Below are 118,483 nucleotides of genomic sequence, written 5' to 3'. Positions count from 1 at the left end.
ATATATATATAACATATAATTGCTCCATTTTATGTAGCATATTTATAATCACTATTTTACTTCTGGTAATAATATACAAGATGATGTGTGCTGTTAAAATCATTCTTTAAACATTGACAAACAGAGTTTTGTCTCAGCTCTTCATATTTATTTAGTGCATTTTATCTAGTGTTCTATACCATGAAGAACACTTATGGTGCTGTTGTAGCAAGAGCAGTCTTCAGTGCCGTGTAATAGCACTGATATCTAGAACCATGATGACCCAAATAACCATGGTTCCTTCCCATGATAGAAAACATGTTGCAAGTGGTTCCTTCAGAAAGTTTTAAAAGTGTAAGCACTTGGGTGCATTACAAATACTGTTGCTAAGTGTGCACTTGTAGCTGTGTTAGCATTAGTAGTACTATTTTTTTGTAAAGAATTATTAGCCTTAGTATTATTGTATTTGTAATAACGATATTAATAGTAGTGGCTGAATAAGTAATACCATTATAAGTGGGGGCTTGGAGTAGTAATTGTAATTAGCTGTAGCAGCCTAACAGTAGTCATTCACCTTGCTATAAAACAATGTAATGATGATTATTACATCAAATGCAGCTCTATTTCGACTATTACTATTGATACTTGGTTTTCAACAGGCCCCAGAACAGTCGTTATTGTACCCTTAAACCCACTGCAGTTAACCTAGACACCGTCCGTCAACAGAGAGCTTGTTTTACCTCAGTATTTCTAAAACCGTTTTATTCCTAACGGCTCTCTACCTTTTAAACCCATCTCTCCTTCCGCATTCCCTCCGTTTGTAACGACAGTGAGCAGATAGAACTGAATCACTGGAAAAATTGGAATTAATCTCCGTTCTGGATTTAATCTGCGGCGATTTACACGTACAGCTTGCTTTTTAGAAACGCGCATCTTAAATGAACACCTGAGGGGAAGGCGAGAGGGGTCCACACCAAGAAGTTAGCATGTAGCTACTGTGGGAACGAGTTTAATTTTTTTAATTATCTAATTTTAACGCAACCCAGTCTTAGGATACAGTTTAAAAAGAAGTTGCCCTTACTTCATTCAAGCATCTATTTTCTGAATTCCTCATTTAGCAAGTGAAAAAAAATCATATAAAACAAGTATTAAATTTACCTCATGCGTCTACGCTAACGCAACAACTCCTTAAAGCCAAACAGACATTTGAACGCTGGTGTTGGGTAGCAGGAACACAACTCTAGGAAAATATCAAGATATAGATTATCTGTAGATAGGAAAGACCTACATTTTTTAGCCCTGTCCCTTTTCAGAGTATATTTTGTAAGGTTACATCAAGTGAACTTGACCGGAGCACTTTACAATGCAGACTTCAAGGCCAATCTCTTTGTGCAGTATTTCAGTATATATTAATCTATCATTTACTGAAATGTCTTGTAGCTATTGCACTACTGGTTCTCTTTTATGGCTATTTCGTCCTGACTCTGATCTGGTACTGCACTATATGTTGTATCCCTCTATTGTAGGTACCTGGCTCTTGATTCTAACTGTATTGGTTTGAGTGTTTTGGACTCTATTCATGATCTAGGATGCATTGTCCATCCTTCAGTTAAACACATTTGTAATTTGCCTGTTTAGTGTCTGCTAAATGCTGTAAATGTACTAAAATATAGACTAAAGGTGAGTTCTTAATATTGCCTCTAAAAGGGGAAAATCAAGACAAGGCTAGTCTAAACTTATTTAATTGGATCTCCTCATAATTCATGATAAGCCAAAGCAATTGTCATGTTTCTTGAATTTATATTTTGCTCATTCATATCAGACATTCTTGTATTTTCACAGCCAGGAGCATGGATGCTATGATTTTTTTTTTCTTTACCAGAAAGGTGGTGTTTTTGAGTTGTGTGATGGTCTGTATAAGTCAATTTGAAACACTTTATAAAATTAAGATCCTCTGTACTATATTGTAAATATGACTCTTAGATTTAGAAGAAATTATATAATTCCATTTTGTTTCTACCACTATTTCCATCAATTTAAAGAGCCTCCATGGTAAATTATGGTATAACGTGTTCAGGTGTTAGCTGGATGTTAAAGTGGAACTGAGTAGGCTAATGGGATGGATGTCTTTTCGGTTAAAGAACAAAAAAAAGTTATTTACCTCGCAGACTATTTTTGTGCAACACTTTTTGTTTTTTAATCATGAGCACATTTCACACACTCTGACAATCATGCGCTCACACACGCACACACACACACACACAGAAATGTAGGCAGTCAAGCACAATTGTCCTCTTGTTCCGAATAGACGCTAAATGACACATAAAATACAAAATGTAATTTGCACTAAGCATTTCAAATTGGTGGAGTTTTCCTCCCAGTTCATGCGTTTGCCGTATTATAAGAGGGTGGCATAGGTCTATAAGGATTTACGCTTTCTTAGCCGTAAATCTCCTCCTGGTCCTCTCTCTCTCTCTTGCCTAGCCAAGCATGATAAGGACCTTTTTCCCCCCATACAGTGCTCTGAAATAAAGCCACAAAGCTTGCCCAATCAGTAGCCATCTGCTTGAGCTGTGAACTACAGGCTCATGGTGGCAGGCAGAGGCCACACAGCGGACAGAACGAGTCTTCCCCCCCTTTTCCTCCCTCATTGTTTTACAACAAATAGCCCCCATTAACACCAGTGTTTTTACAGGGACAGACCGCCTCCTCTGTGCGTCAAATATGGCACGGCACAGATTTCAGATCTATGACACCCGTATTAAGGCTAATTGTAGTGCTTTGAGGTCAAGCCACTACCAGTCTGCATCCATGTCTGCTTTTAGAAGCAACAATTGCATGGTCTAAAAATGTGCCAAATCTGAGGACACTTTCAGCTCAGATATATATTATACCAGGCACACGTATGTAATCTTTCACGTAAGAAGGACAAAGAAAATATAGTAAGCTGTCATCGGATTAGCAGCTCATCCATTGTGTGTCTTATGACAATGACAGGCTGTCTGGTAACCTACAATGATATTTTTATTAACAGAAGGAGGAGATTTGCATATTTACCATTAAAGGCTATAGATTTAATACTTGAAATAATTACAAAGCACTGAGGATTTGTTTTGTTTTTTGTTTAATGATTTCAACTGGTGCGTTGTCATCTTGTAGGAGGCATTTTCTTGTAAGAGATTATGGTTGATGATGTATACTTCATACCAAAATTACAATAGGGATTAGGATATGGGTGAAGTAGAATATACCTCAGACAGTGGGGTCCATAAATATTCAGAGCATGACATAGGTTTTGTTATTTTCGGCTTCATGCTCGGACTCATTGGATTTGAAGTGAACCTACGACAGTGCAAAAAAAGACTAAATATATAAATCATAATTCAGGAGGCTATAGGCAATTTAACAAAGTATATTTAAAAGTTTGGTGTGGTTTTACATGGCCAGTCCTATATATTCCATTTATTTCTCGTCTAATCTCTATATTTTCCTGTGAACAGTGAGCTACAGGGGCGTAAACCCCCCTCAGCACAGGGCAGTGGAGCAGGGCGACTGTATTCTCTGGAGTCAAGGAGCACCATCCAGTAGATTTGGGTTGAGTTTGGAGTGGCATCAAATCAAAACTATCCATCCATCATCAGCACCGGCACTTACTAAAGGTCTAATGGCTGATAGGCAATCAAATCGTCACAGCAATGTTTCAGCCTATAGTCTAAAGTTTAGCAAGAAGAGGACCTAGTGATACTTTTATTATTGTGAGAGGAAATGTTGGATAAGCAGCTGTCCATACACTTTTGGCCATGTTGTTTATATAAGCCTTGCCACCATTTAGTTGCAAATTTCAGAACATATAGGACTTTAATAGATTAATGTGTAAATGTGAGGAAATAGGAGAGAGGATGATTATATTAATGCAAATCAATGGTGTATGTAACTAAGATGTTTTTAAGCTTAATGTGGTTATGATTTTTGGCTCAGTGCAATAAAATAACCCCAAGTGATTACAGACAATTAACATATGAATGAATGTAGTAAAATATATAAGAGACTTGAAACATTATCTTGAAATGTCTGTCATTTTATTGAGCAATAAACACAAATTGATATTCAGGAAGTGTGTCATAAACAAATACCCTTTTGTCTTTTTTATATACGCCACATTTAAAATGACTCCTCTGTTGATTTACAGTGGATTGACACTCATCTATGTGTGGAGGAGCCCCCGTGTGATTGCCTTAAAGACACAGCATGGAGAGAGGGGACCCTCAGGTCAGAGAGTGGCCATGTACAACAGAGGAAGGTTTCTGTGATGCTTGTATTAAAAGTGATCTCATAAATCAGCAGCAAAGCAGATTAGAGCAGCGCTCTGTCAGCAGCGCTGAAGGATTTCCATTCTTTTTCCAATGGAGGGCAGAAGAGGAAAAGGAAGAGGAGTCAGAGACCTGACGGCAGCGAAGAAGGCAAGTTCCAAGTGTCTATTGAGAGCAGAAGGAGAGAGGTCTGTCTCTCTCTCTCTCTCTCTCTCTCTCTGCACATTGCTTCCTACACCAATCCCACACATGAAAGCCACAGTTAGCACAACCATGTAGTCCACTTTTATATTCCTCTGCAGGTCACTGAGTGCTGTTTCTCCCATCAGTCTACCTTAAATTAACACTCTGAGATGCATTCACATCAAATGGTTCATCTGGAGGGGAACAAAATGGGGAGAGAAAAAGAATAAATTAATAATGAGCCACTTTTAAACCGGATCCAGCGATTATACAAATGGTGGAAACAGCCAAAAATATTCTGTTATGGCATATGGCACTTCAGCTGCCATATGTGCCAGTTTTCACAAAAATTGGCACCGCGGCACATTATGGTCAGTTGTAACTGCCAAAAACACAGCGAGGGCTGTGCAGAGAGAGAGGGAAAAAATGCTTCAGTGCCTCAGACGAGTGCACTGATGTCCTTATGCAGTTCCCACTGCATAATCAAGAGCGAGTTATCAAATGCTGGAGTGAAGATTTAGGCGAGATGAAAAAGCTTTTTTTTTTTTTTTATTTGGGCACTCATCCTTCCCTCATCCTCCCATTTCTCTCGGCTGGTGGCCGTCGCGTCCGTCTGGGGCCAGGCGACAGGCCTCACTTTCATTCTACCTCTCTGTAAATCTGCTTCAAGTTTCTCCTCCACTTCACAGAGGCAAAAATTGGTTTGGCATCATGAGCATCAATATCATCATCTTCAGCAAAATTTCAGTCAATTCATCTGGCCGCCCTTTGGTCCTGTGTGTAATCAAGACGACACCTTGGTGGGATTCTGCAGACCACGATTTTGCTGGTTCCATCTTAAGAAGCAGTGGTTTGGTTTGGTTTGGTTTGCAGAGAGTGAGTCTTCTGCCCTCAGAACTTGGCTTGGCTTTGGAGGCTGCTTCTTGTCTTCGAACTTTCTCCTACAACAACAAAAAATAAAATAAAAATCAGCCCATGAACTCCCTCTCCACTCAAAGGCCATAACACCAGGCTCGGTGGTCCAGGCTTTAGATCCTCACTCCCAGCCAAGCTGCCAGACTAGCTCAGGGTTCACAGCTGAGCTGAGCCACCATGGCAAGACTTAATGTTCCAGGTTTCGGGCAGCCCCAGGGCATATGTTCGCCCCCCGTCTCTTAGAGGAGTGCTCACGTCTGGCGCTGGTGAGTCAGGCCAGGCCCCAGCGGCCCCTCAGAGCCCCACTGAAGCCGGCCCCTCCACATACCCCTCACACAGCACTCCACCAGCAACAGGGTCGGGCAGTGTGTGACAGGTTGTGGGCAATTTATAAGGGATTATGGGACCACCAGATCTGTCACCCTTGTGGTGCTTTGTCAGTGTGTGGCTTTAGGCCGCTACCGATGCTGCTCTGTAGCAACATAACGCTCATATTCACTGATGTTTAAAACAAATAACTTATAAAAACTCACCTCTCTTCATCAAATCATTTCCAATAAACCAACCTCCAAATGTCTTACCAGTCTGTGCATGTCTGCACTTCTGTCTCCATTCTCTCCTCTGTTGCTCACCTGAAGCTTGAAAGCTGTGCCATACAAGGTGTTGGGATTGGTTCATTAGGTTTATGATGTAAGAAATCCTGGCTGTCTGATTTTGCCCATGTTATTGTCTTTGGACAAATACAGTTTAATATTAGAAATGTTCAGCCTTGGCATCAGTCGCTTATTTCACTCACAATGTGTCTTCTAGCACATAAACAGTCATACACACACATGCCACCACTTCATCACACACTCCTCACAGACAGTCACCCGGAGGAAACCCATGCAGACACAGAGAGAACACACCACACTCCTCACAGACAGTCACCCGGAGGAAACCCACGCAGACACAGAGAGAACACACCACACTCCTCACAGACAGTCACCCGGAGGAAACCCACGCAGACACAGGGAGAACACACCACACTCCTCACAGACAGTCACCCGGAGGAAACCCACGCAGACACAGGGAGAACACACCACACTCCTCACAGACAGTCACCCGGAGGAAACCCACGCAGACTCAGGGAGAACACACCACACTCCTCACAGACAGTCACCCGGAGGAAACCCACGCAGACACAGGGAGAACACACCACACTCCTCACAGACAGTCACCCGGAGGAAACCCACGCAGACACAGGGAGAACACACCACACTCCTCACAGACAGTCACCCGGAGGAAACCCACGCAGACACAGGGAGAACACATCACACTCCTCACAGACAGTCACCCGGAGGAAACCTACGCAGACACATGGAGAACACACCACACTCCTCACAGACAGTCACCCGGAGGAAACCCACGCAGACACAAAGAGAACACACCACACTCCTCACAGACAGTCACCCGGAGGAAACCCATGCAGACACAGGGAGAACACACCACACTCCTCACAGACAGTCACCCGGAGGAAACCCACGCAGACACAGAGAGAACACACCACACCCCTCACAGACAGTCACCCGGAGGAAACCCACGCAGACACAGGGAGAACACACCACACTCCTCACAGACAGTCACCCGGAGGAAACCCACGCAGACACAGAGAGAACACACCACACTCCTCACAGACAGTCACCCGGAGGAAACCCACGCAGACACAGAGAGAACACACCACACTCCTCACAGACAGTCACCCGGAGGAAACCCACGCAGACACAGGGAGAACACACCACACTCCTCACAGACAGTCACCCGGAGGAAACCCACGCAGACACAGGGAGAACACACCACACTCCTCACAGACAGTCACCCGGAGGAAACCCATATATAAAAGTAATAAACAATTATGAGATTTAAATCTAATGAATAGCAACAAATGAATAAATATGTTATAATGAATATGTAAATATGTGGGAACGCTGATGTAATGCTTATGGTTAAATGAATTGATTTTCCTTCAACATATTTTTTATTAAATGTTTTAATATTGGACAGAATATTTACATAGTAGAGCTACAAAAAAAGAATCTCATTAAATGTTAAAAAAGCACACCTTTTGACTACGCCAAAGGCCAATTGTTGTTTTTGGCCGTAAACAAAATCCAGCTGGTGCACTAGGTCTATGCTCTCATGGGTGCATGGTGTTTTTGAAGCTGTTTTTTCAGTTCCTCTCTCGTTATTTTTCTGTAAGCAGTGGTGTTTTTGATGTTGCAGCAAGAGAGGGGCGAGATGACAAGTTGATGGCGAATGCCTTGAGGAGGGGCTGTCAGCACAGCCGGTTACCTCTGAAAGCCCTCGTGGCTCGAGCTGACTGGAGTGGCGTGAATCAAAGCTTGCCAGCGAACACGAGGCTCCAAGGGCCAGGCCTCAAATCGGCAGGGTTTTTGAGGAAACTTAGGTACACAGCTGCAGTTTCCCCTCTCTCTTTCTGCCTCTGTATCTCTCTCTCTAGCACGTATGGCCCTGCTCTTTGCCTCGCTGCGCCGGGAGCCAGGCTGCAGCACTCAGCAGAAAGTTCATCAAAGTTTAAACTGGCAAAATATCAGGGGAAGCATGGAAGTGCAAGAGCGAGATACAGGAAGGCCCAACACATTAGGATTTGATTGTTTTGATGCAAATCAGAACTGGTTTCATCACAGTTCCAAGTTCCATTAGAGTTGCAATCAGAAGTGACATATTTACCAAGACTTTCTAGCAAAGAGCAAACAACAGGTCAAACCCAAGATACTGCATCGTAAACAGAAGGACGAGGAGTCTGAAAGCCGGATGCTGAAAATGGAAATTTATTGGGCCATTGGAAAAGTTTTCCTTTGTGTTGTACGCCTGCTGTGTCATGCCATCAAAAGGCCATCCAAGTGAAATTCAGTTCATGAAGCATTCCATCCCAAACATCCTTCCCCAGCTCAGAAACAACAGGCCCGTTCCTAATCCCTCCGCGGATTATCTTTGTTTCATTCACAAATGCTTCAGCATTTACTTCCCTGCTGCAGCCTTTGTGCCTGTCTATTGTGGTTGGGGAAATTGTGACAGCGTCGACCTCTCTGAGCCCAGAATGGGAGACGTGTTACTAGGAAGCTGTCCAGAAATGAAGGCAGCCCCTGCCTTCGCTTCTTCTCTAATCACTCCCATACATTTGGCCTCAAGGAAAAGACCCAATGTAGCACAGAGAATGCTGCTCTCAAGGAGACACAGGCTCGCCGCGTTCCTTCGCCTGGGACTGGCTGTTGGGTTTGTCAATGATCGCTCATCAGCCGAGTGAAAGTTCTAATGAAGCGTGGTGTCCGTTCCCCCGTCCCTAAGAGAGAGCGTGGCGCTTCGCATTAGGTTAATATGGGTTGAGGTCACAGCTCTGCAGCTCAACGTCCAATGAAATATTGTGAAGATTGGCCGAAGTTTACTGGTATCATAAGTGCTCTCGTTTAGTCTCGTTTAGGCGCTCTGGACACATACATCCCCATTGCTCATTACTGTCAGAGTCACTTAATGGATGATTAGTGACCCTGTGGAAGGGAGACACTTGCTGTGAGAGTGCAGGAGCTATTTGGAAGGACACTGCCCATCATTACACAGGACTCATTTGCTGGCCTTGGAACGTGGTCTTGACGCTCATGTCACACCGTGTAGAGTGCAACCTGGTTAAAAGTTCATACGAATATGTTTCCGAGGATAGTTCCAGGGAAACCAATTTTAAATTCCCATCTACATGGTCCTACTTATCCCTTAAACTGCAGACAGTATGCAGCTAATAAATGTAAAAGCAATACCTTTGCCATTTTAAGAGATCCCAAAAGTTTATGATTTTTTGTAAAATTCAGAGAATGTTTCCTCACCATTTGTGTTCTTTTGGGTTTGTTTGCGAGCTGAAAAATGGTCTGGTGGCTTGTACGCAGCTCTGGTTCATGTCTCTGTCCAAACTGGTTCAGATGATTCTCTCTCTCTCTCTCTCTCTCTCTCTCTCTCTCTCTCTCTATCTCTCTCTCTCTCTCTCTCTCTCTCTCTCTCTCTCTCTCAGGCACGGCTGATAAAAGACATCTGGAGGCATTTGGACAATGGACAGACCCCTGAGAACATTGAAAAGCATGAAAAGAGATGATGATGTTCCTCTATTCCTGTCGCATACGTGGTTAATTTGCTGTTTCAAATGCATTTCTTAAGGTGGAACTGATTCAGAAGAGTGCTGACTGCACGAAAGTAAACTCATAAGGAAAGTGCTACACAACTAAACAGCTCGAGTAACAAATGAGTTGCTGTGGTAAGTTACACTTCAGCAACGAACAAGCTACAGTCAGCTTCCTACTCAAACAAACCGTTCCAAAGTTCATTCATTCATTCATTCATTCATTCATTGTCTGTAACCCTTATCCAGTTCAGGGTCGCGGTGGGTCCAGAGCCTACCTGGAATCATTGGGCGCAAGGCGGGAACACACCCTGGAGGGGGCGCCAGTCCTTCACAGGGCAACACACACACTCACACATTCACTCACACACTCACACCTACGGACACTTTCGAGTCGCCAATCCACCTGCAACGTGTGTTTTTGGACTGTGGGAGGAAACCGGAGCACCCGGAGGAAACCCACGCAGACACGGGGAGAACACACCACACTCCTCACAGACAGTCACCCGGAGCGGGAATCAAACCCACAACCTCCAGGCCCCTGGAGCTGTGTGACTGCGACACCAACCTGCTGCACCACCGTGCCACCCAGTTCCAAAGTTATGGAGCTTCAAATAAGTGTGTGGGGGGGTGAGAACAGTACTTCTCCAGAATCGTCTATGTTGCCTTCACATTTTCTTGTCCAGGACCTATGGTAGCTACGATAATATCTCCTGTATCTGGGTCTAGAAAAGACAGTGCAAAAGAGGACTGCTGACTTTGAGCCCAGTTGGACCTTAAGCCCAAACTTCATTCTTATTTTTCTTTGACGATAAACGAATAGCCACATGTAAGTGCGGTTAAAATGTTGTACCACCCGAAATGTTGACCTCAGAATGTGTTCTCAAGGCAGTCAACACAGTATTACTATTATGACAGTGTGACTCAGACCAGTGTATACATCTCCCAAACAACAGCGTTATTTGTTCAACTGAAATACTTTCAAAGAGAAAACAATGGTGAAACCGTCATGTGTTTTTGATATGTCTGGCTTATTTGTTTACAAGACATTTCTCCTTGGATGGCATGGAATTCATCAATATTTGTAGGAAAAGTGTAAGCAGAGACGGGTCAAGAGCAGTTGTGGTAATTTGGGCTTTGTAACTTGTCATCTGTTCCTGTAAATGCATGTCCAGTGAAGGCTTTGAGTTCAGTGCACAGACACTGCCCACTGATTGTTTGTGTATGCTAATGTGACCAGCCTCTCTTCTAAATGATTGGCACCTCGAAAAGGCAAAGCAAAAGGTGTGCGTGTCCATCTGTCTGGAAAATGTGGCGTGCTGGTGTTGGTCCAGGCTCTAGATGCGGAACTATGGTGGAACAGTGGACACTGCAGATGTGACTGCATCTCACTTGCTTTGGCCATTTGTGTTATGCTTGGCTGAAATGACTGATATAATCATCTGTGATATGCACTGGCATCGCAGCCAGCTCTCTCCACCGAGTGACAGGAAGAACCACACATAGAGGACTAGCAGCAGATCATGTGTTGCTCTCTCACGCTGATTTTGTGTGGAGCTTTTTTACATTTGGGTTTGGTTGGTTTTGTTTTTGTTGACTTTTGGTGCTCTGCCTAACTAGCAGAGAACACTCAATTGTTTCCTCCTGTTTCATTTTTTCAGTCTAAAAAGGGCCGAATATTCATTCAGGAGAAAAAAAAGACCAGGAAAAGGACGAGCATGCTTTAGTTAGCGTGTGCAACCAGTCCAAAGGTGTCAGTGAAATCCATCACCCAAACTGCACCATCTTCAGTCCAAAAACCAGAACAAAAACATCAAAAAGAGAGGATAAAAACACTATGCATACGCGAAATAAAGAAACCAGTCTAAAGATGCACCAAAAATCCCCAAAGTCTGCCTCAAACCTTGCTTTAAAGTTCTTGCCTGGCTTTTGAGAACTCCCTCCCCACTTTTTCTTTAGTGTTAATCAGTGGTGACATGGTGCTTTTCCTGGCTGTTGAGATCTCCATCCTGAGAAAGGCGAGGTGGAGGAATAACAAATGCAGGAAAGGCGGCGGGGGCGCTGAAAATGGCAGCTGTCAAGCGAGCTGACAGCGAAGAGAGCGAGCGGAAGACCCGCTGTCTGAAGACTTTGTCACATGCTGTAGATTCTTCAAGAGCTGCGGAGGAGATCTGGGGCGGCAAGCTTGTCAAATTGACTGAAGAGCCACCTCCCTCCTGCAGATGTGAAGCCAGGCGTGAATGTCTAGGTAAATGTATTACACAAAGAGTTCTTTAGTTGTTTTTTAGTGTAGGCCCTAATTCAGCATAAGGTACACTCTCAGAAAAAAAAGTACGGTTAGGGTGTATCATTGTCCCTAAAGCTACGAAACAGTGTAAATGTACCTTTAAAAGTTACAACAGTGGTTAAAGTATAGTTGTGTTCCTAAAGTACATTATATTCTCTTGAATATTTGTTAACTTTAATTACAGGCGGCACGGTGCTGCAGCAGGTTAGTGTCGCAATCACACAGTTCCAGGGACCTGAAGGTTGTGGGTTCAAGTCCAGCTCTGGGGGCCTGGCTGTGAGGAGTGTGGTGTGTTCTCCCTGTGTCAGCGTAGGTTTCCTCCGGGTGACTGTCTGTGAGGAGTGTGGTGTGTTCTCTCTGTGTCTGCGTGGGTTTCCTCCGGGTGACTGTCTGTGAGGAGTGTGGTGTGTTCTCCCTGTGTCTGCGTGGGTTTACTCCGAGTGACTGTCTGTGAGGAGTGTGGTGTGTTCTCCCTGTGTCTGCGTGGGTTTCCTGCGGGTGACTGTCTGTGAGGAGTGTGGTGTGTTCTCCCTGTGTCTGCGTGGGTTTCCTCCGGGTGACTGTCTGTGAGGAGTGTGGTGTGTTCTCCCTGTGTCTGCGTGGGTTTCCTCCGGGTGACTGTCTGTGAGGAGTGTGGTGTGTTCTCCCTGTGTCTGCGTGGGTTTCCTCCGGGTGACTGTCTGTGAGGAGTGTGGTGTGTTCTCCCTGTGTCTGCGTGGGTTTACTCCGAGTGACTGTCTGTGAGGAGTGTGGTGTGTTCTCCCTGTGTCTGCGTGGGTTTCCTGCGGGTGACTGTCTGTGAGGAGTGTGGTGTGTTCTCCCTGTGTCTGCGTGGGTTTCCTCCGGGTGACTGTCTGTGAGGAGTGTGGTGTGTTCTCCCTGTGTCTGCGTGGGTTTCCTCCGGGTGACTGTCTGTGAGGAGTGTGGTGTGTTCTCCCTGTGTCTGCGTGGGTTTCCTCCGGGTGACTGTCTGTGAGGAGTGTGGTGTGTTCTCCCTGTGTCTGCGTGGGTTTCCTCCGGGTGACTGTCTGTGAGGAGTGTGGTGTGTTGTCCCTGTGTCTGCGTGGGTTTCCTCCGGGTGACTGTCTGTGAGGAGTGTGGTGTGTTCTCCCTGTGTCTGCGTGGGTTTCCTCCGGGTGACTGTCTGTGAGGAGTGTGGTGTGTTCTTCCCGTGTCCATGTCCTTTAGATGAAATGTAGCGTATAAAACCAACACAAATATCTACAATGAATATAGAATAAGATACAGCTATGTTCCCTAACTAAAAGTGCATAAGTAGCTTTGAAGGTGACAGTTTCGTGAACCTGTCATGCGGTCTTTGACTGTTACTTATTTATGATGTATTTTTTACAAGAACACTCTATGACAACACGATGAGCCAAGTCCAAATTGGCTTTTAACGATGCAAGTACAGAGTTCTCTAACAACTGTCGAAATGCTCTGCACTAAAGAGGAACATTTTTCTCCCATTATTTTTGCCCGAATGTAAATTTGTACAAGAAAGAGGGCCAAAAAAATTTTTCAAAAGAAATCTGAACAACAACAAAAACAAATGGGTTATTTTAATAACTGCATATTTGCTTTCTCTCTCTCTCTCTCTCTCTCTCTCTCTCTCTCTCTCTCTCTCTCTGGGGCAAAATAACGCTGTTCTATTGTCTTACTAGTCAAATCCACAAACCCACATATGTACATACTTTAGAAATTTTGCATGAAACCATTCTGGAACATTTACATAAGGCTTTTACGAGACTCTTTTACACAGTTTTAAAAAGAGTACACCCACAAATCACAGTTGCTCAATCCAATTCAACTTGATTAAATAGCTGCTGAATCACAAGTGACTGACCCTGGCCTTGGATGATGTCTCAGTGTTGGAAAGTTTTAGAATTATCTTGCTAGACAGGCTAACATGCAAAGCAAAGCTAAATCAGACAGATATCTTCGGACTGACAGCATGCCGTTCAGATTCAACTATGTGCTGCCTCACAAAGACCTTGTGTCTCCTTGTTTGTCATTTCCCAATACCTCTTTGCATTTAGGTAAAATTCCCAGAAGAACAGCTCATTAGTTGTGGTCTGAAATTACTTTAAAATTACAGTCTATAAAAATGTTGAAAGTTCGCTAATAGAACCTAGTTTTGTAAGTGGGAAAGAGCTGTGAGCATCAACTTCAGCATCTTTGGAAACTTCCAGAGAGCCGACAAGTGAGACTTGATCTGAAATAAGGAAATCTCTGGATTAATGTTCATCAAATAACAATACTATACGACTCTTGCTTTGGAAAAGTACCTCGGGCAAATGTAAATAGAGCGTGTGCACAGGGCGAACCACAGCTCTTTGCTGAGTGTTAAGTCACAGCTAGGACCATAGATGTGCTTCTTTGAAAGAGCGCTCTCCCTCGAGGGATTCAGTGATGCATAAGGATCATTCACTAAAACTGTGAAGCATAACTCACTTTGCCAACAACTGTATCAAAGCTTCTTTGTGTTTGTCAGGTCTGAGTTCCAGAAAAGAGTTTGAGGTCAATTTTGTCAGGAGGCTTGATGGCCACTGGTACAACTTTTCTTCCGTAGGAGGAACCGCATTAGATGAAAAGAGGTCATGAGACACAGGTGAGATAAAGGCTAGATTAGGGTTTAGTCCAAGTTCAAATTACCTCTGGAGAAATACTCATCCCACTTTAAAATGTGGCTACACTCATAAAGCATTATAAAACCTTTCAAAGCAGGTTTATGACATGGTTGTTACTTAGTTTGTAAATACCTTAAAGCTCATTATTAATCATTTGTAACACAGAGATAGGAAGTGCAACACTGACCTCTTTTTAATACTGAAAGTGTCAGAGAACTGAAATTGGCAAGTTTCAGAATAAGCTCAGACCTGATAATGTGAATTTAGACTTTGTATTTGTTAAGACACACCATATTATCACTGATGTATTAAAAGACCTGTTTTAACCTTGTTAAATCTGTCAACAGATATGTGCTGAAGCCAACAAGCTTAATGCTGACTGAGGGAGAAGACAGAGTGAGGTCAGTATCCGGCAAGGTCTGGGGTTTAACGGTAGATGGATGTGGGGTCACTATTTGGCAAACAACAAGTCACTGATGCCCTTTCTCTGTGTGTTAGAACTGATTATTAATGTATTAACAACATAATCAAGAATGAGATTTTAAACCATTCATAAGTGTAGTCTGGGCGGCACGGTGGCGCAGCAGGTTAATGTTGCAGTCACATAGCTCCAGGGGCCTGGAGGTTGTGGGTTCGATTCCCGCTCTGGGCGACTGTCGGTGAGGAGTGTGGTGTGTTCTCCCTGTGTCCACGTGGGTTTCCTCTGGGTGCTCCAGTTTCCTCCCACAGTCCAAAAACACACGTTGGTAGGTGGATTGGCGACTCAAAAGTGTCCGTAGGTGTGAGTGATTGTGTGTGTCTGTGTTGCCCTGTGAAGGACTGGCGCCCCCTCCAGGGTGTAGTCCCCGCCTTGCGCCCAATGATTCCAGGTAGGCTCTGGACCCACGCGACCCTGAACTGGATAAGGGTTACAGATAATGAATGAATGAATGAATAAGTGTAGTCTTGTTCTAAAGTGGTAGCTAAATATCTGAGACTTCAGCTAGTATCTTTCCCTCTGATTTCATTGTTTTCTCTGGGAAACTACAGTGATGTGTTGCTACACAGATATATTTTGATCTTTGGTTGTTATGGATTCAGTCTTATAGCCATTTTTGGCGTCAGTGATTTGTTTCACTATAAATCTATTAACTCCACATTAGCGCTAGTCTGTTTGTATGTCTCTAAGTGTACACATTTGGCACGTGTCCACATGGGACAGCGTCAGCACCAGTGTGTAGGCCTCTACTGCATTTCAGCTGTTTACCCACAGTCAAAGCTCCTGGGAAATAAGAGACATTGCCTTAGAAGGAGAAACAAAATGTTGCTGACATTCATCCATACAGCTCTGGACAGGAAGTTGAGCAAACAATCAGGGGGAGCAGGTGTCATTTGATGGACAAAGCTGCCAGCACAAGGCTGCTTGTCAAGGGTGTAAATAGAGAGATGAGAGCGAGCAGGAGAGAGACAGACAGAGAGAGAGAGAGCGATGTCATATTCAAATCGTGGTGAAGGAGGAATTTTATTTGCTCGCCTCCCAAATGGCTTTGGCTGATGTTATCGCAAAACAAAATAATGGAGTCAATGGAAACGTTAAAAATGAAATGACCATTTAGGGAAGGGTTCCGGTAGAGTGGAAGAGCCGGGGATGTGAAAGTCATCCCGATCTCATGGAAGATTCGCAGGAATAACAAAAAGCAATTTCAGGCGAATGAAACCAGGAGAAAAGCTACGACTGCTGAGTCCAACTCCAACGTCAAATGTTTGCAATTTCATTTGAGCTGGATTTCCACAGTTGTGCTAATTTGCAGTTAGGAAATGCTGCTAAATCTAGATTGTTTATTAAAAAGGTGCACAAACAGCCTCTGATCTTCAGCGCTGGAAAACCCCGTTTCAGTGTTTCAGTGGTTTTGTTGTATTTCAAAGTGAAAATAAAGTGTCTGTCATTTACAGAGAACACACTTATGCACACTCATGAATAATTACAGTTTATTTACTGAATATAACATGTTAATATCATTTAAAATGGTCTGTTTTATATGATAAAATAATCCTTTATTAATCTTACAATGGGTAAATTTGCAATGTTACTTTGTGAGAAGAAAATTAATAAAATGATCAAATATACACAGTTTTACACTTCGGTAAATACTCTAACAAGTGCAAAAAAATGATATTGATTTAGTTACTGGCTTATCACTCTTGGTGATGGTTTATAATTAATTATTGCTTTAATTTTAATAACGATGTTAAAGCAAATGAACAGAAGATGTGATCTAAAATGGCAGACTTACGCAATATTTAAATGTGTTCAAACAATCTGCAAAACTTGTCACTAGACCTATCCAAACATTTGTGAATTTGTAGGAATGGGAATAATGTACATGTGACTTCAGCTTCATCCAGGACAGAGCCTATCTATTCAGTCACATTCTGCTCTGGCTTCAGACTCCCACTACATCCACCACCAACACCCAATCCCAACCCCCCCCCCCACCCCACCCCACCACCACCACCACCACCCTGCCCCTTTTTTCTGCCATGCACCCTTCACAACGAACGCCCATTAACTGTGTTGATTGCGTCTTCTTTACAGGTCAATCTTCACCGCCGCAGCCTTGTCTGCTTTGATTTCTCCTGTCCTTGCTCCCACTCTGGCGCCTTTCCCTGTGGAGAGCGAGAGGGAAAGTGCAGGCACTCCGCTGAATCCACTCATTAAGCTGACAGGCCCGGTCCCAGCAACAATTAACTCCATTCGGGCAAAAATCGTCCCTGCTTCCAGAGAGAGCTAGGCAGAGAGGGACCGAGAGACGAATGAGAGGAGACACAGGAGGGGTGGGGGTCGGATTTGGCTGCGACTCATCCAAGGCCCGGTGGAAGCCGGCCTGTCCATATTCAGCACGTCAGTGATGGACGTCTGTCCACGGCCTGTCCAACAGCGCGCCTCGTGCTGCGGATATGTGCTGCATCAGCAGGTTTGGCACCCTGAATGGACGCTCCATTGCAGCCAATGCTCTTCTGATTTAACACTGATGGCAGACCGCTTCTTAGCACCTAATGCAATTGCTTTGTAAACTGTTACCTGCGAAAGAGACTTAACCAGCAGCAAAATATCAGATTCTCCTTTTTTTCCCCATGTTTTCCTACTAATATATCTTACCAATTCTGCTACTGAAGCCTCTTTGCCTTGATTCCAGCCCTTGAAACCATCCTCCACTACCGCTAGAGCTTACAGTTCCTTCAACATGACTCCATCACCTGCTTTGGACCCAAGCTGGAGATGTTTTAATCCAATTAAGCATCAGTGCCGAGGCCCTGTCACTGTGAAACATGTTTCTATGGAGTGAACTGAAAGAAAAGCTCAAGACAGATTAATCTGCTGATTTGTAATTCCTTAATCGCTTTACTGTGCAGTCTGCAGTAAGAGAAATGCACATGCCTGCAATGCTATTAATGTGGAACTCATCTGCACAATGAAACAGAGGACATCTATGCAAATTAATGACTCCCAGACTTGACCGGAGGGACCCAGCACAGTCCTTCCCTCTTGTTGTTCGAGTTTGAATTCACTCATCCCAAAACAGGCTCTGATCATAGCCATTCAGCTGTTGTACAATGCTTTCAAAAAGTGTATGAGAAGGACAAAAACAGCAAAAGAGCCACCACAAGGCACGTTGTTGTTGGTTTACTGGAAGAGGGCACTGTACATTTACATGTCTTACAAGTACATGGTTGCACTCTTGTGGCATTGTTGTTCTCTAAAGGCCTCTCATATCCTGGTGTCAAAAGCCAACCTGCCAGACACAACATGTCCGACTTGGGGCCTGAAGTAAACTTGTCTTACACTTAAACCATCTTTGTTTGCTATTTTCAAGGCTTGGGAATTTTGGCATGAAATTACGAGTACACCTTGGTGTTTTGTCATGGAGTCTTACTCTTAATGAGTTTCAACACCTCAGTGAATTCCACAATTAGTCGAATTGTTTTCCCTGTCACTTCTGATTATTCATACCACTGTAATGTCCATGACCAAATAACCGCAATAGAACTTCTAAATTCCAGTACAGCTCAAAGACATCACCATAATCAAGCATTTGAAACACACACCCTGTTTACAACACCATACCACTTAGGCTGCGTCAAGTGAATAGACCAAATATGATAATTGTGTATGTAACAATGTATGGTAATTAGTGAGATTTGATTGAGTTTGATTCACATTCTCATTAAAAATGCATTGTGCTTTAGAGTGCTTTCTGCTGCTCAAAGCATGACATTTGTAGGCCTTCGTTGCTTTAATCAGAATGTAGATGCAGGCTTTTGCTCGTGATACGTGAGTTAAACAAATGCAATGACAAACAGTAGGACTTCCATCAACAGAGCTAATCAGGATAAATAATCATTTGTGATACGACACATCAGTAACGCACTAGAAGAAGAGACACTTGCCGAGTGGATATTCAACTCTAAGGAGGAAGTTTATCTCTAAGTAATGCTACTAGAGCACTATTTGAACAGCAATACATTTCCATGGGGTCCTGGCTTTCTTTATCTCTTTTACAGGTGCTCCTCTTTGATGTTACTGTCATCTGGATCGACCGTGTGGATGCGTTTTTAAGAACCTTGCAAACGTTTCCTTGGTCTGGGTGCTGAAACCTATACTCCATGCATTGAGAGAACATTTCCAGGAGGAGAAAGAGTTTCATTGAGAAGAGCGATTATAGGAGAGATTATAATGGCAGCTATAGGTATAAAACTACTTTATATTTTATGATCCCATGACAATGTGATGTGAATATTAGAGCTTTTGGAAAACCCAACCTACATGGAATTCTCCTGTGAGATTCATCCCCAGAATAAAATAATCCAATCTGATTAGAGCTTAAAATAATGTCGTCTTAGTTCAGGCATCATGTGATAGAGTTGTAAAGTATGATAACATATTGATGTATGCTATCAAAGCATTAATCTTTCCCTAGAAACAAAAGCGGCACAAAAATACAGAATTTAATGAACACAGACTGTAGCATGTAAAAATAACTAGCGTAATTACCCCAATTTCTGGCCACTTTAATTACAATATTGGAAATCTTAGCTAACTGTAAATAAATAGAAGTACTTTACTCACTCAAATCAACATTTGAACATTTGACAATTTTTCAGGAGTCAAATATGTGTAGATTAATGTCCAAGACTTGCTTGACTTTGAAAGAAAATATGTTTTTAGATAAAAGCGCTTTTGTTTAAGTAGGTGCCAATACTGCTAAGATTATTAGTGCCCCCTAACTTCGGCCACTTCCCCTGCTTGTGACAGTCAAAAGAGACAGTTGCTACCACATCCAAGGTTTTTGAGAGGTTCACAATGAGATTACGTTTGTCCCGTGTTGGTATCCGTACTCTACATGTAAGGATTTCAATGGCGGTAGATTTTCCACTCAGAGAAAAGGAAGCTAACCTGTAAGCTAACTTTTACACCGAGGGAAATATCTGTCGCGAAATGGAAATGTGTTGTGTTCCACATGCAGTTTTGCACACAAAGAATTACAACACTGTTAGAGATACTTAAATATTGTTTAGTGTGATTTCTTGCAAGACTGATGTTTAAATGCCCTACTAAGGCTTGATCTTATGTTTTATTGTTTTACCCAATGCGATTGGCGAAGAGAGAGCGGAATTGCACCATATACGGCAGTGGCCAGAATTAGGGGATGGCCCAAAATAGGAGGAATACTGCTACCAGAATTACACGTAAGGCTTACTTTTTTTCATATTGTTATATAAATGTATACAACCTTTAAGGTGTGCTTCCTGGCAAACACGCAACAAAAGGAAGTCTGATGTAAGAGGTGATTACCAAACACAGAACATCCCCTGAATGTTTCATTAATGATTAAGCTGCATGCTCACAGTCTCTTGAGAAAATATTCACAAGAGTTTTCAATCTGGATCCTTTTGTTGGAGAAATCCCTGCAAGGCACTTGATTTTGTTCTATTGAGAACACGTTTTTAAAAGAGGTTTTTACAAACAGGCCTTGGTTAGACTTAGAGCCTTAAACTCAAGATTGTCAAACAATGACTTAGTTTTTACTGATGTTTCTTTTTGTGAGGAATAGTGTTGGGTTTTATATTTAAAGTTAAGTTTTGTTTTATATAACCTAGTTCTAATGTTATAGGTTAATATGTTTCAGTGTTCACGGGTCCAGAGTGGCATACACTGCCATCAGAACAAGTATTCAGGTCAGCCAAAGAGTACTGCACTTTGATCAACATATAAAACACGTCCAGGGTGTGTTCCTGCCAAGTGCCCAGTAATTTTGGGTGGCCTCCACCACTAAGCACTCCACCCACAGTGACCCTCATCAGGATGAAGTGGTTGCAGAACTTGAATGAAAGAATGATCAGGGACATGATCTAACAAGGTAAACAAGGACAACTTGTCTTTAACCATGCATGAGTGTATATAGTTTGTGAGTGAGTGAATGAGTTATAAGCCAATTCCATTGTGTCTAAAAAGGCCATTTGGATTTCTAGTTGACTAGAATACATTTTTAATATTACAGGTTCTTGCTCACACAGGCTTTAAGAGAGAAAGCCTTTCCACCATTTAGTTATATTAGCCATAACTGATTTACAGAAGTATTCTTCTTAATTAAACACATACGCTTTGCTTTAAAGGCACAGACATTGCGTTTCATTTATGAATCTTAAGGTTAGCTATTTTATTATTTTCTTCCCTATTTTCAATGAATTATTTGATAATTATTGATTATCCCCCTAAAACTCACAAATGCGACTAGCTCTACACCTTCACATTCATTCACCTGTGGATTTGTGAAAATATTAGGTGTACGAGTAAGATTTAAAACATTCTTTTGTGTGTGTGTGTGACACATATAATTTTAATTAAAATTACAAACATCCTCCTATTAAAAATGAGTATTAAAATGGTTATTAAAAATGACAGTTGTCATTTCATTCAACAAAAAAATTTGTCTGAAAATGGCAAGAAAGAAGAATTTATTTTTCACTGAAATCGTTAAAAAAACCATCTGGAAAACGTACTGCATAAAAAAAAATGTGCATCAAATCGTTCTGTTCTTGAGGATATTGTATCCAAAAGTATGTGTGAAGTTTGGTTCAGATGATTTAAAGACGGTGATTTCAGTGTTAGCATTAATGCTAACGTATTAATGCTTTTTTTTTTTTTTAATAAAATAACATAGTAAAATAGTATTAAAATTGCCATTTTTAATACTAAGCAAGATACTATAAAGTGACAAAACATCAGAAGAATGTTTGAATGTTTTGTTATAATTATGTTACATAAAAACACTTTAAAACATATCTGGACGCCTAATATAATTACCACCCAGCCATCTGAGGCTCACCAGTAGCTTGAAAGCCCCACCCATGATGGTTGATGGGATTGGTTTCTTAGGTTTGTGATGTAAAAAACCCTGGTTGTCTGAATCTACCCGGCTTTGGAACACTGCAATTTCAAAGCCGAAATGCTCAGCCAAAATGGTGTTGGCTTGTTTGATTCCTGATAAATGCTATAAACACCACCACTTGTGGAGGCTAATAAGATTAAACACTTGAGTATCACTGGAGGGGTCCTTTAATGTCGAACCAACTTTATTGTCACATATTTGTATAAATGATTGAGGCTGTGTGCCAGCTCTTACAACATCCCGGGATTTTGATGGGAAATCCGTTCCCCCCAGGCTTGTTTTATCACGCAGAGTTAGGGACTGGGGCCTGCTTTTACCTCAGCCGCAGCCCGGTTTCTGTGGCCTATCTGAGGGACGGCCGTTACGGTATGAATCTACGAAAGGGAAGGGTTGTGTAAACTGTCATTACTCATATTGACTGTATCGCCTGGTGCTGAACACATCCTGTGTTTAACCGAGCTCTCTTTCTCTCAGACAGATGTTGGGTGTGGGCTACAAACGAGCGCGACCTCAGCAAACCTCCCAAACATCTGGCCGCGCATGCTCATTAAGCACGGGGTTAACTTCCACTGGACGCGAAACCGTCGTGCGAAAATCGTCCCTTCTCGGACTTCTCCTCTTTCTCTGGCCTCCTTCGCCAAAATGAGAGGAGGACGACGCTATTAAGGAGGAAGGGAAGATGAAGAAATAGCCGCTGACGTCGCTGTGCGAATATAGGAAGGAGTTTGTTGAAGTTTGCTTAAAACTTCTTCGACTCGGTCATGCTGCTTCAGAGCGCCGTTGTTGTTGCTGTAGCCGTTGTCTTTCGCCTTCCCTCGTCCTCATTCGGTTCGCTTCATTGACGCCACACTTCCAGTAGACGTCCCGAGTCTGTTTTTATAGCGCATTTATTATTTATACGTGCACGTCCTACTGATACCGGTACACGACGACGTTTGTAATTATGTCAAAGGAAAGTTTTAACGCGAGAAACAACTGCGCCGTGGCAGTGACTGCGGTTCTCCTCCTGAGTTTCATCTCCCCGTTTCTAGCGGAAGATGCGTCCTGCCATGGAGCCTTCGACCTCTACTTTGTGTTGGACAGGTCAGTGGTGGTGGTGGTGGGGGGATGCCTTGTGGGTCTTTGTTTTGTCTTATATCAGACTGAATGTATGTAAATAGTAGGCACTTACAAAATAGGTCAAATAAGCACTGCCCTCCTCTTGAATAAGATTATTTTTTCAACAGAAGGAACAAACAAGCTTTATTATTATTAATTATTATTTATTATTATTATTTTTTTTTGGAGTTCATGGTCTGTGCTAGTCTGGGTCAGGTTTAGCTGGTCACCCAGAATGGTCAGTCATCCAGCATGCAGCAAACAGCATACAAATCTCAGCATATGGTCACTCACTGTTCTAATAAAACCTTACTCACTTTATAAATAATAAAAATAAACCTCATTATTTTGTCATGTTTCCATTTAAACAAAACCAAAGTTGTGATTAAATTGTACTAACCTTTTCACAGTGAATTAACTGATAGAAATGGTATAATTCTGTTACTGCTGTTCAAGTATTCAAATTATTTTCGTCCTTTTCCTAAACAGATACCATTTTGTAGATCTGTGGTTCTGATCCAACAGTGTCACAGAAGTAGGGTTTGATATTTACTCGCCTTCTATGTAGCATCCTGTCTCTTCATATGGCCTAGTGTAGCAAAATCAAAAGCTACATGGCAAATATGTGCTGTAATACACAACATGCATCAAATTTTGACGCTGACACAGTGGACGTGCATTGATCTGAGAGCAGTTTTGTTTGTGTTTTCATGTTGTCTTTAAAACACACTCCTGTTGGAATAAAGGGAGCTACAGTCATTTTCTGTAGCTGTGGGCCTTGTGAAAGTTTGGGCTGTATTCTGCCTGAGCCTGCAGCACTGACGGTTGCAGATGTTTGAGCTTTATGATAGTGTTTGTTTGGGTTAGATACATTTATCTCCTCCTCTCTAAGAAGTGGCATCTCTAGAGGATTGCAGGCCAAACATGTGACCACCCAGACAACAAGAAAATCACATGCGGAAGAGATTTTATCTTCTAAGAGCACCGTCTTGACTCTGCATTTGCTTGAGCTTGGACATATGCACGTGTGAATGTGTGTATATAAATATATATATATATAAACACTTTGTACGCTCACTGTCAATTCTCTCAACTCCACTGACCATACAAAAACGCTTTGTATTTCTGCAGTTAGAGACTGTAGTCCATCTGTTGCTTGCACACATGGCTTTGTATACTTAGCATACATGGTCAGGACCACCCACCCACCCACAGAACCACCACATCATCTACCATGTTGATCCACCTTGTAAATACCAAATTAGAGACTGCAGCTTATCTGTTACACTGCCCACAGGACACGGTTGGTTTGATATTTTTGGTCAGTGGACTATTCTCCGTGAAGCAGTGACACGAGGGGCCTAAAAATTCCAGGATCATTGCTGTGTCTGATCCAATCATCGCAGTACAACACACACTACCACACTACCACCATGTCAGTGTCACTGCAGGGCTAAGAATGATCCACTGCCCAAGACACACCTGTTCTGTGGTGGTGGGTTCCTGACCATTGAAGGCAAATAAAGTATGCAGAGCCACATATGAATTACAGTCTAATTGTAGAATTACAAAGTGCTTCTTAGCTGAGAGATTGGACAGGGAGTGTAGAAAGTAATCAAACACACACACACACACAAACACACACACACATATATATATATATAAGGCACATAAGTGCTAATGCCCTGGGCTTCTGACTACACTCATTGACCTTGGCTAAGACAAGGGAGAAGGAAATGCATAAAAGATGATTTTCTAATGATCTCACTCTTGTGTTTTATGTTCTCAGCACATACAGTAGACTGTAATTATTAGTTCAATTACCTTGTCGCCATTAGACCAAGGGCACATTTTACACACTTTACTCACTTAAGATACATTTGCATCGAGGTTAATGCCACAGGCCTAAGATGGCCATCGCCAATGTAATTCGATTTGAAATCCCTCCCATAAAATATACTTCAGCGTTCTCAATCATATTCCTGACAATGACTTGATCCTGGTTTTGTGAAATCATCAAAAACGGTGATTGAATCCAGGGGCCAGGGGTACAGCAGGGTTCCAGTATCAGGGTTCAGCGTGATCGTTGGCATAACGTCTTATTTAGGGTCACACTTCCCATTTTTTATGTTATTGTCTTTCTCTTCAACTCTGCGACTCAAGCTCAGCTGAGTAAGCAAACATAGCATGTGAGAACCACATCAGATACTACACTCCAACGCTATATCTGGCTGCAGGATATATCTAATTACAACAAGCTGTTTGGTGGCCTTGCTTTGCTGACTTTGTTTCATTCTTTGACTTTTATTTTGTGTTTTTTTTCCTAATACAGATCTGGAAGTGTTTCCACTGATTGGCCTCAGATCTATGACTTTGTGAAAAACCTTGTAGACCGATTTGTGAGGTAAGAGAGACTTCTTTTCCTTAAGAAGATTGTTTTCAGTTATTTAGGCTTATGTCCTGAGAGATACCACACCGACTGCATAAATCAGCTCAGCACAGTTTCCGGATTGGACAGGATTCGAGAAAGGAAAGTGGGGGGAAAGAGAGAGCGAGAGAGAGAGAGAGAGAGAGAGAGACGTGGAATAAACAAAAAAAAAAAAGGCCCGATGAATGTTGAACTTATGTAACGTTGACTCAATGTATGTGCCAGTACAGACGGTAGCGACCTAGCCAGAAGAAAGCAGTCTGCTTGAGAAAATAGCAAAGGGAGCAGGTGGGAGTGGGTGGCAGGGAGGCTCAGTCTTCTGGGCTGTGAGAATGGCCATTTGCACTGAAACCTTCCAACACCACACTTATCCCTCACACATAATGGGAGAAGAAGCAGCGAATGTACTTTAAGGCACGGCACGCGGGAAGACCAGTACAGTCTGCTGTTGACTTTGACGCTCTTCTGTTGCGCCATGTGGAAGCTGCTGGCCCTTTTCCTGCTCTTGCTCTCTCTTGCCGTTTTGCGGGCCTTTGTTCAGTGTTGGACGGACCAGCTGTATCAAACCTTAATTAAAATCATTAGCTCAAAGAGATTTGAGAGGAGATCCCTAGTTGCTTCAGTATTGTGCAGCAGAAGGCCCGGCAGTTCTGCCCTGAGAGCAGATGTGACCGCCTAAGCCTGAACCCGATGACGTTGGAAATGAATTTGACGGCTGCTGAAGAGTTTACGGTCCCTCTCCCCAATCTGCTCGAGTTAGACTTTTCTTTTTATCGCACACCCTGATAACTCGGCGGCATGTTCGGTTTGAAAGATCGCTGTATTGATTTCGTCTTTGATTTTTATTTTTTTTCATCAGCGGCGTTTGGCTGGCGGAGCACGTTTGGCTGCGTGTTCATGAGTATCTCATGTGGGAGATGATTGCGGGTTGGACGTGTCATCGAAGTGTGAAAAAGCAGCACCTCTCCTTATGCTCAGAGTCCTGAGACCTGACTCGCTGCGAGGCCAGAAAACCCAACATGTTTGAGTGCCGTGTCAGCTTTTGTAGCAGAAGGTCGTGAGAAAGACCAACTGCTTGATTGAAATATACTTTAGATTAATTGATTATCTGTAAGGGAGAGGCAGAGTGAGGGAAGGGAAGACGCCAAGCCAAACCACGGAGGTTTATTACGTCTTGCTTTATTGGGAACTATCACAAACATAAGTTACATCAGTAATCTGTGGGTGAACGAAGTTGCTGACTACTTACCCTTTGTTCATTTGTTCATCGTCTTTGTGATGTCACAGGTATAAAAACGTACCAGGATGTGTTCCTGGCGTGTTTGGGTTGAGTCACTCTTAGGACAACCTGTTTCCTGTCTCAATGCTAATTAATCACTTCCTTCCCTCCTCAATGTAGGGAATTTTTTTACAAAAAAAAGTGACACGCTTTTATTAGCTGTCCATACTGGGTGTCTTACTCATAGCTGAACTCTGTTGTTTACAGGAGACATACATAAAAGCTCAAGCTGTGCTTGTGTGTCGCTTCAGGAGACGTGTCTGACAGTGCACAAACATAATAATTCAAATAAACTTCAGACCAAATAAAGACCTTTTATTTAACGTTGTTAGGTACTGTACCTGATATCAAGCAATTTGGCTAATATAAGGTCATTTAGAAAATAGCTCTTGTTTTTTTATTTACCTCAAAATATATCTCCTGATGTTTGATAGGGTTGGGAAAATATGAATGGGTTACATCACCACATACACCTATCAAAAATACTCTAGAAACGGAAGAAATATACATAAGGATTTTTAAAATTCAAACTGATTTAAATACTGAATCATTTCCCATTTACAGTGCATTAATTGTGTTTGCTGTTACATAAAAAGCTAATGATGTGTCTAGGTCATTAATAATAGTGTGTTTGTTTATTTTTTTTCCCACTTTAGCCCAAAAATGAAGGTGTCCTTCATTGTGTTCTCCTCAAGAGCCGAGCTAATTTTACCACTGACTGGAGACAGGTACAGTCCTTTTGCATTGGTTGTTTTGTGAAGTAATCCTTGGAGAACATGTGTACAGACAGTCTGAGTGTCTATGTGTCTGTATGATTCAAATAAAATAGTCCTGCGTTACGTCCAAAAAAGGAATAGCGCAATTAAAAGGCCAATATTACACAATTCAGTCCTTCATAAAACATAAACCGTTTAATGGAATGAATCAATATAGCATGCTAACATGGCTGATGATGAAACATTGCATGTGGTTATCCACATTACCAGCGCTGACTGGAATGCTTCCTTAAATTTATTTACTTTAATTGCAGTGTGTTTGTGTCCTAACTACAAAAGTCTTCATAGATTGTGCTGTATTTTGAAAATAATAACAGGTCTGTGCCGTATCGTATCGTTCGCGATAATATTGTCATACATTTTAAAACAATTAAAAAAACAGTATTGTGATAATCGTGACAATCCGACTTGTTTATATAATGACGTCATGCAGTTGCCTGTAATGTGGCATACATTCTTTACATGAGTCATTTAGGCACAGTGAAGTATGGTGGGAAATAAACGGGTAGTGACTTAAGTCATGTGGAGGTGGTTCAGTTACAAAATATCAGTACAATAAACCATGGTGTTATGTAACAACAGAAGGGGGAAACACAACTTATCTGTTTCACCACCTCGAGCAGAAGCACCTGGTTGAGGACGAGGAAAATCAAAAATGTTGTTAAAATAGTTCAACAGCCAATGAGCTCTAACCCCAGCAGATTAAACTCCACTGACTCAGCACAGCCACTATTCTGTGTTTGTTTTGTTACTGTTACTGCGAAGCTTTGAGGTCACTTTTTATATAATTGTTTACGTTTTTTTGGTAGATTTATGCTACGTTGTTTTTGTTATTCAAAATCAGACTCTTGGTAAGTTACTCTCGTTTACAAAATAAGCAAATGTTTACAGATTTTTTTGTCAATTCTTCTGAATGCTTGGAACAGTTACATTTGTAGTAAAAAAATGTTTAATAAACAAAACCATTTAATATTATTAATATTTTTTAAATTTTATATAATTAATATTCATATTACATTTATTTTGCTGCAATAATGTATTTTTGAAATTAATAAAAGTATATTTCAGTGTTTGTCATATGGCCTAGAATATCGTTATTGCCAAAACACCCTGAAATATTGTGATATAATTCTAGGGCCATATCGCCCACCCCTAAGTAATAATATATTTTAAAATATGTAGCAAAGTATTTATAAAAGTATTTTTTTATTGCTTTTACCTGTTTTATAAACTGCACCTCACAAGAGAAGAATCATATTGTTCTTTAGTCCATAAATAAACCCATTTATGCTCCGTAGAGCGAGGTTTACCCCACAGCGTACAAATCCATTGAATCAAATGGGACTTAAATGGGAGACCCAGAAAAGACTGGGTGGCAGTGTTAATGGGAGCTGTCCTTGTGGTCTGTGTGAATCCTAATGAATGAATAAACGATGCCTTCTTTCAGATAAGATCGTTAAAAACATGTGCATTTCCTTGGAAAGTGTTGGGATGTTACCTGATGTCTACTGAACTGTACTACTGTGTAATTTTTAAAATGTATCATCATCTTCAGTAATTCCCTCCTGTCTCCTCTCCACCTAATTGCTGATGTGTGGTTAGTGGGCTGGTGTGAGACATTGGGGGTAAAGAAAAATTCATGATAAAAATCACTGAAAGCAATGACTTATTCTTTCTTTACTTTTGATCCCGGCAATCGTATCGTTTCAGATCGAAGATAGAGGCCGGCTTGAAGAAGCTGAGTGAGGTCACACCTGCAGGTGACACGTTCATGCATAAAGGGATTGAAATGGTACATGAGAATACTTTGATGTTTATGAATGATGAATATGTGCTTGTTTGATATTTTTTACTAAAATGTTCTATAAATTTGTGGTGTGGTGTTTACATGAGAAAAAGATGTGTAATCATTTTGCAGAATAGGGAACAACGCCTACTGGGTTTTTTGAGCAGGACTAGGACCCTATTAGTTTCTGAGTGTACGGGATGTGTCATGTTTTTTCACACGCTATATTTACCCCCCCCCCAAACAGTAATGTAGTCATGTAATGTTGAAAGTGCTTGACACCATTATGATCAGCATGACTGTAAATTCAGTCTTTTATAGTGTTGTCTTAGTTTAAAGGCTGTAAATTTCACCAAACGGTACCAGATTCATATGTTGTGACATTATTACAGTAACCTGCTGAAGACAGGTCTGTATCATAGTTCTTAGGAAAATTGATCACATTTTAAGTCTCTGTCAAGGTAATGGTCAGAAAAATCACAATTCCACATTTTTTTCCGAATTTTTCAGTGCTAGCTTTAAAGGCTAAGCACCACTTAATGGACCTCCATGAATATTTCACATTATTTTAGTTACTGACATATATAAGTATGAATTAAAATGAAAATAGCAGCTTAATTTGCTGTAAAACTGACAATTTTATTAAATTGACGGAAAAACCCGAGCTCCCTTCGGAAATTCTTGAACGCAGCCGTGACGTCACTGGTGGACAACAGCTGAACAACGCCGCGGTAAAACACCGTTATGACTGACTGTTATGACAGTATCTAGCTAGCTAAATAACCAACATTATTCATGACAATAGCCTAGCAATAAGCTAAACTCAAATTTAGAGGTACCGTTATTCTTGTAAATGTGATCGAAGTCGAACTCGAATTCATCCGTCACTATAAACCTCCGTAATGCAGCTACGTAGCAGAGTATGATCTGAGCCACCGAGTTTAGCAAGTCAAGCTAACGTTAACTAACACCAACTAAAACAGGCGAAGTGAGTGTCCTTACCCTGTTTACCTCCATTGTCCACCATCTATGTCACATGTAAGACGCCTATTAGAGTGTCCCAACTGGCGGGGGGGGGGGGAGGGAGGTGGGGGACCAACGGTCTTTTAAACCTTATTCCTTGAATTAGTAAGAAATAACATGTTTTCTGACTATCAATAAACACAAGTTAGGAACTCAAATTCCACTGTATTTATTTGTTTGACACTTTCATATCGCTGCTGCTGGTGCTTAGCCTTTAAGTCTGAGTTTGAATCTGTTCAGCTTTCAAAGCTCAGCACATTCACTTGGGTACACTCAGGATCTAGATAAGGAATAATCAGCTGTTTATCTTTTTTCCGGAAAAGGTCACAAAGTGTAGTGATTGACCCATATTCTGCTTTCCTTCTCTAAGGCCAGTGAGGTCGGGGTATTTTAGCTTACTGCTGCTTGGGTGTTCATTGCTTGAGTATGTTGCTTGATAATTTTTTACTTTTATTACTCTCCAGGCAACTGAGCAAATGAAAGCACAACCCCAGAAGTCTTCCAGCATCATTGTTGCATTGACTGACGGGAAACTGGATGTTTATGTCCATGAACTTACGACAGCTGAGGTGAGGGCTCAGTACTGCAAGCAGTATAACTGTAGAGTAGTAAATTAACTGGCTATAGTGAGTGTGTAAAATTGACTGGGTGAGGGTGTGATTGACTGAGTGAGAGTGTGATGCCCTCTGACGGACTAACACCCTGTTTGGAGTGTGTTCCTGGCTGGAGCAGTTAGAAGAAGATAGAAGATGAATGAATGTAAGAATGAATGAGAGCGGACTTGCACATCTCGTTTTAATTATACAGTATTATGTTCTAAAGAAAACACAGGGGTCAGACTGTATCACTTTTATCCAGTCTGTTATAACTCTGCTCATTTGGGGATCTGTAAAGAAGTGATATGTAGTAATGAGCACTTTTATGTTTTATATGTAGGCAAAAACAGCAAGGAGTTATGGGGCACGGGTTTACTGTGTTGGTGTCAAGGACTTTGACAAAGATCAGGTAAATAAAATTTCAAAGCTTTTACTATGGTGTAATAACTACTTTTCATATTAGTTACAAAATAATCAGAGAAGTCTAAATCTTGGAAAGCCTGAATTCAAATAACTGAAGTGGCTCATAGTCTACAAAGTGTTATTGTTTTGTAATAAAATAACGAAATATTAAAGACATCATATCTGGGCCATTCCTCACCACTAGACTTGAAACAAATTCTTATCGTCAGCACCTTTAATTCACTTTGTGCATTCTGCTGAGTATTAACATTAACATTATTAACATAGCGTATTCTCCAAATGATCTCTTTCCTCTCGCCCTTGATCAAAGACGTAGATACTAAAAAGGAAATGGCCAGCAGTGGCCAGTGGTTTGGAATGCCGTGGTTTATTTCTGTCCATTCTTAAATCTTTTTATGTGTCTGCCCACAGCTGGCGGAGGTGGCGGACACAGTAGACCAAGTGTTTCCAGTTGAAGATGGCTTTCAGGCCCTCAAAGGAATCGTTAACTCGGTGAGCCTCTTTTTCTTTTAGTTATGTGTATGGTACAGTTGCAACTGGCAAAGGTTGGACACTGTTTTCTTTGTTAAAATAACATCCTATACAGGAAGTAATCTTAAATATAGAATTTAGCTGCCAAATATATATTTTGTCCTGGACTTAATTCAATATTATTGTGTTATTAATACATAGTTATTGTGCAGTAAAATTTGCGGATGTGGGTTGTTTGTAGAGTGTGCTCTTATTTTAGCCTAGACCTTCTGTTTTATTTGAGGATGCACCAATACCAAATTTATAGTGTGTTAGATATAGCCTTATTAAGTATGAATATAACAGTTTTCATAACCGATAATTTTCCATTTTTGGATTCATCTGTAGGAAGTGTAGAGGGTATCAGTACAGAGTAAAACACATGAATAAGTGTAACCAGAATTTGTATACAATATAATACATGCTTTAGTTTATAGGAGCAGTTTGTCGTTTTCTTCAACAATTCATCTTCATGTTATGGGAAAGTCATTATACTGACACCTAGTGGTCTGGATGCATCAGAAATCCTTTGCACGTGTGTCATTCAGAAACCAAAGCAATTTGATCCTTCATCCCCTGTCTCAGCTACAGTTTAGAGACAAACATAAAGGCTATAATCATTTTCAGAACAATTGTTTGATAGTTTTTGGTGCCTCGTCACAGCAGAGTTATCTCAAAGACCCAAAACAGTGCTTTTCAATGGTATAGTGTTGATTTTGGTAAACAAAGCTGCCAAAGCTTCTTCTTCAACCTCCAGTTTTCCACTTGTTTGTCATTCTTTGTGTTGAGCTGCATTTGAACAGAGCTGTGTTCAGGCATTGGTTTAAGACAAGGGTTTTCCCCAGTATCTGTTGGTTTGGTAAAAGTAAAATGATCGTACGCTCTTGTACTCCAGGCGGAGAATATCCAGAACCCCTGAAGTCAACATTGTTTCAGTTGGGTGTGCCTCATGTCCACAGAGATCAATTTCTGAAAATGTATTTGCAGTCACAGCAGGCATTCGATGATCCAGAGTGCATTTTCTCATCGATTGAAATATGTTTTTGCATAAATGTTTTTGTCCAGAGAAGAGTGAAAACAAAAACCTCTCCTATCGTCTCATCACTGAATAAGCCTATTTGGCCAAATGGAGATTCAGGCCTAGCAAAACATAGGCATTCTCCAGTGATTAGTAATCCTGGAGGCTGGGCTAGTTGGCCTCATGTCGTTCTCTGCTCAGATTTCCAGGATTTGAGATCATCTGTGCAGCTTTGCAGCTAAGGTCTAAAGTAGATTTGGGGGAGATTTCTGCAACAGCACCAAAATATAGAAAACAACTTATTTTCTACTGATAAAGTCAAGTGACAGATCTACCGCGTAGAGTGCACGACTGACTGAGCTTATTTTCTCTAGCTCCTCTTATGGGTCTCTTCTATTGGTGCTCTCTAATGTGCCACCTTATTTCCTGCTGTGCTGCTTTTACTTTAACTAATGTAAATGTTCCGCTGCACGGTGGCGCAGCAGGTAGTGTCTCAGTTACAGCTCCAGGGACCTGGAAGTTCTGGGTACGAGTCCCCTTCGGGTGACTGTCTGTGAGGAGTGTGGTGTGTTCTCCCTGTGTCTGCGTGGGTTTCCTCCGGGTGACTGTCTGTGAGGAGTGTGGTGTGTTCTCCCTGTGTCTGCGTGGGTTTCCTCCGGGTGACTGCCTGTGAGGAGTGTGGTGTGTTCTCCCTGTGTCCGCGTGGGTTTCCTCCGGGTGACTGTCTGTGAGGAGTGTGGTGTGTTCTCCCTGTGTCCGCGTGGGTTTCCTTCGGGTGACTGTCTGTGAGGAGTGTGGTGTGTTCTCCCTGTGTCTGCGTGGGTTTCCTCCGGGTGACTGTCTGTGAGGAGTGTGGTGTGTTCTCCCTGTGTCTCCGTGGGTTTCCTCCGTGTGACTGTCTGTGAGGAGTTGGTGTTTTCCCCGTGTCCGCGTGGGTTTCCTTCGGGTGACTGTCTGTGAGGAGTGTGGTGTGTTCTCCCTGTGTCTGTGTGGGTTTCCTCCGGGTGACTGTCTGTGAGGAGTGTGGTGTGTTCTCCCTGTGTCTGCGTGGGTTTCCTCCGGGTGACTGCCTGTGAGGAGTGTGGTGTGTTCTCCCTGTGTCCGCGTGGGTTTCCTCCGGGTGACTGTCTGTGAGGAGTGTGGTGTGTTCTCCCTGTGTCTCCGTGGGTTTCCTCCGTGTGACTGTCTGTGAGGAGTGTGGTGTGTTCTCCCTGTGTCCGCGTGGGTTTCCTCCGGGTGACTGTCTGTGAGGAGTGTGGTGTGTTCTCCCTGTGTCCGCGTGGGTTTCCTCCGGGTGACTGTCTGTGAGGAGTGTGGTGTGTTCTCCCTGTGTCTGCGTGGGTTTCCTCCGTGTGACTGTCTGTGAGGAGTGTGGTGTATTCTCCCTGTGTCTGCGTGGGTTTCCTCCGAGTGACTGTCTGTGAAGTGTGTGTGTTGTTGGCTTCCCCTCCAGGTTGTATTCCCACCTTGCGCCCAATGATTCCAGGTAGGCTCTGGACACACCGCGACTGAACTGGATAAGCGCTTACAAATAATGAATGACTAATGTAAATGTTCCTCACTAATGAATGGTACTTAAGTTATTGATTGTCTATTTATTATTACTTTATTTTATAATTCACCAGTCAAAAAGACATGGTTAAATACTTTTCTATGGAAAATGTATAAAATGATATTTAACTGGAAATTCACAAAGGTGCAGTAATAATAATAATCAGATAACTGAACAAAATCAGATTTTGTGAGTAATTTGATTAATGTGTTTACATGCACTTGGGAAATCGGATAATGGGAATACTCAGACTCAGTCTGGCAATGAACTTGGTTCTTCTTTTTAACAGCCAATAATATCACAGAAAGAGCTGCTACTTGGTTTTGTTAACATTGACCCACTTACCTTAAGATATGGATCTTATTTTCTTATGATGTCTAATATTTCGCAGTGCTGCCTTTCTCACAGCTTTATCCCCACTGCTGCTGAGACAGAGCCTTTTATTAAAGGAGTGTCGGTGCTTTTAAACGCAATGCGTGTCTCTCTGTTACAGACAGAGACCGAGCTGCTGGACCCGTTTAACAGTAACGACTGGTCGGCACTGTACTGCAATGCATTTGTACATTTACCAGCGAATATTATGAACCTTTGGTCTGTTGAGTGCCCCTGTGGTTTATTGGATCATCTGTCAGTGCAAGTTTTTTAAATAGTTTTATACTTAGAAAAGTCCCTTAGCAGTTGGCACCCACCACTCACAGCAGGCCATAAACGGAACCACATTCTGTAATAGCATCGCTATCAATACATATTTAGAGACACTTCCGTTTGGAGCATCATCTCACCTCATGAAGCTTAATTCTTTTCCTCCACGTCTACACCTGTATACATGTCAAGTGTGTGAAATGGCCCCAGCTTTTCCATCTGATGCAGAGCTGAGAGAGCTATAGATAACGGGGTAAACGAGAGATATTCGGCTCGCTCGGCCTATATTAAGCCGATGTTTACTTCCCTACTCTAATGATGGGTTTGTTTATCATACGTCATATTTAATCAGTTCTTTTTATACTCTTCCCAGCACTTGAAACTGAAGCCTCATCTCCAGCGCTGCCGATTCCAAGCACCATATATTTTGGTTAATATTGTCTTTTTTCTGCTGTGTGTGTATGGAGATTTGCATAGTTTGTCCTCCTCTGATTTATACGGATGATAGCTGAGGCGACCGGCGGCTCACACAGGCCTTTTTATATGATAATGTCAGCCTGGAGCTTCTAATAGAGCTGAAGAGGAGGGAACGATCACGCATAATTTTCCCATAACGGCCGACATAGTTCTTTCCCCTCGCCACACTCTTATGTGACAGTCCTCCCATTGATCCAGATATGGCTTAGCATGAGCAATGCAAAATCTCTATTAGGTGCGCTATGGTTGGGAAAGAAGCAGGAGGGAACAAATAGAGGCGATGTATTTATTTACACTGATGGTAAACAGTGTGCTTAGAATTTTTTATTTTTTTTACTTTGCAGATACTCAAGCGGTCGTGCACAGAGATCTTAACGGTGGAGCCGTCCAGTGCCTGTGTGAATCGTGAGCACTTTTGCTGGTCTTATGTTTTCAAATATGTTTGTGTGTGTGTGTGTGTGTGTACCTGCCTCAGTGTGAGTGTGTGTGTGTATGTGTGACCGGTTTGTTGGGTCTGCGCCCAAGCATGCTTCTCATTATGTCCTCATCTGGTTTACATACTGCAGAGTCCTTTGACATGGTCCTGAGAGGCAACGGGTTCACACTTGGGAGAACTAAGGAGGGAGTCCTCTGCAGCTTCATGGTGGACGGCATTACCTACTGTCAGTACAGTCTGACCCACTCACACATGCCTTAACACTCACTTATTATACAAACAATAAAAACAGAGTAAGGGCTGAACAGAAGAAATCATTTTCCAAGTGCAGTTTTCGAGTCACAAATTTAGTATGTTTTATCATTGCAGTGTTGTTTTTTCTTAATGGGTTTAAGTAATTTTTCACCAATGATTCTTCATGTAATGAATACTGATACGTACCAATAAGGGACTCCAAAGCAATTTGAAATTTCTTATGTTATTATATTTAATTTTATTTCTTTGATCCTTTTATTGGTTCAATATCAATGGTGCTGTTGCCAGCTCTACGTTATACCACACATATCATACCACCAACTACAAGTTTTTAAGGCTAAGCACCACTTAATGGACCTCCATAAATATTTCACATTATTTTAGTTACTGACATATATAAGTATGAATTAAAATGAAAATAGCAGCTTAATTTGCTTTAAAACGGACAATTTTATTAAATTGACGGAAAAACCCGAGCTCGCTACGGAAATTCTTGAACGCAGCCGTGACGTCACTGGTGGACAACAGCTGAACAACGCCGCGGTAAAACACAGTTATGACTGACTGTTATGACAGTATCTAGCTAGCTAAATAACCAACATTATTCATGACAATAGCCTAGCAATAAGCTAAACTCAAATTTAGAGGTACCGTTATTCTTGTAAATGTGATCGAGGTCGAACTCGAATTCATCCGACACTATAAACCTCCGTAATGCAGCTACATAGCCGAGTATAATCTGAGCCACCGAGTTTAGCAAGTCAAGCTAACGTTAACTAACACCAACTAAAACAGGCGAAGTGAGTGTCCTTACCCTGTTTACCTCCATGTTACAGAGGCTCTTGAACACCTTTCGTTGGTGTCCTTACATGCCCATATTGTTGGAAAAGCGCCAGTGAAATGAGCTACAGATAACGGAGTGAGCGGAGGGTCCTTTCCAAAGTGCCCGTTTAAAGTGGACAAATTTAGTCCATTTTCTGGATATTTTGGGATCATGGGCCATTTGTGCACAGATGTCCCACTGTACATTGAATGATTGCAGCCAAAAACAACTCACCTTTTCGTCATTTTGCATTAAATTAAGTGCAGCTTCTAGAGTTGTTGTCCACCATCTACGTCACAGGCAAGACGCCTATTAGAGTTTCCCAAAACCGTTGGGGGGGGGACCAACGGTCTTTTAAACCTTATTCCTTCAATTAGTAAGAAATAACATGTTTTCTGACTATCAATAAACACAAGTTAGGAACTCAAATTCCACTGTATTTGTTTGACACTTTCATAGAGCTGCTGCTTAGCCTTCAAACTCTAACCAAATAATGGTTAGGTAACGTGAATTGTTATGAGTTTGAGTCTGAAATGTGCTGAACAGGAAGGATAAAGAGTGTGCCAGATGTTCTGATTTGCCTTAATATTACTTCTCCAAATGGGCTTGCTTTCAAATAGTTGCTCTGCAAACACATATTGCGCATTGGACCTAAACCCACTGAACTTATTCAGCAAAGCTGTAACTTTAAACTTTGTTATTTAGAAACTCTGCCTCAACCGTGGAAAAGTTTTTGATTAAGAATTACAACCAAAAGTATGAGAGACTAAAACAGAGACCGTGAGTTCAAGCTGTGAAAAGCACCTTGGAGTTAACCACATCCTGCAAATTATTGCCAAATTTAGCCTGAACGTGAAGACGTGTGCTTTCTCACACGATATCTACTCTGCTGCGTTGTCTGTCCCTAGATCAGACAAAAAGAGACTCATGTGGAAGACATGTGTCTCTTCTTTGTTTTGGAAGTGGAATAGAGGAAGTACGCCGTTAAATTTAGAAACTTCTTTCAGTGACTGTATTCCAGTTCTGTCCTTATCTACGCAGAAATAACTTTAAAGGAGCGATAGGTCTTTTTTAAACCAAAACTTAACAAACAGTATTGATGAAAGTGTTAAAAAAACGTCAAATAGCAAAATGTATGAGATAAAGTATTAAATTGCTTTGTAGAATATTAATGACCCATAATAATTGGAGCAGCCATGTTAAGAGAAGTTTACTCCACTATGTGTGATTATAATGTTATGTGTGTTATGAGTTATTGCTCCTGTAACTGAGTGAGCAATCATTTTGGCCTTGGATTGTGTGCTGCACATGTGCAGAGTCCCACTGAGTCCTGCACAATGACAAATGGTGGAATGTTGTGCATCTGGAGTGGAGGTTATTCTCCAATGAGCTTAAAGCTTCATGAATGCTCTCTTTTATTTTCCAGACGAGAAGCCAACCACAGTGAGACATGACTATGTGCTGTGTCCTGCTCCCGTGCTACAGTATGCTGGACAGTGAGTATCCAAAAGTGGCTTGTTGAAACAAATGACGTGGGTGTGTGTGTGTTTGTGTAAAGGAGTGGGAGGGCCAAGCCTTAGTTGTTAAGCTGCACTGTGTTTGGTTTGCCATGTGGACATCATTTCTATTGGCTGAGGTCAGCAGAGGTCTGAAAGTCAAATGAAATATTTGTCAGGCATCCTGCTCTTCTCACTCCATCTCAGCATTATTTAAGTGTCCTGACAGGTTGCTTAACATGTCGCTTTTATTAGTTCAGTTATTGACAAAGCTCTGTCTAGTTGTATAACATGCACTCTGAGTGGGGAGCAGCCTGAGAGAAACAGGGCTGTAGCACAAGCTCAGAAAGGTGGCTGCTGCACTATAAAACTGCAATAAATAAATAAATAAATAAATAAAATCCGAAAAATGTATTGCTTAGATGTTGAACAAACACAGAGAACAGAATTTGAAACACTGAAGTTTAACATCATTTAATATAATCTGGATTCAATCCTCACCTCATGTCACTGTCTGTGAGGTGTGTTCTCCCTGTGTCTGCAAGGGTTTCCTCCACAATCCAAAAACAGTCGACATGTTGGTAGGTGGAGTTAAAGTATTCGTAGGTGTGAGTGTGTGATGCCCTGGTGTGTTCCTGCCTTTTGTCAGGGTAAGGTAGACTCGGGACCCAGCGCAGATCAGTTTACAGGAGACTACTAATATTACGTTATTATTGACTATTACCCCATGTTTTCTTTCTCTGTTTAATCAAGTAAAGGAACACTAAGTTGTATAAATACTTTAATATTACAGCTTCGAAATCATTGCCATGCTTCACTGTCCTGTAATGCAGATAACAGGGCCTCTGTCATTGCTATTCCCTGCTCAGCACTGCAGAACCTGCGCTATGTAACTTTTGGAGGAGGGTAGGAAACCACCTACCCCACTTGCTTCCCCTCCCACCACTTTTTTTTGTAGGACAGTGTTGTAAAAGTGAATTACACTTTGCAGCTCTAGGGTTAGTGTTCTCCCTGTGTCTGCGTGGGTTTCCTCCGGGTGACTGTCTGTGAGGAGTGTGGTGTGTTCTCCCTGTGTCTGTGTGGGTTTCCTCCGGGTGACTGTCTGTGAGGGGTGTGGTGTGTTCACCCTGTGTCTGCGTGAGTTTCCTCCGAGTGACTGTCTGTGAGGAGTGTGGTGTGTTCACCCTGTGTCTGCGTGAGTTTCCTCCGGGTGACTGTCTGTGAGGAGTGTGGTGTGTTCTCCCTGTCTTCCTCCCTGTGTGACCGGGTGCTCCGGTTTCCTCCCACAGTCCAAAAAAACACACGTTGGTAGGTGGATTGGCGACTCAAAAAAAGTGTCCGTAGGTGTGAGTGTGTGAGTGAATGTGTGTGTGAGTGTGTGTGTGTTGCCCTGTGAAGGACTGGCGCCCCCTCCAGGGTTTGTTCCCGCCTTGCGCTCAATGATTCCAGGTAGGCTCTGGAATCCCACAATTAAGAGGTTCAACTTATAGATAGTGGAAAACCCTGTGGCTTTTTATGGCAGGTTCCCCAGCTCCAGCAGGAACACTATACTACACCAGTAAGATTCCTCAGGCAAGACTCCTAATGCAACTTAGCTTCTTCTGTAATATGAATAACATCTAAAAAATGCAGAGTATAGCGAAAATAATCCCTTGGAATTGACCTCATGCTTATAGCCACTTCTCTGCTCCTGATGACCTCTACAGTACTTCCTCTCTGCTGTTCTATTTAGTGCTTTAGCAACATCTCACTGAGTCAGAGGGCCTTATGATAAACATTGAACTGAGTCTCTCTGAGATTATGCTGAGACTTGTGCACATAATGCAGCGTGTTATAACAGCAGAACCCCTGTAGGTGATCGCTATTTAAAGGATGTGCTTAATTAACTTTTGGCTGGCGACTATGACCCATTAAGTGGTTAGCTGCTATGAGCGGCGAGTAAACACATCTGGTGGAGGGCTTTAAAAGGATGTGCGACAGATGCAGCGATTCCCTTTTCCACGCTTCCATTTAAATAATTCACCATGCCCTGACAATCGGCATCACGTACCACCTGCATCTTGTCTGAGTGCAGGAAGGATATCTCTCTCTCTCTCTCTCTCTCTCTCTCTCTCTCTCTCTCTCTCTCTCTCTTCCTTCCTGTTTCTCTCTTCTCTCTCTGTCTCATTCTCTCACTGTCTCTCCATCTGTCTACATCACTATAACTGTGTACCCGAGGCCAGTCTGTAAACTGGATGTGTGCTAGCTTCTCTGTATTTTTTTTTTTACAGCTTCATGTCCTTTCAGACTCGCAGTGCTGAGTTGTTTTCTCATAGTGAAAGGAGGAACAGAAATGAGAGTAGAACTGAAAAGATTCTTCATGTATAGGGCTTTTTTTAACACTTTGTAGGCAGACTGTTTATTTAATGGTTAATTAGCTGTACTTTACACTGTGTGTTTCATGAGGCACGGCCCAATAGAGATCCAGGGGTTGCTTGGATTAAAATTCAGCAGTGACTAAATGAACTTCACCTTTTCTCAGTCAGTAATTGAAGTGGTGTCCTTGTAGTTTGAGATTAAGCGAAGACACATGTTGGACTGAACAACTACGGACCCCTGAGATTTTCTCATCTGGGATTTGCGAGGGTCCTGGTGGTCCACGTCTGTAAATGCTTGGTTATGGAGGCCTCATCTGCGGCGACAGCTGTTGTGTCGTCAGGCTGAGGATCCACGGCATCTGTCAGCCTCCCCATATTAGTGTGGACCGGTGCCGCCCCTCTGGGCCCCGGCCAAGCCGAGAGCCAGGAGCTGGGCTCTGGCAGGGGCATGTCCTCACCTGCGTTTTTCACAGCCACGACAGAGGAAGAAAATAACTGAGGGGCCAGGGCTGACACCTGCTCACAGGGCAAGCCACCATATACAGCAGCGCTCATCAATAATCGATCTGATCACTTCTACTAACATCTGGAGCTGAGCCCAGACAGCACGCCTGCCTTCCTCTGCCCACGCTCGATAGAGGGAGGCTAACTCCAGCCAAAGTTAAATACGTGCCAGTGGGAAAGGCCTATGCAAATAGTCTGAATGAATAGTTTAATAATAAATAGTTAAATATATAGTGGTTCAAATCACAGAAGTTGATACAGATTACGTGTTTGGAATGACATTTTTGTTAATTATTAATTCACAATTAATTAATTGCTCTAAAACAGCTTAAAATAACTTAAGATCAAAGGTACCACACAGTCACTGGCACGGTAGCATTATTGCATCGCTATGGTCACACCCTTATATTTAAATAAGCTCACCAGTGCACTAATACTCCACTGTGTGTGTGTGTGTGTGTGTGTGTGTGTGTGTGTGTGTGTGTGTGTGTGTGTGTGTGTGTGTGTGTGTGTGAGTGAGGCCAGAGATTCTTTGAAGAGTATAGTGGATATCACTGCTCATGAGAGCTGAGCTCTCCTATAATTTTGAGAATCTGGAATGACACCATTGCACCAAGTGTTTTTGGCCATGACAGTCCTGTATTCACTTATTGTGAACTGTTTTGTGTGAAAGCAGGTATAATTCCCCAGTGCTGGGCGATATTACCACAAATCAATATCACAATTAAATTAACATTTTACCTAAATTCCAACTAATGATTATTTAGATTTTTTCCCCTCATAGTTCACAGATAAGGCTTGTGCTGTATATTCTCAAGTATTAAATCTGAGATATGTTTTCTAATGTTACTGGGAGCTTATCATATATCTTTTTTAATGCCAAGTGCTGTTAATATGGTGGTTAATATGGGTGGTGTGATTGTGTTTCATATTTGGACACTGATATTGTTGTATGTCAGTGTTTACATTTGAGTTCTTTATGTTCAGTGTCATATTCGCTAAAGTTAAAACATGGACACAGCATTTTTCTTTGGTTCAAATTGCTCGAGTTGCTCGGCTGGCCTCTGTTTTTAGGTTTTCCTCCATGTTGTTTCCATGTGGCAGATTGGATGGGGCAGATTTATGTGACTACACTTCGGTAGTGTGGTTTTAAGGGGACAGTACATGAGCACACAATGGGGGTCGTATTAACAACAGAATTAACTCCAAATGATGAACAGAAGAAAATCTATATATTCAGTACAGGCAAGAATACTTCAAAAAAAGTTCTGAATGTCTATTTCAATTAATTATTCGATTAGTTGCTCGGCTCCCTAGTGATTTTTAATACTTTGGGGTTTACTACTTTAATGAATAGTGATAAACTTTTAAACTGCAGTGTAGTTTCACAATCATTTTCATGACCCCAATGTTCCTTTGGCATTATAACCAAACTTTGCCTTTGTTTCTTAAAGATTATCATTTTTTTTTTCGTCTCTGAGCTCTCTAAACTTACAGACACAGACTTTTACAGCATCTTCCAGGGTTGGAACCGATGGGCTTCCCAAGTTCCCCGAGCTCGGTCAGTTCCCTTTTGTTTGGCAGATTGTCAGAGCTGGTTGCTGCCGAAGAAGAAGAATCATTAATAATTCAGATCATACATTTTCACATGTTTAAGGAAACTTTGAAAGCCATTAGTGACACCAATGTCAGCCAGTCCAGCTGCATCACTTCAGTATCGCTCTCCATCACCGTGTGGATTCTGACGCCAAACCAAACCCAAAGACATCTCTCCAAGTCTCTGGTGATGCTTTGAGTGGCTATTTCATCATCAAGGCTTATTTTATGTCCAAGCCCAGGGAGCTTAGGGGACCTTATGCCTTTTCAACATCTGCCACTGTCACTGTGTCTTTCAATCTCCTGAATCCTGCAAAAGAGAGGGAGGGACTGAATGATTTGGAGACATTTTCAAAAAGGCTTTTTTGTTCACTTATCTTGTGAATATAAATTATTGTTATATTCTATGAGTTAAGGTCCAGGGCTATTTTTTTATCTACCTTTTCTGACTCAAATATTGAATGTAGTGTGCCAAACAGCTAGTTAGTTGTGTTTGTGGCGTTGTATGGAGGTTAGCTTGACTCTGATTGAACAAATTCTTCTGCAGGTAGTTTATAAGCTCAGTGTTATTCATTCATGTTTGTTGGACGTCTATAACATACAGTGAATTATTGCAACTGTCTCAATCTTTGGTCCATATACAGAGCTAATTGTGTTTGAGAACCTGGATCATTTAGGGCTACGATTTCCTCAAGGATCCCTTTATCAAGCTTTAGGTTGGAATTTAGATGCTGTATAAACAGAAAGAAAGACACGTGATAGATTTATAAAAGTGAATCTTTGAAAAATTCTGGAAGATATGGTCAGAATATCCCATCTCTGTGGGTTTGATTGGACACATTTGAAGCAACCCGCCCCCATCCGGTGTCCACATATCCAGCTTGATTAACAACCTGCCCAACATTTGCATGTATCGAATATGTCAGCTAAATTAGCCTCTCCTCTCATCCATTTAGTAGACGCCCCTAGTTAACATGCAAGAACCTTTTAAAGGGTTCTCACAAAGCGATGAAGCGGATTACAGCCAGAGCAAAGGCAGACAGTTCAGAAACATTTCAGCATCATCATTAGAAAACTAACTTTATCACTAAGGGATTGCTAGGACTTCATTGATTCTTTGAAAGCATTTACAAAGTTACAGAGTGTCATTGTTATTGGGAAATGTTTCTTTTTTACTGCTCTGAATTTACAGAGCACTGACCTATCACGTATTCCATTACAAACAGGGCAGGTTTAAACCTTTTACATTGATTTTGTGCAATAAAGTATATATTTACACTGCAAAAAACGAAATCTAAACAAGTAAAATTGAGTTAAATCCAGTCTAAATATCTAGTGTTACTCATTTGGAAATTGTCGTAAGAATATAATATGATTATTCAACTTATTTCTAACTTATTTTTACCTACAGAAAGTGGCTTATTCCATTGGCAGATATTTTTGTTTCTTTTAAGCATAATTTTATGTTATTTTCTTGAATTTTCTTGAATATCTGCCAATGGAATAAGACACTTTCTGTAGGTAAAATTATTTAAAACAGGTAAAAATAAGCTAGAAATAAGTTGAATAATCGTATTATATTCTTACGACAATTTCCACGAGTAACACTAGATATTTAGACTAGATTTAAGTAAATTTTACTTGTTTAGATTTAATTTTTTGTGGTGTAATATTGAATAAATATATTACACCAGTTTAAAAGTAATCATAATAATTTCTAGGTCGTGTAACAATCCTGGAACTATATATTTCTATATGGAACAATTGCTAACAAGTTATTTTAAGAACGATATACACTATATACATTGGATACTACTTAATTAATTAACATTTTATATATAACCAACTACATATTTAATTAAAACGTTTGGTAAAAAATGTAATTTAAATAAAAGTTTGAAATAGCTGGTTTAATGCAGTGCATGCTGTATACAGTTAAATAAAATCCATTGAACCCAAGCTCATTTTTAAATTCAGCTTTATTATTATGGGTTTTTTATTAACATTATGATATAGATGGTGTAAAAATACATATTTTAAATACTCTTTATATTTTTTTCCAGTATCACCCACCCCTAAGACAAAACACAACCAAATATGACACAGAGCAGAATCCCCTTTACATAATCATATTGTAGATATTCTCAGGAAGGACTTTATATCAAGGCTCCTCATGTGACTAAACACACTTTTCCCAGATGACTCTTTTTTCCAGGAACTCACAACTCACCCACAAGCCTGCTGTATTGTTGCCTATTGTTGCGCATGGACAGTATGGGCTCCTCTTTTTTTTTTTTTTTTTTTTTCCACATTCTCTCATTTTTGGAGGGATCTCAGGCGTTCACTCAGTCGATTTCGTGGTCATGGATTCTCATTAGCTCCATGGTAATTGTCTCTCGCATAATAGACATATGGAAATTACAATGCCGTTCATCATTAGTGCCTTAATTGCAAGCACCTTCCGGCTTCTTCTGCAGTAAATAAGTGATCGAATTCCCTTTTCTCTGTCTGCGTTTTTAAACACTTCTTAAAGATTAGTCTTGACATGTCTACAGTAAACATAACTTCTGCTACATATCTACAGCGCAGTTGGTTTATTTTGTAAACAATGTGAACATTCTGCGCTTTTCTTTGGAAACATACTGTTGTTTAAAATATTTCTGTTGTACTTTCAATATAGAGTCAGATGCAGTGACCTCAGGCTCATACGCAGCTCATTCAGAACGCTTCATTGGATGAATCAGTGCAGTTCTGTAGAGATTATGCACACAGCCTCTACAGTTAAAATGTTTCAGTGATGGAGCACATTAAAGTATCTGATTTCACTTATTGGAAAAGATGTCTCAAAACTATTTTGGAGTAAGATAGAGGGATGTGGGCGGCACGGTGGTGCAGCAGGTAGTGTCGCAGTCACACAGCTCCAGGGACCTGGAGGTTGTGGGTTCAATTCCCGCTCCGGGTGACTGTCTGTGAGGAGTGTGGTGTGTTCTCTCTGTGTCTGCGTGGGTGTCCTCCAGGTGCTCTGGTTTCCTCCCACAGTCCAAAAACACATGTTGGTAGGTGGATTGGCGACTCAAAAAGTGTCCGTAGGTGTGTGTGTGTGAGTGAATGTGTGTGTGTGTGTGTTGCCCTGTGAAGGACTGGCGCCCCCTCCAGGGTGTATTCCCGCCTTGCACCCAATGATTCCAGGTAGGCTCTGGACCCACTGCGACCCTGAATTGGACAAGGGTTACAGATAATGAATGAATAGAGGGATGTAGAGTAGCTTTTAAAGTGTCCACAATGACCTTAATATATCATTTCAATTTCCACAGACAAATGGAGGTTCTCATCAGCTTGAATGGTGGGGCTTCCTACCTCACAAGTCCCTTCACGATCACAGCCATAAGTTGTGTAAGTAACATGTAAATGACAGATGTTTTTTGTTTTTTTATGTAATATCAGAACGAACATTGTAAAAAATAGAGATACAGAGTCGTATGTAGGTTATTGTTCATAAGGCTATATAACACCCACATAAGCATTTCATGACAACTGCCATAAACCCTTTTAAACATCTATAAAGGCTTATTACAGCAAGCATCAGCGGTGCAGTGGTTGTATAGCCTTCTGAAAGATGACGTACAGGGAAGCTTTACCAGGTGTTATATAGGAGTATAGTGATGCGGTAGAACATCCAAATAAATGTAGCTGAAATCTGTTATGTCCTTTTTCAGTCAGATGGTTCTGTGGTGTGGATTGTGTTGCTGGTGCTGCTGCTGGTCCTGGCTCTGGCTCTGATGTGGTGGTTCTGGCCTCTCTGCTGCACCGTGGTGAGTGATAGACCCTTTAATCGATGTGATTCTTCTGAGCGTCACTTTCTAATCACAGTCATATCGTTCTCCACCTGCTAAAGGGTTCTAACATACTTATAATAGTGGATTTAACAATAAATCATTTAAAACATAATGTTTAATATGTTTATACACTTAGGGGTAGTTTGTTCCTGCGTTTGCTGCAGGAACAGCCTGTTTTTAGCCTGGACACTAAATGTTGGAACATTTTCTGTTTTGACTTGATTGCATTTAACCAGGAGAACCTAAGTGAAGCCTGTTACAGTTTTGGATGTATGTATGTGTGGAGGTATTGTCTGGAGATTGGTCAATCCAGAGAGCACAATCCATGTGCAGCTGCTCCCGAGCATCCCATCTTTTTCACCTTTTTTCTTATGGTGGAACAAGCTGTGTATGTACAGCTAATATGGATGCCCTGATTATAACCATTTCATATTCAGATCAGATCAGCGCTGAGAGGTTTGAGTGAGGATAGTGTCGGCTGAATTGAGGCCATTGTGTACAATCTGTGCACTTATTTGAGGTTTGTTTTGCACAAATATTATGACCATTAAACTGTCCTCTGTGAGTTCTACAGAGAGATGAAACAAAGCTAAGATAGCATTTTTGCCACATCCTGCGTTTTTTTTTTCTCAACAAGTCAAACAAAGTTCAAGGGGAGGAATACAAGACTGTTTCAGCAATAAAACCCACTGTGAACCCAGCACTGCAACGGTTCTGAGCAACACTGCCTTTGTACACAATAATGTCCTTGTTTTAAGCCAATAATATATTTTATTTTGCATTGTTTGCGGTACTGTTTAAATATAATAATATAAACTATTATGAAGCTGGAGTGTTATTATGGAGTTGGTGTGTTCTCCATGTGTCGGCGTGGGTTTCCTCCGGGTGCTCTGGTTTCCTCCCACAGTCCAAAAACACACGTTGGTAGGTGGATTGGCGACTCAAAATTGTCCGTTGGTGTGAGTGAATGTGTGTGTGTGTGTTGCCCTGTGAAGGACTGGCGCCCCCTCCAGGGTGTATTCCCACCTTGCGCCCAATGATTCCAGGTAGGCTCCGGACCCACCGCAACCCTGAAGTGGATAAGGGTTACAGATAATGAATAAATTATGAAGCTAGACTTTAATTTATGGCAATTTCAGGTCATTGTGATCATGGAAATAAGGTGTAAAACGTGACCCCTGAACAAAAACAAGACTTTCGTCTGTAAACAAAGATGTGGCACTGAGACAGGCACAAACATGCAATCAGCCAATTTTATAGAGTGATTTTGGCCCAGTTGGTTTTAATTTCATAACGAAGGTGAAATACACAAGATGATTTTTCCATTAGAATTGTGTTTGATACATGTTCCTTTATAAAAAATAACTTACTGTTTGTCAAATATAAAATTCCCTTATACCTCATATCAACCCACGCTTTTCCTAAGCAGGAATTAATACGATAATCTGTAAACAAACATTTTCAAAGTCAACAACTCATAGGAAAAAGTTTGGTCTCAGATTTAAAGGAAAGGAAAGCAGCTACACTTCAGAGGCTTAACCAGGGGAGTGGGATACAGATGGCGTGCTTAGAAAAAGTCCACGCTTCTGGAAGCTGGCAAGAGGAACAAGAGAGAGGCGTGTTAATGTGGCCCCCAAAATGATATGGGCCACCTCTCTCTCTTTCTCTCTCTCTCTCTCTCTCTCTCTCTCTCTCTCTCACTTACTCTCTCGCTCTGAGAACCTGGCGGGAGCTCATCCAGGATGAGATGGAAGCATATTTTGGAAAACCAACAAAGGCATTAAAATGTAAACCCCCTGCAGCATGTCTGGACTGGGCCCTGCTTGTCTTGGTGGAGGAGCTGCTGCCTCCCTCCATCAGGGACCTCTAGCAGAAGAGAAAGGCCATGTGTGCTTTGTTAATATTTAAACTCATCCATGCCAATTTTTCAGCAGTTAGAAATATTCAGAAGCAGGGAGCCTTCCTCCCCGTTTTTTTTCTCTCTCTCTCTCTCTCTCTCTCTCTCTCTCTCTCTCTCTCTCTCTCTCCTTTAGCCTGGATCCACAGTCGCTGAAGGCTGGAGGTCACTGTGAGTGTGGAGTTGAGAGTTACACTTGAGGCACAGAGCATGTTAATGTTAACTAAATTACACAATTGATTCTTTACAGACAGTGCAGATTTTTCAGTTAATTTAATAAAGGACTGATAATCATTGGCACATTTGAAGAGAAAACTAGGTTAATATTAAAATATAAAAGCATGAGCAATGCTTTCAGGCCTAACATTTTATAAAATAGAGCTGCGCCCTTGGCCTGTTGATCTGAGATGATGAAATCTAATCATTAAGAACGGACAATGCACACTATTAGAATGATATCGTGTTTGGCTACATCACATAGCCAAATAGCCACAAACCCCGTAATGTATCTTTATTGTGCTACACCTCTGTAATGTGCCCTCCTGGATTATTACACTGATGTTTTCCCACAAATAGGTTAATTTCTTGTTAATGAAAGTGCATTTTAATTTGCAAATATGCTACCTGCCACTTATCCCAGATCTCTTTAAGCCGGGAAACAGCTTGACACAACATGGTGCACGGAGAGGAAAAACGGGACAGATTATAAACTCCAATTGGACAATTATCTCAAAGCCATATGGGGATGTTGTCTCCTCAGCTTCTGATTGGTCGGTTTTCCAGCGGTGGCTTTTAGCCGCTCAGGCGAGTGTCAGATGGCTAAGTATTGGATGGTTTTGGATTTAATTACAGTACTACTTTATCGTCCCGAACCACGTTTCCGAGGGTTTGCGTCTGCGCCGCATCTGTCCGTCAGGTAGTTTGAAGACCTAACAGCTCGGCATGTCATTTGTGTAATGCCTTATTTATCCCACAATATGTCAGGGAAATATAAATCCGCCGCTTAATTACTCAATAAAAGAGCTAATCCTTTAGCCGAAGGTTCTCCCTAAAAATATGTTAATCATTGCTCTGTGTGTCCCCCACCCACGGGCCTTCACGGATTTGCCAACAGTCATTTATGAGTCAAAGAGCAATTAATTAACTCTAATTGATCATTTTCCATTATTCTAATGACAACAGTGGTGTAATGGTATCAATGTGCTTTAATGTGAATGAAACAGCTGTTCGACCGATGATATGTGATAATTACGAAGCATTTTTCTGAAAACTAATTTCCTAAATGCATCACCTACAAGCCGTGGTCTATCCATCTTCCCTGAGTAATGGGGCAAGGCTTGCTTCCTGCTTTGGAGCGGCTCTGCAGGGAAAGCTTATAGTGAGCTTATAGTGCAGAGCTTCTTTTTCTTCTTTTTTATGCTAACTTTGCTAGTCTAATTACCATATTCATACATATTTATGTAGTGACCTTCCTTTGTATTTTTACAGATCTGAGACTGTTATTGATTTATCTGTTTTTGGAAGGTTCCTTTTCACAGTAACTGTCCCTTGGCTACTTCAAATCCTTCCAGACCCATAGTTGAGTTGTTGCAGTGGGAGTAAATGTCCTGCTCAGTTGTTAGGGAACTCCTCTAATTCTGAGAATGAATAACATTCAACATTCAAGATTGGTGCCACCATCACAGGCCAAATTAATTGAGCTTTTGCAATTATTGAATTAAGCTATGAGTCAGAACGGTTACACCATGATTTTCTTAGTGCTGCTCTGTAATCGTGACTACCCTGAGACGTTTTGCAGCAGAGCAGTCCTCCTGGTTGTGGTTAGCCGTGTCATATCTTCCGAGAACATTGTGCTTACTCTTCAGCAATGAAGCTTTTGTTCTTATGACACAGTTCACAGAAGTGAGGACATCTCGCCTGAGAGGGAAGTGAGCTGATGGAAACCTTGTTTTTATAAACTGTGTTTTTGTCACAACACAAATATAGCGTGCTATTGTTATGCTCATATGGTTGGCCACAATAACTTATAAATAACTAATAAAGTCAAATTGAAATAGGTTAATAATTTTATGAAGCTTTAGTCATTTTCAAAATATTATCTATATTAAATATGATTTTTCAGTTCGGTAACAAAAAGTCAATTTCCCCTTGTTAATTCTGACTCTGTGCGTGAGCGTCTGTGTGTGTGTGTGTGTGTGTGTGTGTGTGTGTACCGGGGGACGAGGCCCTCCTCTTCCAGACGGGGTCTGGAGCGCCGCCTAAGCCTCCCTTCCGCATATCATTGGAGCTAATTAACTCCTTAGGACTTATGATTGGGGGATTGCTGCGGAGCGCTGAACCTCATCCAATTAATTAAGAGATAAACGGGCTGCCATGCTCACCCCAAAGACTCCCCTGTCAACAAGTTGATTTTGAGCTTTTCTTTATTTTGCACCAGGGGCCCACTGTGTTGGTTTACAAGCAGAGCCCTGTAATCAACTGTGCGGGGAGGTGCCAGGCTCCAGTTGTTCAATTGTAAATCTGCTCCTTCGAGTCTGTGCGTGTCTGTGTGTGAGGAAACCGAGAAACAGCCTTTCTGCAGCATACCTAAGGCATTCATTAGCCTTGATTTGTTGATTTCTTCGTTTCTGGGAGGGTCCACCATATGGAAGAGGAATTATACAAACGTATCAGCCAAGTTACCGTTCATCTATAGTGTTTCCAGTCAAAGTCAAGGAAAAGTCTGCTTCCATTTATGTTCACAGCTTCTTTACAGCTCTGTAAAAGCTGGACGTATTTGTATTGTGTGAAAACTTGACTCAGAATGTAATTCATTTATATTTCCTCATACTGTGAGCAATATACGTGATGTCTAAACCCCCAAACACACTCAAATAAAATTATTTGTTTTATCCTCACCAGGTTATCAAAGATCCACCTCCTCAAAGACCTCCTCCACCACCCCCAGTGAGTTCAATGCACTGTACAATGCGATTAATATAATAGATGTTATATTATTGATTGAGTAATAAATGGTTAGTAATATTCATAGTGTTGGCTCTCATTTTGCAGATACCAGAGGAGGACCCCCTGCCCAAGAAGAAATGGCCAACTGTGGATGCCTCTTATTACGGAGGAAGAGGAGCCGGTGGGATTAAACGCATGGAGGTGAGCTCTCCTTTTGGGCTGTCCAATATCTCATTGAGATCACTTATGATGAGAGGTCATTTCTAATGTTTTGAACCCCATGTCTTAAAGCTACTTCAGTGCCACATGGTGGGAAATCACCTACAAATAATGGAAGCTTATAATACACTTATTTTACTTCAACTTCTGCTCATTTACCTCACCATTTCATCCGAAGGAATCCCCGATGCTGCCATAAAACAAGCTCCATTGCTATATCAGCTGAAGTGAAGTATTCATTCATTCATTATCTGTAACCGCTTATCCAATTCAGGGTCGCGGTGGGTCCAGAGCCTACCTGGAATCATTGGGCGCAAGGCGGGAATACACCCTGGAGGGGGCGTCAGTCCTTCACAGAGCAACACACACACACTCACACACTCACACCTACGGACACTTTTTTGAGTCGCCAATCCACCTACCAACGTGTGTTTATGGACTGTGGGAGGAAACCCACGCAGACACAGGGAGAACACACCACACTCCTCACAGACAGTCACCCGGAGGAAACCCACGAAGACACAGGGAGAACACACCACACTCCTCACAGACAGTCACCCGGAGCGGGAATCAAGCCCACAACCTCCAGGCCCCTGGAGCTGTGTGACTGCGACACTGTGCTGCCCTGAAGTGTGTTAGAGGAAATTGAGTAAACACAAGCAAAAGAACTTGGTCAACTTGATTCAGTTTAGTTGTCAGAACAAAGTTTAGGACAAAGGAGTTTATAAGCCATACAAATGAACTACTTTTTAATGGTTAATATGTATTAACTATTTCCAGACCTGTTTTTCTTTTGAGCCCAGTGTCAGTTTTATTAGCCTTGTTGCACCAGTGAAAATTAAAGACGCATACATCAGACCCAACACGTCTTGGGAAGCCCGAGTCTGTGTAAAGCTGATTTTTGAGGCGACCCACAGCACATAAACGGCTCATAAAGATTTTCAAAAGAAACCCCAAAAGCGAGCATATTGCTCTCTTTTGATCCGTACATGTGAGCGTACTCTCTGTGTCAGGACTGGAAAGCCTTGCACCCCCCCTCTGAAAGTTTTCAACAGAAGTCTCCTCAGATCTAGAACACCTTGAGTGACGCCTGAGACGTGACGGGCTCCTGCCAGTTTGGCTTCCTCCACGTCCTCTCCTCTTAAGTCCTGCTGACGGTGAAGGCTCCGGATCCGCTGCGCTAGCCTTAATGAATTCATCTCCTGGACTCTCATCCTGTCAGTCCCTTTTGTTCAGCCATAATGCACCGCTCATTGCTGTCTCCTGCTCAAAGGGGAGTGGCGTTGCTCCACGCTCGGCTGCCCCTCCTCCTCCTCTTCGCCCTGTGAAGAGGCACAGTCGATGTGCTTTCCGCAAAACCTCAGGGAAAGCTTTCCTCCAAGTTTTCCCAGGAGTCTCGCCAGCAAACAGGGCTTTCCTCCCCCCTTTCTTTAACACCCGGAGCTTTTATTCACTCCGACAGGCCCCATCTCCATTTCTGAGGCTTCCTCTGTGGACCTAGGGAGAGGTGCGCCTAACATCAACCTGTCCTCTTTTCCTTCTTGCCTTCTTTCCGCTTAAAGCCCACGCTGACATTTGCCTAGGGAGATTTGCGGCGTGGGGAATGTTTTATTCATCGGGAGTCTTTCTTTACTTTCTCTTTTCCTTTTTTTTTTTTAGAGGCCCAGATATCCATAGGTGATGCAGAAAAGCTGTTCTATATTGTAGTGGCTTAACCTACAGCTTGAAGCAAACTGCCTTAATTAAACTTATACCCCGCAACAGTTGTGAGGCACAGGGTGATGGAGACAAAGCTGTCTGTACGGTGCAGCACAAAGTCAGAAGTCTAAAGAGTCACTGTTGTTGATTTGTTTAGAATCCATTGCACATCACTGACGCTGAATGAAATCAAGGAATTGAATTGTCAGCAGACAAACCATTTGTCTTTGATATCCAGGTGCGCTGGGGTGAGAAAGGCTCCACAGAAGAAGGAGCGAGGCTGGAGATGGCCAAGAACGCAGTGGTGTCGGTTCCAGAGGAGGTAGAAGAGCCTATGATCAAAAAGCCCAGAGCACCTGCACCTGACTATCATCGGGAGACTAAATGGTACACACCGATTAAGGTGAGTTCATTTACGCCACAGCTGCGTTTCAGTGACCTCAATACCTACTGAAACGAAGGGTACCAATCGGTAATTTTCTCCTTTTGTCACAGTGACAGCTTTTTATTTACTAGAAAATTTAAAAATTAAATATGGCAACATTTTCTGTGAGGATTTGTAACATTCAGCCACAAGAACTGTAGCTCCCACTTATTCCCAAATCTGTGCTCCAGAGAGATCAGCTCCACTGCGTCACAGCTCAGCCTAGAGGGCTAAATACCCTTCTAGCCAAAACTTTACATTGAGCATAGGGGCCTTAGGTTCATGTGCAGCTGCTCCCGAACACAACTGGATGTCTGTGTCCTCAAGAAAAGCCCTTTAAAGAACCAGATTTCACAGATTATGAAGGGTGTGTGCACATTTATGATCGTAATGGTGTGGGGGCACTGATTAACCACATAGATGTTTCTGTTCTCTCTATTCAGGGACGTCTTGATGCGCTGTGGGCTTTACTGCGGAGGCAGTATGACCGAGTTTCCCTCATGCGGCCAACCAATGCAGAAAAGGTAGGCCACTTACTCCCAAGTGGGGTTTTACCTGCACCAACAATAACGAGGCCAAAGCACTGGCACACAACTAGCACACAACCACGTTATAACTACAGCCAGTGTACCACAGGAAACTGAGTGTGTGTGTGTGTGGTTTGTGTAAATGCACTTTACCACACTGAAAACCAGCTGCACACACTCAGAGAAGGATATGACACTCACAGCCATATACGGCAAACCGCTGCAGGGCTTAGAACTGTAGCCTGCTCAGCTGCATATACAAACAACACTGGCTTGTGGAAAACAGCAATACAAATGAGCTTAGAGCAGAGAGCAGTGTGTTCTGTAGTTGACACCGGTGCCTAGTTAATACCATTATCACTGAAGTTCATAGGGTCCTCTGAGCATTACTGAGTGTGATTTTACTAGGCAACTGTTTAGCCAACAGTTGCAGTGCTTGCTACAGAAGGTCAGCTTGCTACAAGGTTTATCCCACTGCAAATATGTTACAGGACTGTGATCGCTGTGATTCAGCAGTATTTCCACTGGCAGTGTTTTTTTTTTTAGTATATTATAGTATATATTTTTCAAGTAACAGCGTTGATAAAAGTCCTATCAAAGATTTTCTTAAATTAGACAGTTCTTCCAATTAATTGGAATTGTTTTGTTTGTTTTTTCTTTTGTGTTTTTGTTTACATAGTAAATTGAAGGTTAAAGGCAACATCTATGATTGTGGGGAAACACCGTTCTCTTGTTTATTTACGTTCAAAAGGTAGAATGGTATATTTGAGGGGGGAAATGACTGTTGTCTGTACTTGGCTGAGGTTTAACTTGTCTGTTTTTATTTACTGATTGAATTAACGTAGAAACGTATTTGTAAATCAAGTTACTACAAAACAAAACAACTTGAGTTACAAACATTCCTTCTCCACAGGCGGGTAATATTGACTTATTTCTGTTGTAGATAGGACTGACTCTAAATTGGGCAGAGCAGTAACTGCATGAAAGTAAACACAAATAGAAAGTCAATATTACCCACCTATGAAGTAGAAATAGAGCAATACCCTCATCTCGTTTCATGCTTTTCAAAGTTTGGAGGTCTATTCATTGTCTAAAATCCTCCAGATGCCATTTCTCTGCCGTGATCAGCGAGAGAAAACCTAGCATACCGGACCTAGCATCCCGGATTTACTTCTTTTGATTTTGTGCTGCTTCTTACATAGAGTGCAAGGACTTGTCCATTCACAGCCCTGGACCCGTGTTCATGTGCGAGCACAAAGACCAGTTTTAATGGAGCAATGCACACAATTTTAATCTGTGTTATCTTCAAATCCCTGGTGAACTTATGCCAGGTCTCATGCTCATGACAGCTGGGACTTGTGGATACCTGTCACGGTCAGGCTTGTTTATTGATAATGTTTTATATAACAAGTGGTTCTGAGCAGTGAGCCTTGTAGAAGTATAGCATTGTCTGTCGACACAGTGCTTTACTATACAATCTTTTTTTATCCTTGCGCCTACTTCAGCCCACCACATTTCAAATTCAATCCTTTTCTGCATGCTCCTGTTGGTTTATACTCCTCCACCCTCTGGTCCCATGGGAGGGGATAGGATTTCCCTGTTGTTCCTACAAACAGGAATCCTCTGGGTCCTGTGAGCCCCGCAGGATTCCCATCCAAATATCACCCTCTATCTTCGGTGTTAATTGTTCTTTTTGTTCTGTGGAAATATTCCAGTCATGCTCGCTTCCGACTTTTTTTTTTTTCCTCTCTAAACAAAGTGCTGAAAACTCAGTAACTTAGATCAAACCTGAGAGTGAGGCAGGGAGGAAGGGGGAATGGACCGGATACATGGAAGACTTGAAGCAAGTCCCTGGCACGCTTCAGTCAGGCCACAGCTCGAGCGTGCCTGACTTTCAAGCCCTTGATCAGGTGCGCAGGGCCCAGGCAGGAGCTATCAAAGCCTGAGGAGTCCCCCGCCAGTGCCAGGAGCAGAGGCAGGGTGGGCCGGCGCCGAGCGAGAGAAAGAGAGAGCGGGGGGCTTTGATGGCCGACAGCAACCCTCCAGGGTCATGAATTTTTCAGTGGCGGATTGCCGGGTTACAAGGACTCATACAGGTGTAAGGAAGCAGGTTGTCGTAGACATCTGTTCAGCTCCGGGACCCTGGGGTCTGCACCCCCCCAACCCACCACCACCTCCCCTGCCACACTCAACCCCCCCACCAACACACACACACCCCCCACCCTGCCTGCAGCCAGACTGCTGGATTGTCAGCAGATGTAGGGTTTCTTTTTTTCTGAGGCAGCCCAAACACTTTCTGGTCTCACATTTACCGCCTGAGGGGCTCCAACACCAAAGGTAGAGGCAGGGGTGGACACAGCTGCACAAGCCGAACTTGCCTGGGGCACAAATAAAGAGATCTAATGCGGTTTGACTGTGTTGTCGGGGGAGACCGGGGAGCCGGAGAGGCACTTCAGAGCCCAACTTAGCGCCGCAACATCTGCCGTCGAGTTTCCGGAAAAAGGTGGCTGGGGACAGCAGGTATGAGGAGGTGGCAGTCTCGATGAGGGCTGGCCCTGTTACGGGCGGGGGGCTCTTTTGAACGAACGCCTGCCTTTAACGCCCACCTCCAACCAACCGCCTGCCTCAACGGGGTTCGCTATTGTTTTACAAAGCAGCGGCATGCAAAACACACTAACAAGCTCCTTTATAAATGATATATTAACATACATTAACCCTGCAGAGCTGCGGCACAAAGGCAAAGTCAAGGCACATGGACCTGGAGAAGAGAGTTGCTAATTTGTGTGTGTATGTGTGCGTGTGTGTGTGTGAATGTGTTCGAGAGAGTGAGGTGTTGCTTTTTAGCTCCTCCTGGGAGTAATTGTGGCTTTGCTTGTATGGGGGTAATGAGTAGAACTGATGGAGTAAAGTTGATGTCTTGAGAGTGTTTATTTCCTAAACGCAGCTCAGCATCTCATCACAACTCAGGAAATAGCTCTTACCTCTGCCTCCCTGTGCAAGTGCAAGCAGTTACGTCTTTTCTACTGTCTGTTGTCTTCCGGGACACAACACGTTTAAACACATTTACCCCTAACAGTAGCTTGAGGTTCAGAATATTCTTCTTTTAATTTTGCAGTGGCGCTGTGAGGCTAATGTCGCTAACAAGTGATGGAAACCTATTGCTACCAGCTCTCCCAGCAATTTTCTAATAAAGTCTCTAAAAAGAATGGTTAGTTTCTAGTTCTAGAAACTACAAAGGCATATTTATAGAGTATTTATAATATTTAAATCTTGATGAATTTGGTCTATGCTGCAGTCAGGTGGGTAAAGTATGTAATGTAGTGTGAGAAACAGGTGTCTATTAGAAGATAGTCACGTGTCATCTGAAAGTTTTAGGTGTAAAAATAAGTTTGAAATGTTTTTAATGTGTAACTATAATTAAAAATGTAAACAGTCTTACAATCTTGTGATTTTCATCGTAACTTGTGTATTATTTAAAAATTATAGTTGTCATTTAATTTAAAAAACAACAACAACAACAAAAGGACGTATCAATAAGCTATATTCATGATCATTAACATTGAGATCACAGTCTCTAAATCCTCTTTAAACCAAAACCAAAACTACACAATATAAGCCCCCAGTTACTCACCATTTACCACAAACGCTGCCTGGGCACTTCTCACCCAAACCATGGACTTTTCACCCTCTTTTCGTCTGGCAGGCGTTACAGGAGCCTCCGCTCCCACTCTCGCAAGCTCAGGAAGAGGCCGTGACCCTGCTGAACTCTGCACCGTCACTTTAACTATACAATGGCACTGCCACTTAACTGCATCCTTGAACCTTCGGCACTGTTTGTGTACTTCATATCTGCTAAGTTTATTACAGTATTTCTCAGTAGCGACAGCTATATTTAATTCTTTACAATCTACTGTACCATTTTTGAGATTTTTTGAGGTGAGATTCTAACAGCATTCCATTGGCTCTGTAGCTGTACTCTGTTCAATGACAACGTGGCTGAATCTAATATTATTCCCAAGAGCAGAAATCAATGCACATCAAAGCTTTTACATCACTTTCCTTAATGGAACTCTTCTGTAAGTTTTTCTCACTTGCCATTTTTTTAAACGACTTCATTTTAGAGGCATGTTTTATTGAATTAAATGACAATTCCCATTGTTATACTACACAACAATTACAATGAAATAACAAACGAGCGAATGGATATTTGAATTTTAATTACAATTATATGTTACACAAAAAATTATTTAGACCTTATATGGACGCCTAATATGATTGTGTGTGTCTGCAGTTTGTGCAGTGGAGTTGGTGCTAATCTAATGCAAACTTCACACACTCAAAACTAAAGCTGAATAATGTTTACTGCACTCAGCAGATGCTCTATCCAGAGCAGCTTACTATTCCCATCATGTTACACAGGTATCAACTGTAGAGCGTTAGGAGTCTTACTCGAATTGCATTATTAATAACACTGGTGTAACTACACCAACAACACCACATTTTTAATTATATCCTATTAGCCTAGGATAGGTTTGGCATGGTATAAAGTCTCATACTGCAGTCAGAACATTAACACATCACTTTCCCACCTCACAATTGTATTCTGCCACTTTGTTAAAGACATAGAAATGTCGCTTTAGCTGCTGCATATATTAAGCCCTATTAAAAGCAACCTCTGTGTAACACGTATCTTATTAGCCCATGCCAGACTGACTGTGACCCTCTTAAGGGCAGCGCTGTAACGAGGTAGAGGCTTTATTTCACAACAACAGAAACTCTGGTCGACAAAAGGAGTCTTTTCGAATTGTGGTTAGCGAGGCCTCGTCTTTACATCAGGACTTACGAGGCTGGGGGGGGGGCTGCCCAGTGTGACAGCGTCTTAATTTAACAGCCGTCGGTCACGTAAACAGTGTGGCGGGAACGTTTTAATTAAGCGACTGCAAGCGGGCAGTAAGACAGGGCCCCGGCTCTTGAAGAATGCCATTAGAAGAGGGGGTGGACGGAGGGGGTGGAGGGTGGAAGAGAAAGCAAGGACGGCTGCGCTGGCAGAGGCAGAGAGCATTTGGGCGGAGGAGGAGAAAGAGAGTGAGGGAGAGATTAAGTCGCTGGGCTGGCAGCCCCAGTCCCTCAGGTCGCAGACACACATGGCCAGATTTAGTCGTGGCAGCATTTAAGAGCCTGGATCAGGGGCGAAAGTGGCAGCATCATCGCTCACTGACAACACTGGACTGTTTGCACTGGCCTCCATTACCTCCCCCTCCCTCTCTCCCCCCCAAGAGCCAAATGAGTGAGAGGACTCAGGTCCTAATGAACTAGCCGGAGCAGTATGAACTGAGGCTGGCAGCTTTGTGGAGGAAGCGTCCTAATGAGTATAGAGCCGAGCTGCTTCGGCTTAGTCTCGCAAACACAGTTTACACACCAGAACCCTCTCGGTTTTCAGGTCTTAACCCTTGCGACGAGTTCGGTTTGAATTAGTATTCAACTACATTACGAGAATTTATTTGTGTTAATATCAACAAATGGCAGAAACCTTTTGAAGATGTAGAGTTTTAATTAATTCAAAAATTAATTCAGTTCTTTCAAATAACAGCAGCCATTTGCAATTTTGAGGAGCACTGCTTCCTTGTCCAGTTTTGAACAGATTCTCAGTGTGAGCTTACGTTTAAATAAAAAGAAAAACAGTCTAAATAACAGAAAAAAAAATATTTTAGTGGCTGCTTTGTTTTAAGCTTAGCTTAGATTTTTACAGAATATTTAATGTATATGGTTCTCAGTTGCAATGCTCAGCTGTCATCTGTTCAACAGCTATTCCGAGTTTTTCCACCTATATATCTTTTTGTAATATGTAGTTAGTGAATTTTAGTGAATGTACTATTCTGTGCATGTGCTTCCTTCATTAGGCTACACTCCCATATAGTTCTGAACTCCTGGGGCGTATCTACAAGGAATAAATTATTGAAATTGCTCAATTAGTTTCTGTTTGTGTTTTTTTTGTTTTTTAAATATCGCATTACTGCCTTTGTCATGCAAATAAATTAGCATCACTGTACTGATTATCTCGGACAATGCACTGTGTATTTACAATGAAAATAAATAAAAAGCACAGTGTAACAGAGACTAATGACTGATGATTAATGTATCAGTGAGTGTTTGTTATTTGAGGATGACCATGGCGCTGAATGTCTTGCTGTATTTGTATTGAACGCAGGGTTTTGTTATGAACTGAAAAAAGCCTGATCCTTGTGAAAAAAAGGAAAAGAAATCTGGCGCAAAACAGTTTTAGTTGAAACGCACCCTAGATCAGAGAGCATGGGATTTCTAATTAACAGGGTAATTGGAATTAAATCCGGAGCGTCACAAATAATGAAGCGTTCCCAGTAGAAGAAAGCGCCCGTTTGTGCGGGAGGAGCGGTGGAGTGGCCAACAAAGCGCAAACACAATTACGGAAGTTTGGCTTTGGTACCTTTAGCGTGTCCCTGTGTCTGCCTCTTCGCACGTCCTTGGACTTGCATTGTCCTTAAGTGGCTGGTGTGATAATGTTATTGCTGGTGGATTGTGTTGGAGGACAGGAAGGAACTTGCCGTGGACAAGGAGTCGCTGACTACTGCTGACCGGTACATGGCTTCTGCATCTCTCTCTCTTTCTCTCTCCTTCCCTGTCTCCTCATTAGCAGCTATCAGTGGACTCTCATGTCCTGTCTCTCCCCCAAACAAGAGGCTGACAGCTCCATTCAGCCACCCTCGCCCCAGAGGAGAAGTGACAGCTTTAACGGTGGCAGGGTGCTGCTGATTTCCCGAAATGGCCTCTTGCTCTTTGAACCAGATTAGTGATCCACGCCGCCGCCCCCTCCTCACCCCCCTCGACAACTCCCTTTCCCCTTATTATTTTTTTTTCCTCTCAATATTTGGTGAAGTGCAGAAAAGTAGGGCAGATGTCCGTGCGGCTGGTCGTGAATTTGGCTAATGTCTGCTGCGTTAAGCTAGACTCCACAAGCAGCCAGGCCTGCTGGTAAAAGGATTAGGTGGGGGGGACCCCAGTGAGGGTTCTGGAGGGGTGACGCCTACAGGAAGGGATTGTTGCGAGATCCAAATAGAGGGGAGGGGGGAGAAAAGAGTCTGATGGTGGTCTCAGGCTGGTGAGATCCAAGCAGCGGGGGCGGGCTCACGGAGGAACTGCTGATATTGGCCTTTTAGGCCAGTAACACTTAAACACACAGCGTTTTACACAAACCCACCCTCATAGTCTCAGACCTCAGGCTTGCAGGCTTTTCATTTCTTTGCACTCTTATTAATCTGGCATATTGAAGGCATGTCATTCGTACCACAACATTTAACGTCCGAGAACTAGCGTTGTATCTGGATGTCATCACTTTATGGTTTACTTTATGCTGGTAATCTTGTTAATCTCCTTTCCAAGTTTCCTCTTTGGCTGCTATGGATTTACGCACTTGATCTGAATTTCTGCAAAGTGCAATCGTGTTTTATTGCCACTAATGGTGCAGGCTGCTTTATCTCGTGCTGTGAGGTTAAGCATTTCGGCGATGGCGGTGTTATTATGTTTGAAGACGCTCCTGACAAGGCCATGTGCCTCTTGTTTGTGATTAGTTGCGTAGGCTGGTACCTGCGCTCTGGAGCACTCTTGGGAGCTTCCCCTGGCTGCCCTGATTGAATCAGAATCGATGTGGGTTTTTTCTGCTGGCCACCACCACAGCCGTCATCGTCCACACCGTTTCTTCATCACCCATTACAATCAAACAGCCCCGCGCGACTCGAGCCAGGACCTCGGCTGTAATTAACTAGCATTATTGTTAATGTCAGCTTTTTCAGAGGGCCGCTTTGTCGCATGCGTTCCCGTCTCTGTGTGACAGACCTACACGGAAATCACACAGGGAATTAGTAATGTATTATAATTCCTTCCTTCCCTCGTCTGATCAATTTGAATTTTAAAGTGACGACACAGAGCCTAAGCTGCATATGGGTTTTTTTTCCCCCTGCTACATAGAGGTATTGACTTATATTTGGAATATTATTAATAATAAACTATGTTTTTGAGTTCTCATGTGTTTATCATACACTGGAGTTTGTAATATTTACTCATTAAAATGTCAGATGTCAGTTATAATCCAGCATTACATTCAGGGTCATTTTAAAGAAGTGAACAAGAAAATAAACTGAATTCTTACAGTCCTGGAAATAGAAATAAATATACTTGTTTTTAATGCTGCAGTGAGCTGAAGGAGTATTTAATGTGTTGTAATTATTAAGAATGTACTGAAATAAAATTAGTTTTCACAGTAAAACTTGATCCGGACCAAAAAAAACCCATACATTTGTGTTTATAATGTTTAATAAAATGTATGTACATATTTTTAGGTAGCCTAGGTTCCACACAGTAAATGTAAAATACACACGATGTCATTAGATCATTGTGTAACTTCTAAAAGCACAGCGTAGTTTAATATAATGTTTAATTACAGCAACGTATAGTTTTCTAAATTCATTTCATGTAACAGCAGCATGTTTTCAACACTTGCAGCACCACACACCCCGACTTAATCAGCCTGATTATGCTAATTAGCTTTGTGATGCAAATCGCCACAACATTTTTTTTATTAGAAATTTGGCAGCTGAACTGAAATTAAATGCATTTTATTAATCTGTATTTGACAGTAATTAATTGTGCTCATAAAAGCTTTACTGTTGCTGCTTTGAGTGCGGTGTGAGGAGGATTTTTGCCACCTTCAACACTTTGTATCTGTGCTGTGCATCGTAAAGAAACACTCATTTCATCCCTTCTCCGTTTTTAAGAACAGAACTGTATCATGGCTTTGATTTTTAAATTCACACACACACACACACACACACACACACACTCAAATATAGATTTATCGATATATATAACTTGCTCTGTTATATTCTGAATAATCTGAAATTATTTTGGAGCATTTCTATTGGCCCCTCTGTCACAAAGCTGAAGGACACATTTACAAATGATGTCAAAATATAAAATGAACAAACAATTGCTGTCCTCCCCACTGTCCTTCCCTATCTCCCGCACACTGACCTGGAATAGTACGATATGCAAGAAGGGAGACATGAATTTCAATCAATATGCCATTCATCATCATAACGGATGGCTGTGATGGTAATGGTAACAGTTTATAATCTAACATAATAACCTTAATGATGATGTCAGCCTTAATGAGTTATAGGTCACGCCGTCCCATATATCATTAACCAGCCAAATTCTTCAGTTTGATGGACAAAGAACTGTGGTGAGAATCAGATGTTGTTTCAGCCTTAGAGGAAGCAGGGGGAGAAGATGGCAATCTGCGTAAAATGGCGTTGTTTACCTTATTTTGTTTTTATTGCAGTCGTCTGGCTTTGTATCTGCGGGTCTCAAAACAAATGCTCGTAAGTAGTTCTGAATCCCACTCTTGTGTGCACAGATGCAGACCCGTTCTTCTGGTCTTATTAGTTTTAACCCATCAGATGGCCCAAACCTTTTTATTTTTTTCTGTTTATCTTTTTTTACGCTCACTGGTATCAAGAGCTGTTTGGTCTTTTACACTTCCCAGCAACTAATACACAGATTTAGACACTCATTTACACACACACACACACACACACACACACATTGTATCACATACAGTGTCACAACATATGTGCAGTACTCTGCAAGAGTCAGAAATTACTATTAGAATTTAGATAGAATTTACATATCTGTTTATTAACATTAGGGAAAAAAGCTAAAAATGTTTAACAGAACATTAAACAGAAGCTTTAACACTTATATATATATTTAGTCAGTTATTCCCACCCTTTATCACGGTTTCCCTTCCTGAGAAAAGCATCACTTGTCAAAGAGAAATAAGTGCTTGTGCTCTCAGAGCAATGGACTGACCTCATCATCACTGAATGTGTTTGGATGTGTTCTAGATCATGAGAACCTGAAAATGACACCGAATTCTGAGACCCAGGTCTCTTAAAACCATGTGGGTCCTCTTGGCCACATCCTTTCAGACCCGTTCCATTGTTCTCACATTTTCCAGAAGTGAAGCAAGAGTAGAGCTTGATTTTTTTTTCTGTCTCTTAAAGAGGAACGCTATGGAATCACTAAGGAATTACTTATAAAGGATCGGTTTTGTCCTTCTTTTACAGAGTCATTACTGAAACACACACATTTTATATATCAAATATCAAAATGATGGGAAAATGAGTCACATTTAGGGCCCGTGTTTAATTTTGTTTTAGCAAATAGTTCATTAGTCTGCTGCTGATCCACCGTAGTCGTCGTGAAATGCATTCTGAGGCGTACTGGCCACCGTTCATGAACTTGAACCTCATTCTCCACCTCACTGTCTTCTTAAATTAAGATGAGAGAAAGTCTCTGCAACTGACATTAGCACTAATTAAGACATAAAACTGTGGCCAGCAGGTTTCTGAAGGTTACTGTGTCTATACTGAAGGAAGCGATAAAAGATGAAGCTGCTGATGACATGTGACGCTTTGACCAGGCCCTGATGCAAACGCCCATTAATGAAGGCGTGGCGTCAGGGGACACAGAGACCTTAAACTGGGTAGTGTGTGTGTGTGTATGTTGGGTTCCACCAGCCCTAATGACTAGCAGTAGACAGCAGTCTTTAATGTTAAAATGGAGCGTGTGTGACATGGCAGTGATAGACATTACAGCAGGACTCTTGATGATGGTCTCTTAAACTCGTTTAAATCTACTACCAGAGGAGTTTATGGCACACTATGTCCACATTCTCCACAGTGAAACACATCAGTGTGTAGAGTCAGTGATGTGTCTTTGATAACAAGATGCACAAGACTAGCTTGTGAGAGTATCATTCCCGCTCCGGGTGACTGTCTGTGAGGAGTGTAGTGTGTTCTCCCTGTGTCTGCGTGGGTTTCCTCCGGGTCACTGTCTGTGAGGAGATGGTGTGTTCTCCCTGTGTCCGCGTGGGTTTCCTCCGGGTGACTGTCTGTGAGGAGTGTGGTGTGTTCTCCCTGTGTCTGCGTGGGTTTCCTCCGGATGCTCTGGTTTCCTCCCACAGTCCAAAAACACACGTTGGTAGGTGGATTGGCGACTCAAAAGTGTCCGTAGGTGTGAGTGAGTGTGTGTGTGTGTTGCCTTGTGTAGGACTGGCGCCCCCTCCAGGGTGTATTCCCGCCTTGCGCCCAATGATTCCAAGTAGGCTCTGGACCCACCGCGACCCTGAATTGGATAAGGGTTACAGATAATGGATGGATAGATGGATAAATACAACAGCATTTTGTATACAACAGGATTTAATGAAAAGAAAAAAAACCTTATTTGCAACAAAATTGTTAATGAAGATATTAAATGAAGGTTATGAAGATGTGCGGTACTGTATTGTGTTGTTTGAAATGACTTTTGTAAAGGTATTTACGAGTCTGGAAGCACAATTACAGAGGCTAGAATTGAAGATTCATTAATGTCATTAAAATGAAAATTAGGGGTCATTTTAAGGAGTGCTCAAACCACCAAACCTTAAATCTAATAATAAAGTAAAAAATGCTTTTATGAGACCAGCCACCTTAATGTGGCCATCCAAAAAGGACTGTGGGATTTTCCTCGAGTGTAATGAAACACTGTCGTGGCCATTAAGTTAAAATATAACAGACCTGGCATGCGAGCAACAAAAACAATTTTCATTACCATCACTTAGCTGTTGGATAAAGATGAAGACAAAATTAAGCCCTTCTACAACACAAAACTAGCCAAATGTTATGACTGTGTCAGGTTTTATATAGCGTTCAGAGAAGCTGGTACGTTGGCAGTGGATCAAAGTGAAAGCATCTGCAGCGAGCGCCCAAAACCTGCGCTCTGTAAAATATAATAAAACATAAAACTGAAATCTGAAATGATAGGAAATGGTATGCAGAATCATGCATAAAACATATCACCCAGCAGTTGATTTTAGATAAAGCATTTTTGACATAATACGCTAAGAAATATATACTTTTAAAAATATATAAAGTAATTAATATAAATCCCTCGCTAACTGTGTAACTATTCTTTTTATAACAGTGTGTTGATGGCGGAGAAGACCACGACTGGCCTCCGTGCCCCGTGTTAACTGTGATTCTCTGTCCATATGCAGATGCTCATGACTTTTCATAAAGCTCACCACTGGGTTCAGACTCATGCGATCCTATTAAATGTGAAATAATAGAAGGTTTATTCTTGTTTATTGCTGCATACATTAGCATTAATGCTGTCTGCAGCCTGCTCCAGGCACGTGTCTACAATTTGAACATATGCAAATGAATTAGCTATGGTAAAAGTTAACCTTTTTTCAGACATGTATGTGTGTTTATAGATTGGTGTGCTGAAGTTATCTTCCGAGGCTTGATGCTCTGTACCATTCTGCTCTCTGTTTAGTTACAAAAGCCCCCTTTAGAATTCATCACTGCTCACTTCATGGTTAACTATGCAGCACACAGTTCATCCTCATTGGTCAGTCACCAAACGAGCTACAAAACTCAACACAACCAGAGTCTGCTGCATATAACACCAGTTCCTCCAAGTACTTCCACCTGAAAGTCCCTAAGACAGATTCTGCTTTTGGTTTGGTTTGGTTTGTCTGTGAGGAGTTGGTGTGTTCTCTCTGTGTCTGTGTGGGTTTCCTCCGGGTGACTGTCTGTGAGGAGTGTGGTGTGTTCTCTCTGTGTCTGTGTGGGTTTCCTCCGGGTGACTGTCTGTGAGGAGTGTGGTGTGTTCTCTCTGTGTCTGTGTGGGTTTCCTCCGGGTGACTGTCTGTGAGGAGTGTGGTGTGTTCTCCCTGTGTCTGCTAATCTGTGTCCGTCAATCTAAGTTTTAGGAATTACATCATAAATAAATGTACCTGCTTTTTTGCTATTTGCTTATAATATTTACTGCCTGTACTGCCAGGTTAAAATAAAAAAAAGTCTTTGCAGACATTTATTAATCATATTAATTATATTTTATGTTTCACAATCTCTTTCCCCAAGTATTGCATGTTTATCGGAGAAGGTCATTTTTCAAGAGGAGATTATAACTCGGCTTATAGTAGTCAGTATTTTAACAGTGGACTGAATCATAGCCTTCACATACAACAGAGAGTCAGACCTTTAGAGTCAATTAAACATCTTTTAACATTTTTATTGTACTTTCTTAGCAATGTGTCTGCATCTTTGAGTCAAACTCAATCAAATCAGAATACTTTTGTGGCTGTTACTGAGCAACAAACTGGTTACTCTCTGCTCAGTAGCGTCCTCTTTAATTCCCAGCGTGAAATAAAAGTGCATCCGACTTGATGTTTCTGTGTAATTAGTCCGTTAAAATTGATTCGATGTGAAAAGACTCTTTTATTATCTTCAAAAGTTGTTTTATTGATTTGGAACAAAGTTTTATTCTGTCTTAGTTTTTTTCCCCTATTTCATTATGAATGCAGCCCCAGATGTTGGTATAGCGCCTCCTAACTGCCACGTTTTGGAACACAGCCACACACAAATTTGAATGAACTTGCTTTTCTCAACACCTTGCTGTTCTTATACTTGTGTGAAATATGTTTGCGTTCTTAGACTGGTGTTAGACCGCTCTCGCGGTTGCTCTGCCGGTGGTCCGGTCACCGTGGCGACAGCGGTGCGGGTCAACCCACCTGGGAGGGAGACAGCTGCCTCACCAGGATTCAGCGCGTGTCAGCCCTAATGACTTGCAGCTGACACCTCACCCAGCCACTGTGCTTTAGTCCGCGATGTAGCGCATTAGAATAATTACTCCCTGTCATCCTCCATTTAATAGGCGCCCCTCCCCCGGTTCCCTCTCTCTCTCTCTCTCATGCACACACACACACACACACACACACACACTCACACTAGCAGAATCACGTTCCCCTCGTTTGCAAACACACAGAGACTCAAACACGCGCACACACACACACACACACACACACACACTGTCACTGAATGGGGGCATCAAAGCTGCAAGCGAAGGCCTTCACCATCCACCCCCAACCCCTTTATCATTTGCTCTTAGTGGAATAAATAGTATTTGCAAACTGCATTTAAAGAGAGTGACTGGGAAACAGGAAGTCAGAACCTGCTGCATGTGTTTGGTTTAAAAGAGAGGAACACACACACACACACACACACAGATAGAGACATTTGCAGTCACAGTAAGGCCAGTCTGAGAAAGCACCTCATTATCATGACATCTGCATCGCTGAATACAGACTCTCTGCCTTCTGAGGCTCTGGGGCTCCTGCCATGTTCACTGTGAAGGCTAAGGATGCTGTAGGCCTGGGCCAGCCACAGAACCCTCTGAGTGAAACAAACATTTAAACCAGTTATAATCAGTTACTTCAGGCTGAACAAAGGGGAATATTTTTCCTCTTGCTCTATTTACTTCTAAAATTATTATTATTTGAAGTAGGCAATAGCATTTGATTATTAATTATTTTTATAAAATTGCATTATGATGTCAGTAGATTATTGGTAGGTGTTTTGTAGCTATTTATTTTCGTACCTCCTTCTCCTCCTCCTCCTCCTCCTACTACTACTACTACTAATAATAATAAAAATAATAATAATAGCCAAATATCTTTGTGGTTTACTAGTTCAAATAATGATAAACACATGGTATAATTATTCTTTAAAATGTTTTTGCTGCGATGGAACACCTCAGAACCTAGAAAATGAAATATTGCTGTTATTATCTTTGGTAGAAATAGTGGTAGAATTAGTAGTAGTTGTTATAGTAGTAATGCCTTAGTGGTAGTTGGAGTATTAATGGACGTAGCAGTAATGATAGTACAGTTTGTAGTAGTAGTTTTAATAGCACTAGTTTTAGTCGTAGTAGTAGTAGGACTATTTGTAGTAGCAGTAGTGGTAGACATTTTATTAGTAGTACCAGTAAAAGTAGGCACTTGAACAAAAATTTAATTTGTATCTTGGCAGTAAATATATTTCTGCCAGAAATTCATCTGTGTGTAACACACACTAACTACCATAATTATTGAGAAATATAAATATAGAACAGCGGTGATTTCCATGAGTGTTTTTAGTGACAGAGAAACAGAACTTGGGAGTTTTGGAAGAAGCTTGTTCGGCACACCAGTCAGGAACTAGCATAGCTGTATTTCCCTATTATGTTAACTGTAATGGTCAGTGGTGGCCCAGGATTAAATGAGCTGATCTTACTCCTCCTGCTTCATCCTGAGAGCCTGGGTAAAAAATAACAGACAGTGGCACAGCCTACGTCAGACTGTGTATTAAAGTGAAGTTAAATGTGCAAAGTACTTCAAGCTGGGTGTGAGTGTGCAGCTTGACACTATTCTTGTATTTCCCCAGAAACCTACTGGTGTTTACTGGTCAACAAATATATCACTTACAAGGAATTCTTATCTGGCTACCTGGTTTTGTCACTGAAACATGGTTTCAATCATCTATATAAGATGGGTCTTGTTGATTGCTCCACATCTAATAGCTGCTTAGTGAGGAACTGGGCCAGTTTAATTCATGTGCCCTGCATATAAACATAGTCACAGTTTCTAAGGGAAGGATAAGGGGACTGTAAACCAATAGGTGTCGTGATGGTGGAAAGCCTCCACTGGTGTCTGCTTTGTTGTACAGAATGCTCTCCAGGACGTCAGCCCTGTGTTTAGAGTAAAGGTCACCAGGCGTCCCTGTGTCAGGTGGAGACAGGAGAGGCAGCTTTGTGAACATCACTGTAAACACTGGATGGTGTAAATGAGACAGTCCCAGTTCTCACAGGCTCTTTGTCAGAACCAGTTTACTTTAGCATGAGAGTGAAACTGATGCTGTACTGCAGGACTAGAGTATTGTGTGTGGTACATTGTAAAACCCCCCGGTACAGTGTTATATTTACAGTATATTCCCAGTAAACAAGGAACGTCCCTGGACGTTCAAAATAGGTCTAAAAATAGTCTGTCCGTCAATGACATATTTTAAACGTCAATGGACGTCCAAAATCTAATAAGTTAGTTAAGTGGTGACCAATCGATAACGTCAGTGGACGTCCAAAATGCGTTTTATACAAGTAATTTATTTCGGGACCAATTAATAACGTCAGTGGACGTCCAAAATACGTTTTATAAAAGTAATTTATTTAAGTCTTTTCAATGTCTGTGTTTGGACGTCCTTTCAACTTTCATTTTCAACCTTAAGAGAACGTTGATTAGACGGCAGTCATTGCGTTATTTCAATGTTGAATCAACGGCTAAATGTTTACTGGGTTAAACATCTTAATAAAAAGATAAAGCAAAGCAAAAATATAAAATATTCATTAAAATCAAGTCAGGCCTGGAGTTTGCAAATTAGGTATTTGAATTCCATTATTGGGTATATTACCATGTTTATACCCATATTCATATGTGCAAACATCTGTAAATGCTGTTATATATTTCACATGTGCTTTTACACATAGAGGTTCACACAGTGATGGTTACACATAAAGGTTTTAGCTTTTTGTTACACACTGTCTGAAAAAGGATCACTCTGGTGGTCTTTAAAACCACCGTTGTACCTTTTAAATGTTCGTTTACACTGTTTCTTAAGTACACCTTCAGTGCGAGTGACTTCTGAGAGTGCAGGATTCTTCATAGATTAACTAGTGTTCACCATGTTATTCCACAGTGAGCATTGTGGCTTGTTTCAGTGGTGATACTCAAATCACAGCTCTACTGTACTTGTTTGTGTTTGAGCTATTGGTGGGTGTGCATTTTCTTTTCTCTTTTTTTTGGTTCTGTGTACCCCTGTCCAGTATGTTGTCTGACTAGCTCAGGTCACATTAACCCAATTCTCACAGTTGTGGTCTACATAAAGCCCCACAGCTCCTTTATAAAGCTGCGTAGCCCGAAGCGTCTTCACACTGCTGGATTTCCAGCGTGCTCACACAAGCCATCGCCTTATTTACTGCTTACATTACCATGGGGCTTGATAAGCATATTTTCCTCAGTAGACATAACAAGATGTTTTATCGCCGAGGCTTTCCACCCAGCACAGCAGCTCACACAGGCCGAGCTGTATTTACATCCCCCTGCTTTATGGCATTACATAAATTAAAACTTTTTCTGTCTTGTAATTTAGGGCTAAAAATATTTTGGCAGTGAATAACGGCTTGAACCTGCTTCTAAAGACGTCCCAACATCGTAAATCCAGTTTAGCTGTGCATGCTTTACTTTCAGAGGAAATATAAAGAGGGGTACAGGATGTGGTTATTTAGACCTCTTCAACCAGTAAAGAATAAAGTATTCCCTTGATATTACATAAAGTTGCTATGTTTTTGATTAAACTGTAAAATGATTATGGTTTGACAAAAATATATAGATACATATATACGTGTGTGTGTGTGTGTGCATCAGACAGATTAAAAAAGAAAGGAAAAACATTCAGAACAATCATAAAAGAATGAGAAGTAATGAGCCTTGTAAGAAGATCCAGATGCTTATTGTATTCACTGTATTTCAGAAGAGCATAATATTTAGGAGATATTTAGGAGCACTTCCCCTTTTTATATTGAGTAAATGTTTATCTTCCTTCGATATCTGGATTGGCCCAAAGTTTCAGGTTCTTGGCTCAGTTCTTGTTATATTTCCATACTCTTAATATAATCAGATTTGATTTATTTTTGTTCAACATGTAAGGAATAATTGAAATTTCGAAATCATGACAGTCATTTCATAGATCCACAAATGATAGTCTAGACTAATCCCTAAAATCCCCTTGTGAGTTAGGACTGAGATCTATATCAAGTGTTAAATGCCAGTACATTTGCCTTTACATCGGGGCTCCTCTGGCAGGTCAGTGAATGGAACCTGTGGGCCAAGTGCCAGGGCCATTTCCGCCCGAATTAGCCTCATCATAGGCTTTAATGTGTGCCACCCCACGGGAGGGCGGGCGTCCTGGCACGTGTGCAGCGCCGCATCCAAACGACAGGATGCTTTGCTCTCGCTCACCGCTGCTCTGTCCTGACAGCTCCCTCCAATTATCGCTCCCCCTGTCGCATGCCTCTCTCGTCCCTCTTGTGCAGATCACATGTGACCCCTGCGCTGGTGGAAGGCAAAAGGGGGATGGAGAGCCTGGCCCATGCTCTCAGGAGAGGTGGAAATCTCAGGTCCAAGTAAGAATCTTTCCCAGAATTTTGTTTTCGACTGCCCTGACATTTCCAAGGCTGGTCTGAGATGGAATGAGAAACCTGGAGAGGAGAAGCTACAACTGTAATACTAGTCTCACGTCGGCTACATCATCAACAGTGTTGTCCTAAAATTTAATTTGTTGAATTTAACCCGATAACCCACAGCTGGTGAATATCCTGTAGAAGCAAGAACTCAGTGGAACATAACTAGAACAGGAACATAACTGTGAACTGGTGGTAATGTGTAAGGAAACAGACAAAGAAACACATCTACACACAAGAACCGACAAGGGAACACTGGAAAAAAAGGGACTATGTATACACAGAGCACTGATAAGAAACACCTGGGGACAGTAACAAGAGGGCAGGACTACAAAGGAGACTCTGACGAGAGGGCGGAGCTAAGGCGGGACAAGGGCGGAGACAGGAATAATAAACAGAGCCATGTGCTAAATGAGCACATGGCTAGGAAAACAAACACAGGATGTGACATCCACTGAGAGAAACCAACTCAAAACTATGAGTCTGAAACTGTGTGAAGCTGTCAAAAAGCTGCTACTGAGAAAAAAAGGAAAAGGAACAAGTCAATCACAGAAGCTGGTGTTTTCAATGGATTGGCTGCCCCATACCATAGACCTAAAGTCGCTGAACGTATTTGGGGTTGATTGGATTGTGAGAAGCAGAAAATAACATGTTTATAAGATTGAACTTGGGAGTGCAAATATATCCTTGTAGGCTTTACCAGGAAATAATGTCCCAAAACTTAGTGAGCTGCCTAGGTAGGCACTGACTGAATAGACAGCTGTTTAAGTAGACAACGTTCTAACGGTCATCTGTCCTCATGAGGCAAATTATTGAGACGCTCAATTGCTCACTGTTAGAGAGCAATTGAGTCATGGCTCATTCCCACTCACCGCACACAACCAGTGTTAACTCAGCGGCTAGCGTCGCCTCAGCGTTTCAACGCGATGGCTTCTAGTCTTCCTGTTTTTAGTGCGAATTTAATTATGTTAGTTCTCGGAGAAGAACAAAATAGAGTCGTTCAGGCTTTGCATCATGGGATTGCTTTCGTGGCTGAGGAAGGGTTCGATGCTGCTTTAAAATTCGGCCAGATTAAGATACCTTGGTAGGCAGCATAATGAGGTATCCAAGAATTGGGACGGCCTACGTGTCGGGAGCGTGCACACTATGACGTAAAATACTTTCAATAGGTTTTGGGACAGACCCTTTATTTTTAGAATTGGTTTTATAATTCAGTTATGCCTCTGTGATACAGATGCTACTGCCTTATATGTTTAAGTAATAAGCACTATGCAAGTGAGAGAAATCCTTTTTTAAAACATCTGAAATAACTAGTTCAAACGAATTCACAGTCCTCGATAAACTAGCAGTGACTGTAGACCTGCCCAACATAGCTTTGAAGTCCAATTTTGCACACTACCTAAACTGTATGCCCATTTTTCTGTTGTTTCCACGCCCCTTTCCTATTTGTGCTTGTGTAATTAGGTCTTGCCTGGAAGACAGTATGGAAACTTACGGTTTTTGTGCAGTTGAGTGTGTGAAGCGTCTGGAGGCATGACTGTAGGCCACACAGTGGAAGAGGGGGAAGTGTAGAGACAGGCCAGAAATTAAAAAGTACAGATGAGCCTAGCGGCTTTGTTTGGACGCTCATCCAAAGTGTCATAAGCTTTCTCTGAGGAAATGAGGAGGAGAAGTAGGCAGCCATACTGAGACACACTCCAGCAGATGTGTTTACTTACACTGATACAGATATGTGAAGTGACTTGGCAGAAGCACTTACATGTGGGCATACCTCTGCCCACTTAATTTCCTGCTACAGCTTAGCAAACAGCAAGAAGGAAGTGTTGCAAGTTGTCTTTTACATGGTGAAATGTAGACTTGAGAAGCTGATATTGAACAGCGCTCAGTCCACATTGGGAAAATAATGATTAGTAAATTTGGACTGTATTAAGTTGCATGGTTGCCACTGTAAAATGTAAAAGTCAGGTTCTGTTGATACAGGGCTTTATTAGTGAGTAGCTTTGGGTAGTGTTCATAGGGAGGGATTATAGACAAAGGAGAGGACAATGCCCATTTCTTCTTAGAAACAACAACTTTCAACTGTAAAAAGTGAATTTTTAACCTGCAGTCATTTTCATACTGAGCATCCTCCCTGTGTCCCACACTTTCAACAATTACCCAAACAATGATGGCCTCAGTCTAAGCCAAGCCTCTAAAACATGAAGGGCGCTAAATAATTTCCAGCCAATTCATGTTTCCAGAGCAGATGTAGGATATTTTCTTTATATTCTTCAAAGGCCATATCACAGATAAGCTTCAGGGACCGGTGAATTTTCACGTGAACTTAGCAAAGATGCTTGAGACAATGCAACTTTAACATCCTTCAGACCCCATAGAGTGTTCCAGTCGTCTCTGGCGTGGCCGCATCTGAGAACGCGTTTAACCAAGAACAATCTCACAAACCTCCATCTGATCCTACTGGCATCTGCCCAAACAACATCCCTGCCTTCTTTATGATTATTTTATCACTTTAAATTCTTTATGCTTGGGACGATGCAGCCGGAGCCCCCACTGGAAGCCGGCTGTGGGGGGCTGGCTTCCACCGCAGCTATTTGGAAAGGCGCTCCTCTGCGACTCGGTCCCGCTCCCTCTGTTGGATTCCACTTGTCCATTAGTGCCATCTGTGCCCGCCTTTGCCGTCTGTGAGCGCCTGTGCTCCGCCAAAACGACTGGCATTTTCTCTCAAACAACCAGGGGACAGTGCCCAGAGCTGTTAGCTGGCAATCATGTGTGCTTACTCTGACCAAAAACAAAAAAAGGAAAAGGAAAATCATGGGAAAGAGGAAAGGTAGTGAGCAGGAAACATCTGCATGCTTATTGTGGCTAATGTCTTTTTCGTAGGAAGGATCTTATTCACTGTGTTAGTGGGTTGAGGTAAATGAGGCTTAAATAGGAAATTACATTGATGAAGCTGCAAATATTACACACATTGCTGTGAGTTATTAATTCTTTTCCATATTTGCCAAAGTTAATTGTTGTGCCTCTTCTCCAATTAAATAGGAACTGTAATTATTTATACACCGTATTGATTTCAAGTTTGAGATACTCTGCTTGTATTACTTTGTGGTTATATGCCTCCTGCTTTGCTGCTGTTTTATTACTAATAAAAACCCCTAATAATTCACTGATAGCACTGATAGTGATCAATAATGTCCTAACAGCAGAACCAAGTCCTCTGCTCTGACTATCAGTACTGCACCCTTAGGTCAACTACAAAATTTCCACGCCTTAGGTCTAATCCTTATAAAGAGCTCAGCTTTCAAATCAGAAGAGCTGTGCATTATATCATGGGCTATGTTGTAAATAATGTCTTAAACATTAAAAAACATTCAAATTTGGAGGAATTTTACAAAGTATCACAGCTTCTGAGGCTTTAAGGTTTACGTTCGACCAACCAGAAGCAACCAAACGACTACAGGCTATGAACATGACCACATAACCTACAAATACCTGTCAGTCTTTCATTTTACAGACTTAGCTTTTAAGCCTCAAACCAGAAACTGTGGATGAGCTGAACTCCTTGGATTAAAATAGTCCTGGACTATGGATCTCTTGTGTAGGACACTGGTGTTTATACTATGCACAGAATACATCACAAGTGGTTACAACACATTACACCTGTGCGTCCATCTATTAATCTATTTTTGGTGAAGCCCATGGGTGGACAGATGAGCAAAGGTAAGATACTAAGAAAGAATTAAGATTTTTTTTGTGTGTTTACCTTAAACACTGCCTCTGTTATCATTTAAAAATGTATATATATTTGCACGACCGTTGATGAATTGTATGCAGACAGCCTGACACTGGATGCCAGTGTAGCGTTTTTTTTTTTTTTTTTTCTTTATTGCCAGCTCAAGATTAAAAAGCATCACTCTCAACCCTAGTGTCTGGGGTCAGTCCTGAACTCATCAGGGTTTGATTGCTGATCATATGCCACTTTATTTACCCAGAAGATTCCATTTGAGCCGGCACTCTTTGTTGAAAGGGTTCTGCTGTAAATATTGTGTCAGCAGGAGGGACAGTTTTATGTCCTTGTAAATTACGCTGCAGAACCTCTTTTGAAAGACTCTCTCATTGTGGCTCAAGACTTGAATTACATGGATTACCAGCATGTATAAATCAACACAGCCTTTTAAGGGAAACTGGAAGTGATAGTGTAAAGTCTTGTAGGGCCTGTTTTAGAAACAGTGACTATCCTTGTAATATGTGAATTCAGCTTCTTGAAGGTGCACCTGTCGGGACGCGCTGGAGCTGCTGCTTATGAGCTTAAAGTCACCAGGCTCAATACCAGGAGATTTCACTGAGCTTTTTGTGATCCACAACTAATAACCTCATTAAAGTCCTTCCAGCAGAATTCCATTAAATTACACTGAGATGTTTCAATATCGCGGCACGGTGGCGCAGCAGGTTAGTGTCGCAGTCACACAGCTCCAGGGACCTGTGGGTTCGATTCCCGCTCCGGGTGACTGTCTGAGAGGAGTTGATGTGTTCTCCCTGTGTCTGCGTGGGTTTCCTCTGGGTGACTGTCTGTGAGGAGTTGGTGTGTTCTCCCTGTGTCTGTGTGGGTTTCCTCCGGGTGACTGTCTGTGAGGAGTTGGTGTGTTCTCTCTGTGTCCGTGTGGGTTTCCTCCGGGTGCTCCGGTTTCCTCCCACAGTCCAAAAACACACGTTGGTAGATGGATTGGCGACTCAAAAGTGTCCGTAGGTGTGAGTGAATGTGTGTTAGTGTGTGTGTGTGTGTGTGTTGCCCTGTGAAGGACTGGCGCCCCCTCCAGGGTGTATTCCTGCCTTGCGCCCAATGATTCCAGGTAGGCTCTGGACCCACCGCGACCCTGACTTGGATAAGCGGTTACAGATAATGAATGAATGAATGTTTCAATATCTAAAGTGTCCCAAATAAGTAGAACCTGGTACTACAGAAAAGTGATGTTGAATTAGTGAATGTCTTTAACCGTTTTTTGTCATAGAACGTGTTTTATGTTTCAGTGTCTTTGTCACTTTTTTAACGAATGGAGCAATAATCCAAGTTGTCAGCAGGTGCGATGTTTTTGGCTGGCTTGTCTTGGTCCGGACTCTTCAGCACTCCAGATGGCAGTGCTATGTGGGCCGTATGTGGACCATGGGCGGAATGACAGCGAGAGCCCAGCTCTAGAGCGAAGGATTGCTCACATTCTGGCGCTTACTATCAGCCCATTTGCAGCTGTACTTCTGTCTCATTTTGAACTTCTAATATGTACAATATGTGGTTGGTGGAATTGATAACTTTTGCTGAGTTGTCAGCTTTTGCAGAGAGAAGCAGAGAAGAGTCTTACTTGTCTCTTTACTTGTCTCGATCTGTTGCATTAAACATTGTTGCTAAACCATAATAACACATTGAGCACTTTATGTTAAGTTTACTAAGATGCGCATCATGGGATGTATGTCAGGTTAATGTACATATAACTTTAATTTAGTTTGCCCCAAGCTCCCTATCCACTTACATTTCACCCATTTTGATCAAACAATTTTACAATGAGGGGATCCACCAAAGGACATGGGCCAGGGTCCAAACACACTCTTTCACCTTCAGGTTCCTGGATCTCACTCCCAGTGAGCAGGGGAAGTGCAAGACGGCTCCTTGGGGAGCTCTAGCATTGGGGAAATCAAGCTGTTCCAGAGTGCAGGCTATTGGGAGATGAGATGCAGAATCACAAACAGACTTCTCTGTTGGACGCTTGCCCACGCTCACTGCAGAATACGAGCCATTGACACGTCTCTCTGAAGCCCAGTGGCTTCACTAGTCGGCCTCGTGTGGTGTGGAGAACCCTCCAAAGATAAGAGACAGGACCATCGCGTCTTTGTCGGACTGATGTAAATAGGTGTAGCATATGTTGGGGGTCAGAAAGCGGCAGGCGCTTGATGAACTACGCCTTGTGTCTTCTCTTTACGATTCAGCTACAGAGAGAAAGACTCTCTGATCAGGGAAATCAAGCCCAAGTGCTTTATCAAGTTTTTAATTAGCTCCTTGTTCTTGTGAGCTCTTTGAGCTGTTTTGTATTGAGACGTTTGATGCCGGTCCACTTCACAAGGAAAGAACATTCTTTTCTCGTGGTGTAATTGGAGCCTAGCTGCAGTGCACATCAGTGTTTTTGGCCTTGAAATGATGGTTACTGTAAACACTCATCAAAGAGTAAGCTGCCTGTGATTTCTTTGCGTATCATCTTGCTCAATGATGTTGGAGAGTATTCTGTACAAAATATGAGGGATAAAATAAACAATTTGTAACCAGCGTGCACCACGGATTTGCAGCAAATTGAAGATGCATTATACAGACAAAATTGCATTGTGCAATATTGTGATATTATTTATTTTAATATCCCTGACATATGGAAAAAAAGGGTCATTTTTCATGTTTCAGACTTGTTACAACAGGCCGTTTTAGAGGTTGATATATTGTCTCAGAAATGACAAGCAAAAACTTCATTTTAACTCAATTTATATATCAACTGTTTTCAAGCAAACGGACATAACAGTACAGAACTTAGCAAATAGCTAAAATACTACTGCCTTTCATTCTCATATACACAAACATGAAAGTAAACACATTGGGCAGTACTGAGGTCAGCAAAAAATGATTGAGGAAATGTCATATATTGTTCAATCAGTGGATAATGTGATTAGTGACAGGCCTAGTTTACAGATTACATCAGAAGTGGCAAAAATACCACAACTGCTACACACTGAGCTTTTCATTTTAGTTTGGTAAGCAACTTTCATTCATTCATTCATTCATTCATTGTCTGTAAGCACTTATCCAGTTCAGGGTCGCAGATTTTTACAAATGAAATCACCGTACAGTCCACTACCTGTGATATATTTTAATGAACTGAACTATTCTAAAACGGTTACTTTAAACATTCATTCATTCATTCCTACATTCATTCATTATCTGTAACCCTTATCCAGTTCAGGGTCGCGGTGGGTCCAGAGCCTACCTGGAATCATTGGGCGCAAGGTGGGAATACACCCTGGAGGGGGTGCCAGTCTTCACAAGGCAACACACACACTCACACATTCACTCACACACTCACACCTACGGACACTTTTGAGTCGCCAATCCACCTACCAACGCGTGTTTTTGGACTGTGGGAGGAAACCGGAGCATCCAGAGAAAATACACACGCAGACACAGGGAGAACACACCACACTCCTCACAGACAGTCACCCAGAGGAAACCCACACAGACACAGGGAGAACACACCACACTCCTCACAGACAGACACCCGGAGGAAACCCACGCAGACACAGGGAGAACACACCGCACTCCTCACAGACAGTCACCCGGAGGAAACCCACGCAGACACAGGGAGAACACACCGCACTCCTCACAGACAGTCACCCGGAGGAAACCCACACAGACACAGGGAGAACACACCACACTCCTCACAGACAGACACCCGGAGGAAACCCACGCAGACACAGGGAGAACACACCACACTCCTCACAGACAGTCACCTGGAGGAAACCCACGCAGACACAGGGAGAACACACCACACTCCTCACAGACAGTCACCCGGAGGAAACCCACACAGACACAGGGAGAACACACCACACTCCTCACAGACAGACACCCGGAGGAAACCCACGCAGACACAGGGAGAACACACCACACTCCTCACAGACAGTCACCCGGAGGAAACCCGGAAATTTATTTAAAATATATCATGGATGTCAAAAAAAAAATGTATCTCCAGAATAGTAATGTTATAGAGGAGGAAAAACCTCAACTTTCAATGGAAGCCAATGTGAAAAGATTTTATTTCCAAGTAATTTTGGAGCATTTCTATTGGTCCATTCCTCAGGAAATTGGTGCACATTGTGAAGGACAGTGACTGTGTTGAACAGGTGAACTAAAACAGGGACAGGGACAAAATGTAAAATGTAAAATTTAACAAAGCTTTTACACAAGTCGTGTTTCATATAAACCTAAAACTCTAAACACCCACAAGTCTGCAACACGACCCCTCACTCGTGTTAGGGTCCAGTCACGGAAGCACCAGCATTACCCTATATTTCAATGTCCTTCCATCCACTTCACTTAGGACAGGCCTGTGAAGCAGTCCTCCATCTGACAACTTCCCCACGTCATAACAGCATGCAGAAACTGACGTCCTGCCCACTGTCCTCTCGTCTGGAAGCACAGGTGGGCCTTCTCATTCAGGGCCATCTCAGCTGTGCCAAGTCCAGAGCCTGCTGCCTCCAATCGAATGGCAGGGGGAGGTTCTGACCGTATTGTAGCCCACCTGGTCAGCGCTCTGAGCCGAGTCTATTCGCAGCCAGTCTGAGCAGCGGGGGGAAGACAGCTTTTCCGAGTGCCTTCCCCAAAGTCCTGGAAATCCAGTGAACTTAGGCGCGCCGTCGGCCTCGGCCAAAACAGCATCTGAGGCGCCTTATTTGTTGACAGAACGGGATCTAGCACAGAGGGTCCGCCTCGCTCGGCTTACAGCAGAGAGATGACACAAAGCTCACCACTCACACAGAATCCGCGATCGTGACATTGCCTCTGTTTTGTCCGGTCTTTATTAGCCGCCTGGAAACTAGGGCAATTGACTGCAATAAACAGAGATCGTCCACTTAAAAAGGAATAGCATATAATACAAAAGCCTTTATTAGAAGAAGGCAAAGCTCAAAAAGTTATTGGCATGTGTAACCCATATATATTTCAGTTTTCAAATCATGTCTACTGTGTATTTTTATATTAAAAAAGCAGTGATCAAGCCCTCATCTAAACACACACAATGGCTGCTCAGGACCTCCACTTATTTATAGTTCCGACTGGAGTTTTTGACTCGAGAAGTGAGCCATGAGTGAGAGTTTTAAAGAGAAAATTTAAACAGGAATTTTCAAATGTGATAATGTCACTTCTAGTGTTTGCGTACTCAAATAAAACAGCTGTGCCAATATATAACACAACATACAGAGAGAGCACAGAGCCTTGGGTTCAGCTGACCTTTGTGTGTGTGTGTGTGGGGGGGGGGGGGGTGGTAGGAATAAGCTGTGTGAGAGCTCCCTCTTGGTGCGAGTGGTCGAGTGTCCCCAGTAGCCCCCCAGTGGCCTGAACTGTGAGCTGTGGCCAAGACTGTGTTTGCTAGAAACGAACAGATATTTACAGATAATATACAAAACATATCCAGGCGTATTTTGTTGCTTTCTGCGTGGGAAATATACAAAGATCATTGTGGCATATTTTTCGAAAAATCATATCATTTTGATTCCTTTTTTGCCCATTTTGAATTTATTTTTAGAAAATAATCTGAAATTAATAATATGGGAAGGAAATATTTTTAAGGTGTATTTTCATATTTTAATATGAAAACTGTCTTATTGTATTTAATAATGTGCAACAAAATCATTCATTTTAATTAAATATTTTGCTTATTAAATAGATATTTTAATTATTTAACATTTTCAGTTATTTTCTGAGTTTTGTTATATTTCACTATACACATCTACTGTAAACTATTTACTACATATTCATGCTTTAAATTAAGATAAATGTAATAAAAAAACACTGTCAGTGTTATTAATTAGGTTCATTATTTGTAAAAGTGGTTAAATGTGAACATAGTACAGACACTAATCAATGTTTATATTCTTTCTTCTTTTGCAGGGACGGTGTATGAATTTCAGCCGAGTGCCTCATCACTAGCCAGTCTTCAGTCACTGAAATACGGGGGCGAGCGTTGTTTCAGTTTTTTTCCCGAGAGGAAGACAAACAAAATACTTCAGGTCTTTCTTTGTGTTGTTAATGATGTACTTTATTGTTGACAAAATGCTAGTGCAGAATGTATCTAGGGCTCTTTAAATTCCACGCTTAGGCTTTTCCCTGACCATTACATCTGCTTTAAATGAGCTGCCGATTTAGGATTGAACTCAAGCTCCAAAGAAGTAAATACATCAAAAAGTGCCTGAATTTGTGCCGGATTTGGTTAGCTGCTTTGTGCACACCAAAGGCTTAACATATTCTGACCATATTGTGCCTTCTGTGTGGGGGGGGGGACTAATTTTAATGGACACAGACGGAGGCTATTTAAAAAAAAAAATAGAAAAAAAAAAAACCAGAACGAGAAGAGGCTGTTTGCCATTGGCGTGGAAGTGGAGATAATCCCAGCAGGCTCGGGGAGTGCAGAAGTCCAGTGCCTTTTGGCAATGTCTCACCACAAAGCCTCTGTGTGTCCACTATCGCCCGATGCCCGGCGGGACCTCTCTGACTGGAGATCTTGTCATTTTAACACTGAGAAGTGCACACGCATGACAAATTGTAGACAGAATGCCCTAAGGTGCTGGACGCAATAAGACTTTGCCCTTTAGTTTGTGAAGACACCTTTCTATCATTGTGCACTCGGGACCTAAAAATTAATAGAGCGTTATTGCACCGCCAGACAACCCCTGACCACAGCACTGCGGCTACTTTTTGAGGGACAGATGCTTCAAGACCTTGACATGGTAGTTGGTGTGGGGTTGTATTTTTTGTTTTTTTTTCCTTCATCCGATGCTTCTGCAGCTTTCTTCTTGCTCCTGCTTTTATAGAAGTTTATTAGTCTGTGATTTGACACGTTTTTAAGTTATACAGAGGCATGCAAAAGTTTTGACACACCTTGAATCACATCAAATTACCTGCTTTGATTAATTCCTTTGTGAAAAATGTCTACAGACGACACTTTTCTATTTAATTTATTATAGTTTTTTGGGGGGTGATTATTGAATAGAAAATATATATATTTTCAATTATATTCCAGTGTGTTTCATAAATGAAGACCATTTCTGCTCAATCGGGATGAACACGACCGTCAGACCATTCTCTTTTCTCTTTTTATTCCTCCTTTTAAGGACCTCGCAGCATCTCAAGCCAGAGGTTCTCACGGCGCTTGAAAATCAAAGTTTAATTAAAATAATTAAAGGCAACAGCAAGCAGCAGCCTGTGAAGCTTTTTGCTCATCTATCCTTTTCTACGCTCTTTGACACCGAGTGACCTATTACTGTGCTACTGTAAATGCTCTGGTGCCATGGCAACGTGGAGGAACCGGCTCCATCCCCACAAACAAAAAAAAAAACTAAAAAGAAAGGGGGCGATGGATGGTTAAATATTGTTCATTTCTGGAAATTATCCTCATTGCTGCTTTCCAACCCTCAAAAGCCCCGACACTGGCAACAAATATAAAATAAAATAAATAAAGGTGGTGGGGGGAACGAAAAGCAGAAAAAAAGCGAGCAATATATTATGTGGTGTGTTTTTGCCGGTGCGCTGTCACGACGCCGTTCAGATGATGCTAGCACGGGCGGAAGGACCGCGGGGGGGTGGGTGGGGGAGAGGGAGGACGAGGGGGCGGCAGCTGAAGAAAAAGGCTCGAACGATCCAGTCACTTTCGATACGCTACTTCAGATGCAAAATGGATATTCGAGTCGAAATCTGACAAAGCGCGCCAGCTTTGACGGGAAGCGGTATAGACAATGACCAGTGGCTGGGTCAGTGGGATGTCTCGGTGCAAGCAGGGAAGCTTATCAAATGACACTAAAAATAAGTTCAACAACCATCAAGTTTGAGGGGGGAAACGGAACAGGGTGCAGCAGCTCCCATTCACCCACCCATTGCAAAAGGCACACACAGTGGAGCCATCACACACACACACACACACACATATATATATATACACATCTAATTATTCCTTTGTTGTCTTCATCTGTGATGGGAAGACGCCTACATTGTTCCTCGTGGCGCAAAATCAAAGAGAAATAAATAAATAAATAAACAGTTTGGCAGAAAGGTCCCCCCGCAGATGCACTATGAATGTGTAATGCACTTTTCCAGTTAAATGAGCGTTTATAGCACACACATATAACGTCAAATCTTTTGTTTTTATGTTTGTTTTTTTGCCCTATGTCAAAAATCAGAGGACTGTTATTAACCCTTGCTAATGAGCTGTTTACATATCAGTCACATTCTAACTCCCCACATAGAGCCCAGCTGAATCTCTCTGTTGGAAGCATCCAGGTTGGTTTCTTTCAAATCTTTCAAAGTCCTTTTTTTATATATTTTTTCACCATTAAAATTATTCAATGCTATTTTCTAAATTCATTTTATATTATTATATATTTATACGTCTCTATGTAATGTAATGTAAAATGTTCCGATGTTGTGTGCACATTGATGTACGTGGAGAGAGGGGGAGCGATAAATTAAACGTTTATCCTACGATGTGCACTTTGCCCGTTTTGCACCTTTTATAATTTGCGAGATGATTTTTTTTTTTGTACAAAGCTTTTTATAAAGAGTTTCGAATGTTTCTAAATTTGGGGTTTAGTTTTAAAGAAATTCACGAATCTGCGATCCCTAAAATCCCTTTATATCCAAATATAATATTTGTGTAAATATCATTTTTTATGGTGACACAGGTATGTGTTTCATGTAGACATTGCCTATAAGTTGAAACCTATTTTGAAACTGTTTGTCCATGTGTTTTCTACGATGCTGTGATTTTTAGCCTGAAGTTTATCACTGAAGTTGGCCTCTGAATGTATAACAGCTCTAAAATAATCCATGGTCCTCTCTTTTTAAAAGACATCAGCACACGCTGCAGTAGCTAACAGCACCGCACGCTCTATGTTATGACGGACTTTGTAAGTATTTCTAATTGTGTGCTCAGTGGAATGTGAATATTGACCGGTAAATCAGCGCATCACCTGTTCCAGAATCAAGCAGCCGCACAGTTCACTAAAAATCACACAGAATTCAGGAGTTGAGATGGGAAAAAAGTCCCCCTGAGCGCCTGATGTTTACAGTAGCAGTGATTGGAACCAGGTGTCATAGGATGAACCAGGATGATCTTCAGCTAAAATACAGCATTTTATCTTATTATTAAACAACAGTAAATCAGAAAATCAATGGCAGATACTGGATTCATATAAAAGCTTTTAGAAAGCAACTCCTTAGACGTCTGGTTCCTATCACCTCCACTGTGAATAATTCTGACTGTACCTTTCTTCACAGTGGATCATTTCACACTAAACCACTGCAATGTATTTTTCTTGTAACCGTTTCATTTTTAAAAACATTGTAATGCACCTTTTCCTCATTGAACTGTGCTCTGCAGCGCTCTCGTTGCAAGCCACAGTGGGTCAGATTTATTTTTGTTTAAATGAGTTATTAATTTTGAATATTAATAACATTATTGTGTTCATTTATGCAGGGTTTTCTTTGTTGTTTCTTTGATAGATTTATTTCATGTCACTTAAAATAGCACCACTGTGCAGTAACAGTCGCTTGACTCATATCACTTTTGTTCCTCGTTATTGTTCCATCCACATTTTATTCCTCATTATTGTTTCTGTCCGTTTGTATGAAATAAAAGCATATTTTGGTCAAGCGCTGCCGCGGCCCCTCTCTCTCTCTCTCTCTGAGCTCGCAGATGGTATCACTGCCCGTTAACTGATTCATCAGTCACCACTCATAAGCAGATTACTCCCCTCAGCTGACCATTTGCGTGGCTTAAAACACATAGCAATAATATTAAGATATTAAAAGCATATTTTCATATGCTTTTGATTCCACACATTTATGAACCGCATTTAATGCTAAAATATCTGCTTATCTGTCCACTTATCTGCTCCTTTTATAGCCCTGACCCGTTTTAAATACAGTACGGTGCCATAGCAACCTCAAATACTATATATATATTTATATAGATATAGCAGATATATGTGTGTGGATGCCTGTGTGTGTTATCAGTTAAATTTACTAATTGTATATGCTGTAGTGCACATATTAATATGCCCACAGTAATCATATTAGGTAAGAAACCCCCTACAGGGTCCAAACATAATTATGACATATTTCCTATAATGTGAGTTATACTTTTTAAGTTGAGCTGGTTAGTTTTGAACATGCTGAGGGAGTACACAGTGTATTTTCTGTTCTAATGTAAGAGTCTCCTGTATGAGATGTTCACTAGACTCAAGACCAGCAAAACATGCAACTAGGTGGGGGCACGAAACGTTAGCAAAACACTACTTGTAACAACTGTAAATGTAGCATCAAATGTAGTAAAGATGTATTGGTTTATTATCATTATGCTTTATAAACTGTGCAAATGATGATTCTGCAGTCCTTTATTCCTAGTCATCTATACTTTATAGAGATTCATTTTAATATAATAACTCTTCATCTTTGAAATAGTGGAGAAAATCTAGCTCCACCCTCGCTTCAGTTCTGAAAAAAACCCTCAAGTGGTTTGGCACCTCCTCCCTCTTCCTCTGGAACTGTCCAGAAGCTCTTACAGAGAAAAGGAAACAGACCAACCAACTTTATTCTCGCATTGCCAGACTCTCGACTGCCTACTAATGCAGGAAAAGACATTTGACTGACTCACAATAGAACGCAAAAGAACCAATCACAAAGTCTGCTATTTTGGCATGAAGTGTAGAAGGAGGCAATACACGTTAAAATATGCGGAAGTACAGAAGTACTGTTTCAGAATGCAGCTGGCAGAATCCTGACAGTGAGGCCTGGTTAGTGCACTGAAATGATCAAACTCTCCCTCAAACTGTGGGCTAGGATTCATCCAACTTTTCCAGCTAAACTTTGGAGGAATGTAGCAATATCCAGTATTTCTTTGAAAACCTGATTTAAAAAGTGACTGACATTCATTCATTCATTATCTGTAACCCTTATCCAGTTCAGGGTCGCGGTGGGTCCAGAGCCTACCTGGAATCATTGGGCGCAAGGCAGGAGCACACCCTGGAGGGGGCGCCAGTCCTTCACAGGGCAACACACACTCACACCTATGGACACTTTTGAGTCGCCAATCCACCTACCAACGTGTGTTTTTGGACTGTGGGAGGTAACCGGAGCACCCGGAGGAAACCCACGCGGACACAGGGAGAACACACCACACTCCTCACAGACAGTCACCCGGAGGAAACCCACGCAGACACAGGGAGAACACACCACACTCCTCACAGACAGTCACTCGGAGCGGGAATCAAACCCACAACCTCCAGGTCCCTGGAGCTGTGTGAGTGCGACACTAACCTGCTGCACCACCGTGCCGCCTAGTGACTGACATTCACCCCTTAATTTACACACTGTCAAGAAAAGAAAAGAAATTCAAACCTTCCCCACTAGGATCAAACTTCAGTAAGGCATATATTCCCTAGTTTTGTGCTTAATAGCGAATTATCAGATGGGTTTTACTTGTTGAACAAAAATGATAACAATACATGAAATACACGTGCCATAAATTTAGCACAGAACAAATGTGATTTTGTTTCCTCACTTATTTTAAAGTGTAATGTTTAAACAAATGTAATATGGCCGGAAAATATACTCTGACCAGGAGCAGTAAAGTTAGGATTGATAACACTTCATTGATTCCTGTAGGAATTGTAAGATATTTGTTTGGAACCGTAAATTACTGATCCACACAAACAGGCTTCTTGTTTCAGACAGGAGCTAACTTTTGATTCAGCTACAAGTGTCAGGCCCTTGCTGACCGTACCCACGACCTTTGCTTCAATCAGCAGCATGTTTGTTCTTCCACCGTGCTCTCCGTTCGAACCTAATACCCTCACCATTCATGACTGAGACCCTCTGTAAGTCCACAGACACTTTTCCAGACGATTTCCTACACAAATGAGGCACAACTGAAGTTTCACACACCTGGATTGTGTAGTAAAACATCTTTGGCTTAAAGTCATAACCCACTGCCCTTAATGTGGCATTACAGCGAAGAGGAAATGTGCTGAAGCTGAAAAAAGTGTCAGAAATCAGTAAAAATCCACACCTCATCATCAGGCTTCACACCGTCTGATCACTGTATTAATGTGAGAGTTAAATTTACAATGTTTTTAATGGATCTCCCCTTTTACAGTCGTTTGATGAAGCATTACATACATGTGATTTTTTTTCATCCTGAAAAAGGCTGTCATTAACATTTCAGAAACAGATACATCAGGTCATAATACATTTTTGTTGATTTTCTATGTGTAAATTTAGGAACCCCTTACCCACCTACCCACCCACCCACCCACCCACCCACACACACGCACACACACACACACACACACACACACACACACACACCTACACACACCTTTATAGTTGAATACATTTTATGTATTTGTTGAATTTTGTATTAAGAAGAAAAGCACTAATTTTGTTTTATATTAACTTTTATTAGTATCTCATCTCATCTCAATGTCTATAAGCGCTTATCCAGTTCAGGGTAGCAGTGGATCTGGTGCCTACCTGGAATCACTGGGCGTAAAGCAGGAACACACCCTGGAAGGAAAGCCAGTCCTTCACAGGGCAACACACACACATCTACGGACACTTTTGAGTTGCCAAAACACCTACCAACATGTGTTTTTGGACTGTGGGAGGAAACCAGAGCACCCAGAGGAAACCCACGCAGACACAGGGAGAACACAACACACTACTCATAGTCACCCGGAGGAAACCCATGCAGACACAGGGAGAACACACCACACTCCTCATAGACAGTCACCCGGAGGAAACCCACGCAGACACAGGGAGAACACACCACACTCCTCACAGACAGTCACCCAAAGCAGGACTTGAACCCACACAGGTCCCTGGAGCTGTGTGACTGCGACACTAACCTGCTGCACAACAGTGCCACCCCTTGTGGTAGGATGAGTACTTAAATTCACTTTTTAAATAAACAAATTTAGTCTGACCAATCTGACTACCACTACCATATCACTGTGTGTGTGTGTGTGTGTGCCCGTTTGTGTGTGTGTATGTACATACCTTTGTAAATATGATTTTTTTAAATACCAAATTGTTTTAAATCAAATACCTATTTGTCTAAATGGAGTAATCTGAAACCATATGCTTATTTATGAGGGTCATAAAATCAAATTACACTTCCTTTGCTTGGCTTTAATAGAGAGTGCAGGCTCAGGCAGCTGTTTGCTCCTAAAGCCCCTGGAGCGCCTCCGGTTTATCCCAATTGTCACAGTCATTACTGGAATGTGGGGAAGTGTGGAATCAGATATTTATGGCTGATAACCTTTCATTCACAGCCTTCTCAGTGGATGCTAGTTTCATTTAAGACCGACTTGTTAGACTTCACACTTGATTTTATGTTTGTATTTCAAAGCAAATAAAACCTAATCCCCCTCATATTGTAAAATACTGGTATCCAACATTTGGGACGTGCAGGTGGAGGATTACTGTTTTAAAGCTTTTTTTTTTTCTTCCTGCAACTCAGTGTATTTTTGCCACTTAAACTGTAATCAGCTGTTTTAGTGAACAGTTAACAAGACTTTTTATATTTCGTTTCAGGACGTGCACTGGGAAAGCTTTTGAGCATTTTAAAAAGCACTTAATAGTGAACCTGAATCAAGACGTTTTGGGCTCCTAGGTATAAAGTTAATGCCATTAAATATCCTCTACTTGTTCCTCAAAGAACCTTTCGCTGGATGCTCCTTTGTAAAATAATAATAATACAAAATAAAAGGTTAGTGTCGCAGTCACACAGCTCCAGGGACCTGGAGGTTGTGGGTTCGATTCCCGCTCCGGGTGACTGTCTGTGAGGAGTGTGGTGTGTTCTCCCTGTGTCTGCGTGGGTTTCCTCCAGGTGACTGTCTGTGAGGAGTGTGGTGTGTTCTCTCTGTGTCTGCATGGGTTTCCTCCGGGTGACTGTCTGTGAGGAGTGTGGTGTGTTCTCTCTGTGTCTGCGTGGGGTTCCTCCGGGTGACTGTCTGTGAGGAGTGTGGTGTGTTCTCCCTGTGTCAGCGTGGGTTTCCTCCGGGTGACTGTCTGTGAGGAGTGTGGTGTGTTCTCTCTGTGTCTGCGTGGGTTTCCTCCGGGTGACTGTCTGTGAGGAGTGTGGTGTGTTCTCCCTGTGTCTGCGTGGGTTTCCTCCGGGTGACTGTCTGTGAGTAGTGTGTTGTGTTCTCCCTGTGTCTGCGTGGGTTTCCTCTGGGTGACTGTCTGTGTCTGCTCTGGTTTCCTCCCACAGTCCAAAAAACACAAGTTGGTAGGTGGATTGGCGACTCAAAAGTGTCTGTAGGTGTGAGTGTGTGTGTGTGTCTGTGTTGCCCTGTGAAGGACTGGCGCCCCCTCTCGGGTGTATTCCCGCCTTGCGCCCAATGATTCCAGGTAGGGTCAGGACCCACAGTTACCCTGAACTGTATAAGGGTTACAGATAATGAATAAATGAATGAATAAAATAAGTAACAAAATCCATAACCCAGACATTAATGTGTTTTGTTTGCAATATAACATCTACATGCATTTTTAACATAAGTACCCCTTATCACCCACTACTACAGTTACTTATTGTAACTCATGGTGTACAGTTATAGATAAGTCATATATGGGAAAACATTTGAAATATTATGAATTTATTAATAAATGTATTATGAAAGGTGGAAATATTGCATCAACATGATGTTCTCTCTGTCAGTTTATTGTCTGAATTCATCCAGGCTTTTTAATGGTAACCTGATAATACAGAGCACCCACTACTCTCAGGGAAAAAAAAAAGAAAAACACACACACACACACACACACACACATACACAAAAAGCTCAACACAATATGTGCAGTAAACTACCATGAGGCATGTGTTGACTCAGACGCCAACACACTCACCTCAGAGCTGCAGGGCCAGGGCTCCGTCTGTTGATAAAAGCCAGCATACGAGCGGCAGTTCACTCAAGGCTCGCGGATGAGAGCAAAAATATTGTCCAGGCAGCCTTTGCTTCCACTCAACCTGGCACCCGAACTGACAGAGGAGCCTCTCGGCCAATCCCAAGCCAGGGGCTCTTTAATTGCCCCGGACGATGGGCGGGACTTACAGCAGCTCAGAGAGTCACCTTGCCACTGGTCAGAAAAGTTCACTTAATGAACATGGAGAGGAACAATGGCTGGAGGTGATGGTTCTCTCATCACATTTCCTGTGTCCAAGGCCCTGTGTCACGAGAAACCCTCAAACAGATTTTAGAATTTGTGAGCAGATGTTATGGAAATTTGTGCTAATGTCCTGAGATTGCACCTCCCGCTCGCAACCGGGTGGGGGTCATTTTGATCCCGTCTTAGTGAAGTTTTAGAATTGACTTTTTTGAACAGTTGATTTACAGCAGATATCAGCAGAACTGTTTACATAATAGTAACTGTTACATCATAATACATAATAATAATGACCAACTGTGAGATTTACGGGCGGCACGGTGGCGCAGCAGGTAGTGTCGCAGTCACACAGCCCCAAGGACCTGGAGGTAGTGGGTTCGATTCCCACTCCGGGTGACTGTCTGTGAGGAGTGTGGTGTGTTCTCCCTGTGTCTGCATGAGTTTCCTCCAGGTGACTGTCTGTGAGGAGTGTGGTGTGTTCTCCCTGTGTCTGTGTGGGTTTCCTCTGGGTGCTCCGGTTTCCTCCCACAGTCCAAAAACACATGTTGGTAGGTGGATTGGCGACTCAAAAGTGTCTGTGTTGCCCTGTGAAGGACTGGCACCCCCTCCAGGGTGTATTCCCGCCTTGCACCCAGTGATTCCAGGTAGGCTCTGGACCCACTGCGACCCTGAATTGGATAAGGGTTACAGATAATGAATGAATGAATGAATGTGAGATTTACTCTTTCATTTGAGGACCCACAGTTTCATAACTATAGAACGTACATATTACAAAATAGCTAGACTTTTGTCTTATTCGCCTGCTTCAAGTTTCATCCAGTGTGGACTCACGTGTTCAAGATCATCATGGAAATCATAGGATGTGTAGCTGCACATGACCTTAAGGTCACCATGCCTAGTGCCAGGTATCGGTATCAGCTATTGGGGTATAAACATATCAACAACTTCAATATGTAGAAATATTCAAAGATGGAGTTCCTCTTTAACTACACAAGCTACACCCTGCACCTTTTAAAGAGCAGATCCAGAATTTCCGAAACCACTTTATGGCTCATGGGGTAACAATAGGAGAAGTTAGAGTGAATAGTCGAAGCCTTTCCAATCCTAGTAACTAAGTAACGAGCCTCAAGTTTAAGGAGGTTAAGCAGCTAAAAGTTGAGTTCCTCTCCGATTTGCTGCGGTACTGTAAGCCAACACCACATCTTGTGTACCACATCTCATCTTCCCTTCCCTGTATGAAGTGGTGTTAAGGCGGATCGCTGGGTTCCAGATTGGTCAGGCTGGGTTTGGATTTGTAATCCAGCCTGGTCACAAGAGAGTGAGGCCAAGAGAAAGCGCTTTACTACCTCAGCTGCTCCAAGTTCCCGAGCAAATACAGCCCTCCCACACGCCCAGCAGCACCTCTCCCCATCGCTGGCATCGTTTAACATTACGATATTTTCTCCATGTTTGCCCACGGATGATGGGCCCTCATTGCTATGCAAGTGCCAGATGAATCATAAACCTATACCATATGCCATCGCAATTTGCTGATGGGCCCAAGCTGTTTTGGTGGATATAAAATCCAGGGATTATGAATGCTTGATCCTCAGTGAATGGAAAAGGCACAAGGTGGGGTGTGCACAACCTCTTATCTCCTTGTTTGGGTCAGCAAGTGGTGAAATACACAGAATCTGTGACTTTCCCCCCTGATTAATACCACAAAACCATAGAAAACACATGGCCTGATGTGCTAAATCAAACAAATAAGATGAAAGGGAAATACCTGCAGCAGACAAAAGAAACAACATGTTTTGTCTCTTCTGTGCAGTGTTATGGACCTGGAACACAAACAAAAGGATAAGCGTTTGGATTACGGCTTTATTTTCACCTCTCTGTCTCTCACCTCTTATTATTAATAAGAACTGTTTTCCACTTTTGTCAGGTTGCTGTGAAAAAAAAAAAAATCCCTTTAGCACATGGTCTTCGTGTTAATGGATACTAAACTAATCCAACATTCATTCATTTTCTGTAACTTCTTCATCCTGGTCAAGGTCTCAATGGGTCCAATGCCTACCCACAATCATTGGGTACAAGGCAAGAACACAACCTGGACACAGACCTAGTCCTTCACAGTAATGCATCATATTTCCTCCATTTTTAAGGAATTAGATTGTTTTGATTTTCACAAAGCTATGAAGCAGAATGATTTATTGGACAGAGAACACACCAAAAAAAACTGTTCAACATCAAATTCCGAATGAACACTAAACACAAACATATGTTAAGGTAATTACTGACTTCATGGGGAATTACACTAAGAAGTGTAATATCCAGTGTTTATTTAGCATGCATTATGAGACGTCGATAGATGTTTATATTCTTACACGTTATATTCTTACAATATTCACGTTACATGTTATATTCGTACAATATTCACGTTACACGTTATGTTCGTACAATATTCACGTTACATGTTATATTCTTACAATATTCACGTTACATGTTATATTCGTACAATATTCACGTTACACGTTATATTCGTACAATATTCACGTTACATGTTATATTCTTACAATATTCACGTTATACGTTATATTCGTACAATATTCACGTTACATGTTATATTCTTCATGTTACAGGTTATATTCTTACAGTATCACGGTTACACATTATATTCTTACAATATTCACGTTACATGTTATATTCGTACAATATTCACGTTACACGTTATATTCGTACAATATTCACGTTACATGTTATATTCTTACAATATTCACGTTACACGTTATATTCGTACAATATTCACGTTACATGTTATATTCTTACAATATTCACGTTATACGTTATATTCGTACAATATTCACGTTACATGTTATATTCTTACAGTATCACGGTTACACATTATATTCTTACAATATTCACGTTACATGTTATATTATTCACGTTACACGTTATATTCTTAATATATTCAGGTTACACATTATATTCTTACAAAGTAACTCATGTCACATAGAACAAAAGACATTTTTTTCTATTCAAGTTGAAAGGAAGAAATATTTTTAATCTGCACATCTGATATAAGTCACATACTTGAACACGTCTCTGGAGTGCATTCCAACAAACAAATCACATTACTCTGCAGCAAATCTGAACTCAGCAATAACGAGTTGATAAGACGCCAGATCACGAACATGAATTCCATGACCTGCATTAATAGTTCACGTAAGATAAGGCATCTTGTGTATCCTGTATTAGTTATGAGGTAATAGTTAAATGGATAGCCCTGTAAGGCAAGAATAAATGGACATTCTAATGGGTGTAGCATGGTGTGCTTACTTGGGTTTGGAAACAAACTTTAGTCCATTGAAGTGAAATCACTTTTTTTTTGCCATTTTCACAGTGATGTTTATATCTGTTTAAACTTCTTGTTTATTTTTAGGTAACATACCTCGCCTAATGGGTCTGTTAATTGCTCAAATGTAACTGATAATGCTATGCTAGAATACTCCATGTTGTAGAATGTTAAGAGATGCAACAGGTGCTAAATCCCAGTAGATACTTCATGTTATCCATTTGTAAACACAATAAATAATGGCTACATAACATGGAAATGTAGCAAGAATTAGATATGCGTTTAAGATAGCTAATATAAGAAAAGTAACATCTCCAAACTGCTCGCTGCAAAATCAAATCTATGGTAACATCTACAGGGGTTAGACAATGAAACTGAAACACCTGTTATTTTAGTGTGGGAGGTTTCATGGCTAAATCCAAAGGTTCAAACACTGTGTCCTGAAGGCGGTACCGTGTATCAGGACGACAATGCACCAATACACACAGCAAGACTGGTGAAAGACTGGTTTGATGAACATGAAAGTGAAGTTGAACATCTCCCATGGCCTGCACAGTCACCAGATCTAAATATTATTGAGCCACTTTGGGGTGTTTTGGAGGAGCGAGTCAGGAAACGTTTTCCTCCACCAGCATCACGTAGAGACCTGGCCACTATCCTGCAAGAAGAATGGCTTCAAATCCCTCTGACCACTGTGCAGGACTTGTATATGTCATTCCCAAGACGAACTGACACTGTATTGGCCGCAAAAGGAGGCCCTACACCGTACTAATAAATTATTGTGGTCTAAAACCAGGTGTTTCACTGTCATTGTCCAACCCCTGTATTTCAGCAACTGCACATTAGATCAAATAAGAACACATTAGATGTGCTTATAGATTATTTTGAATATGTTTACAATAAACGGTGTAGGAGCTGTTACCAAAACTTTAAAACTAGGAGTACCTTTATTTCATGGAGGTACTTATGAATTTTCTTCAGAGTTTCAGATGTTTTTCTATTGTATTGGTACAAACTAGGCATTTTTAAGATGGTATACAGTACATGCAACATGATAGAACTGGGACATTCAGCTCATCCTGCAGCATAATGTATTTTTAAAACAACTGAAGTCTCCATTTAAACTCCATAGTTAGGATTTTTATGGTCTCCTCTCACCTGGGGCAAAAGCTGGCGTATGTCAGCTTCTCTGACAAGTGCGGTTTTGGCAGAGCATTGTTGTAGACAAATGCATCCATACACTGGACAAAAACCATCTCATTCTTTTGTTTTTAAGGTGAATAATATACCACTATTTCTGATACAATATTTATTTTAATATTTTCCATTAATTATCTCTTTGACAACAGCACTGTGGTATCCAACAACAGCGTGCCTTTGTTGATTTGCCTCATCATTTTTCCTAAAAAACATTTGATTCCATTTTAATGTCTGTTGTAAAAATAACTTCTTGTAGTTGGGTTACAAAACGAGCAACTACATACAGTACGTATAGAGTTAATTCTAGAACTGCAGAGAAACTTCTTAATACGGCCACCATCCTAGCACAGGGAATTAAATGATTGGCTCTGTTTATCACCACTTTTTAAATTAGAAACACCTTATGGTACTGCTTAAAACTTACCCACTCACTCACTCACTCACTCACTCACTCACACACACAAAGTGAGTGTAACTTTCTAAAATGTTTCATAAAGTTGTGCTACTCATTGTTAGAAAGTACTGCACAAGGGGTTGTATCCAGTGCTGTGTAAAAAAAAAAACTATACGGATAAACATTGCGGCACACAGCTCCAGGGAGCTGGAGGTTGTGGGTTCAATTCCTGCTCCGGGTGACTGTCTGTGAGGAGTGTGGTGTGTTCTCCCTGTGTCTGCGTGGGTTTCCTCCGGGTGCTCTGGTTTCTTCTCACGGTCCAAAAACACACGTTGGTAGGTGGATTGGCGAATCAAAAGTGTCCGTAGGTGTGAGTGAATGTGTGTGTGTGTGTGTGTTGCCCTGTGAAGGACTGGCGCCCCCTACAGGGTGTATTCCTGCCTTGCGCCCAATAATTCCAGGTAGGCTCTGGACCCACCGTGACCCTGAACTGGATAAGGGTTACAGATAATGAATGAATTAATTAATGAATGAAAGTGTTGGTAGAATTTTCCAGCACTTACATGAATACCAATTAATAGTAATAATAACAATAATCATCATAATAATAATCACTAAACGTGCTGCAGCTGGTAGAGGTCAGGGATTACAGCAAAGGTGACTGTAGAAAATTGGTGTTGGGATTTAAACACATTTTGAGCCTTGTGTTAACAAAGCCATTAGAATGAAAATCAACAGTACGCATGTTGTGGGGGTAGAACAGAATTTGACATTTGTTTTTCCTACTTTTTTACTACGGTTTACAGACTATTACAGGTTCTTTCTCTCTGTTTTTGTCCGGTTGAACAAAATCTGTGAGTAATCTCTCAGTAACGCTATGGTGTTTTGGGGGTTAATCTGATCAACTTTATTGACTTTGTCCACAGCGTGAATTCATCAACAAAAAAAGGGAGTTTTCCTCCCAATAACAAAAACAGTAATCTGTTCACACCTGGAGTGTGTTTATCAGAAACACTGGATACTGATTGGTAGAATATAGGTCATTATTTTCCTGTGGTTTAAATAATAATGAGATTAAAAATGGATAAAAGGTTTCCAGTTGTTTTCTATGATGGATGTAAGAAATTGGCTGGTGTTAATCAGAACCTGGATTTAGGTACAGCTTCTTGAGTTGTTTTTGTTATTTTGACGTTTTTAATGATTATATTAAGCAGATTTTCTCTAAATCCCCAAAATATATTTACACTTTCTTAATCTCTTTTCAACTTGTTTACCTACATTTTCATTTTTACATTTAGCAACAGCTAGGTGGTTATTTTATAGCTACTATCACCAGAATGAGTATAGTATAGAATTGTTATGTCTGTGAAATAAAAAAAAATATACTAAATATATATATATATATATATATATATATATATATATATATATTGACAAATAAAAAGAAGCAATAGAATAGTAGCAGCTTATTTAATAAATCATTTAAAGACTTCCAGTAAAACATCTTAATGCAGGTGTTTCTACTCTCTTTATCTTAAAACATCCATTATATATCACCACAAGGACACATAAGCCTTGGCATCACCATGTAAAGTTGTTTATCCGTATATCCATCCATCCATTGTCTGTAACCCTTATCCAGTTCAGGGTCGCGGTGGGTCCAGAGCCTACCTGGAATCATTGGGCGCAAGGCAGGAATACACCCTGGAGGGGGCGCCAGTCCCTCACAGGGCAACACACACACACTCACACATTCACTCACACACTCACACCTACAGACACTTTTTTTGATTCGCCAATCCACCTACCAACATGTGTTTTTGTGGTGATTATACTCTATATGTTCCAATTTTATATTTAGATGCTTTTTAGTATGTCTTTTTATTTCTACAAAATGCATTTGGAAGGTTACACAGTAAGTTACATAGTATTTTATTCTTAATTGAAGTTTGTTTTTATTATGTGGTCTTCAGTTAACTGGGTTTGTAGTTCATATTCAGAATAATGAGATTCTGAGATTACTAATATGATCAGTGCTAGCAGTGACTGAATATGAGGATGAGTGAGTGAGTTACAAGATTGATTCAGATCTAAACATTTTTTCGAGTCATGTCCATAAACGAGGAGTGTGGTGTGTTCTCCCTGTGTCCGCATGGGTTTCCTCCGGGTGCTCCGGCTTCCTCCCACAGTCCAAAAACACACGTTGGTAGGTGGATTGGTGTCTCAAAAGTGTCTGTAGGTGTGAGTGTGTGAGTGAATGTGTGAGTGTGTCTGTGTTGCCCTGTGAAGGACTGGCGCCCCCTCCAGGGTGTATTCCCGCCTTGCGCCCAATGATTCCAGGTAGGCTCTGGACCCACCGTGACCCTGAACTGGATAAGGGTTACAGATAATGAATGAATGAAAATGCTACCTACTGTTCCTTTAATCACTGACTCCTTTAATTCACTCCTGTGAATCAGTGACATCCTCCAACACTCCTGTGCTGCTTTGGGCACTTTTCACCTTCACTGTTCTGAGTCCTTTTAGAAGTTGAAAGTTAAACGCTAAAGTCATTTTTATTACTTGAAATTAAATTAATATACTTTAATTTGAGTCATTATTTTACCAAAGTAACAGTACTTTTACCTGACCATGGATTAAAGCCAGTAAACCCACCTCTGCTTGGGTCATTACTTATCTCAAATATCAGCCTAAAAGGACTAGAAATTGACCTGTCAACACTCAACGACAGGGTCATCTTTGTATATCCACAATGAGCATGTTAAACCATCCTGTGCTCTTCAGCACTTAAGTCTCACGTTAGGTCTCATAACTCATCACTTTAGAGCCGTGAGGATGGCAGCCACCCCTCAGCGTTTTAATTGAGCAGGACTGGAGCAGTCTTTACTTCTTACTTTTTACGAGCTGGAGGTCTTTTAATGATCAGAGCACTGTAATTCAATCATTTTCATTGTGGAGAATGCTTGCGATCAATCTGATGGATTCCTTCATCAATCAATATTATGGAGTCCCATATACTCTAAAGCATGGACAGAAGTGGCCTAGCCATGAATTTCCTTTTTATGGCATATTTTTTCCAGATCAGAAATAGGAAAAATAATGGAATCACTCAAAGCTGAGGGAAAATAATGGACTTCTCAAAAAATATCCTAGAATATCAATGCTCTTCCTGCTGCTTTTATGGTTGCCTTGATTCTTTGTGCCATGGACTTCTCTAATGAAAACAATGTTCCACATCAGGATGGTTCCAACTTTCACAAACAGCAGCCTTGCCATGGACCAACTTTTAAAAATTTCCACTGTACATCTCCAATGAATTAACACTGTAGCATTAATAGCATTGTCACTCAAACCTTTTATTGAAGTATAAAGTTATTGAATGAGAATTGTTTAAAATGTCAGTGTCTATCTCTGCTCTTTTACCTGACAATAACCCCATATCAGTGAGAAATCTGATTGTTTCCTTGAATCATTCATTCATTATCTGTAACCCTTATCCAGTTCAGGGTCACGGTGAGTCCAGAGCCTACCTGGAATCATTGGGCGCAAGGCAGGAATACACCCTGTAGGGGGCGCCAGTCCTTCACAGGGCAACACAGACACACGCCTACGGACACTTTTGAGTCACCAATCCACCTACCAACGTATGTTTTTGGACTGTGGGAGGAAACCGGAACACCCGGAGAGAACACACCACACTCCTCACAGACAGTCACCCGGAGGAAACCCACGCAGAACACACAGACAGTCACCCAGAGCGGGAATCGAACTCACAACCTGTGTGACTGCTACTTGCTGCAAAGGCACGAACGGGAATTGAACCCGTGATCTTCGGTTTACAAGACCGACGCCTTGCCACTTGCCACCGCGCCCTGGCCTTCCTTGAATGAGACATATTCATATTTCATTAGAATGACACCAGATCCTGCACATATTCCTGATTCATCAATGAATATCACTTTCATCCAGTCTTACATCTTTCATGATTGCTTCTCTTCACCCCACTGTAACCTTTTTGTCTTCTGTTTAAAGGACAGTGCTGTAAATCCCTTTTCATTCAGCCTGATTCATACAGTTCTGTCATAAACACTGACTCTTTTCTGCTCATTTGTTTTTTATGTTTAGCCTAGCATTTTGTTTTTTCAAGCCATATGGTGTCCTAGGGACCTTCACCTCGGTTCACTGAGGTCTGTGAGGAGGTGGACGTGTTCTTTTTAATGCTAGGTTGGTGAAATTACAAGTGTGTGTACACAAGAGACTCAATCGTTAGTTTTAACTGAATTCTGCAATGAAAACAGCCCTAACAACCAGCTGTGTTACATATTTCTGATTAAGTGCTACACATTCAAGCGTATGGTGATATAAGAAATGTCCCTTTTTTGGAAGACTGCAATATACAATAATACATACACAGAATGTCAAATACATATCTTTGTGACAACTGTAAGATGCATGGTGGCATGGTGGCACAGCAGGTTAGTGTCGCAGTCACAAAGCTCCAGGGACCTGGAGGTTGTGGGTTCGATTCCCGCTCTGGGTGACTGTCTGTGAGGAGTGTGGTGTGTTCTCTCTGTGTCCGCGTGGGTTTCTCAGGATATAATAATAATCGTAATTCAGGATAAGAAAACAGAATTACAGAAACAAACTATACCCTAAATTGGTGTCTAAATTCATGTTAAGCTCTAACGACTTTTCTAACATTAGCTGTTGTACTGGAAAAATAAAGTTATTGTTTTTTGGCCATGGTCTTATTTTCAAATCTTGTCCTTGTATTAATGCCATAAACTCACATACAAATAAACAGCTATAGGAACTAAATCAGGCTCAATTTAAATTCCTATTAAATTTACATCAATTTAAATTTCTACTTGACCCATTGAAATTTACCTGGACAGGATCCTTTGGATCAAATCACTTTGTGTTATCACACGTAACCTCTTACATGCTAAGACATCAAAACAATATCTAATACCATGCTGCTGCCTTTCCTTAAAGAGCTAGCTCTGGTGTTTTCTCCACTCCAGGTTTATTTACAATCGCAGATAGACAGGGGCTGCAGGTTGGGGGTGGGCTTCACTCGCGATAGCTCTCACCCCCAACCCTGAGGCACACCAGGTGAGAAAGAGAGAGTGAAAGAGAGAGAGAGTGAGAGAGGCACTCACAGCTGTGGAGGTCTTCTCAGGCAGGCGATAGGGCCCTGCAGGCAGCTCTCATTATCTGAAGGTCATCCTCTTCATACAAGTGCAACACACTGACATGTTAAAGGCTGTCCCCGACGATCAGCCGGACACCATTTGATGGTCAAACCTGGTAAACAAGGGTGTAGATGTGGTGGAGGTTTAGTATTGAAAGGTTGACACTGGCATTTGTTGACATTCTGGTGTTTTTGCTTTTATTTCCTGTTGTATAGTAAATGACATTACATGGATGAAGAGTAGCGTTTATGGGCATTCATTCATTCATTCATTCATTCATTCATTATCTGTAACCCTTATCCAATTCAGGGTCGCGGTGGGTCCAGAGCCTACCTGGAATCATTGGGCGCAAAGCGGGAATACACCCTGGAGGGGGCGCCAGTCCTTCACAGGGCAACACAGACACACACACACATTCACTCACACACTCACACCTACGGACATTTTGAGGAGACCCATGCGGACACAGGGAGAACACACCACACTCCTTGTTTATGGACATGACTCGAAAAAATGTTTAGATCTGAATCAACTCAAAAAACTGGCTTGTAACTCATCCTCATATTCAGTCACTCACTCACTCACTCATTCAGTTGCCCTCATACATACATACATACTCACTCACTCACATGCTCAATCAACTCACATACTCACTCACTCACATACTCACTCACATACTCAATCAACTCACATACATACTTACACCCACACACCCTCACATACACTCTCACTCACTTATGTGTACTCACTCGCTCAAACATTTACTCACTCATAGTTAGATGTTGCACCACAAGTGCAACAATTCTTGTTGAATTAAAGTTCTTGTACTTGTTGATAAGTTTCAGGAGAGTTTTGCAGGTTGAAACATAATTTAGAGGGAACTAAATTCCAATACAATGTCTAAACATTTCCTCTCAGATAACAAATAAGACGCATGGAAGATAATACATGACAATCACCTGCTAACAGAGATGTGACAAAAATTGCCACAGGCTTTTATAGGTCTCAGGAAATTGTTTTACTGACCAGATTAATCAATGCGTTTGTTCAGTTCTGTATGTCCATCTTGTGGTTTTCTGTTAATAGAAATTTACATTTTTTGCACATTTTTATAGTTTAAAATAAAGTACATTTGTGAAGAGCAGGGCGGCACACTGGCGCAGCAGGTTAGTGTCGCAGTCACACAGTTCCAGGGACCTGGAGGTTGTGGGCTCGATTCCCGCTCCGGGTGACTGTCTGTGAGGAGTGTGGTGTGTTCTCCCTGTGTCTGCGTGGGTTTCCTCCGGGTGACTGTCTGTGAGGAGTGTGTTTTTTCCCTGTGTCTGCGTGGGTTTCCTTCGGGTGACTGTCTGTGAGGAGTGTGGTGTGTTCTCCCTGTGTCTGCGTGGGTTTCCTCCGGGTGACTGTCTGTGAGGAGTGTGGTGTGTTCTCCCTGTGTCTGCGTGGGCTTCCTCCGGGTGACTGTCTGTGAGGAGTGTGGTGTGTTCTCCCTGTGTCTGCGTGGGCTTCCTCCGGGTGACTGTCTGTGAGAAGTGTGGTGTGTTCTCCCTGTGTCTGCGTGGGTTTCCTCCGGGTGACTGTCTGTGAAGAGTTGTTGTGTTCTCCCTGTGTCTGCGTTGGTTTCCTCCGGGTGACTGTCTGTGAAGAGTTGTTGTGTTCTCCCTTTGTCTGCGTTGGTTTCCTCCGGGTGACTGTCTGTGAGGAGTGTGGTGTGTTCTCCCTGTGTCTGCGTGGGTTTCCTCCGGGTGACTGTCTGTGAGGAGTGTGGTGTGTTCTCTCTGTGTCTGCGTGGGTTTCCTCCGGGTGACTGTCTGTGAGGAGTGTGGTGTGTTCTCTCTGCGTCTGCGTGGGTTTCGTCCGGGTGACTGTCTGTGAGGAGGGTGGTGTGTTCTCCCTGTGTCTGCGTGGGTTTCCTCCGGGTGACTGTCTGTGAGGAGTGTGGTGTGTTCTCCCTGTGTCTGCGTTGGTTTCCTCTGGGTGACTGTCTGTGAGGAGTGTGGTGTGTTCTCCCTGTGTCTGTGTGGGTTTCCTCCGGGTGACTGTCTGTGAGGAGTGTAGTGTGTTCTCCCTGTGTCTGCGTGGGTTTCCTCCGGGTGACTGTGTGTGAAGAGCTGGTGTGTTCTCCCTGTGTCTGCGTTGGTTTCCTCTGGGTGACTGTCTGTGAGGAGTGTGGTGTGTTCTCCCTGTGTCTGCGTTGGTTTCCTCTGGGTGACTGTCTGTGAGGAGTGTGGTGTGTTCTCCCTGTGTCTGTGTGGGTTTCCTCCGGGTGACTGTCTGTGAGGAGTGTAGTGTGTTCTCCCTGTGTCTGCGTGGGTTTCCTCCGGGTGACTGTGTGTGAAGAGCTGGTGTGTTCTCCCCGTATCCGCGTGGGTTTCCTCCGGGTGCTCCAGTTTCCTCCCACAGTCCAAAAACACACGTTGGTAGGTGGATTGGTGACTCAAAAGTGTCCGTAGGTGTGAGTGTGTGAGTGAATGTGTGTGTGTGTTGCCCTGTGAAGGACTGGCGCCCCCTCCAGGGTGTATTCCCGCCTTGCGCCCAATGATTCCAGGTAGGCTCTGGACCCACCGTGACCCTGAACTGGATAAGCGCTTACAGATAATGAATGAATGAATGAATGTGAAGAGCTGTGGTTGAGCTGAGAACAGAGAGTAAAGCTTTTTTAATAACAGTGTAATATATCAAAACGTTACAGCCCAGAAATTAAGACATGCCCAGCCTTATTTACTTTGAAGTATTAATATTTCATATTTTCTTTGTATCTTATAGTTAAAATAAAACACTAAAACGTGAAAGCTTTCATTCTTATACATTTCTTTTTTTATTACATAATTATGCTTTAAAAATGTAAAAGTTTTGAGCAGACACTTCCTCTGGTATCCATGTAACAGGGCAGGAAATCCACCAAATACTAGACATTAAAAACCATGAAATCCATCAAGAATAAGGCTCCACATTTCTGGTTGATAAGGCGGACGAAAAAGACGAGCTCGCTGATGTCTGTACCCTTCATTGGACACTCCTCAGGATACAGGCATGTAACCCAATTAGCTTCTAATTGATGCACTTTGAAATTCATTAACTCCCAAACCAAAGGCTGCCTTATAATTAACTGTCTCCTCTGCATCCCACATTCAGAATGAAGGTGCGCTTATTAATTCTGACTGATGCACTATGGAGAACCCCCCAGCTCTCAAGCACCCCACCAAGACAATATAAGTCAACTTTATATATACATGCGACAGTCAAAAGTGTGTGGACACCTGCTAACCCAATGTCCCTATTAAAATGAATCGTCGTAATCAGTAGTATTTGATGTTCTGAATCACAACACAGCTCCAGCTCATTGGTGCTTCACCACTCCACACCTGTGCTAAATGCTAAAGGCTTTACATCCCCTAGCCTACACCTAGCACTGAGCATGATGACCCATTGCACCTGTTTTCAGAATGCTTCAGTAAACGCTAAAGCAATGGCTCGAGTTTTACGCCCATGGACACTTGCAACACTACTACCCTGAATTATGTATTGGATGATCTTTTGGGCAGTGATACTCCACATACTGTTCACAGACTGTGATGACTTTATTGGCAACTGCTGCACAATTCATAATTTAGGAGCATTTTGACTGTGTTTCCTTCTCCTGCACTGAGTCATGTATATTTCATGGCTGGCCATGAACTGCGTCCTCCCAATCTGTGCCGGGTCGTGGCTCCAGAGGCCATCGCAAACAGATGCTCAGAATCTGCAATGAAAGAAACTTCGATTCCACATATGCTGCACAAAAGAAGACTTCCGCTGACTTATTCATAAGTGTGAATAATGTACAATCAGTTTTTTTTGTGTCAAGGGCCAGATGTAGACGTGAGATTCTGAACCACTCATGCCATTTCATTTACTGAGCTGTGTCCGGCAAAACTGTTGCCAGCAGTTCAACCAAACGGGCAGAGATTTTCATACTGTGAAACCATTCAAAGTTGGACACAGTCATGGGACCGCTTACAAGGCTTAGGACCGGTTACATATGCCACTATTGGAGTTACAGTTAGCCACAGTTGCCTAACACTGTGTAAAAGATGCGTGAAACTAGCTTTATTATTGAAGTATTGGAGTTTTTTGGTTCCATTGTTAATTTGTGATATAAAACAAATATAATTTAAGGATTTCTTAGCTTTTTAAAAAACAGATTCTTTACAAATCAGATAAATGCAACCACACAGAAATTCACAAAAATTGCAAGATGATAATGGTAATAAAGAATATATGCAACCCTTAAAATGAGGAAACATTGCACCATGCAAATGTTTCCATACAGAACTAATGATGGGCGGCACAGTGGCGCAGCCGGTTAGTGTCGCAGTCACACAGCTCCAGGGGCCTGGAGGTTGTGGGTTTGATTCCCGCTCCGGGTGACTGTCTGTGAGGAGTGTGGTGTGTTCTCTCTGTGTCTGCGTGGGTTTCCTCCGGGTGACTGTCTGTGAGGAGTGTGGTGTGTTCTCTCTGTGTCTGCGTGGGTTTCCTCCGGGTGACTGTCTGTGAGGAGTGTGGTGTGTTCTCTCTGCGTCTGCATGGGTTTCCTCCGGGTGACTGTCTGTGAGGAGTGTGGTGTGTTCTCTCTGTGTCCGCGTGGGTTTCCTCCGGGTGACTGTCTGTGAGGAGTGTGGTGTGTTCTCTCTGTGTCCGCATGGGTTTCCTCCGGGTGACTGTCTGTGAGGAGTGTAGTGTGTTCTCTCTGCGTCTGCGTGGGTTTCCTCCGGGTGCTCCAGTTTCCTCCCATAGTCCAAAAACACACGTTGGTAGATGGATTGGCGACTCAAAAGTGTCTGTAGGTGTGAGTGTGTCTGTGTTGCCCTGTGAAGGACTGGTGCCCCCTCCAGGGTGTGTTCCCGCCTTGCGCCCAAATATTCCAGGTAGGCTCTGAACCCACCGCTACCGTTGGATAAGGGTTACAAATAATGAATGAATGAATGAACTCTTCGAATGATTTGAATCTGAACAGTTTCCTTGGCTAGAGAACCCTTGAAGAACCCTCTCTTTTTTTAAGAGTGTAGGTGTAAATAAAAACAGGCCATGTAGTGTGACTAGTGTGTATAATTGAGGGGTGTTAGGCAGAAGGGAACGCTGTTCAGTGGCAGTGTGTGTGGTATGGACAGTCTCTAAAAAAGAGTCTCTTCATCTGCCCACATTACTCTGGACTTAATGAATTACTATGGACCATTGTCCTTCACGTCTCCCTCTGAGTCGCATCGGACCTCCGGCGGGTGTTAAAGTCAAAGATAATGCATTAATCCCGAGACAGCTCTCGGTATAGTTTTGTGAGTGTTGATATTGCTCAGCAGTGAGAGGAGGACGGTCAGTTTCGACACTGCCGGACAGGAAGCTGGCAGTGACCACTTTCTTTCTCTCTCTTTTTTTTCTCCTTAAGAATGGCCATATGGGGGATGTAGCAGCAAGAGATTCCGACATGAGACAAATTGTTCTCCGAAATGCAACGTCCGTCTGGCTTCCTCAGGCAGAAAATGAGGAGGAGAGAAGAAGCGGGGGATTAATTTATGCGTGGCGAAAATGCCGGGCCCCACACGAGTGCCCAACTTTGTCGTCTGTGGAAAGAAGAGGGAAAAAAATGTGTGCAAAGGCATGCGACTGAGTCAGGAGGAATGGAGGCGTTTATTGTTAGCTCCCACTGTCTGTGATGGCCATGGAATATGTCTCAATTTGCATATTGCAAATGAAGTATGAACCATTGGAGATTATTAGCTGTATCACATCACATCGTAGCTCAAACAGTGCAGAAAGGGCTGTGGGCAGCATGCGGTCATTGTGCTCTCTGAGCCAGTTATGATGCCCCTTATTGTTAATGGCAACAGGTGCCTGGTAAACTCTGGGTATTTGGGGGATACTCCAGTGACTCCTGCATCTGTAGAGGATATAATGGATTACAGTGGACAATAACATGAACATGATTCCCTCTACGTAGTAAAACAACAATGCCTGACTCGAAACATATTTGCAATTGAAGCTTATGGGCAGATGCTTCAGGACCTGTCTGCTGCTTTTTGTTACACGGTGTCCTGAGTATGAAGGCTTACACATCAAAAAATATTAGCTTAAAGACTCTCTCCACTGAAAATGAAGTGCTGTACCTTAGTAATGTGATGCTCTTTATACCCTAAAAGAAACAACCTGAGTGAAGTAAGCAGTCAGAACATTGGGTGAAGTTGCAAAAGCCAGTCTCAAATGCGTGGATTCAGACAGCCAGGGTTTCTTATGTCACAAACCTAAGGAGCCAATCCCATCGATTCACTGCATGGACCTTTCAAGCTGAAGGCAACAGAAGAAGGGGTGGCTGGAGACAGAGGCAGGGCCTAATTGTATATTCACAGACTGTGTGTACTGAAGGAAGGCGAGATGAAACTGAGCCATTTGGGGATGTTTTCTGTGAAATAATTTCTAAACTTGTCATTCTAAACAGAGATCAGTGTTTAGGGGTTTCACTGAGTACAAGAAGGGGACTTTTAGGACCACAGGGGTATTCCCACAGCCATGGTGTGATATAGCATAGCTGACTCTGCTTTCAATGTAAAAACATAAACCACGATGGTAATACAGTAAATATATATCAGTGTTGGGCGGCACGGTGGCGCAGCAAGTTAGTGTCGCAGTCACACAGCTCCAGGGACCTGGAGGTTGTGGGTTCGAGTCCCGCTCCTGGTGACTATCTGTGAGGAGTGTGGTGTGTTCTCTCTGTGTCTGCGTGGGTTTCCTCCGGGTGACTGTGAGGAGTGTGGTGTGTTCTCCCTGTGCTGCGTGGGTTTCCTCCGGGTGACTGTCTGTGAGGAGTGTGGTGTGTTCTCCCTGTGTCTGCGTGGGTTTCCTCCGGGTGCTCCGGTTTCCTTCCACGCTCCAAAAACACACGTTGGTAGGTGGATTGGTGACTCAAAATTGTCCATAGATGTGAGTGAATATGTGTGTGTTGCCCTGTGAAGCACTGGCTCCCGCCTTGCGCCCAATGATTCCAGGTAGACTCCAGACCCACCACGACCCTGAACTGGATAAGGGTTACAGATAATGAATGAATATCAGTGTATAGATGTTTAACAAGCCATTAATTTAAGAATATTTGGATTTTGGTGCAGGGGGTCTTTACAGAACCTGAAACCACAAAGAAATACATAATTCAACAGCTTTGAACTTAGCTCATATCTTTTAAAAGCAGTATTTCATGAAGAATTTTATAAGCCTTTTTCTGTTTTTTTTTTTTTTTTTTTTTTGTTATTTGCTCGTGATATGAATATGGTTGTATATGGAATAGATGCAGACTTCTCTTGTGCCCCTGTTTGGGCCATGGCCTAGTGTTTGCACGATGGGGTTGTGTGTCCATGCCATCTTGCAGATGTCCTTGTCGGAGAGTGTCTCCATAGTGACTCTACAGGCTGAGATGGCCACTCTCGTTTCTCTGTGATAGATAGCAGGAGACACACAAGGCGCCGGGGATAGTTCAGCATCTGTTTTTCTTACAGCTGAACCAACATGGACAGAGCACTTCCAAATGTACCCTCCCACTGTGTGTGTGCGCGTGTGTGTCATGTGCACCCTGTGGAGCTTCCTAACAGTATGGTTTCAAATGTGATCATCCCATGGGAGGCAAACAGCATATTACACCTATTTTTTTCCCAACATGCTACATGCAAACAAACCTGGAACGGTGCCCTTAATAAGTAATATACCATTCATCATATGCATGCATGGGTCATTCACATAATACCACATCTCTACAATGCTGTGAAAATATCAGGCACCATTCAGCTGCATCCACTCAGGATGAAAAAAATAAAAGCATGTAACATAAATCTATACTGAGCCCTCAGCTACTAAAGATTATTTCAGGTTGGTCACTAATTAGTGTGTCCACACTTGGCCTTTGTTATACATTACCCACCTCCAAGTTCAGTCTTCAAAGTTGGTTTCTCAAGTCCCAATTTACCCAAACACATTCAGTGATGATGAGGTCTGGGCCCTGGGGTGGTACATTAGTAGCTTGTAACTTTATATATATATGGCGCAGCAGGTAGTGTCACAGTCACACAGCTCCAGGGACCTAGAGGTTGTGGGTTCGAGTCCCGCTCCAGTGTGAGGTGTGTTCTCCCCGTGTCTGCGTGGGTTTCCTCCGGGTGCTCCGGTTTCGTCCCACAGTCCAAAAACACACGTTAGTAGGTGGATTGGCGACTCAAAAGTGTCCGTAGGCGTGAGTGAATGTGTGTGTGTGTGTTGCCCTGTGAAGGACTGGCGCCCCCTCCAGGGTGTATTCCCACCTTGCGCCCAATGATTCCAGGTAGGATCTGGACCCACCACGGCCCTAAACTGGATAAGCGCTTACAGATAATGAATGAATATATATATATATACTGTATGTATATAGAAATGCGGTTAGCCACTTGAGGTAATTTATTATTGTGAGGTCTGTTGTTGACATGCCAAACATAACTGCTTTAAACCGCACTTCTGTGCCACATTATTCTGCCCACCAAACAACACAATGAGAGTTTATTGTGCCCTCCACTATTGCAGTCTTCATGCTGTTGCCCTGTAACTGTTTGTCCATGTTTACTGGTGATGTAAATTAGAGCTGATACTCAGATGCTACCATTATTTCAATTTCCCTCTTCAAGCTGACCCAGCGAGTGTCCAATCCAGTGCCCTCCTTGCCCTCCTCCACCAGTTGTTGTTGGACGCCCACACTGAGCCCAGCCTTCTGCCACATCTGTGTGCGTGACAGAGCCTCGTCAGCCAGGGGGCACATTTTACCATGGCGCTAACACTCGAGCTGACCATTGGAAGCCAAGGAGCCTATGTCAGCAGTCTGGAGGTTCGCAGTTGTTGTTTCAGTGTTGTTCCGTTGGCACTCAGCTTGTCTCAGAGAGCAGATCCGAAAGGACAGACCAAAGCCCTGATTGTCTCTCAGAGATGGAGGGAGAGAGAGAAAGAATGAGAAAGAGAGAGAGAGAGAGGGTGAAAAGTGTCCTCTCTGCTAGTGTCACATGGAGAAGGCCTGATACTCAGTGTATGTGACAAGGCCAGTCCTGAGTGGTACGCACCCCCTGCAATATTAACTCTCATTTGAAGCAGCTGGGGCTGAGAGCATGAAACATTGAACAAAACAGCTGCCATGGATCTACAGCCGTCCTGCCAGCTTGCAATGTGCACGACTTACATGCACACACACACACACACACACACCACAAACAAACGCTGACCTCTTTCTATTCTTCCTATTCCTATTCTGTTGCAACCTACACATGATGCAATGTTGTAGTATTAACTCAAGATTTGTTCTTTAAAATGTGAGATAGGTATTAAAATGAATAAAATGAATATATTTAAAATAGGCGCTGATTTCAGTAAAAACTCTTAAGCAATAAATTGACGCCAAACTAAGACTGCAGATGTCGGAGTGGTATAAACAAGCTTATTCTTATGGTGCTGAAATTGGGTATATATGGTTGTATGCAAACTCCTGCATGTGCAATGTAGTCTCGGCCAAATCACATGGTTTGTTGTTTTTCTAGACAAAATAATAAATAATAAAGCAGAATTTCCATAGATTTCCTGAATTTAACAAGAAATGTGTATTTATTCAGAAGCTCCACATCTTTTAAGGTAGAGTAATATGTTTGAATAAGAAGCCGACTGTAGCTTGTTTGTGGATGTTTAACTTATCTATAGGTTTTTATTCATATTTAAATTACCAGGAAATGGTGTTTGAGCTGTGTACTATAGCATTTGCGGCATGCGTTTACTTTAATGCAGTTACTTACTTAAGTAATGTTACAACAAAAATAATTCAATATTACCCACCAATGGAGCAGGAATAGAGCAACATCCTCTTCTCTTTTCATGCTTTTCAACATTTGAGGTCCCTCCACCATCCAAATAAATACATAACCCACCCTTTTCAAAAGTAACATTTTCTGAGTCGTGAGTTGTAACAATGATAGGGTAATCAGACGTCCTCTTTTACCCGGACATGTCCTCCTTTTTGAAGGACTGGCGCCCCCTCCAGGGTGTATTCCTGCCTTGCGCCCAATGATTCCAGGTAGGCTCTGGACACACTGCAACCATGAACTGGATAAGGGTTACAGATAATGAATGAATGAATGAATGAATGAATGAAGAGTTTGAGTTTGAAGAGAATGAAGAGCTTACATAGAATTTCGAGAAGCATTTTGTCCCTACTCCGATTGGTTCGCTTGAGTGAGAAGGGGGTGTGGTGAAGTAGCCTAAAATATTCGGATTGGACAGTCTGCCTGTAGAGCTACCGGTATTGGTCTGCACGTCAGTAGTCGTCCACCCCCCCCCCCCCTCCTTCCCCCACCCCTGGAGACGTGTCCTCTTTTTCACCATCTCAGATCTGGTCACCCTAAACAATGAGGCTTTACTGTCCCTATTACAGGTCTGTGGAGCATCACTACCATTACTACATACTACCTAATGTTCCTTAACCCCGAAGGAAATATTTTAGCCAAATAATTTAATTTAGATATAATACAGATTTATGAATTGACTCTACCCACCCCTTCATGCAAGAAAATAAATAATACATCAGTAAGCATCTGCTGCACTTGATGAGTTCCTTTATTACCTGCACTCTTTCTGCTTGTGGTCATAGCCTACAGTCCTGCAGTTAAACTTGTCAGTCAGTTCAGTAGCAGCTGACCCTCCCCCCTCCCACTTACAGTTTTACATCCCGTAATATGCAAGACAAGCTGTACTTTAAAAGACCTTGGGGTGTAACACCGACCCCATGAGGCGCTCGTTCATTTATTTAAGGTGGTAGGGGGTAAACCCACAGCATAAAAAGGTTCCCTCTAATTCTTAGTGACGTACTAAAAGAAGCAGGCATCCTTAAAGTAGCTTTGTCCCAGGGGTCAGACCCTCGCTCTGTCTCCAGGTGCCGCTACAAGCCCCTCACTTGCTATCTAACGTGTCAGTGACAGATTCAAAAGCAAATGGGCCTGAATAATTGAAGGGGCACAGGCTAGCGTGCTAGCTTTGGGTTTGCTAATGAAGAGGAGTGCATCAATTTTGCAAGAACAATTAGCAACAGGAGTAATTACACTTATTGCCATTTTATAAAATCACTCACCGGCTCGCCCCCGCGCACTTGCCATTTAAAGGAGCTCTCTGAGCAGAACCTGGACTAAAATGGAGACAGAGGATGAGAGTGGGTGCTAATCTCCCGCAAATGGCTCTCATGCGGACGCTCAGTCAGGCGGCATATTCCTCTTATAGAAAATGGCAAATTTCACTAAATCTATTTTTTGCTCAAATCTTTAGGTGGATGAAGTACAACCCATTATATTTATAATTATTTAATATACTACTAATTTACTATATACACTTTGTTCTTAATGAAATAGTGGTTTAGCCAGCTTTAATAATAATAATAATAATACTTTATATAGCGCATTTCTAAAACCCAAAGACGATTCTAATCATTGGTATAGAAACATTCAACACGCAAACAACACAGGTTCAACAGATACAGAGAAACATCAACCCAGCAGTACTATTACAAGGAACCTCAAACTAGCAAGTTAGGCAGAAGGGAGGCTATTGGCAAGAGAGAAGAGGTGAGTCTTAAGATTAGGTTTGAATATGGAATATTGAATAGTTTAATTGGTGGTGGTTAGCACGTTCGCCTCCCAGCACTGGGATCTTGGGTTCAAGTCCCATCTGGGTGGAGTTTCCATGTTCTCCCCGTGTCTGCGTGGGTTTCCTCCGGGGGCACCGGTTTCCACCCACAGTCCAAAAACATGGAGGGTAGGTGAATTGGCTTCTGTAATAACTGTCCTGGTTTGTGAGTTAATGAGTGTGTATGTGTGAGTGAATGTGTGTGCCCAGATATGGATTGGCGCTCTGTCCTGGGTGAAATCCTAGTGCCCGATGCAGTCCTCCAGGTGGACGGTCGTTTCTGGTCGAGAGTACGCTGTGCGCGTTTGGCTGCCGCTTCTCGCCAGTGTGTGTGTGTGTAGCAATTTAGATTGTAAAGCGTCCTTGGGTATCTAGAAAGGCGTTATATATGTGTAACGATAATAAAAAAGAGGGAGATTGTTTAACCACAGTTGGGAGGGCATTCCATAGTCAAGGAACAAGCCTAGAGAAACTTGATCACCAAAGCTACAGAGTTTGAATGTAGGGACATGTAACAGCCCAGCAGTGGTAGATCTGAGAGTGCCAGAAGGTTTGTAGGGAAGAAGGGTTTTTATTCAAAAATCCTTGGAAATCCAGACTGGGTTTGGCAGGGATATATACGGCCAGGGAGTGGCATGGTGATTTAACAGGTAGTGTCACTGTCACACCCTTCCTCTAATCCTTCCTCACTGTATGTGAGGTGTTTGGTGTCTTTTCATTGTGTTATTGTGGGTTTCCTCCAGGTGATCTGGTTCCCTCCCAGATGTCATTCACCCATGCGTGTCCATAGATGTGAGTGTGTGGTGCCCTGTCCACTCAATGCCTTGTGCCCAGTGACTTTGGGCTGGCACCAGACCCACCATGACCCTGAAAATAATTAAGCGATTTCAGACAAAAATGAATGAATTAAGGGCAAGGCATGTAATCCATATGATATTAAAAACATTAGGCAGGTAAGTGCAGTCTTGCTGTTTTTAAATATTGTTTATGTAATCATCATGTCACATTTCAGTGAGTATCTGACTGCATTGAGCCACAGGGGGTTATATGTGTTTTTCAGTTACTTTTATAATTACTTTCTAAATTATTCAACAACACTGTCTTGTTCCTTGTGTCTTTATGTTACATGTGTTATCTTTGTAATGTTTAATTTTACTTTAAAATCGATATGAAAGACAAGGCTGAGAACCATTTCTCGTTTGAAATTCTCTGGTCTTTTCAGATTTGTGTTTCTATATCTTCAACCTTAACTGCCTGGCTAGTGTATACAGGAGCTGGTCATAAAATTAGAATACCATGAAAAAGTTGATTTATTTCAGTAATTTCATTCAAAAAGTGAAACTTGTGTATTATACTCATTCATTACACACAGACTGATATATTTCAAGTTTTTATTTCTTTTAATTTGATGATTATAACTGAACAACTAAAGAAAACCCCAAATTTAGTATCTCAGAAATTTAGAATATCACTTAGAACCATTAAAAAAAAAAAAGGATTTTACGAAATGCTGACCAACTGAAAAGTATGAGCATGTACAGCACTCAATACTTAGTTGGGGCTCCTTTTGCCTGAATTACTGCAGCAATGGCATGGAGTCGATCAGTCTGTGGCACTGCTCAGGTGTTATATGAGAGCACAGGTTGCTCTGATAGTGGCCTTCAGCTCTTCTGCTTTGTTGGGTCTGGCGTATTGCATCTTACTCTTCACAATAGAAAATCTATGGGGTTAAGGTCAGGCGAGTTTGTTGGCCAATTAGGAACAGGGATACCATAGTCCTTAAACCAGGTACTGGTAGCTTGGGCACTGTGTGCAGGTGCCAAGTCCTGTTGTAAAATGAAATCTGCATCTCCATAAAGTTGGTCAGCAGCTGGAAGCATGACGTGCTCTAAAACATCCTGGTAGACACCTGCTTTGACCTTTGACCTCAGAAAACACAGTGGACCAACACCAGCAGGTGACATGGCACCCCAAACCACCACTGACTTTACACTGGACCTCAAGCAACGTGGATTTTGTGCCTCTCCGCTCTTCCTCCAAACCCTGGGACCTTGATTTCCAAAGGAAATGCAAAGTTTAGTTTAATCAGAGAAAGTCATTTTGGACCACTCAGCAGCAGTCCAGTCCTTTTTGGAAGAGAGACACTTCTGACACTTCCTCTTGTTCAAGAGTGGCTCCACACAAGGAATGCGACAGCTGAAACCCATGTCTTGCATACGTCTGTGTGGTGGTGGATCTTGAAGCACTGACTCCAGCTGCAGTCCAGTCTTTGGTAATCACCCCCACATTTTTGAATGGGTTTTGTTTCACAATCCCCTCCAGGGTGCAGGCATCCCTATTGCTTTCACACTTTTTTCTACCACATCTTTTCCTTCCCTTCACTTCTCTATTAATGTGCTTGGACACAGCTCTGTGAACAGCCAGCCTGTTTAGCTTTTTTTGTGTCTTGCCCTGCTTGTGTAAGGTGTCAATGGTGGTCTTATAGACAATTGTCAAGCCAGCAGTCTTCCCCATGATTGTGCAGCCCACAGAACTAGACCGAGAGACCATTTAAAGGCCTTTGCAGGTGTTTTGAGTTAATTAGCTGATTAGAGTGTGGCACCAGGTGTCTTCAGTATTGAACCTTTTCTAATTTTCAGAGATACTGAATTTGGGGTTTTCACTAGTTGTCAGTTATAATCATCAAATTAAAAAAAATAAACACTTGGAATATATCAGTCTGTGTGTAATGAATGAGTATAATATACAAGTTTCACTTTTTGAATGAAATTACTTAAATAAATCAAGTTTTTCATGATATTCTAATTTTATGACCAGCACCTGTAGTTTTGATCCTGTTTTTTTTTCTGGAGCTGTTTATAGATCTGTTCTGTAATTTGGAGATGAGTAGGAGTTTTGCCTGCATCGCTGTCTGTGTTGAAGCATGGGATTTTCACTGTCCAAGACTGCATGAAACATAGTTAGCTTTGTGCCTTATGTCAACAATGGCATCAGGCCAGCACTCGTTCTTTCTAATCAGCAACACTGTTACAAATCGCCTTCCCAAAGCGAGAGAGCCCAGAATACAGTCGCCATGCTGTCGTCCGTCCTCATCCAGCTGCACCACACACAGAGACGTGTCCAGCACTCTGATCAATTCCTATACAGTAAAAGGCCATAGAGCCAGGGGATCTCTCACTAATGGCCATGACACATTCAGCACATTCAGAGAATGAGGAGAATACTGGCCCATTCTAATATGCAGGACCACTACCACCCACCTCATCTGAGATCAGTGAAAACACACACCCACAAATGTTTTCAAACCAAGTCAGAAACTGAACAAAGAATTAAGCATGTGATACAAAGAATTCAAATTGCATTTGGAAACCAAAAATTGAGTTGTTGCCATCTACAGACAAAGTTTTACGTGAAGTGGCACGGTGATGTTGCAACCCCACCTTGCGTGAATGTGAAGTAGTCCCCTCCAGGTGGTCCAGTTGGTAAATGGATTGGCAATGTGAAAGTATGTATAGGTGTGAGTGTTTCCCTGTGAGGGACTGGTGCCCTGTCCTGTATTCCTGCCTTGTGCCGATTAATTACACCATGACGCTGAGCTCAATAAGCAGTTACAGAGAATCGAAGTAAACTCCATTTCCAGAAAAGCTAGGACACTTTAATAAAATACAGTAAAAAAAATCTAATCTGTAATTTGTTAATTCAAATGTAAATGTATAGATAGGTAAAAGAACATAGTTTTTTCAGTGTTTTTAATGACTATTAATACTATTTTTTAATCATTAACAAATGTAGAAATGGATGCTTTCAACACACCAGAAAGAAAGGTGGCATGGAAGAATATTTACCACTGGGCGATATCACCTTTTTCTATTAATTGTGTTTCTTAATCATCTGAGCAACTAACTGTTGCAGTTTTTGTAGTTTTTTTATGACCATTCTTGTAAACATTAGCTGTTCAACAGTCTTGTGTCAGGTTGCTGTGTTCTGACTCATGATGCTCCATACATTTTCAATAGGAGACAGTTCTGAACTGCAGGCAGGTCAGTCAACACATGCACTCTGTCTATGAACTCTTACAGAATGAGACCATTGTCCTGCTGAAATAGACGTGGGATTCCTGGGACAAAGTAATCTTTGTGGAGGAATACCTCATTGGACAATGATTTTACATGTTTTATATTTAACTGCATTTTTAGGAAGTGTCCCAAAATCCACCTTTTTTTTTGGAAATGGAGTCTACTTTGATTCAAGCCACAAAGTTAAATATTTATTTATTTATTTTTTTTTTTTTTTACTTTTATTACTTTTTAAGCTTCCAAATGGGAATTATGTGTTTTGTTTCTCCAAGAAATACATCTGTTCTATTTTGTGCAGTAAAACACACAGAAAAGTACCAGCTCAGTGCTGTGAGAAGGATACAGAAGGTATTTTTGTGAATAATAGATCATAATCCCAAGATAGATGACTAGAATTTTTTGCAAAAGTATTTTACGCTTTTATGCAGATGTCCCAAAGGAGGCACGTTTAGAGCTAATGACAGCAAAGCGACAATAAAGCAAGTGCTTCCTTAAACCATTTGAAATGCTTAGGGAGTGTCACATCATGAGGAAATGAGCCCATACAACACTTAGAGGAGAAAATCAAGACCTCTCTCACAGTCAGATTGGACACTGGAACGCGATCAAAGCCGGCAATTTGCATCTATCATCTGCAATTTGAAACTGGTCCATCACATCTGCTGTTTGCCCAGGCTCTCGCTTGCCTGCTAAGAGACTCCAGAAATGAACTATTAGTTCTCGCCTTCACCTCGTCCCAGAGGAATGACTGGATACTTAACCGATTCAGAAATATCGCCCCATACGATGAATTGGACCTGGCACTACCTAAATTGTGTTAATTTGTAAACACTGACTTTGGTTTACCGGAGGAGACACTTGTTAGGTGAAGGTTAAAGTGGGACGGTAGTGGGTGGGGTCTTAAATCTGAGTGCCAATTATTCCAGCTTTA

The 118,483-nt window shown here is 42.0% G+C and overlaps 1 protein-coding gene and 1 non-coding gene across 4 annotated transcripts; one reads left to right on the top strand and one right to left on the bottom strand.

Annotated features, from left to right (window-relative positions):
* Positions 1 to 14,368: 14,368 nt before the first annotated feature.
* LOC136678645 (anthrax toxin receptor 2-like) lies at positions 14,369 to 84,072 on the top strand. Of its 3 annotated transcripts, XM_066656723.1 has the most exons (21): positions 14,369 to 14,450; positions 14,817 to 14,870; positions 19,012 to 19,196; positions 20,114 to 20,196; positions 20,637 to 20,867; positions 25,330 to 25,401; positions 27,361 to 27,432; positions 29,191 to 29,272; positions 30,754 to 30,858; positions 31,226 to 31,294; positions 31,720 to 31,800; positions 35,852 to 35,912; positions 36,074 to 36,169; positions 38,448 to 38,517; positions 46,289 to 46,367; positions 46,691 to 46,786; positions 51,609 to 51,653; positions 51,759 to 51,854; positions 53,809 to 53,973; positions 54,438 to 54,518; positions 82,399 to 84,072. In XM_066656723.1, exons 7-21 carry the CDS (start codon positions 27,368 to 27,370, stop codon positions 82,435 to 82,437), a joined length of 1,230 nt encoding a protein of 409 aa, XP_066512820.1. In that variant the 5' UTR covers positions 14,369 to 14,450; positions 14,817 to 14,870; positions 19,012 to 19,196; positions 20,114 to 20,196; positions 20,637 to 20,867; positions 25,330 to 25,401; positions 27,361 to 27,367; the 3' UTR covers positions 82,438 to 84,072. The 3 variants fall into 3 exon arrangements, with proteins under 3 accessions (XP_066512820.1, XP_066512819.1, XP_066512818.1); XM_066656722.1 differs by lacking the exon at positions 20,637 to 20,867 and having other exon boundaries at positions 20,112 to 20,196; XM_066656721.1 differs by lacking the exons at positions 14,369 to 14,450; positions 14,817 to 14,870; positions 19,012 to 19,196; positions 20,114 to 20,196; positions 20,637 to 20,867 and adding an exon at positions 22,481 to 22,982.
* Positions 84,073 to 100,394: 16,322 nt separating this feature from the next.
* Positions 100,395 to 100,465, bottom strand: trnat-ugu (transfer RNA threonine (anticodon UGU)). The gene has a single exon. It is a non-coding gene; the product is annotated as a tRNA-Thr (tRNA).
* Between the last annotated feature and the right edge of the window lie 18,018 nt (positions 100,466 to 118,483).

The sequence above is a fragment of the Hoplias malabaricus genome, chromosome Y (genome assembly GCF_029633855.1).
Source record: "Hoplias malabaricus isolate fHopMal1 chromosome Y, fHopMal1.hap1, whole genome shotgun sequence".
In the NCBI taxonomy this organism is placed as follows: Eukaryota; Metazoa; Chordata; class Actinopteri; order Characiformes; family Erythrinidae; genus Hoplias; species Hoplias malabaricus.
This window is presented reverse-complemented; position numbering and strand designations above follow the sequence as displayed.

What these genes read in the sequence shown, in the direction of transcription:
- LOC136678645 (XM_066656721.1), top strand. Translation starts at nt 22,843, where the DNA reads ATGTCAAAGGAAAGTTTTAACGCGAGAAACAACTGCGCCGTGGCAGTG. An exon ending in TGCATAAAGGGATTGAAATG is followed by an intron (nt 29,273 to 30,753) that starts GTACATGAGAAT and finishes ATTACTCTCCAG; the next exon opens with GCAACTGAGCAAATGAAAGC. An exon ending in GGCCAACCAATGCAGAAAAG is followed by an intron (nt 54,519 to 82,398) that starts GTAGGCCACTTA and finishes CTTCTTTTGCAG; the next exon opens with GGACGGTGTATGAATTTCAG.